Source organism: Protomyctophum bolini, assembly GCF_963924005.1.
Source record: "Protomyctophum bolini genome assembly, chromosome: 15".
Taxonomy (NCBI): Eukaryota; Metazoa; Chordata; class Actinopteri; order Myctophiformes; family Myctophidae; genus Protomyctophum; species Protomyctophum bolini.
In genome coordinates, this window is record NC_137876.1 from 18909614 (window position 1) to 19053280 (window position 143667).

General features: G+C 44.0%; 4 protein-coding genes across 8 annotated transcripts in view; 2 read left to right on the forward strand and 2 right to left on the reverse strand.

The window, feature by feature from the left end:
- Nucleotides 1-11310: 11310 nt before the first annotated feature.
- On the reverse strand, nucleotides 11311-29958 carry dapp1 (dual adaptor of phosphotyrosine and 3-phosphoinositides). Its single transcript, XM_080784679.1, has 9 exons — nucleotides 29882-29958; nucleotides 28633-28755; nucleotides 23634-23767; nucleotides 17904-18034; nucleotides 17103-17150; nucleotides 16862-16924; nucleotides 16392-16477; nucleotides 13644-13731; nucleotides 11311-12679 (listed from the first exon to the last, which is right to left on the reverse strand). Exons 1-9 carry the CDS (start codon nucleotides 29935-29937, stop codon nucleotides 12656-12658), a joined length of 753 nt encoding a protein of 250 aa, XP_080640805.1. The 5' UTR covers nucleotides 29938-29958; the 3' UTR covers nucleotides 11311-12655.
- Nucleotides 29959-36091: 6133 nt separating this feature from the next.
- atp10d (ATPase phospholipid transporting 10D) lies at nucleotides 36092-84340 on the reverse strand. Of its 3 annotated transcripts, none has more exons than XM_080784665.1 (27): nucleotides 84205-84340; nucleotides 78400-78513; nucleotides 77718-78066; nucleotides 76325-76446; nucleotides 75026-75098; nucleotides 66793-66994; nucleotides 64555-64640; nucleotides 63593-63699; nucleotides 60500-60631; nucleotides 60047-60159; nucleotides 58491-58743; nucleotides 57356-57570; nucleotides 56067-56303; nucleotides 54909-55243; nucleotides 53976-54222; nucleotides 51512-51650; nucleotides 50558-50664; nucleotides 49650-49776; nucleotides 48226-48410; nucleotides 45981-46293; nucleotides 44289-44365; nucleotides 43683-43808; nucleotides 43058-43258; nucleotides 41032-41112; nucleotides 39904-40008; nucleotides 37820-37965; nucleotides 36092-37047 (listed from the first exon to the last, which is right to left on the reverse strand). In XM_080784665.1, exons 3-27 carry the CDS (start codon nucleotides 78062-78064, stop codon nucleotides 36849-36851), a joined length of 4275 nt encoding a protein of 1424 aa, XP_080640791.1. In that variant the 5' UTR covers nucleotides 78065-78066; nucleotides 78400-78513; nucleotides 84205-84340; the 3' UTR covers nucleotides 36092-36848. The 3 variants fall into 3 exon arrangements, with proteins under 3 accessions (XP_080640791.1, XP_080640792.1, XP_080640793.1); XM_080784666.1 differs by having other exon boundaries at nucleotides 84193-84340; XM_080784667.1 differs by lacking the exons at nucleotides 43058-43258; nucleotides 43683-43808; nucleotides 44289-44365.
- Nucleotides 84341-85996: 1656 nt separating this feature from the next.
- commd8 (COMM domain containing 8) lies at nucleotides 85997-107590 on the forward strand. 2 transcript variants are annotated; one of them, XR_013965379.1, is made up of 6 exons: nucleotides 85997-86069; nucleotides 91496-91651; nucleotides 94106-94258; nucleotides 99534-99689; nucleotides 104252-105550; nucleotides 105649-107590. XR_013965379.1 is itself a non-coding variant. In XM_080783622.1 (5 exons), the coding sequence occupies exons 1-5, from the start codon at nucleotides 86022-86024 to the stop codon at nucleotides 104270-104272; spliced, it is 534 nt and encodes a 177-aa protein (XP_080639748.1). In that variant the 5' UTR covers nucleotides 85997-86021; the 3' UTR covers nucleotides 104273-107590. The 2 variants fall into 2 exon arrangements, 1 of the variants encoding a protein (XP_080639748.1); XM_080783622.1 differs by having other exon boundaries at nucleotides 104252-107590.
- Nucleotides 107591-109828: 2238 nt separating this feature from the next.
- Nucleotides 109829-143667, forward strand: part of gabrb1 (gamma-aminobutyric acid type A receptor subunit beta1) — a gene marked incomplete at both ends in the record, with an annotated part of 103844 nt that continues 70005 nt past the window's right edge. The window contains 3 exons of one of the 2 annotated variants that reach the window (XM_080783861.1): nucleotides 109829-109911; nucleotides 110543-110634; nucleotides 111506-111573. In XM_080783861.1, coding sequence (XP_080639987.1) covers nucleotides 109829-109911; nucleotides 110543-110634; nucleotides 111506-111573 — 243 coding nt within the window. Of the gene's footprint in view, nucleotides 109912-110542; nucleotides 110635-111505; nucleotides 111574-143667 lie in introns of those variants that run through there. The other variant, XM_080783862.1, reaches the window with a different exon arrangement.

Here is a 143667-nt window from a genome sequence, read left to right on the forward strand (position 1 = left end):
AGATGAAACTATGCATGCAAGGCACCAACCTGCACACCGGAAGCTATTAGGGGTTCAGAGTCTTGCTCAAGGACTTACTTAATACTTACGCCTACAGCCCAACTTTGGGCATAGGCCACGAACAAGAGCTCTCCAGACATCACGGTCCTGGGCCTTCTTCTCCAGCTGTCCCCATGTGTGGCCATGCAGATCTCTTCACATCTGCATCCAGGTCACGGCGCCAGGTGTTTCGTGGTCTGCCTCTCTTCCTTAATCCCTTGTGGGTTCCAGAACAGGGCATATCTTGTGACACTAGATGCAGGCTTTGGGAGTGTGCGGTCACTGCATGGTCACTGGTCTCAGGTCACTTAAGTTGTCAGTAAAGGATAATGATCCACACCACCCTCCCCCCATGCTCTGTAACCTATTGCTGTAATTTATGCAATACAATGTTGTACAGTAACGTACTGTTCGGTCAATTTACTGTACAATGTTTAACTGCATTTTGCGGTGAACTATACCTGTAGAACGTATTTTTACAGTAAGATGGCTAGATTGTGGATTGTGGATCGTCCGTCCAGTGGTGAAAAAAGAGAAAGTATGGCCTCATGCAAAACACCTTTGGCCCTTATCAATATTATATATTTTAACGTTTCCATGCTAATGAAAATGTATTGCTTATTTCTCTGTCCAGTGACATGAGCCAAGGTATTGTGGAACATCTTGCTCCACTAGCAGAAGACTTTTCCGGTGTGAAATTGCTCGAGGGACCTGTGCGCCAGTTCTGTGTTCTCAATCTGGGGTCCGGTGAGGCGGGGACCCCCTGCCCTGCGGGTCCTTGACACTTCCAAGGCGGTCCCCAGTCAGATAGATTTGCTATAAATATCGCACCAGGAAGCAATTGAAACCACTTTTTAACCCTTCAATAGGCCAGTCAATCTATAAGTTAAAAAGAGGCAGAGCCCATATTATGAGGTATATGAGGCTGCGCTGTCCATGGTGCTGAACTCTGTCTATAGTGTGTGTGTGTGTGTGTGTGTGTGTGTGTGTGTGTGTGTGTGTGTGTGTGTGTGTGTGTGTGTGTGTGTGTGTGTGTGTGTGTGTGTGTGTGTGTGTGTGTGTGTGTGTGTGTGTGTGTGTGTGTGTGACTTGTGTCACCCATTGTTGTTTTTTAATTCAATGATATTTATTTATTATGCATAAATCATGTATTTTATTTTGCAAGGCCAGATTAAAGCCATGACTGTTTAGAGATAAAACGATACATGTCTGCATGAGAGAACATTCATGGTTACTTTGAAGCAATGCATGTTTGTGTTCTGTTCTTTCGTTGTTGAGTGAGTCACAGTGGAGTGGAGTCACATGATGCAAATGCAAGTTTTGAGGAGACACATGCACGCACGCACGCACGCACGCACACGCACGGAGAGAGAGAGAGAGAGAGAGAGAGAGAGAGTTCACAGCACAGGTTGATCAGCCCGTGTGTAGAATCATTTGGGTCTGATCTTGCGCCTCGCTGGAGGAAACCAGACTGCAGAGAGAGCTTTGAGAGCAAGCGGAAATGTGAGTTTTAATCTGAAATATATTATAAGTAACGACATTGATATTTTATAGGCTATAAGTTAACACGGCTGGTTTATTTTACTGTGTTGTTGTGGGACTGTGTTGGCTAAACGCATTCAACGACTCATTCAATGCAGTGTGTCTTGTGTATATAGTTATATATGCTACCAGTACACACATTGTAAAATGAATCCCTAAACTTCTTTGCCTTTTGTACTATTTTGCTAAACATTTTTGAATAGTTGAAATGGCCAGTAGGCCTACAAGCTCACAACGTGTCAATGTAGATTGGCTAGTTGAACTATTAAAAAAAAAATCAAACTAGTAAAAATCTTAAAAAGGCAAAGAAGTTTAGAGATATGGGGTTTAGCTTTAGACGAAAAAAGTGTTGGGCCTGAGAGGCTAAATGTCATCAAATGGTGGTCCGTGGCTCAAATGCAGATATGATATGAAAAGGGTTGAAAACCACTGCTTTACCCCAAACGCACTGTTTCCCTCCCTTCATCACCGATTGCTGCATGTCATTTCTGCAATACAATGTTGTACAGTAACGTACAGTTCGGTCAATTTACTGTATACAATGTTTAACTGCATTTTGCGGTGAACTGCCTGTAGAACGTATAGTTTACAGTAAGATGGCTAGATTGTGGATTGTGGATCGTCCGTCCAGTGGTGCCGCACATTCGGGGCGGATGGGAACCGTAAGTTCCCAGTTCGATCCCGGGCTATACCCAGACTCCCAGAATTAGTGTCGAAGTGCGTGTATAACTAATAACAGCTGGTTTTTGTGTTGGCCAAACGGATCGCATATCCTATAGGCATTGATATATGTGAGTGCGTGCACCTCACGGAGAAGTATTCTACGGAGGAAAAAACATATACCGTCTGGCGTCTGCTAATCATTTCACCCATTTTCCACGCGCGGGCATAATGTTAGCCTGCAGTGCGCAATATAGTTATGCAGGACTGTAAATTAACCTACAGCGCCTAATTTATATATTTTATAGACAGAACGTTGGTGCATGCTTTACAACTATATCTATAGAATACCGATTTAAGATTTTCAACCAATTTAATTTCAATTGGTCCACTTGGTTCCTATATAATCTTCTGGAACTCCCGCTAGGACCCATGGGGGTCCCTGGCGGCTGGACCCCACTTTGAGAACCACTGTCACTGACTGCTATTGATTGATTGCTATTGATGTGTTGAGCAAGGAGTATAGAATAGATGTCAGTCCGTCCAGGTATTTCACACATAAACACAGATGAATGTCACTATATATATATAAGCTGGTTTTATTTGGCAGCCAACTACGAAGAGCATTGATCCAGTATTGACCATATTACGCCAGCTCTCACGGCAGATATCAATTAAACAGTAGCCTACGGCAGGGGTGGGCAACTTTAGGCACCAATGCCAACATTGGCACAAAGGAGGGTGATCAGTGGCACACTGCGGCAAGTGTGTGTGAGAGAGTATTTTTGGTTTTAAATAAACTATTTAAAAAAAATGCAGTCAAATAAATTAAGTCCCTCTCATTTGTGTGTAAATTACACCCTGCATTCTACATTCATTAAAACTGAACTCTGTTATTGCCCTGAGTCTATAATGATCACTATATAACAACGTGAAACTTTTTATTTGTGGACAAGCAAAATATGTTTTTCATGTGGTGACTGTCATTCAAATTCATTAATGTTGATATGGCACACTGATGATCTAGAAAATAAAAACATGGCACTTCATTTAAAAAAGGTCGCAGACCCCTGCAGTACGGTATAGTAGGCCTACACGCAGATCTTCTACACACACACAACAAAACAAAAGGGAGCAGTGGCACCACCCTGTGGCACCAACTGGAACTGCATACTGACTGTTGCACTGTAAGGGAGCGGCACGTCAACTTTCACAGTTTGTCACTGTCTTGACTTGTCCAGTGCTCTAAGTCTATAACACCACCTGACATCCATGCAGTGTCTCTGTGCGTGCACCGCGTGCACGTACCTCTGATGTGGCCTATTATACTATAGGAATGTGTTCTTGTTGTGATTTATGAAGGTCATAATGAGTACCACAGACGAAAAACAGTCTAAGTCCAAATTTCATTCTGACCCCTCCACGAAAAGGCAAGCTTGTTGTCCTGAACCCGTATCTATCATTTATACATTATGGATCAATAGTGTGGACTTAGACTGTTTTTCGTCTGTGGCATTATAATATAATATTTATATAATGTATTATATAGGTTTCGTCCTGCAGGCACTGCTGTGATTAAAGCCTTGTGTGTGTGTGTGTGTGTGTGTGTGTGTGTGTGTGTGTGTGTGTGTGTGTTTCAGATCTGGGGTTCTGTGTACCATGGCTGATAAATGGAGGCGCCTCCGTCCTAAGCATCCTTACGTCACTGCTGGCCTGGCTGTGGGCACCATCGTGTGCCTGGTGGTGGTGTTGGCGGTTGTGCTCGGTGGACGCGGCGGTATGAGACAACTTCCACAACGATGATGTGTTTTGCAATGCATCGTTATCACTATTCCAGTTCCACTGGAGGCTATATATCAATGATATATATAGGGATAGAATATAGAGATATTTAACACTTATCCCTCGGGATAAACATTTGGATTTGAGTCTTTTCTTTTAGATACTTTAAAAAGAAAAAAATAATCATACAATGAAGTATAGCCTATATTGGCCGTATATAAAGTCTTTAGTGGTTAATTATCTGTGGTCCCATGTGTCTCTTCCACAGGTGCAGAGCAGGCCGCAGCCGACTCTCTTCCAGTGTCTGCTGCGACCGTCACGGAGGGAGGGGGGCAGCCGAGAAGCCCAAGGATCGTCGGAGGCAAGCCGGCCGAACTGTCGTTCATTGCCAGCTTTGGCGGTAGAACTCATGCATGCCACGGACTTCTGGTGGATCCCCAGCATTTGGTAACGACTGCAGGATGCATCGAGTAAGTATAACAAAACGTTATTCACCCTTTTACATTCTCAGTGAGAGAGAGAGAGAGAGAGAGAGAGAGAGAGAGAGAGAGAGAGAGAGAGAGAGAGAGAGAGAGAGAGAGAGAGAGAGAGAGAGAGAGAGAGAGAGACACACACAGAGGAGCGAGGGAGAGGGAGAGAGAGGTGTATATACAGTATATAGAGAGAGAGAGGGAAAGAGAGAAAGGGATAGAGAGAGAGAGAGAGAGAGAGAGAGAGAGAGAGAGAGTGAGAGCATGGCGCTGGGCAGAGCTCACATGTTGTGCACACATGAAGACAACTGTTGAATATTGTAATCACTAAATGGGACATTTATAGGCTACGTTTCTCTTCCATGCAGGAGGGCAAAAGCATACCCAGTAACCGTGGGGGGGCCCGACCTCGATGGCGAAGGGGGCGTGGCGAGGAAAATCAGTGACTTCAGGATCCACTCCCTGTGGAATCCAGATGATGAAAAGTATATAGGGATCTTCATGTTCAACGACTTGACCAAAAATCCACAGTTGTAGATTATTGTTCTATAGTGCCGTTTAATAACTAATATTGGATCGTTCTGACTCGTTCGTCCCTGACAGGAGTTGGGAGCACGACGAGGCGGTGGTCAAACTGGACCGACCCGTGGAGAACGTCAAGCCTGTGTGTTTAGCAGCCAAGGGCAGCGTCTTCCCGGGTGCCACCCGAGCAACCCTGTACGGCTGGGGTAGAGTGGGACCGACAGGTAGGCACGGCACGGGACCCCAAGATGGCACCCCGCCCGGGGGACCAACGATAATCACATTTGGACTAATTTTGACTTGTATAGATTAGGGTCCAATGGGGTTCCATTTGTTTGTTAACCAACTGAGAGCTGTTTTATCCGCATGAGGTTAAATAACCAAATGGACCCTGGAGTTTAGAGGATCAATCAGGTGCGGCCTCAAGTACCCCTGTAGGTCCCCGGACCACACTTCGAGTGCAGTATAGAATTCCACTGAATAAAGTTTTGAAAGAATGCTAATTAATAATAACAGCAGTATTAATAACAGTATATTTAAGGACATCCACCATCGCCCTCCCTATTCTGGCCTTTAGTCATAATAGGCCAAAATTTGGCGAAAACAGCAGATCTACAATAACCGCATACATAACGACATTTAGGTTTCCATTTCCCCGTTCACTGTATATGTAACACTTGCCACTATGCCATATTGACCCTGCACAATGTGAGCTTGTAGATCTGCTATTTTCCATGCCTTATACACCCCACAATAGAGACACAGGGTTGAAAAGTTGTTAATCTTGCAGTCAGAACACGCACGCATGCACACGCACACACACACACACACACACACACACACACACACACACACACACACACACACACACACACAGAGAGAGAGATAATGGTTCTGTTCTGCATTGTGTGTGCATTTATAGAAGTCCTACCAGCACCCAGAACGCTCCAGGCGGTCAACATGACGACAATGGACCACGGCCAATGTAAGCAGATATACAGAAGCCAGTTGACGGACGACATGATCTGTGCTGTGGACGACGCCGGCGGCCCTGCCATCTGCCAGGTGAGAACTCCCACATTCACACACCTTCATGGAGCACCTCAGCCACATACGTATAGTCACATCCTAGTACTGAACAATGCCTGTATACCGCTTGTGTCTCTTTCAGGGTGACTCGGGAGCTCCCCTGTTGGTGAAAGACGGCGATGACTTCATCCTGCTGGTATCCAACATCAGAGGGCCGTATGATTGCGTTTCTCAGAACAGGCCAAGTGTTTTCTTGACCCACGACGACGCGTTCATCGAAGGCGCCATTAAAGGTATACGCGCGTGTCCGTGTTTTAGCGTCCTGCATGCTGGCACGTGTGTGTGTGTGTGTGTGTGTGCGTGTGCGTGTGTGTGTGACGTGTGTGTGCGTGTGCATCTTAGACACTTAAAGTCCTTTATACTGAGTTGAGCGGAATCTAAATTTGCATGTATTTAGAGATGGTGTGTTACTTTCATCCCGTGTAGATATGGGGGACCCGCCACAGGTGACACAGTGTGGGATCAGGAACACTGTTCCAGATGTGCGTGTCGAAAACGGACAGGTTTCTGCGCCCCATTCTTCACCGTGGGTGGGATACCTTGAGGTAATTATACTTTATACAACAGGACAGCCAGAGGAAACCATGCAACCTTTTACTTCCTTCAAATAGAGAAGATCCCAAGAATCCCTATACATTCATGCTAAATTAAATTCATATTTACATTTGCTTCAGATAATACAGTGATTCTCAGCGCATGTCGTGTCAAGGACACCCAAATTAATGTATTTGGCGACGGACCCCCGAATATATAATATAATATAATATATTTCTTTCAAGATGCTTGTAGATATTTTCAAATTGTATAGAAATTGTGTTTGAAGTGATAGTCATACAACTTTAGTGACACACCCCCTGGAACCCCCTCAGGGACCCCCTGGAACCCCCTCAGGGACCCCCTGGAACCCCCTCAGGGACCCCTGTGGGTCCCCAGACCCTCTTTGAGAACCACTGAGCTAATAGAACATGGTGATTATGTTGGAGAAGTGCTTAATTTATGCTCCATTTATACGACGACGTCACACGGCAAAAAGAGACGATCTACAATCTCACCCGACCCTTTATTCTGTCTGTCTTTGATTCACACTTTACCTTTTTATCTTTCAGTGGGAAGATGGATCCTTTAGGGAAGGTGCTACCCTGATTCATCCGTCATTTGTTGTGTCTGACTATGCCAGGTACTATAATCCAAACATACATAACCATGAGATATAAATAAACACAGTTTATTATCACTCTGTCAATCTGGACTCACTATTCTGGTCATCAGTCATTATAGGTCATGGTAATTATTTTTTATTTTTTTATTAATGAACAGTAAATTTATAGAATCAGCCTCAGGTCTTAATGTGTTAAACCCTGTTTTCATTTAACCACTTCTTAAAGCCTGCTCCTATTTTGGTATTCATTTGCTGAAAAAATAGCTGATCTACAAGTTCACAATGTGCCACAGCAAGGTGTTGTCATCTTGTAGATCGTCTTTTCTATTCATAATACACAAACAAAGTATTTAGGGCTAAAGTGATTAAATATGCGTTTTACAACCAACCCATGGCTATGCTACATACAGTATATAGACAAATGTTAAATAGTTTATTAGGCTACTAATTGATAATGGAATTAAAATGTAATAATTATGTTTCTGTCCCCAGGCCTGGTTTGTTTGTGGTCCTGGGGGCCCACAACCGTTCCTCCACCTCTGAACCGACTCAGAGGATCATGATAGAGAAGGTATGATCAATATGTCAGAACATATTACATAACTAACAGGTCTAAATGTAATCAGATGGTTTTATCTAGTCTGAGCCTGCAGTCTGAACTAAGTCTTTAAATACACAATATAGATCCATTAAAGATCATTATAGAGCTTTTTACTGATACATTATAATGTTTATTAGAATTATTAATGTATTATTCATCAATTATTATGTGTGTTTTAGCTGCTAAGATTCAGTCCTCACCCCCTCTTTGATGTCATTTCCTGTCTCTCTACACTTGAGAGGTCGAAGTTATACATATCACCTTACAGTGTTATTGAAATTAAAGTTGTTTTTTAGAACTGAGTGTCCTTCTGTTCAGTCAAACATTCCACAATTTGTTAAAATCCTTTGAAGATATAGATCTACAATCTGAGCTTTCTTGAAAATGTTTGGAAACAGGGTTTATGTGGTTCATCTAAATGTGTGTCTGTAATTTCTCTGGTAGGTCTACAGGCACCCCAACTCCACCTGGCCCAACTATCCTTACCTTGGCATGAAGCTGGTCAAACTGGCCCACCCTGCCAAATTCACAGAGCATATTCGACCCATCTGTCTCCCCAAGCCTGGCTACGTACTTCCTGCTGGTTCTGAATGTTTGTTCTCTGGGTGGGGAGATAACAAGAAACCAGGTGAGGAACATAAACACACATTCAGACAGGCTGACAAGGAATTTGATTGGTCACTCACATCATTGGTCACATTTAGAAAATGTGTGAACATTATAATATTTACATTATTATATTATACATACAACATTATAATAAATAAATACAAAAATACAAAAATACATAAATACATAAATACATACATACAACATACAACATACAGTACATACATGCATACACCCCATTATACAGTCATTATGGTAAACAAGTGGTTAAAAATGTATATATTTTTCATGGAATATATTTTTCCTCTGTATACAATGTCCTGACTATGAATACTGTGTGTTCACAGCGCCATGGGTCACTGACGTTCTCCGTGAAGGCTTACTCACTACGATCACAACGGATCAGTGCAGACGGGACTTTGCTGATCCTGCGATAAACAAATACATCACCAACGCTACGATCTGTACTGCAGGCGATAATCATAAGCCCCATCCCTCCATGGTGAGTGACATAGAGATGGAAACATGATAATGACATGATAATTATATAAAACACACTCTAAAAAACACAACTTGTTTGTTGTTGTTACAGATGGACATAGGTGGATCGCTTAGCTGTGAGGAGAAGGACAGCCTGATCAATAACCTGCATGGTGTCCTCTACTGGGAAACTTACGATGGACATCCTTCTCTGTTCCACGACGCCTCTCCGATGCTCCCCTGGATCAACGAGATGCTCTCTGCAGACGCCTCCAGCAAAGTCTGCTTCAAGAAATTTGAAGGTTAATAATTCAGTTTGTAGGACAGATGTTAACCTCTGAGACACATCTCACACACGCAGATGAATGAACCTCTGCTATGTTTTGAAAAAATGTGTTTTCGAAACATCATTTAAGATATTTTAGGCACAAAACATATTCAGGTGAGGGGTCAAATCATCATTTTGGGGGTCCTTGACCTTGGGCACGAAACAGTTTGAGAACTACTGATTTAGGCAATTAACCAGCTGTTTTCATTTGATTAAAAACTCTACACTTCTACATGTCTCTCCAGGGTTAAAGTGGTTCATTGATTTGAACAGCAGTGTGTGTGTGTGTGTGTGTGTGTGTGTGTGTGTGCGCGCGTGTGCGTGTGTGTGTAAACTAAACTAACAAGTGTGTTTAACAATATAGCTGTAGTAATTACACAGGTATAAAGATGATTTACACAGAATGTGTACAGTAATGTACATCATGTGGAGAGCAGTGGTTGGAACGACAGTACAGGCATGGACTGTAGTCTGTAGTGAGAGAGATGTGTTGATTGTATACTATGTGTAATTGTGTGCAAATACTGAACTTAACTAAACTAAACTATGGGACAGGAAAGGAAACTGGAACAATTGGGCCCATGAGAACACTTGGCGCAATTTTATTTGTACTATTTGATTACTGATGTGCAGCAAAATAATAATATATTTTTGTAATAACATTTAAGACCCAATATTTTTTACAAATGTGCAGCAAAATATAATATATTTTTAATTTGTAATAACATTTAAGGCCTAATATATTTTTTTAAATGCTACAAAACCTAGATAGCTTGATGTCAATCATGTATCATTGACATTATTTATGTCCATTTTCCAAAGCATATTTTTTATTTGAAACATTTATGGAAAACAAACTGCCAATTTAACATTAACCATGTACCAGTATCTGTCCAGAATTTTAACTGAATGTCAATAAATGTCCCTCTCTTTATGTCCTTTGGTGTCTTTCACTGTTCACATTTGGGGGTGAATTTATAGCAGAGAGGCTGTTTACAAATGAGCTGTGATCTGACTGGACTGAACAGAGATACCATGAAGAGCTACAGGCCTCCATGGCCATGGCCACACACACACACACACACACACACACACACACACACACACACGTCAGACGTATCACTAAATTATTATTGTTGTGTGGCTTTTAATGCTGCTGTGCGTAGTGCGTGTACAACAGTAGGCTGTTTATTATTAGAATAGGCATCATAAACCCATCATAAATCCTGTGATTTTAATTTGAAACTTTTAAATGTTTTTTGCATAATTGGCCTTTTAACAGCCCTGGTGGTCCGTGGTGGACCTCACGTTGAGAACCACTGTTAAAAAGCCAGAATTATGTTGAACAGGATGGTGCCCTGACCTAACGTGACTCCACCAGTCGGGGGCGGTATTGAACCACAAGTTCACCACAGGCTGGAAGCTTCCTCACAAACTTCTACATGTCATCATGTGAAAATAAGAAAAGGAGAATTCAGATGATGGAAAACTGAATGTGATGTACAAGTGAATTGTTGATTCACGATACATATAGCCTACACATTTTGCAAAAAAAAGTTTGCTCAATTTTAAATACTTTGAGACCACATACGATGATATTATTAACCGCATGGTAAACCGATATGGTCAATGTCTTGCAGTCTTGCAGATATGCTGTTGTGGGAGAGTGGACACTAGTCACAAAGTCAAAGGGACATTTGAATATGTTGTTAATGGTTTGATCACATATTATGCTAATTACTCAAATTGCTCAAAATGCAACCTTTAGCAACCAAGCTTAATCTAATCTGCTAAGCATGTAGATGACATTTGAATCAAAGGTTTGGTCTGCAGGTCTAACATGGGACCTATGGGGGCTTCCAGTAAATTAAATAAAAGTAAATACATTTAAAAAAAAAGTTTCTTATAGCTGAACATGGTGGCCATTGTTCTCTGTAGATCCACTTATGAGGTCTTGTGAAAGTGTCGACAGCACAGATGTTTGTGGAATTACCACATCGTGGTCAGTATCATGGTCGTCTCTCCTATTCAGATTCAAACAACTTTATTGATCTCCGCAAAGAGCAATTCATTTGCAATCCATATACACATTAAGGTAGTCATTATGTCAGACACAGGTATCGTATCAATACAAGGAAAAGAGCAGCAGCAGTAAATTAAACATCTAGTTATATTTCATATAAATATCAGTATAAAATGACCGTGTTATCAGAGAGTCATCATTCATTGACAGAAAACAGGTAGTAGGACGCACATCCTGAATAGTTCCAGATCGGGGGCAGTGGAGCCATCATGTTGGTACCAGCCAGTGTTGCTGTGTCTGTGGCTGTCCATCATGTTGGTACCAGCCAGTGTTGCTGTGTCTGTGGCTGTCCATCATGTTGGTACCAGCCAGTGTTGCTGTGTCTGTGGCTGTCCAGTGGAGCCATCATGTTGGTACCAGCCAGTGTTGCTGTGTCTGTGGCTGTCCAGTGCAAAGAAAATCTATCTCCGTTTGACAAAATGTCTTTATTTATAAATCAAGTGCTATTGAAGGGTTTTACAAATACTGAACCAATGAAAAGCATTAAAACGTGCTTCTGACTACTAAACTCAGGGCTTAAAGCCAAAAACAATAGACTGAAAGACTGAAAATATTTTTTTGCAAATCTGCACTGATCTCATTAAATGACTCCTATGAGATCCTCAGGACTGAAATCAGTCCCCAGGATTGAGAACTTTAAGCCCTGTAAACTCCATTGGATTCTCAAACCTCTTGGATTTGAGTAAAGTGATGATTTACAGTAATATACATGCAAGTATCTGACGATGTATAAAGTCACCATACAACTTTGATGATGCCGTGTTGAGTGGACAATACATTGCATAGGGTTTCTGTCAGACAGCACAGATACGTATTAAGCCACTTTGGGCTTGATTTCCTGTAAAATATTGCTAGTTGTGGCTTATTGCTTCTAAAGTGTAGTTCAGCTACTTGAAAATATCTACGATCTACAAGCTAGACACTCTTTGCGATCAGAGGCCATGATACAGTAGTTGTTGTGTTAAGAAGAGTGTAGATCAGCTATTTTCAAATAGCAAATCAGGGAATGCGTTTGAAACATTTTACAACATAGATGTTGACAACATGAACATGTTTGAGACCCAGACATGGGTCCAGTGCTCTAAAACAACATTAGACAATAGCGTTTGACTGACCGGCCCTGGTCGCTTATTTGGGGCTTGGTCGCATGTTTCTCTAGCAAAACCTGGCAACACATGGTACCAGTGTGTGAAGTGTACTGGTCATATTCTTAATGTCTTAACGTGTTCAGAGACGTCCATCCCTCTTCTGTCCTGGTGGTGGCGCTGTCCTGTGTCGCCCCGGCTGGCTGTCACCGACCTTTTCTGAACTGAGCCTGGAAACAAAGCCATCATGATGAGTTTACACACACTTCAATTAGGGTCATCCCCATCCAATCACGTGATCGGAAATTGATGCCGATCACGTCACTTTCAAAATGATGGGAATCGGATCGGGAGCAAGGAAACGTGATCGGGACATCCCTAGTATCAATATTATATTCATATCATGATATTAGAATATTGTCTGTGATTTCGTATATATTGTACTATTGTGATATGGCATAATATTATGTATTCTACAAAAAAATATAAATATCGGATCGGGAAAAGTGGCGGTATCGGCAGATACTCAAAATCAAATGATCGGAATCGGATCGGGAGACAAACAACGTGATGGGACATCCCTAGTTACAATACTAACACATTGATGGGGACATCCCTAGTTACAATACTAACAAATTGTATGATGAGAAAGTGTTCTTTAGCTCCTTCAGACTGGAATATACTGTAATATGCTCTCCATAAATGTTAGACATGCTATGGTGCTTCCCTGTCTTCTGTGGCAGTGGTTTTCAACCCTTTTCATTTCAAGGCCCATTATTTACTCTGCATTTGAGCCACGGACAGACCATTCGATGAGATGTAGTCTCTCAGACGCAAAACGTAGAATATTTTGTTGTCGTTGAATACGATTTTGTCCACAATTCCCTGCTGTGTTGATGTGGTACTATAAGGAGAGATATAACAGGCAAACTTGTAAGTTAAAGTAATGCCGATGTTTAACAATACCGGTAATTTAACTCTTGAGAGCATAAAATGTAACTTTTACACTCCAGAGTCCAAGGTCCAATTGGTTCACAACTCGCACCACACTGTGAGCTTGCAGATCGGCTATTTCCACTACTAACAAAATGTGTCCCGGCCGACAAACAGTGTACTATGGCGCTTCATTAAAGGCACAGACACATTGTAAACAACAACGGGGACAGTTGATGTAAAGAGATCAATGCAACCGACCAGTTTCCACTGCAGTATCCTAATCCACTCGTCTGCCTCCACACCCGTCTTAGTACACAGATAGAACGTCCTGTCAGGGAACACCAGACTGGCGCGCGCACGCACGCGCGCGCACGCACGCACGCACGCACGCACGCACGCACGCACGCACGCACGCACGCACGCACGCACGCACGCACGCACGCACGCACGCACGCACGCACGCACGCACACACACACACACACACACACACACACACACACACACACACACACACACACACACACACACACACACACACACACACACACACACACACACACACACACACACACACACACACACACACACACACACACACACACACACACACACACACACACACACACACACACACACACACACACACACACACACACACACACACACACACACACACACACACACACACACACACACACACACACACACACACACACACACACACACACACACACACACACACACACACACACACACACACACACACACACACACACACACACACACACACACACACACACACACACACACACACACACACACACACACACACACACACACACACACACACACACACACACACACACACACACACACACACACACACAAATTACATCATATGACAGAACCTGGTGGTGGAAGCTAGAAGTAGGAAAGCCCAACTAACTTCATCTAATGTCATCATCATGGACCCTGACAAATGTCTAGCATTGCACCACCATAGAAAGTAGGCTACCCTCGCCTACTGCATCACAGCTGTGGCTTAAACTGTCTGTAGGCCTACTGTTTTGGAGCGGAAGTCACTGCAGAAGGTGGTGAAAAACAAAGGCAATGGTTTCCAAACTGGAACAACAACAACAACAACAGGGTCAAAACAAATGATTCTGGGGGTCGACAGATGATTAGCTTAATGTGCAACACTGTTTCCTCACTCAACAGTAAACAAACCAACCGAGGGGTATCTGCACATTACTGAAGTGAAAATGTCAAGGACTTTTAATACCTTTTTAATATCTCAAAAAAAAAAAGAATTAATCATGAGCCCATTACAACGCCAAAACTAACTAACTAACTATACTATAAAAATCACACCCGTGTGAAGTGAGGGGTAATATATTAAAGCATAACTCATGTTGATTAGGTTATGTAAAACAAACGGTGCAAACACAAACATTAAACGCCATTAACAATACAGAGACAATATGACGAAATGAGGCACATTATGACGTACATTTTCCCTTCATTGTCAATGGCGTTTACAAGACAATAAAGCTGTGTATAGGAGGGGCTGGCACCCCTCAAAAATGGCCAAATATTGTCAAATATTACCTACCTACTGTAAGAAAGAGGCTTTTTAAAAAAAATCACACCCGTGTTGCAACTCCCCCCTTCTCTCTCTCTCTCTCTCTCTCTCTCTCTCATTAGCAGGCAACAGTGCAGCACTCTCTCTCTCTGTGTTTCTGGCACAACAGCGCCCCTACTGGTACTAATAGTCATACTCGTGCTCATTAACGTCACACGGACACATGGACACAAAAATGTACAACCTAAATGTAATGCCCAAACTCCTACAATTCTTGTCAGGGTCCCCAGTTCTAATTATATTGGGTTGTCATGGTCAGAAAAGTGTGGGAAGCCTAGGCCTACTGTATCACAGCTTGGTGTGGATAGTGTAGAAGGACAATATCAGTCAGCAGAATCAGAAAGCAGGTGTTTTCAAAGAATCTATTGTGGTTAAAATGGAGTTTGAAAGTTACAATGAATGGGTTTGTATAGGAAGGACATTTCTAAATACTGAACCGAGTCTGAGGTGAAACACAGAAGCCTGTTTGAAAGTGAAATATCCTAAATACATAAACGCACTTCCCACCATTTCTGTTTTCTTCTTTGTTTCATCTGCCATGTACTTCCTCTTTTTCTAAACCAGTTTTCACTTTGTCGAATGTCCCCTGCATGCCAGGAGGAAGTGAAGCATAACCGCTTGCTAACATAAAAAAACGTGCCGGCTGTGTCAAAACCCAAAAGGCCAGCGGAAGTTTGTATATGACACAGATTATTAGCCCATTAAAACTGGAAAAGCATCCGTGTCATTTGAGATTCTTAGCTACAGTATAGTAAATATAGCAACATAAGGTTTTCAGAAAGCTCTTTTTAGAACAGGTTTGGAACAGTCCATAATGCAGAAGGCCCTGATCATAAATGTAAATCATTTATTTTGGATGGATAGACCTGTGGGAGAGTTTCCTTCTTCTGGGCATTCATTCATTTGAGCAAAGATGTATTGCCAACTTTTTTTTTTCCATTTTCCCTCAACAGCTCAAACCCGTTCTACAGTTGACTGAATGTGATGCAATGCAGCTGCTATCAGCAACGAGAAAAAAAGAAAAGAAAAAAAGAGAACAGACCAGTGATTCCCAACCTGTGGCCCACTGATGATAAGAGTGTCTGCCACAGCAGTCAGCAGTGGTTCCCAAACATTTTATCTCAAGGCCAAAAATAAATAAAAATAAAATAAAATTCATAGATAGCTTCATATAGATTTGTTTGACACCACTGCCATTACGTTTTGTTTACACACGCATGCTCTTTTCTATTAATGTTGGATTTGTGTTGCATTTTCAAACCTTAAACCCCCAAAACTAAGTAAACTCGAATTTGGCTCTGTAATGTTGAAGCAATAATATTGTAACATTTAACACATTGGGAGTAATGTCCCATGCACTCACCAGAAACAGTTGACTCTGTCCTGGGAGTAGTCAAACTGCACAGCAGAGCAGGCCCTCAGGTCCAGGGTACGGATGGGCTCATTGAACTGAGAGAGAGAGAGAGAGAGAGAGAGAGAGAGAGAGAGAGAGAGAGAGAGAGAGAGAGAGAGAGAGAGAGAGAGAGAGAGAGAGAGAGAGAGAGAGAGAGAGAGAGAGAGAGAGCATGTTTGAGACTCCAACACATATCACACTGTCAGTGTGTGATAGGCCTATTAAAAAAAAGCAGAACTGTCTTTTTAACACCAGCAGTAAACAAACTGAAACTATCAGACTGGCACCAGACAGACAGGCAGACAGACAGACAGTGTACATACTTTGGAAAATACTCAAAATGCTATTCCTTTTCCTATGAAGTAAAGTTCATTCAAAAACAACAACCTATGAAACTCACTCATTTGTGGGTGACATTTCCAAAACGTTTCCAAACCTACCATTTTATCTTTGAAGTACTTGAGGTCGTATCGGTTTAGCGTGAACCATCTCTGTTTCCAGCTCTGCAACACAAAATACAAAGTTACAACTGCTATTATAATCGATGCAAACAATATGAAAATGCTTTGGCCATGTCTCGCGACCCCCAGCACCAATTAACCATGTATATGAAGATCAGATTGAAAATGTGTGAAGTAATTCCTTCACCACGACTGACGCAGTGATCTTACGGTAACCTACCTTCACTACAGCTCCTTGTTTGACCAGATAGCCCTCCTTTGTGCCCAGCTGTGGAAAAAGGAAAAATACACTCACATGTTACTGTAGCTACAGTATTGGTAGTGAACAGACATGTTTCTTTCATAAATTAATGTCCTCTGTTTCATAAGACAGTGTCACACAAAAGTAGCTTGTAGATCTGCTATTTGTTTCGCTATTTATTCAAAACGGGGGGTACAGGTGGCTAATTATATGGATAATATTATTATGTTATATTGCACGTGCAAAATGTTGAGTAAGTGTGCGTTCCTCTGTCCTCACTCCTCCCTTACAAACACACAAACCCACGCCACGTACAATCAAAGAGTCCTAGTCAAACAAACTCTACATCCAGAAAAGCGGCACTTTGTTGGCACTGCCCACCAGTTGCTCAAAGCCCTGGCAGATAACAAAGGAACGTCTGGAAATGGACGCGATCAGATGCGGCATCCTGCCGCGACTGTGTGACCGGCGCATAACATTAGTGTCCTTGAGCAAGACACCGATGTGCTGCATGGGGCCTTTCATGTTTCCCTCCAAATGGGTGAATGTTATGCTGCAAAGCGCTGTGGATAAAGGCCACTTCTAAATGCACCATTTAAGAATAGTAATATAACAGTTATTTGTTTCTTCTTCCATTTCCTGAAAAGTATAGCTGTGTTGGACATAGAAGATTTCCACCTGTCAGTAAAGGATATGGATATGGATATGGCTAAAACAGAAAGTGTGTGTTTGTGCGTGTGCGTGTGTGTGTGTGTGTGTGTGTGTGTGCGTGCGTCTTACAGAGGGGGCGTTGGGCACCAGGTCACTGTTGGTCCGTCCAGTCTGTATGGCGGTGTGAACTCTGACCGACTCATAGATGGACGGTTCCTCCACGTCTCTGGGATACGGACAGCTGAGGACTAGGAGAGTTCCTGCAGGACAGCCGGACAGTTCACACAATGAACGGTTTTAGTGGTGTCATCATTAAAATCTTAGCATTTTGCCAATTATTTAGGGGCCGACCTATAAAGCTATGAATGTACAACTGTACATCATCCATAAACTTTTGTACAGTTGTAAATATATTGCACTAATAATGTATGGCCGTGCTTAAACGAGCTTAAATGAACATGATGGATCGCCTAGATCAGCTGTGCCGAGTCTCGCTGCTCTCCCAGGGCTGGGTTGCTATAGGCTCCCGATTTTCTAACGAATATCTTAGCTATAAGGAAATTGATACCTGCCCTGATGGAGACTCCTTTGTGAGTCGAAACATGTTGGCTTTTTAAACTTTTCTAAGAAAGCACCTTGATTTTATATCCACCCTCTCCTCATTTGTATACCTTTTTGAGTGCTCGGATCGCCACCTTTTCTTCAGTATTCCAGTCCCACCGATCTTTGAAGCACGAGTCTACTTTTAAACTTTCTTTTGCATCTCCATCGAGCACCTGGTTGATTCTCTCTTTATAATGAAATGGAGTTTTTTTCAAGGGTAGCCGTTGTATAATGACTATAATCACAATATTACACTTGGGGTTTGTGCTTTACCGTCATTAATGGCACGCCTGCGTTGCTGCAGGGACGCAGCAGAAGTGGTGTAATAATTGCTTAAAGGCGCAGTGAAACGGAAATGGTGAACAACATGAAAATGGTGTTTCCACATGAAACACCGGTCTGAAGTTTCTGAACCAATCAGAGTGTCGCATCCCTTCAGGCGATGGGACGGTAGCTAGGGACGGTGGCTAATGCTATTGATTGATTGAAATCTTTATTAACAGTTTGCAGAATTACAGTACATTTCAAGCACAAACTCAATACAAAGACTGTTAACTGTGAGTGGACGACCCAATTAAGCCTTACACTTGTTTACAACAGGGTCCACATTGTTCAATTCATCAAAACATTTAGAGACAAACAAATAGACACTTCTATGTAGTTAAAGAACAGAACAGGAATTCATCATATAGGAAGCGAAAAGGGGAAAAAAAAGTATATATACAGTGAGGGGAACAGGGGGATAAAAGAAAAGAAAACGAAAGACAGAGTGTAGGGCGCCTGCACACAACACCATGCGTTGATGCCATGTGTGCATATGTGCAGGCACCCAACACCACGTCCATACAAAAACATAGTACAATCCATAGTACAAGGACAGAGTGTAGGGCGCCTGCACACAACACCATGCGTTGATGCCATGTGTGCATATGTGCAGGCACCCAACACCACGTCCATACAAAAACATAGTACAATCCAGATACAAATTCAGCTTTTACAGAGGCCAGTTTCGAATTGCAGCCATCCGTAGGTGCCCTTTGAGAGCAGTTTTGAAGGAGCCAAGGGATTCACATGTCTTAATGACTGTTGGTAGGGCGTTCCACATTTTGGTCGCATAGGAGCGAAAAGAATTTAGTCCCTTGTTTGTGCCGAATCTGGGTTGTACATGGTTTGTTGCACTCCCTCTGGTGTTGTGGGTGTGGACTTCGTTTACATTAAGGAAGTATTTAGACAGGTACATGGGTATCTTGGTGGTGTATCTAATCTTGTGGACCAGACCCATTGCAAGATGCTGTACTCTGTCGTCGACCCTAAGCCATCCCAGCCTGTCAAAGTGGGCAGGGGTGAGGTGGGTTCGGGGGGTGAGGCCAAGTAGGAGCCTGACCAGTTTGTTTTGGGAGGTCTGGAGCCTTGTTTTAAGGGCCTTTGAGGTGCTGTGGTACCAGGAGGTGGATGCATAGTCAAAGAAACCTTGTACAAGGGCTCCTGTTAAGGTCTTCAAGGTGTTTTTGTCGACCAGTGAGGAGATCCTGTAGAGGAATCTTGTTCTTTGATTGACTTTTTTGATTACGTTGGTGGCCATCTTATCACCGGAAAGATTGGCCTCCAGGATGGAACCTAGGTAGGTAATTTGATCCTTCCGTGTGATAATATCATCACCAACTCTAACCAAGAAGCCATCTGCCTTTTTGAGATTACTATTTGATCCGAAGAGAATGGATTCAGTTTTTCCCAGGTGTAAGGATAGTTTGTTATCAGCGAGCCAGGTGCAGATTCTACCGAGTTCAGAGCTGAGGGTCTTTTCAACCTGCAGTTTGTTCCTGTCCGAGACCAGCAGTGCTGAGTCGTCTGCGAACAGGAACAAGTTGCAGTCACAAGCTGAAGTCATGTCGTTTACATATATTAGGAACAGTAAAGGCCCTAGTATGCTTCCTTGTGGGACGCCACAGCTCACTGGGAGGGGGGGGGACAGTGTTCCGTTCACTTCCACCATCTGTTCTCTCCCCTCCAGGTAGGATTGCATCCAGCTCACTGATGTGCTATCAAAACCAATAGCTTTAAGCTTGTTAACCAGTATGGAGTGGTTCACGGTGTCAAAAGCCTTTTGGAGGTCCAGCATGACCATGCCGCAGTATTTTCCAGCATCCACCTCGTGTTTGATGTGGTCGCTCAAATAGAGAAGGCATGTGTCAGTGGAGTGGGATGTTCTGAAACCAGATTGGAACTCGTACAACAATTTATTAGTGGCAAGATACTTTTCAACCTGTTCATAGACTATTTTTTCCATCACTTTCGAGATGGAGCTTAGAATAGAAATAGGGCGGTAGTTGCCGGGTTCTAATTTGCTCCCTTTTTTGTACAGGGGGGTTACTTTGGCCAGTTTAAAATCTCTGGGGACCTGTCCTTGTTTGATGGAGAGGTTAACTATGTGGGTGATGACTGGAGCTATGGAAATGGCTGAGTCTCTGAGAAATTTGGAGGGAATATTGTCATGGCCAGTGGCCTTGTGGGGTTGGAGGGCACTCAGTTTCTTAAGTACCTCCTCAGTTGTTACCATTGTCATTTTAAAATCGTCTTTACAAACACCTAGGTTTTTGTAGAAGCCTTTGATGTGCTCTACACCAAAACGCCCAGAGTGGGAGGGCAGTTTGTTAACCAGCATTGTTGCAATGTTTGTAAAGAAGATGTTCAAGTGATTGGCTACATCAACCTTGTCAGTGATGAGGGTGTTATTTGATTTGATGTTTATGTTAGTAAACCTGGTTTTAAGTTTCTGACCACAGCCTAGTTGGTTGTTTAGTAGCTTCCAGAGCTCCCGAGGATTGTTTTTGATTTCCTCGGCTTTAGCATTGATAAAGTTACTTTTGGCTGATTTGGTCATGGCAATTACACCGTTTCTTAGCTTGTTACATTGGGTTTTAAGGATGCACAGTTTGGTTTGGAGATCACTGTCGAAGCGCTTAGCTAGCTTGGACTTGCATTTAAGAAGTTCAGAGCATTTGTTGTCTCTGGCTTTCATTGCAGTCAGTATGTCCGAATTCATCCATGGCTCCGAGCGGGTTTTGACCCTGATGGTTCTCAGAGGAGCCATGTTGTTTAGTACTGTTGTAAATTTGGTTTTAAAGCCAAGCCATGCTTCTTCGACTAGTGAGCTCCTGAGCACATCGGACCAATCCAGTCTCTCCAGTTCTAGGTTAAAGGCCTCACTAGAGTAGGTTTTGAGGTCCCTAGATATGACTGTTTTGTGACAGTCAAATTTTAGTTTCTGTATTTTGCGGGTACAGAAAATCATAAAATGATCACTGAGCCCACATACAATAACCCCTTTCTTGGAGATTCTGGATTTGTCCGAGGTCAGAATGAGATCAATGACAGTTTGAGTAGAATCACACACTCTTGTGGGTTGGGTAATTAGCTGGCTGTCGCCAATCAGGATTTTCTCTACAGATTCCTCCCCAGCTAAGCACCCCTCAAGAATATCATAGAACCCGTGCTGATCAGGCGGTCTATAGACGGTGCCAACTAGTACTGATTTAGCATTTTTGAAAATTAATTCAACCCACACAGTTTCAATTTCATCATGCTGTAATTCAGTACGAGTAACATATTCAGTGTCTTTGTGAATATACATGCACACGCCACCACCATGCCTGTTTCTGTCGTTCCTAATGACAGTATAGTTTTCTATTTCTATCTCTGGGTCCTTAGTGGACTCGTCAAGCTTAGTTTCAGAAAAACACAGGATGTTTGCCTTACCGTTTTGAAATAGATGTCTGATCTCTGCCAGTTTGCGACTGAGGCTATTCACATTCAAATGAAACAGATGAAGGCCGTTGGTTTCGACGATTGTGTTAATTTCGTCTGTGTTGAAATAGTCTGAGGTGTGAATGTGGATGGGCGGTGGAATTTCCGTGGCTGAGGTGTGAGTGGGGAGGGGCGGTGGAATGTCAATGCCATTGTCCTCAGTAGTCCTGGATTGACTGTGCATGTCAGGACATGTCCTGCACATGTCAATGCCATTGTCCTCAGTAGTCCTGGATTGACTGTGCATGTCAGGACATGTCCTGCACATGTCAATGCCATTGTCCTCAGTAGTCCTGGATTGACTGGGGGTGTGGGGGAGGGGGGGTGTTCCTCGGTTTCGATCACAGCCGGGTTGGTTTCAGCAAACATAACGCCCGCGGTGAAATAAGGGGGTCCGCTGGCGTTGGTTGTATGCTGTGGGGGAGAGGCTGGAGAGCGTTCCCAGGCTGATCTTGGAGTTGCGTCCATGGTCAAGTCCATGGAGGCGGCGCTCTGGAAGCCGTGGCGCGTTGCGATGGAAACGGCTGTGGCTTGCGGAAGTACCTCTTGCTGTAGGAGCAGCCTCGCTTGTGAGACCGCTTGTGATCGTGTAACCGGTCCAGGATTGAAATGAATGTCTCCCGATAGCAACAGGCATAAAATAATCACAGTTCTGCGATCCATTTTGCCAGTCGGGGGCTTGTACTTGCGATTCGGGTTCGCTGTTAACAGGCCATGAATCGCCGCCGACCCAAAAGAAATGTGTTTGCATTCCAAACCATTTAGGAGGAAATAGTCGCTGTGAAACTCAAACTCCTCTGCTTCGTTTCCGTATCGTTCCATCTCTTCTTGGTGTAAACTCCATGTTGAATTAAAGCATGCGTCCGTAATCCATAGGATGAAGAATAGGTAAAAGGCGGAACAAGTTGAAAACATAGCTACCGGTTCTTGGTTGGAGAGAGCTCCTGGGAATGCGACTGCTCAGGTCGAGAGCCAGAGTCGAGCGTGGTGTTGCTTGTTTATAAATCAGACGGTCGCCCAGCACAACCAGTTTACTGTTATGTGGCTTATTTCTACCCTATAATGTTTTCAGAAACATATTTTAGCGTGATGATTAAGTTGAAACCGAGTAATACACTGTCTGAATGTTATCTTGAATGGAAATAAAAACGGAGTAATCTGTAATCAGAAGCAGCTGTGTTGCATGGATGCGCAGACATGGGGAATTAAACATGTGAGCTTCATTTTTATTGGCTTTTATCGATGTGTATCTCTACACGTCATCACGCAGCACGTTTTCGTTTTAATAAATAAATAATACAATGGTTTTTATGGACCTTTGATATAAAAACACACAGAAATGAGAATTTTCCCATTGTTTTGGCATCCATTGTTAGGTATGCCCATATGATGACCACGGATATGGTCTAAAAGTGTGAAAAACATATTTTTCATTTCACTGCGCCTTAGTACCTGTGTCACTGCCCACTAGAGGCTGGTTGGCGAAGTGGTTGACAAACTCCCGTAGGGACGTAAACTCGTTGAAACCAAACACATAGACGTTGTCCCTTCTGGTCACATGGAAATGCTTCACCGAGTCCTTGGCCCTGCACAGGATGACATTAGCATGGCATTAGCCAGACTGATAATGTGGATTCACCCACACATTCCACCACAGTATAGGCCTACTCTACGGTACCAGTTATCCATGTAAGTAGCCATGCCGAGCCATGAGGCCCATAGTGCAGGAGCCTAAGGGCTGTATTATGCGTGTCTTAAGTACCAGGTCTTATTCCCTAACTTGAGTAAACTAAAGACCTGGAGGCGTGATCAATGCTCTTTGGCCACTCAGAATAGCCAAATGGCATTGATCACGCCTCCAGGTCTTTAGTTTACTCAAGTTAGGGAATAAGACCTGGTACTTAAGACACACAAAATACAGCCCTATATCTCCTGTTTCTGTAGCGTGAGGCAGCTTGATGTACAAGTACACCCCCTGGACATGACGCTAGTATTTCGCAGGGACTGCGACATACTGGCTAATGAAAGGCTAGTAGAAATGCTTCACCGATTCGGTGACGGATTTGGTGTCCAACGACAAACGTCACGGGGGTGCATGCCATGGTTCTCAGACTCAGAGTGGGGTTCCAGGTGGTTGTCAAAGGTCATGTCCAACCCAGACACGTGTCGCGAGCTTGTCGATCTGCTATTTTCAACGAAAGCTGCTCGCTTTCCCCACAATAACACAAAACAGAACATACATTAGTATAGAGCCCTGGGGGACTCCTCTCAAACATGTGTTAAATCTTCCCCTCAGCAGCTGCATAATGTCATCAGCTGACAGAGGCAGCTTTAAAAAGACTGCCCGTTACTAGCCTCTATGCACAGCAGCCATACAGTATATATACCTTTATTGAAAGGATAAGCCCCTTTTGAGATGTCACAAATCAAAAAAACTAAACAAAACAGAACAAAAGCTCTCCCAAAGATAGCTCCCACCCCACTGTTTCAACCCTAAATAGCAGAGTTCATATGGGGAAAACAAATGGGTACTGTATATCATATAGGTTTTACAAAATTATACTAATTAAGGTTCTGTTCCATTCAGTGAAGCACAGAAACCCGAGTGTACAAATGGAACCTTGTGGTGGTGTGGAACGCACGGTCGCACGTACGCACGCACGCACGCACAATTTATTTTACATTGACTTGAATGGGTACTGTATTTTCTCATCCCCCAAGTGTTTTTTCCGGCCACTGCTGGGCGACCCTGGTTGACATCACAGTGTTTGTGATGTCACAGAGTGACGATGTCACATCACTGACATCATCAGGTTGATATATGAGCGGCCACTCTCTGACATACAGGCAGATTTTATAACTCTCATTTCAGTCCTGTGTGATCGTCTCCCGCCTCTAAGTCCATTATGTAATATAATCATTATTATTGCTAGTCCTGTTTCAAGTTCCTGTAGACTAGTCTGTCCTGGGATTGTCCAGTAAGGACTTTCCACTACCCGTGTCAGTGAAGTTTGCTTCGGAGTTCCTCCACCTACAGTACGAGCACACAGTAAGACTCCATCGTTTTACAGAGAAAGACTTGACCCGATAAGATACAGCTTGATCCACAGTGGGCTGCTAGAATGTTGTTCTGGACACTTCATCGGAAAGGACCAAAGAGAAGACCTCTTCATGGAGTGGATCATGCTGCCGTTGCAGTGGGACTTAAAGTGTACTGCTTTGGCTTCGGAAGGATGTTGTACACCCTTGGCTCTGGAGGGTCCTTGTTCAGGTTTCAGATTGACGTCCAGATCTTCAACACAGTATCTTTACGCTGGGTCAAGTTTCCTCCAGTGACCCACGAGGCCCCCCCCTACCGCCAAGGCCACAAAGCTGTGCTGGTAGAAGATGTCATCTACCTCTGGGGAGGAGATACTTACGGCAAAGTGCTTTATGCATTCAATGTCGACACCCACCAATGGTTCAAACCCAAAATATCTGGGACTGTTCCAGAGGCGAGAGAGGGCCACTCGGCATGTGCCTTGGGGAAGTCCATGTATATATATGGGGGATACAGATATGGACTTTTTATGTCAGTCATTTTCGTTGATAACATGTACAAGTTGGACACCACCACAATGGTCTGGTCTTTAATTAACACAACAAACACTCCACCAGTAGCAGGTTACCCTGCCACCATCATCGGGACAAAGATGTTTGTATTTCTTTCGAGCAGTATCTTTCAGATAAAGTACGTCAGAGGGTTTGAAACAGAGTCCAACTTCTGGCTCAAGACTACTATACGTCTTCCAGTAAGACGTATAGGTTATTCAACCTTTGCCTACAATGAAGAGCTTTATGTATTTGGTGGGAAGAACTGTAACGGGACCCCTTGCAATGATCTGTGGAAATTCAGTCCGGAAACCTTCTCCTGGAAGAAGGTTGAGCCCAAGGGAAATGTTCCGTGTTCAGGATATGAGCTGAGCTGCTGCCTGGTGGGAGATCGTATGTTCCTCTTTGGTGGAATACATGATGGCCTGTACATCTTAGACTTCAGTCCCAGTCTGAAGACGTTAGGCAGCCTAGCGGTTATTGATTACGGGTTGGAGCAGTCGGGACTCCCACACAACATCAGGTGGGAACTGCCAGCCATGACTACTACTACGAATTACAGCAGGCTGTTTTCACAGCTTCTGAAATATTTCCACTTTAAAGCACTGAATTAAGTCCGACATCACTGCCGCTGGAGGGCGCTAGTGTTATTTTCACTATACTTCTTTTATTTATTTATTCATTGGAATTATTTTATTTTTAAAGATTTTTATTTATGAAATGCTCTTTAACCGCCACTGCCGTTGATTAATGGCAATTGCGCTTTTATAGTGCATTCGATCGATCGAGCCATAATGCTACTTACGTTAGCCGGTTAGCTATAACTGTGTTGTTAGCACAGCACTGGATCGCCCATCTTAGATCGTCGTCGCCATACTAATCCATTCTATCCGTTTCTTTCAATCGCCTGTATCTCCTATTCCTTGTCCCAGATGGCATTTTTGTCAAAACAGCGTTTTCTTTGACGGCACAGAGCCGACGATGTGGAGCGTTCCAGTGTCCCGGTTTGGATTCATATTGTAAACAAGGCCTGTCCCTGCTCCGTTGAGCGTCCTAGGATAATCTACTTCCGGTAGACTGCGGAACTGTGGCTTTTCGAAATAAGAGCTCGACTGGAAAAAATGCTGCCTTGAATTAGATCCTAATTTTTCAATAAATGCTAGCGCTGAAAGGCCTGAGAGCCGCTTAGGAGCGAGCAGACATAATAGGCGCAAACTGTTCCAGAGGTTGGGGTCACTGCAAGGGCTCCCCTTGCAGTGAGGTGCAGAGGTGACTCACCTCACCTCTGCACCTCTAGTCTTCTCCCTACCTTCAAAACTGCCCTGAAAACACACTCACAGTGAAATTGCCTTTCCCACTTGACTTTGTATCAACTCTTGTTTTTAGTGTAGAACCACTGGTTTAGTGCTTTTATCTCTTTCGCCATCTTAATTAATCTTTCCCCCGGCCCTCCCAAACACTTGTAATGCGAATTTGAGTACTCAGAAAAGCGTTATATAAATCCCAGGTATTATTATTGTTTATTATTATTGACACTCTTTATTCACGTTTTATAGTCTGCCCCAGGCTGTGGGCACATCATGTGCTTCAAACAATAGGAAGACAGAAGGAGGGGGGTTACATCTCATCCACATGATTCCAGAATGCACTTGGCGAGCTCGAGACCACACATATTTTCTAGTTATTATCTGAAGTAACAGAAATAAAAACATAAGGGTACATAAATGGAAACTATCAAACATTATTGTTGCATACCTTTTGTACATTGTTTGTGCAACAAACAATGACACATAAATGCCCACTTATTTAAAAAAAATCACACTCGTCATGTGAAGTCAGGGGTTCCAACTGTCCATCTTCATCGTCCTCCATGAGACTTGAATGCAGTGTGTTATTGTATGTAAAAGACGTCTTATGTTGTCATTTAATGCCCTAAACCAACATTAAAGTCTATAGACTTCGCTGGCAAACGAAGTGGCGTGCTCTAAACAAAGTCTCTTTACAGGTAGATGGAAAGGAGGGTCCATGCGGGGGTCCTGTGCTGTCACTGCTGTTGTTTTGTACCGGCTCACCTGCCAGTGAGGAGCCCCAGCGTCCTCCGTGGCGGCGTCATTAGGTGAGTACTAGTTAATTCATTGTTACTTTCTTATAAACTGTGGCTGGGTTGATTGCAGCTGCAGTGCCTGCTGCAGCATGCACTGCAGCATGCACTGCAGCAGCAGCAGCAGCCGGCGCTGGAGGAACTGTGGCTGGGTTGATTGCAGCTGCAGTGCCTGCTGGAGCATGCACTGCAGCAGCAGCCGGCGCTGGAGGAACTGTGGCTGGGTTGATTGCAGCTGCAGTGCCTGCTGCAGCATGCACTGCAGCAGCAGCCGGCGCTGGAGGAACTGTGGCTGGGTTGATTGCAGCAATCGTTATCTGAGAGGCAACAAGGTGAACCTGGCCATGAAGCAACGGTCTCTCCACAAAGGAAAGGAACATTTTCACAGTATTGTTCCAGGCTAAATACTGCAGATCACGTCAGATTTGTTGATATAAAGTTCATTGGCTGGAGATGATTCACGTCCGCAATGTCAGAGGACAAGACCAGGGTTGGCGGTCTCTCATTAGTCCAAACGCAGTGATGATGAGAATGGCGTAGCGACGTAGAGTTCATCTTCCTTGGTTCAGTCATTGATGGCCACAGACCGGGAAAGCACAGAGGCTGGCGAACCTGTAGATAACTTTCCCTGCACTGTGCTAAGTTACTAGGCCAAGGTCAGGTGGACAGGATGGACGGTCCACATACAACCATCTGCCTCAATGGTATAAAAATATTCTACCATGTATTCACAGAGACAGAGAGAGAGAGCATCCATACCTCACAGACAGAGCGAAGCAGCCTGGTCCTTCATTACTGTTCCTCAGCAGATAGCTGCCATCACGACCGTTAGACATGAGGAGAGCCTCAGCCGCATGACGAGACAGCTCACAATGATACCACCTGTTAATGGTTCAAATTATACCATTATAATGATTACAATTACACCACCTGTTAATGAGAGGTTAGAATGATACCGTCTGGCCGTGAAAATCGTATTAATGAAATGACAGCCTGACAGGTCAAAAATGATACTACCCTGAAGACTCAAATCACATCATTCTAAACAAATAGCTCAAAATACCATACATCTATATGAAATGACAGGTTACAAAATGACACCATATATCTATGAAATGGTAGGTTATACAAATATGACATCCGTTAATGAAATGACAGGTTAAAATGCCACAAATCACCGTCCACTGAGGAGTACAGGTTTCATTTTTCACAGGTGCTGTAAAGAGGATCTGAAAATGTGGTGAAGCTCATGCACCTGTTAAGCCTACGTATACATGAGTGGTTCTCTCTCCTCTTTCACGTCACGGACCGCAAAATTGATATTTAATATTATATTTAATATTATTATTAATAATCCCCACCGGACCCCACTTGGCCAACATTGTTCCTGAACAAACAATTAATATTTATAAAGCTTTAACTTAAACAATTTTGTTTTTTTCTTACCCTACCTTAATAGACAAAATAAAACAGAGGAAATAAAGCCTCGCCAGGATTTTGCAAACTGCTGTAAATGTCGTCATTTGAAAGCATAATGTGTCACAATAAACAGTAGGGCGAGCTGCCATCAGCCACAGTTAAACACTCTACGCACACAATTATGAGCCTTTTTTAACACCCTCCACACAAAGTGCAATGAAACTATCCATATTAAAAATCAGTAGTATTCAACCAGGGGTCCGGGGACCACCAGTGGTCCTTGAGGGGGTCCCAGGTGCTCCCCAGTTGAGTTGGTAACCAAATGGACCATTATAGATATTTAACTCTAAAAATAAACCAAATAGAGTATAGACCATTCGGTTTCATTTTTTACCGCCAAGAGTTAAATTAATGTAGGCTAAAACATTTGCATTACTAGAAGTCTATACAATTAGAGAATGTAGAAGAATGGCATTATGTTTTATCCACGTTTGCCTGCTCTCTCTCTCCTGTACCACCGGCATCAATATAGCATGGATTTGTGACTCAAATGCTGCATAAACAATGGGCCTTGAAAGGGTTGTCTTACCTCAGAGTCTCCAGTTCATCGCTGGTCTCCTCAGAAGAGTCGCTGTAGTAACTCATGGTCCGTCACTACACTGCAGTGAACAACAGTAGAATGAGGTTGAGCAGACTGTCAGCCGTATAGCTTATAGGAGGAGGAGACAGACACACAGCCAGCCCAGGGAAATAGAAACACAGCTGTATGCTGTGTAGTTTATAGGAGGAGACAGACACAGCCAGGGAAATACAAACCAAAGTGTCTCCTGGTGTCGCACGCACGCACTCACACTCTCGCTCTCTCTCTCACAGAATCACACACATATATTATTTTGAGTATTGTTTTTTTTCACATTTTCACTTCCACGGTAAGTTCCACTCGACTATATAGCTACATCTCTGAGGCCAATATTCTACTTTTTATTCCACTATTGTTCAAACTTTAGGTTCACGCACCTCTCTCTCTCTCTCATATATTCATAGGGTATATAAATATAGCAGATCTACAAGCAAACACTTCCCAGTGTTGTGACATTAACATTGTACAAATTAAATTATGTAATGTTAACTCTCTTTGACTTTGCCTATAGCCTCATGTAGCGATACTATCATACTATCATACTAATATCACTGCTGTAATATGCATTGCAAAGGCAGGTGAAGGCTATACTGTAGCTGTGCGCACACACACACACACACACACACACACACACACACACACACGTGAGTGAGCCCAATTGTGTCATTCAGTGTCAACACAAGATGTCAACATTACATTTATTACAAAGTCAGATAGTCAAATTAAGGCGGGCATTATAAATCATGTTCAATCATTCATGTTGAATCCATTATAAATAAGAATAAGAATAAGAATAACACAGTACCTTCCATGGAATGTGTATAGAATAGTTGGCGTGGTCCACATATATTAATTTGTTATACGTACAGTATGAGTGAAAGAATCATACTTTATCATTTTAGATGCTGGTCCGACCTTGTGTATGAAAAATCCAGGAGTGTGAATGCGGTAACTATGGTGCATGGTTCCTCATGGCAGGTGGTTAGACAGGTTCATTAATATAACTTCTATGGATTGGGTCCAACTTTAAAGGAGAATTCCATGCTAGAAGGCTTTCTTACCTTTATTTGTAGTCGTTACGTCCCCACCAAAGAGGTCCAGGTGTTATTTGTAGTCGTTACGTACGTCCCCACCAAAGAGGTCCAGGTGTTATTTGTAGTTGTTACGTCCCCACCAAAAAGGTCCAGGTGTTATTTGTAGTAGTTACGTCCCCACCAAAGAGGTCCAGGTGTTATTTGTAGTCGTTACGTCCCCACCAAAGAGTTCCAGGTTTTCTTTTGTGCAAAAGTGCATTATTGGCCATTTCCTCTACCATAAGCCCTCAATGGGGGTTGGGTTTTTGTGCTAATTCGCTTATTGCCATCAAAAATAAGTAGTAAAGTGTGCCGCTTGGGATACTATTTACATTATGAAGAGAGGATATATTTTTTGAGCGATGGAAATAAGCGAATTAGCACAACACCCCAATGCCCCATTCAGGGCTTATGGTAGGGGAAATAGCCAATAATGCACTTTTGCACAAAATAACACCTGGACCTCTTTGGTGGGGACGTAACAACTACAAATAAAGGTAAGAAAGCCTTCTAGCATGGAATTCTCCTTTAAGGGCAGATTCACACTATGGTCCCATGCATGTGCGCACTCGGGACCACATGGCAGATGTGGTGGTGGTTGTGTGAATGCTGCGTATACCGTCCACCCAACCGCTCCCAGCGATCGCTGCAATGTGAAAGCATTGGATACAGTTGAATGAAGTGTACTCGGATACGGATCGCTGCAATGTGAAAGCATTGGATACAGTTGAATGAAGTGTACTCGGATACGGATCGCTGCGATGTGAAAGCATTGGATACAGTTGAATGCAGTGTACTCGGGGTGCAGAAGAATCAAGGCCAATGTGAATCATGGCCAGCGGGGACCAAGCAACCGTATTCGAGAACAGTTTGGACCAAAAGGACTCGGTGTGAATCTGCCCTATAACAGGCTTTGGTGCGTGTCCTCATTTAAAGGGATATATTACACTTAAAAAAAATATATATATATCGTCTATTCAGGCTTTTGTGAACACCCCGGACAGTTTTTAAGTTGCTCGATTCAGTATTTAGATATAAATCTTTATCAGACACATCACCAAGGACGGGTGTTTTCTTTTTTAAGATAATATACATTTTGCCTTTATTGACAGATTTACAGTAGTTTGACAGGAAAGAGATGGGGGGGGAGGAGACATGCAGAAAAGGTTGTCGGGTTCGGGACTTGAACCCGCGACACGCCGGATTACCAGCCTAGGTGCCTGGACTGCTCGGCCGGCCCAAGCTATGACGGCTGTTTTCGATGAATCTCAATCCATCATGGGCAAAATGGAGTTTGATAGAAGTTACAATGGGTTTGTACAATGGGGTCATGTCTGACGATAAAATGAATATCAAATATCCAAATACTGAATCAAGCAACTTAAAAAACTGTCCGGGGTGTTCACAAAAGCCTGAGAATAAAATGACCCATTTCTTTTTAAAAGTCAAATATTCCTTTAAAGAGAAAGCTTCAATGAGTCCTATAAAAAGAAAAGCAGCTTTTAAAAGATGCAGACACATGTCAACAAAACAACGACTAACGTTCTCCAAACAGAATTGAAAATCTCCCATCATCACTGAATGAATATACTGCTATTGTGAGAGGAATGCCCTCACAATAGGGGGGGGGGGGGAGGTTTGGATGCAGTTCAAAGTGAACTTTACTCGGGTATCTATTTGCCGTCTGACCCATGTTATTATAGAAAAATCACACCTGTGTGAACCGAGTGGTGCAACTCCCCCCCCCCCATCTCCTCTCTCTCTCTCTCTCATTAGCAGGCAACAGTCTGTCAGCACTGTCTCTCTCTCTCTGTTTCTGCATGGCACAACAGCGCCCCTACTGGTACTCATACTGGTGCTCATTACCACATGCATACATGGACACATACATACATATATAGGTGAACACATAGGTGTACACGGACATTGCTGGTTGTAGGAACAAAAACAGGGCGATAATGGTCAAAAATCAATCGGCTGTTTTAAAGATGTTTTGGCCATTATCCCTGGAACGGACAGTCCACATGACATGTTCGGGGGGGCAACTCCCAGGACCCTAGGCGGTCACGTAGTTTGTGTATGCGGCGGGCCGGCACTGTGGTTGCTCGCAACTACATGAAACTATACTCGCAACCATTTGGTTGCAAATGGTGAATCATTTGGTGCGGTTTGGGATTAAGGCCACGGACCACCATAACCCTTGAGTGTGTGACCCGTAAGGGCATTTGCACTCTCTCAGAGTTACAGACATGGAATGGTCCAGATTTGGTTTCTAACATAAGTACTGGTATCAATCAATTAGCTCCCCGGACCGCGCGTTGAGAACCGCTGATTTACAGAACCCGTCCAAATGCAAGTCAATATGACTCAGCAAATGTACTGTACACCCTTACTACCAAACACCGCTGTAATCATTTCTCTTAAAACAACTACAGCTTAAAGCAGGTAACAAAACAAATAAACAGAAAGGTATACCTACTGTAACAGCCCTTTAAAAAAAATAAAAATAAACCAAACAAATAATACATATCGACATTCGTTAATTCGTCCATAAAACTCTCTGGTATGATCAACCCATTGCATGCATACCTGTGTTGTTCATGAGGGCGCAGTTCAAATTCAGGACGGAAGCAATAGACTGCTGTGCACTGCACAGTGGCATGCCCAACACTAAAGGGCCCTAGAGAGTATGTTATCTCCACACTAAAGGGCCCTAGAGAGTATGTTAACTTATCTCCACACTAAAGGGCCCTAGAGAGTATGTTATCGCCACACTAAAGGGCCCTAGAGAGTATGTTATCTCCACACTAAAGGGCCCTAGAGAGTATGTTATCTCCACACTAAAGGGCCCTACAGAGTATGTTATCTCCACACTAAAGGGCCCTACAGAGTATGTTATCTCCACACTAAAGGGCCCTAGAGAGTATGTTATCTCCACACTAAAGGGCCCTAGAGAGTATGTTATCTCCACACTAAAGGGCCCTACAGAGTATGTTATCTCCACACTAAAGGGCCCTACAGAGTATGTTATCTCCACACTAAAGGGCCCTACAGAGTATGTTATCTCCACACTAAAGGGCCCTACAGAGTATGTTATCTCCACACTAAAGGGCCCTAGAGAGTATGTTATCTCCACACTAAAGTGCCCTAGAGAGTATGTTATCTCCACACTAAAGGGCCCTAGAGAGTATGTTATCTCCACACTAAAGGGCCCTACAGAGTATGTTATCTCCACACTAAAGGGCCCTACAGAGTATGTTATCTCCACACTAAAGGGCCCTAGAGAGTATGTTATCTCCACACTAAAGGGCCCTAGAGAGTATGTTATCTCCACACTAAAGGGCCCTACAGAGTATGTTATCTCCACACTAAAGGGCCCTAGAGAGTGTGTTAATCTAAACACTAGAGTATGCACAATGTGCATGCATCACTTTTCCACCGGGACACGCCCCCACATCATTTTTATGAAACAAAAACTTTGCAGCTGTACGTAAAGCTTGAATTATCTTTCTATCTGCAGTTTAACGTTGTTTGATGCCAATCAGATAGGACGTTTCTGTTTGGATGTTTGGGCCGTCAAGGCCAGGAAGTTGTTTTTTGCCACTCGGTAGGCGTTCACTTCCTGCACAACATAACTATTCACATAAAGCATTTTTTTGTATTTAGCTGGCAGTGCCAGTCTGCCATGCATTTCTATGGTAAAGATGCACTGTTGAGCTCCTCTCCTCTCCTCTCCAGCGACAGAGCATCAAACTTCAGCACTTCTCTGCATCGGTAACCGGAACGCTCGCCCCAAAACACACTCGCGAGGATAGGAATAAGTTTAGGTTTAGGCATTGTTTTCCTGAGGTTATACGTTTAGGAATAAGGTTAGGCATAGTTTTACTGCGGTTAAATAAGAATGAAAGAAGGCCTCATAGGAACATAGTTAACAGCTTTCCACAATAAGGCATTAATCATTTTGGTTTCCATTTCGAAAAATGAATGAGTGAGTTTCAGCATCCCTTCAGTTTCAACAACAGTTTAGTCACCTAGACGCTCCTATGTGTCTGATAATAGTAAGGATTCTGTATTGCCCCTTACCCCCTGGCACACAATCTCAAATCTCGACCTAGTATCGTTCACACAAATCTTCATCTGCAGCTCACATGGGAACGAAAGCGTCAGATTTGCGTAATGTATGACGGTGCTCACATACTGTAGGAGGAAGTGACGAGAGCGGTGAGAAAGATGGTCATATTTTGGCTCCAGAGATTTGTGGGAAAGAGCCAGCAAAACAGCGAATACAGCATTTAACAAACATTTCTTGGAAATTGATCAACTCTGAAGGAATGGAACGTCCATGGCTATTGGCTATACATTACAATCTTCCGGCTCGTATTTCATACGACAATATCTTGTATAGTATGCTGCTTGAGAAAAATTTATTGCATAGTCTCTTTAGACCCCCCTCGTGTGAGCGTTACTTATCTATACGTATCTATCATGTAATGTGTGAAGTTCTGGGAACTTCTCCATAAAGGAGTTTGATGAGTGTTGTATATGTCTATCCACTGCCTCTGCTGGATGTTGTATTATATATCCAGCTATAAAGAGGATTGTGTCTGTTTTGTTAACTGTCTGCACATTAATATTGTCCACAACGGGGGTTGCTGAAACACCACACATGGCTGAACTGTGTGCACACACGTTATCGTGTTAATCAGTGTCTATGGGTGCCTGGGCAACGATGTCAGTGGATTCCTTCTAAGCCAAGTTTTACAATGTCGTCGCTATCGGGCAGAAACCTTGCATCTCCATAGAGGAGTGGGAGTCTACTGACAGCCCAACGAGGCAAGCACGCTGTGCGTCACAGGAAGAGGCCGTAGCACAGAAACATCAGACATTACTTGTTGTATTTAGCACCTCAATAAAGAGAGGCTTTGATTTGTCCGAGCTGCTCCAGTGTCTTCTCTACAATTCATCAAATCTCCACATTCAACCTTTTTTTGAAAGGCCTCAAACGTTTTGGCCAAAATAATGTCGCAAAAATGAACCAATCCACGAGCTTCGGCTTGAAAGTGAGTCTGGGATTCTTAAAAAAAAAAAAAAATACTGAATTAATGAAAAGTGTCAACAAGAGCTTGTGACTAAATAGTATAACTTCTCCTCCATTTCCTGAGAAGTAAAAGTTTTGGACATACAGGGTTTCCACCCGAAAGCAACGATATACTGTACATCAGCACTTCCCCGTACTGTGAATGGCTGGAATTGATCTGTGATAGTGCTTCAGATGGGGGGGGATGTCGGACCTCGCTATTGCACAGACGTCTGACTGTCAGACTGTCAGACAGACAGACAGACAGACGCGTCTGCACACGTCTCCATCAGTGGCATCATTCATTCATTCATTGATTGATTGATTCATCCAATCAATTCATCATTTCAGCCACTTCCTGGACCTTGCTTGCTTTGACCTCCTGACCTGCAGGCGTCAACGAAAGGGATCGAGGCCTTATGTGTTGAATCCTCCTTCGTTACACTCTTGGTTCTATTAGTATACACTCTCAGAGTTATACGGACCATCACGGGTCCATTTGGTTCCACTTGTACACCGACATAGTTACGGTCCATTTGGTACACTAACTCTCCATCCCTGACACGGGTACATAATAATGACCCATGGGGGTCCCCCTGGGACCCTACGTAGAGAAACAGTGGTCCGGACGCTCGTCGTAAAAAAACGACACGGCCGTGCAAACAAAAGCACAAATTAGCCTGGAATCTCCGCGCACGCGGCGAGTCGGGACCCCCCTCTGGATGGGACTACAGGGGGGGGAAGGGAGGAGGGTGTGGTCGGGTGTTCAGGAGAGCACGGAGCAAGCTCCGGCGGCCTGTCGTTCGGGGGGGTCCTCCTCGCGCGTGCGGCGGGCTCTGGAGTGGGCCTGGTTCCAGCGCTGCATCCTCCGGGCGTACGCGGCGGCGGGCTCCGCGCGCTCCCGCAGGAAGGCTCGCGTCACAGAGCTGGGACACAGGCTGTTGTGGACGGCGCGGAACACCACCCTGCAATGGGACCGCACACACAGAGAGGGAGGGGTGTGGGACTGTGTGTGTGTGTGTACACTACACACACACAGTCACACACTGTGTGACTCCACACTGTGTGACTCCAGGTATAGAGTATGCACATGCAGATTCGAATGCCCTCAATGCATTGAAAGGGACAACATCCGACACTGTAGTACAGGTGAATACAGTCACTGTAGTACACACAGGTGAGTCAGAATTTCAGGTGCAGTAAAATGACGTACAGTTGAACAGTTGAACAGTGAGCTACAACCATAGAGAGACATAACAACCCGAGGCGGGGTTGGCGAAAGGGCCTTTCTGTGTGGCGTTTGCACGTTCTCCCCGTGTCCCCTATAGGGTAGGTACCATCACATGTTCTCCCCGTGTCCCCTAGGGTAGGTACCCTCACAGGTTCTCCCCGTGTCCCCTAGGGTAGGTACCCTCACAAAAAACATGCAGTAATCCTGGTCTCTAAACTGCCTCCCCCTGGCCAGCCGGGGCGCCTGATGGAGGGGAAAGGAACTGGTTGGAATAACGTGTTGCACTACGTCCAACCAGGGAAACTCCCCCATGTCAGGTGTTAAAGGAGCAACTTGGACACTCCTGGTGCTGGTGTACCTTGGGGTGTGTGTGCGGGCGACGGGCGTGCTTTTACAGTATGTATGTGTGTGTGTGTGTGTGTGTGTGTGTGTGAGGGCGACGGGCGTGCTTTTACAGTATGTATATGTGTGTGTGTGTGTGTGTGTGTGTGTGTGTGTGTGCGTACCTGGGCAGCAGTGCCATGACAGTAGTGAGCAAACACACCAGGTAGAAGAGGGGCTGTGTCAGCTGTAGGGTCTCCACACTGAAGACCACCACGAACGCAAAGTACAGACCCGCACTCCCCAGCAACACTGACGCGTGTATCCACGTCTGGAAGACGCACACACACGCACACACACGCACACACACACACACACACACACACACACACACACACACACACACACGTGGTAGGGATGTCCGATGTCTGCTTTTTGACATTACATTTTCCGATATTGTACAACTCTTAATTTCCGATATGAACCAATACCGATAACATATGCAGGCTTTTCTTTCACTAATGTCACTAATGTCAGTTAACATCACATTATCACCTGGCTGTCATGAAATTAACACATTATGGCTAATTCTATTCCTTTCTAAATGTAAACATTCTCTGTGCACAATAAGAGAAGGACTTCAACTTAAGTTGTGGAAAACATGAACAAAATTACACATAAATAAATCATGCTATAAATAAATTACAGCAGCTTGCAAGCTAAACTAACCACAATCCCATTGTGGGGCATTTAAGGCAAAAAGTAAAAAAAAAAAAAAAAAAAAGGTTTAATGTGCATTCTATCATGAATTTGTTTTATCTGGCTTGACTGACAGTAGACTCAATCTATAGCTATTTCACTTGTTAGACTCAAATACACATTTCCAAAGTTGTATTTGCTCCTCTAACAGTTAGTGGAGCAAACTAGATGAAGTGCCCCTCGGGGCACAGGTCTCCACCAGGCCAGGTCAGGGTGTAGCCTCCTGGTGGCGCTATAACAGGCCAATGTGAAAAGGGTGCCATTTGTTATTACACCATTGTTGGCAATTGGATGATTTGAGGCATTTTGCTAAAATCCACCTGTTAGTGGCACTATAACAGGCCAATGTGAAAAGGGTGGGATATATTCCTCAGCCTAGTAGGAAAGTCTGTGAAAGATTTCACGTAAATTGCACGCTGCGTTCATGATTTGAGGCTTTTTGTTTCAAAAGGGCCAATCCTCCAAACTTTGAAAGCCAATGTTAGCCAATTAGGATGGAATATGAAATATTGGACAGTTCCATATTGAACACATGCCTACAGAGATACTGTGTAACGATTTGTGGGATTTCTGGACAGACTCTGGAGGAGTAATATAAAAAAAAATATGTTTTTCAAAAGTGTGCCTCCTGGTGGCGCTATAACAGGCCGTTCTGGAAATTTGGGGGCAGAGGTTCATCGTTGGCATCCAGGGAGTGTGTGTGCAAAATTTGGCATCGACCAGGTTAACGGTGCCGGAGATTAGCTGTTCACAGACGGTGCAAAACATACTCTCTCCCCATGCCGTCGGCCTGGTGGAGACAATAAAAGCCTACTTCTAGTATAGGGAAAAAACGGGAGTCAGTTTCGGTGTTGTTCTTTTCTCTCATCCTCCAGAAACTAGACTTCACCAACCTTGGTCACCTTAAACTCACAGGCGGATTTGCCACCTTGTGGCGAAATGTGGGATAGGACTCTACTTTAAAAACAGAGGTGGAGCAGGGCATGGCTCTCACAGAGTGAATATCTTTCTTTTCTGATATTCTTTGGCCTTTTTCTGGCTTTATTTGGAAGTGTACAGTAATCTGACGGGAAATGGAGGGAGAGAGAGATGAATGAATGGTTTATTTCGATCTTATGCCGTTGGAACATTACAAGAAGAATCATGTATTAATAACCCATTCAGGCCTGACGTCGAAATTAAAAAAAGATCTTCTAAATCCTCCAGTTTTCTGAAATAAATATTTTCACGATTTTTCAAAAATAGCAGACCTACAAGCTCGTAGCGCACTATGAGCTTGTAGATCTGCTATTTTTCAATAGCTAAATTATAACATTATGTTTAAAACACCAAAAGGGGTTAAGATGGGGAGTGACACGCAGCAAAGGTCGTCGGCGATCGGGAGTCGAACACGCAGCGCGCTGTCAGGCTGGATCAGCAGCCTATAGCTGCAAACAGGACCACTAGGCCGGCCCGGGCCAAGAGTCAATATAATCTATCAGTTAGGTGCAGCAGGGGTCAGGGGTCTCACCAGAGTGTGGCTCTCTATGACCTGATGCAGTAAGATGATGAACAGGGCAGACGTGTTGATGGGAGAACCAAACGCCAGCACGCCAACGTCGGACCCTGCATATGCCTGGAGAGAAATAATACACAATATAACATTATAGTTAACGTCGGACCCTGCATATGCCTGGAGAGAAATAATACACAATATAACATTATAGTTAATGTCGGACCCTGCATATGCCTGAAGAGAAATAACACACAATATAATATTATAGTTAACGTCGGACCCTGCATATGCCTGAAGATAAATAATACACAATATAATTATAGTTAACGTCGGACCCTGCATATGCCTGAAGAGAAATAACACACAATATAATATTATAGTTAACGTCGGACCCTGCATATGCCTGGAGAGAAATAACACACAATATAACATTATAGTTAACGTCGGACCCTGCATATGCCTGGAGAGAAATAACACACAATATAATATTATAGTTAACGTCGGACCCTGCATATGCCTGAAGAGAAATAACGCACAATATAACATTATAGTTAACGTCGGACCCTGCATATGCCTGGAGAGAAATAACACACATATTCATATTGTTAATGTCTGACTATGCATGTGCCTGAAGAACAAAAGGTGAAAATGCCACCGCTACTTAATTCCCATCTCCTCTGCCTGTTAGATGTGAAGTGCTGTCAGAGCATTCTGTGACGTCAAAACCAGAGCACTCGGTTTTCGGAGCAGATTCTCGGATTACTGAAGCACCCAGCGTTGATCACTGTTAGAACCTTGGGTTGCTGTTCGATACCCGTTACATACAGTATAGAAATATTTGTGTATGTCGTTACTGTGAATGCAGGATATGTAGGAATTCTCAGAAAAACATCATATACAAATTGAGGCATTAAGACTTCAGTAGTATACGTGATTTTACTCGAGCAAGGAACCAGTCCAGACTTACATGAGATCTCAATGCAAAGGAAACCCAGTCATGACTCTCAGACATGACTTCGTCTTTATTACAAACCTCCTCGACATTACGCTTGCAAACAGAATGTGTATGTACTATTGCAGTATGTACTGTCTGTGTGTATACTATACTTACAGTCCAGTGTGTAATATTAGTGTACTACTTACACAATAAGGCACAAAGAAGCAGACAAGGCTCTGGTAGAAAGCGTCCAGGATTGTCAGCCAGAACGTGGAAGGCACATAGACCTATGAAAACACCACCAAACATATCACGGTTTTATTATGAGAATGCTTCATACATACATCTGCTCTCCATTTGAACCGTAATTTAAAAAGGTTCAAAACAAGATCGTCACCCTGGAACATTAACCAGAACATTCATCTACACTCTACAGTACCTACAGTACATGTGCAATAATTATGTCTTTATTGTCCCTTCAGAGATACGTATACACTTTCTTTAATTGAAAACGTGGTTCAATAGGTAACAAGAGGAGGAGTAAGGACTGGACCTGTTGTCAAAGGACGAGCTATTGCTATTTTTTTCAATGGTGAGGTAACTTGTAGGTTGCAGAGAGGATTCCTTCATAGAGTACAGAAGTCGTCCTGACGTTACTCACTCGTCCCCTGGTTCCCGGAAGTATTTTCTCTATGGAAAATAACATTGGGATTCTTAAAATCGTCTCTTTTTTTGTGGTCCAAAAAACCCCCCCACACTGTCTCTGCGATATTGTCGGGGAGGTGGCTCTGTATCATTACGATAGTCAGTCAATAAATAATAAACATTAGTGATTTCTCACAGTCAGTCGATTCTTCATAACCATATGAGTGAAACCACCAGGATAATAGGTTTATTTTTGGAACACAGTACTTATTTGACGCGAAAGACAAGTCTCTGGGAATTCAGAATGGGGAAAAAACGTGACCCAGGTAGGATGTGTAAATTACATCAGACTTCGGTGCTCTATGAAAGGGTTAGTTTGGATTTTTGGACATAAAGCTGTGTGAAATACTACCCGTGCTGGGAGTTCTGCTCTGGTTTTGGGGAATATCAACTTGTTCCGAGGGGCCCTGCAGGGGGGCCACGAAATAAAAACAAATCAATCGGCCTGGGCCATGGCTCAGTGGGCGGCACCTTGGCTGGTAATCCAGTCTGGCAGTGTGCCGCGGGTTCGACTCCCGATCCCGACGGCCTTTACTGCATGTCTTCCCCCCCCCATCTCTATCCCCATTTCCTGTCAGCCTACTCTCTGTCCATCCATAAAATAAATGAAAAATGAAGGCGAAAAAAAACAAAAAAAACATTTAAAAATAAATAAATCTACAAAACTAGCGTAATTTGTATTGTTGACCTATTTCTACCATATAGACCTACTTTCGTTCAAATTTGACCCCTATGTCACGTGGTACTATTTCTTTGGTGTTCAGTATCACTACAGCCCATAGAGCAGTATAGAGAGCTGCGCGGCAGGATACTCTACTCAGCCACAGAGTGCTGCAGTCTACGGGGTGCAGTGATATCTCTTCAGACAGGGGAGTGTGTTCCGATGGGAACATGTACAAAGCACGCAGGCCAATCATCAATCAACTAAACTAAAAATAAAGCTCTTTACATTTATTGTCCGTTCCATTGGTTGGCACGGGATCATAAACGCGACGCAACGGGTAAAGTAAGTAAGTAGCCTTGCCAAGCCATGGGGCCCATAGGGGCAGGAGCCTATCTCCTGTTTCTGTAGCGTGAGGCAGCTTGATGTACAAGTACACCCCCTGGACATGACGCTAGTATGTCGCAGGGACTTACCCCCCAATCCAACCCTTGATGCTGAGTGTCAAGCAGTCTTTGGTATGACCCGGCCGGGGATCGAACCCCGACCTCCCAGTCTCAGGGCGGACACTCTAACCACAAGGCCACTGAGCTGGACGCAACGGGAAGCTCCACTAAACCTCCCCGCCCGGGCTTTACTCACCCGAACACGGGCCAGTTGTGTTCGTTTAGAAAAATCTTGAAAATATGGCTCAAATCTTGTTAAACTCAAATCTTCACTTCCGAGGGGTTCCTGGAACAACATATTTTCAGACGGGGGGGGGGGGGGGGTCGGCAGCCAATTACACATCATGTTTGGGGTCCTTGGCATGAAATATTGAGCACCACTGATACAGAAACATGGGTTAAGGTCTGGTACTGTACTACCTTGTGTGTGTTCCCGGCTCCGTAGAGCTGGGGGAGGGTCATTAGGGTCTGGGCGGACACGTCTCGGTCCAGAACGCCGTAGATGAGCGGCGGCACGGAGGTGAACAGCAGGTTGAACAGGATCAGAACCCAGGCGTTGATCATCACGCTGCCCGAGAACCCACAGAAGAACTGGTACCAGAACAGCATGTTCACGTACATCTGCAAACCAAAACCACACAATAAGAACAAGGTTATTACGGCTTTACAATGCGTCCTTTAAAGCAGGTTTGCTTGTTTAGTTTGGTTTTTTTGTGTGTGTAAAGGCTTAGTTCTAGTTTAGTTTTTAATTAGTTTAATGTTTGTGTTTCTTACTGTAATTATAGTCAGTGGGGACTCGATTAAAAACTCTCCAAAAGAATAGTGAAAACATAAATGCACCATTTATGTATGTTTTTTGTTCTTGCTTAATGTAAGTCGCTCTGGATTAAGAGCGTCTGCTAAATGCCTAAATTGTAAATTGAGAGCAGCAAATACAGGAGTTATGTGGTCTTGGAGTTATGTGTGGAGAGAGAGAGAGAGAGAGAGAGAGAGAGAGAGAGAGAGAGAGAGAGAGAGAGAGAGAGAGAGAGGCAGATGTTCTCACCACGTTCTTGTAGAAGAAGTAAAGGATCATGTTGGCCAGGCGAGCGTAGCACCAGTGTCCATGAACCAGCAGCAGCTTGCGGAGGTGTTTGAACCTGGAGATGGCAAAGTCACTGGACATCACAGCCTGAGGACGGACACGCAGACACGGTGTGTTATCTCATAGACCTTTTTATATGCTTACAAATACTCACCAGGCTTTTATCTTCTGTTCATTAAATACCTACAGCACACGCACGCACACACAAAACTTTATTCGTTTTTTTGCCATTTTATATTGCAAGCCTAAAGCCAAAAAATTGCAGATCTACAAGCTCACTCACTACGTGCCACACTTAACAGATAAACATGCATAATTGAAGATGACATTAAAGTTCTTATAAGAGAAATGTTTATCCAATATTTCAACAAAATCTCGGTCAAAACATCGATAATCTGTGGTCTGGACTCTCCAAAATGGGGATTGGCATCGGTCATAAAAACTGTGCCATGGGTCTGGAACTCTGGATCTAGTCTAACCTGACTCAATACCGCCATCAACTGGTGGAGTCAGGTCAGATCTAGTGTGTGGTGTTAGGCTAACAGCGTGTGGAAGACTCATTGTTACCTGCATGCCCTCCTGGCCAGATATGCCAATGCCCACATCAGCCACCTGGATCATGCTGACGTCGTTGGCACCGTCCCCTACGTGACAGAGACACATTAGACACACGCAGCTTCGCCCCACAAACACTGTCCCTGAACATGATAGACCGTACAGTTGCTGTCGGGTCTCATATCCATAACTTTTTGTTTTTTCATAAATGAACGCCCTACTTCATCATGCTACAGCACAGTCACACAGAAGTACCAAAGGGCGCGACAGTGGCTCAGGGGTAGAGTGGCCGGTAGAGCGGCCGGATGGTGAGGTTCCCAGTTCGAACCCGGGCTCCCCCAGGGTTAGTGTCAAAGTGTCCTTGAGCAAGACTCTGAACACCCTGATTGCTCCCGATGTGCAGGTCGGTGCCTTGCATGGTTTCCTCTGGCATCGGTGTATGGATGTGTGTGTGAATTGTTTTTTAAAGCGCTATATAAATGCAGTAACAGTTTTGGACATATGAGGTTTCCACCCGACAGAGATAATAACTAGCTTCCGCCTGTGAGTTTATTTGACACATCAGGTCTGTGTCAAATAGGATTAGTAAATTATTCTTAGCTCTGGTTGGTTTATGACGCTTGGAGTGATACATGAACCGTTCAATCACATCCTCAGAGATGTAGAAACTCATCTGCTCTGGCTTTGAAACTAAACACATGAAACTAAACAGAAGGAAAATATATATGAACACACAAAACTTTTCCTATGGGTCTCTATAGAAATCTTTTGTTCAGTTCTTATCTGGTCAGCGTTGAGTAGAAATCAATTGTTTTGTAATCACCGTTTGTTTCAGCGCTCTGCTTTCAACATGGTGACACATGCTGAACAATGGTGAAACAAGACGGCTTGTTTTCCTTTAGAAAGACATTGAATCACTGGTTTTAGAGAATGACAAGCCAGAGAGAGAACAATGCAATTTTCCAATTATTTGCACGCCATTGTATGACAAAGTGGCCAATCAGACTAATCAATTTACTGTAGTAGATTATAAGAAATCAATTTCATAGATTCATGTAGATTCATTGATATAAAAATAAAAAATATATAAAAATACATGCTTACCGATTATTGAATTACCGTATCCCATTCCCGGGGCGGGAACCCCTTTTGGGCTTTTGTACAGTATGTACAGTATTAAAAAATGACAAAAAAGCTACAGTATATAAATATTTTAAGTTTTTCCAGAAAACGTACGTAGGTCAGGATTTAGAAGGCGTTTTTAAGAATCGGCCTCAGTCCAGCGGGAACCCCTTTTGGTGTTAAAAATAATAATAATTCAGCCCTAGATCTTTCACATCACAACACCTCATCTACACTTTGCTTGCTAGCGAACGATGAAATCCTAATAGAATGCATGTTTTTCATTTAGACTGTCCTGACGCAACGTCGTCCACCCCTCCTATGTTCCCTCGCAGAGAGTCTCTATTTGAGCAAGGTTTCGCGGCGCCAAACATTTTTTTTATCGGTTGAGAACTACGCGCTACAATTTATTGGTTATCCGATTGGTTCAGGCTACGTCGCCAACGCGGTGACCGACGCTCCATTATCAGAACACGTTTTTTCTGCGTGATGTCGCCATCAGAACGCTCGCTCCTTGCCCGTCGTGTATACAGTATATATATATATATATATATATGAGGCGTTGGGTGTGGTCCTCCTCACCTATGGCCAGGGTCATGACCTTGAGGTGGTCCCTGACCAGGCGGACCACCTGGCTCTTCTGCAGCGGGGTGGAGCGGCAGCAGATGACCGCCTTGCAGCGCCCGCTCAGCTCCAGGAAGGCCTCCTTCAGGTCCTCCTGCAGCGCCCAGCCCAGCGTCCGGCCGTCCATCACCAGGGTGAAGCCGCCTGCTGCTGCTCCGCCGCCCCTCCCGCCTCCAGGCTCCGCCCCCTCCTCCCGCGCCGTGGTCAGACGCTTCACCCGGCCGCGCTCCACCTCCACTATGAGGTCCTGGAGCAGCGCCGCACACGCATCCTATATGAATGAATGAATGAATGAATGAATGAATGAATGAAATATTTATTTTCGTGTCGTGCCACTTTGGCCCATCCCATATGGGATTATGTGACACGTTTCACAGAGTACACTGAATACAACAGACACTACAGTCCTTCCTGTTCATACATATTTGTACATTATTTGAACAAAAAAAACAAAAACAAAACGAAAATAAACATAACAAGGCCATGTAAATGGCCCTCCTCCTCATTGACCAGGCCTTTTCAAGACATGAGGCAAATGAAAAGGTGTACTTTTGACACAGGCGCTTCAGTCTCTCGAAATCCTCCAACCATACAAATTCTAATTCATGGTTTGGGTCTATCTTATTAAAAAGTGAAAAAAAAAAATGCATTTCATTTTCGATTTGTGTTTAGAACACACAGACTAAAATGGTAAATGGTAAATGGTGCATTTATATAGCGCCTTTATCCAAGGCGCTTTACATAGATTGTGCATTACATTCACCCATTCATACACCGATGGCAGCGGAAACCATGCAAGGCACCAACTAGCACATCGGGAGCAATTAGGGGTTCAGTGTCTTGCTCAAGGACACTTCGACAGTAACTCTGGGGGAGCCCGGGTTTGAACTGGCAACCTTGCGGTTCCCATCCAGGCACTCTACCCCTGAGCCACTGCCGCCACAAAAACTAACACAAACATGTACATGAACCCATTAAGACCTGGAACACATCTGTGTGTCACCCTTAGCTAAAGAAAACCACTTTAAAGTATTATTTTAAACTTTAGCTATTAAAAGAATTGTGAGAATGTGTGCAAATATTTGAAATGTTGGGGGGGTTCTTGACATGAAAAAGTTTGAGAACCACCGATATAGAAACAGTTTTTTCATAAACATGATTTAGAAGACATTTGTAGAATCTGCTCTCAGGTCTCAATGGGTTAAACCACATGAAACCTATAGCATCCTGATAACAACACGTTTACATTCAACCACACAGAACCTAGCATCCATTATTTTGGCCAGTTTACAAGCTCACAACGCGTCACATTTTGATGCACTGTTGAGTTTGTGGATCTGCTGTTTTGGGCATGCAGAGTATCATAATAATGGAAGCCATTGGATTCCACTCATTTCAGTATGTTGTAGTAGAAATCAACTTAAGAGAACTACAGACTTGAAAGTAGCTTTAGATTGAAACAAATAATTGCTTTTTTGACCGTGGTCGAGATCATGGATTTCACAATGCCTTCATTTCCATCCCCAGTTCCTGCTTACTGATGCATGTGTCCCTACGACTCCCTAGTGATAACATCAGGGAACGACAGTTTTCTACCTCTGGTCTGCTTTGAGGCAGGATTCCAGAGAAGAAGGGAAGATATAACCTCATGATCAGCTCTGTAGCAGTGGCCGGCAAACTGTGTTCTTCTGGATCGGACTACTGAAGAAACACAGGGAAGGTTGCCGTATATTAGATTAGTCGATGGGTGGCTCTTCCAAGAGAGATTTTGCGCTCTCATTAGAAGGCGGGTGTAAGTGAGAGTAGAATCGGCTCAACGTAAATATTTTTTATTTCTGACCTCTTACTAAGCTGGGATGACCAGATCTTATGCATGTCATTACAGGCTGACCAGGCCATACCCTTCCCAGTTTGAAAGTCCTTTTGGGAAGAAGACATATATGAACCCAAAAGACTTGTAGTCATCAATCTGTTTCAAAAGGAGTGTTGTTAAGTGTTTTGATAACGTGGTTATTGCTGGATTTGCATACTGTATATTTACGTCTTCAGTTTGTGTCTCGTTGAGATAAAGACCAACACAGTCGGAGGCCTGCTCAAGAGACTGAAGGAGAGACTGACCGTACTCCAATGACTGACTAATAAGTGCAATGTCATCAGCAACTTCCAACGGTCAACTATCCAATGGATCCATCCCATAGCTAACCTTGCTGCCACAGTTTGCGGTCAGGAGTTGATCGTTGGCTTGGAGCAGTTTGCAGGCGCAGGCGATGTTGACGGCGGTCTCTTGTTTGTCCCCGGTGAGGACCCATACTTTGACCCCGGCCTTCTGGAGAGCCTCGATGGTCTCTGGGACCTCCTCCTGAAGCCTGTCCACGATGCCTGTAGCACCTGCACACACGCACGCACGCACACACACACACACACACACACACACAAACACACACACACACACTTGTGTTTTCTTCCAAAAAAAGGTTGATCCACGGCCCATAACATACATAACATAGCATAGCATCGATGAACGCGGTTACAAAATGTTATGTTTTGGGTGCATAAAAAAAACAATCATCAAGGGGTACTTTACCCAGCCGTTGTTCATGGCCTGGAAATGTATGTACAGTATGGCCTTCAAAACGAGAGTATATGCACTGAAAGGACTGCGACATTGGCGGAAGAATGACTGAATATGTAGTCATTCTTCAATGTGTTAGTCCAGAGCGATTTACAGTAAGCAAGCGAGAATTACATGCATAGACAATTTAGGAAAATATCATGTAAACCAAGAACCACCGTCGTCATCAGGCTACTTTTTTTTATTTGAATCTCGAAAAGTAACGGTTTTGGACATAACGAGGTTTCAACATGACAGTCAGAGACGATATTCACCTTATATAATCAATTCAATCTTGGTATTTTGCCAATTATTTGGGGGCCCACGTGCATATACATGTACATATATATACCCACGTCCCGCATGGGTCGGGTTGTGAACCGTTCATAAAAACCCCACCTGACAGTAGACTGGCTCCAGCCCTGAATATCTTTTTAATATATGTTTATTGGTAGAAAGTTAAAACAGTTTGAACATACCATTTTCTTCCTCACCCCATCCCTCCCAATCTAACAGTATATTATTGCTACATATATTATGTCCACCAGATGGCACTCATTCACCATTTAGCCCTAACAACCTACCAAGCAGTGTGAGGTTGCTCTCCAGGTTCTGTGAGAACTGACAAAGGAGAGAGGAGATCCGCACACGGTTTTAAAAGCTCCTAAAAATAATGTGTTGACCACAGAGCGGACAGACAAATTACAACATTTCAGCCTCACTGATGCTATACTTGTATCTTTTTTTGTCCGCTTAGTTGTCAATTAATTATTTTGGGAGCTTGTAAAACAGTGTGCGGATCTCCTCTCTCCTTTCTCAGTATTTTTGGATCCTGCACTCATTCGCAATTTCTCCAGGGCTCTGTGAGAAGAACTTACCCAGCAGAGTGAGGTTGGTCTCCAGGGCTCTGTGAGAAGAACTTACCCAGCAGAGTGAGGTTGGTCTCCAGGGCTCTGTGAGAAGAACTTACCCAGCAGAGTGAGGTTGGTCTCCAGGGCTCTGTGAGAAGAACTTACCCAGCAGAGTGAGGTTGGTCTCCAGGTTCTGCGCCGACTCCAGCAGCAGCTCCTCTCTGTTCTCTATGCTGGTCTCAGCGAACACGTGTCTCTTCAGCCACAGCTCGTAGTCCTCCTCCTCCATCACCTGGTGGACACACATTACAGCATGAGACGGGGGCCGCGGAGAACGCCACGTGAGTGGAGTAAAGCAAAAATAAACCTCCCAACGTGCGATTTGTGACAGTGTGAAAGGAGCGCCTCCCCGTCCCACACTAGCGCTGTTTCCACAACAATTATCACAAACATTATTTGACATTTTTTTTTAGGTTTTAGTAATACTATTCCTTGTGTTTATACTGCCAACCTACCAGGTGAAGAAATCACGGACTGAGACCATTGCTTCTATAAGGCATTTCCAGACAATTCGTTTCATGGAAGATAGAAGACATGCTGGCTTTTATCGAATCCAAATGACTAAAATCAGTCGTGGCGACTGAGAACTTTAATCTATGCGCGTTACTTATTTGCAGCGCCAGTCTCACATTTCAATGGTAAAGACGTGCTGATGCGGTTCTTTTGGAAAGGCCATTTGATTCTCCCGATTTTGTATGCGAGAACCCGATACAACTTGAAACATTAGTAATTAATATGAGAACTCCCATGTTTACATTGTTTCAGCTAATATATTTATGCTAATAACGCAGATGACTCGATGTTTGAGCAGTGAGCACCTAATGGTTGATAGGTTGGGACAGTGCCGGCGGTATCACACTGTATGAACAGTAACACTGTGGATAAGATTATGCAAAGCACTCCTCACTCTTCTCTGAACACGGCCCGGCTGTCTGGCCTAGCAGAGACAAAGAGAGAGAGAGAGAGAGCGAGAGAGCTCTCCATTGACTTCATTAATAGCATACGGTATTTACCTTCTTAGCGATGCAGAGCGTACGGAGGCCCTCTCTGGCGTAGCTGTCCAGATGTCTCTGTGTTTGCTCCCTGATGTGAGCGTAGGTCTCGGCTGCCTGCTCTCTGCCTGCACACAAACGTCATGGAAATACTACGTTAGGTCTCGGCTGCCTGCTCTCTGCCTGCACACAAACGTCATGGAAATACTACGTTAGGTCTCGGCTGGCTGCTCTCTGCCTGCACACAACGTCATGGAAATACTATGTTAGGTCTTGGCTGCCTGCTCACGTCATGAAAATACTACGTTAGGTCTCTGCTGCCTGCACACAACGTCATGGAAATACTACGTTAGGTCTCGGCTGCCTGCTCTCTGCCTGCACACAAACGTCATGGAAATACTACGTTAGGTCTCGGCTGGCTGCTCTCTGCCTGCACACAACGTCATGAAAATACTACGTTAGGTCTCTGCTGCCTGCACACAACGTCATGCAAATACTATGTTAGGTCTCTGCTGCCTGCACACAACGTCATACAAATTCTACATTTCTGTCACCACCAACAAGACTAGATCAAGTCTAGCTTGATTCTAGGCTTAAAATAATTGATATGAATAATTTTGTAGTAGTGGAAGCAGAAAACCACACCACTGCTGTGCCCTGTAGGCTTAGGTTTTGATTGTTAATTCAAAACGAGCCCACCCCACAGAGGTCTGCTATTTTTGAAAAATCGTGAAAATGTGGCACAAATCTTTGAATATATATTCTTTCAGAGTGAACGTTTTTAACTCAAATCTTTGCTTGAGGGGGGTTCCTGGAACAACATATTTTCAGATGGGGGTCGGTGGATTACATATCATTTTTTGGGGTCCTTGACATGAAATATTGAGCACCACTGATACAGAAACACGAGGTATGAAGACATCTTTTCAATTTCGACGTCAGGCCAAAATGGGTTAAGAGATGACGGTCACCCACCTTGCGTCGGCGCCTCGGCCAGCTCCATGATGACAGAGTCAGCCCCCTTGGTGTAGACCACCACCTGGCCCGTCAGAGGGTGGCGCACCACCACCGACATCCTCTTCCTGCACGAGTCGAACGGCAGGATGTGCAGCAGCTGCACAATTAGGGAATGCATCGTCACTAGAACGTTATGTTGCCCGCCACTAGGGGTGCAACGGTTCAGTTATCCCACGGTTCGGTTCGAACCTCGGTATGGGGGCCACGGTTTCGGTTCGGTTTCGGTACAGTAAAAAAAAGAAAAATCACACCTGTGTAAAGTGAGTGCAACTCTGTGTGGGGGTTTCCGGGGGGGGGGGGGCAGGAACGCGCCCAGGGTGCCGGGCCGGTTCCGAACTGCCGCCCTGTGTCCGAAACGGTTGAGAAATGACAGAGTTACTGTGTGCCGGTCCCTCTACTGTACCCTCTACTGTACTGTACTGGCACACACGAAATCATCATATACAGTTAATATGGGCATGTGTTTGTGTTTGTGTGTGTGTGTGTTAGGTTGCACACAGGTGGTGAAAAACAACCATGCTGTTTTCATGCTCATACCCAGCCAGCCAGCCAGCCAGGCAGGCACCCACACACATAAGTCCAAGGGACTGGCTTGCACCACTCAAAAAGTTTATTTATAGCATTATCTTTTATTCTTTTTTTAGCATATATTATTTTATTAGGCATTTTTCATTATTTAAAGGGGGAAAAAAAACTTATATTGCTATTTTAATGTGCCTCATCATTATGTTCAAGGGAAAAAATAATGCACCTATGCGCTCACACGTAGTGCAGACTCGCAGCACATGCAGGGAGGAGAGGAGAGCTCCCTGGGGAGGAATTCACAGCAGAGTGCCGTGTCGCACAGAAACATTTACAAAAGTTTACAATAAAGATCTCTGCATGAGATATTATGCTTATATTATTAGAAGAAGGGTTTCTATCTACAGTCATGGATTGGACATAGAGTATTTTGTTGGGACTTTTCAGATGGAATATTCTTCTCCTGCTCCGGGTGGACAGAGCAACAACAACGAGTTGTTTTTGTTCTCTCTCTCCCTTTTTAGCACTCAAACAGCGAGTGCAGATGCAGAAGCAGATCTGAACAAGACGGTGCTTAGAAGCCTGTTGATTCGAGGTTACTCCGCTGTGTGTGTCTCTGTGTATGACGATCAATAATTATTCCACCGAGTGGTCTTTGCGAGGGCTGGATTCTCCTCATCATGCCGTCTCTCTCTCTGTGTGTGTGTGTGTGTGTGTGTGTGTGTGTGTGTGTGTGTGTGTGTGTGTGTGTGTGTGTGTGACGTGTGTGTGTGTGTGTGTGTGTGTGTGTGTGTGTGTGTGTAGGGGGTGGGCCGACAGAGTGCTACACTTCTGTGACCGAAAGAGTGCTAGACTTCTTAGTAGGACGGAGTGTGACCGATAGAGTGCTAGACTTCTAAGTAGGACGGTGTGTGACCGAGAAATACATTCTTCGCAGCTGTAAGAAATGAATTAATGCAAACCGAAAAAGCGCGGTTCATTAGAGCGCATTGAACCGTGTATGCAGAACCGAACGGTTCGGTTTTCGGTTGAAAACCGCTGCACCCCTACCCGCCACAGCGTTCAAATGCTCCATCGTCATTTATCGTTTTGGGTGAGAGGAGAGGGGATAAAGTCAGAGTAGAGCAGGACAGGTAAGGTAAGAAGAAAAGAAAACAACATTGGATACAAACATTGGATACGAATCTTGACCATCACGTCAAAATCCGTGTCAGATCCTGTGTCTAGGTGAGACATGACCTTTGACACGATCTAAATGTCTCAATAGAAGAGCAGGGAGACATTATTCATTATATAAACATACTGTACACGTTGGTTGCGTAGTTCCACTTTTCCTATTTCGTCATACAATAGAGTGTCAGGCAACGGCAGTGAAATGAGCCGATCCACGAGCTCACAGCGTGTAGCGATGCGTTGTGAGCTTGTAGATCATCTATTCTCAAACATTTCTGGAAAAAAAATGTTGCCTCTCGCAATTTCCAAATGCTTCCGTCATACAGTCTGGACTAGCAACGGAAGAGCTGTCATGAGTAAAATATAAAGCGGAAGTGGAGCCTCCTCCCCACTTCCGTTTCGTCTTTACAGTCGCGCAAATGTATCCGAATAATAAATAGAAAACATCTAAGCACATATAGCTTGTTGCTTAGCAGAAAAGGAAATACAAAAATGTATAGAGATATAGATCAAATATATTTTCGTGAACGGAAAAAAGAAGCTTCCTTACTCGCATTTCGGGAGCTGTAGTTCCAGACTCGATAGCAGTCGGAGATTGTGGAGAATAGTTGTCTGACGCGAGAGTACTTTAAAAGTAACACTTCTGAACATACAAGGTCTTTCCACTGTACAGCTACGACATGCAAGGTGTATATATATATATATACACACAGTACATAATACATACCTGCACGGCCAGGCAGCCCATCCCCGGCAGGTCCACCAGGAGGCGCTCTGCGGAGCGTGCGCGCAGCGTGCATCGGTAGGCTCTGGCGGCGTGGACCAGCGCCGCCTCGTCGGGGCTCTCCGCCTCGTACAGCAGCTGGTCGTCGGCGCCGCTGGCCGAGCTGCCGTCGCCCGACACGACGTCCACGCGCTCGCCGGGCGCATCGTCCTCCGTTGGCCAGCCTTCCTCCTCCTCCTCCACGCTGTCACTAGCGATGTGAAATGCTAGTTGACTAGTAGGCTCTATGCACAGCAGCCATATTGGCAAGAAATTGGGCCTTGACTGTTCATAACAGCTTGTTAACACACGCCTACTTTGTATTCCTCATTCCGGACGAAGACCTGTAGGGGTCGAAACGTTTGGTAGCCCAATACCGGTGGTGTGCGGACTTCCTATATCTTCTCATCTGTACATATTTTTGTTCAGCAGCCGTGGAATTTGTGCGTGCTTTCCTGCTGGATTCTATCTCCATTTGAACACTCTCAGAGATACGGCTGTTCTTGAAATTAAGAAGTAGAGAAAAAAAGAATCCTGCACACCGTCTTCACTCGAGTTGAGTTAAATGTATTGAGCGTTGAACGTTTCGGTCGACGGACCTTCATCGTGCCTGACGACCGAAACGTTCAATACATTTAACTCAAGTGAAGACAGTGTGCGGGATTATTTTTTCTCTACTTCTCAGTTCCAGTTATCCGACGCACCTGTCCATTGTATGTGTGCAGAAGGACTTTTTTCTTATATGTTCTTGAAATTAAAAGATCTTTGAGAACTACCGTGCTACACTAAATAGAACAGAGGCCCAATTTCCTTCGCTCTCAAGAGTTCCACAATTAAGAATGACTCAAACAAATGCAACCAGTCGATCGCGCAATAATAAAATGCTGTCAGGCCTACCCGTCATTCCTTTCCTCTTGCAGTGCGGAGGACTTGGACCCCAGGATGGAGGCCTCCAGTTCGCCCGGCTCCTTGCCCGTCGCGTCGGGCCCTTCCCCGCGCCCGGCGGCGATGGGTGGCGGCGTGGCGGGGCTGAAGGAAGCGGCCTTGCCCCAGGTGAACAGCCTGCGCGTGAAGCTGTGAGGGCTCTCGTTGTCCTGGGGCGGCGCCGCCACCGCCGCCGCCGACGACATCGTGGTGGACAGAGACGAGAAGTGGCTCAGGCTGAAGCGCTGGAACATCAGCTTGATGTCCTCCAGGGACCTGAGAGGAGTCTTGGCCTCGGGGACCTGGACCTGCACAACACAACCCACAGAGAGGACGGACGTCAAGAGTTCTGATGGAGAGACTCCATTCAACGGTGAGAGAGAGAGAGACGCACCTGCTCTATACCGATTTTGCTCTTAAAAAAATAAACAAATAAGAACCGATATGCAAAACCGAAATTAAATCATTTGTATATGGGTACCTTTTTTTGGTTTTTTTAACACAGCTTTGAATTATTTAATCCAACGTTCCCCCCCTGCTTAATATGCTAAACCCGCTATTTGTTTAATTCGTTTTTTCCGCGGCTTTGTCGCGGACCTGGTCACGAGGCCGTCGCGTTATGAGGACGAAACCGGAAATCAAGCCATGCTCTGGGCTGCTAGGGCTTCTGGGAAAATGAGCCCAATGCAAGTGAACGAGGGGTTTGTTTGGACTACAACATGCTGTGGAGGCTGCTGCATTGTAATGGCGGCATGGTTTTCTCTTCAACAACAAACCATCGGACTATTTTCCACCAGACTTTCGTGGATCAAAGTGGCAAATATTTCGGTGTATGCTCCAAAGGTAATAAGACAATCTAGGCAGCGTAGAATATTGGATTAAATAGCGGGGAACGCGGGTTACGTAGTAGAACTGTTAAGATATTTTTGGGGGCTTTTTTTGCCTTTATTGATAGATTCACAGTAAGTCGACAGGAGACGGGGAGAGAGATGGGGGTGGGGAAGACACGCAGCAAAGGTGGTCGGGATCGGGACTCGAACCCGCGAGAGGCTGTCAGGCTGGATTACCAGCCTAGGTGCCTGGACCGCTAGGCCGGTCCAGGCCACCACCACACTGTTGTGAGTCACTCACCACATGTCGAGGCTGGCTGGGGGAGGACACCACCACACTGTTGCAGATGGCCAGCGCCATGAAGAAGTCCACTATGTAGGTGAGCTCCAGACTGGGTGGGGCCACAGAGGTGGGCGGAGCCACAGAGGTGGGCGGGGCCACCCACGGCGAGCTGCCGCCACTCAGACCCAGCAGAGGAGGAGAGGACAAGCAGTTCAACTTCCTGACCAGCAGGGGGTCCGGTACCACCTCCTTAGCCTGGAGGGGGGAGGGGTCGGGGGTTGGGCAATATGAAGACAGATAATAGTAAAAGGTAATGATTGTTTATGGTTGGCTGACCAGTGTTTTTCAAAGGTCTGAAATCAGCAAATGACGTCAAGTGAAATTGTAAATAAACATTGTTTATTTGAATAATTAACGTTTGAGTTTAGAGAAACTAGACGTTGAATATTGGTTTTTATATTTTTTATCCCCGAGTTCCTTTCATTTGGAATTGTATGAAATACATAGTACAGTACTGTGTGTGTGTGTGTGTGTGTGTGTGAGTGAGAGAGAGCGCACACACACGTTTACTCATGTATTCATTTAATGGCCAACGACAGCACAACATGTAATCTAATTACAGTATGTAGCCTTGTGTGTGGCTGTGACTGCAAAGCGTTAATTGAAAGCCTGGTGTGTGTGTGTGTGTGTTGTATTGTAAGCATATAAAAGCTTCACGAGATAACATACATCATTTATCAGTGACACTGGTGTTTACACTGTTGCCACACACACACACACACACACACACACACACACACACACACAAACACGCACACACACTTTTATCTTTTTTTAACCTGACATTTTCTTGTTGTTTGGACTCAGAGTTGTGGGGACTGGGGGGGGGGGTCATTGAAATAAAATAAAAATTAAACAAAGTTTGCGAACCGTGAATTGGAGTGTGTGTGTGTCCGTGTGTATGAGACAGAGACTGACCATGCAGCTGCAGAGAGAGAGACAGAGACTGACCATGCGGCTGCAGAGAGAGAGAGAGAGAGAGAGAGAGAGAGAGAGAGAGAGACAGAGACTGACCATGCGGCTGCAGAGAGAGAGACAGAGACTGACCATGCGGCTGCAGAGAGAGAGAGAGAGACAGAGACTGACCATGCGGCTGCAGAGAAAGAGAGAGAGAGAGAGAGAGAGAGAGAGAGAGAGAGAGAGAGAGAGAGAGAGAGAGAGAGACAGAGACTGACCATGCGGCTGCAGAGAGAGAGACAGAGACTGACCATGCGGCTGCAGAGAGAGAGAGAGAGAGAGAGACTGACCATGCGGCTGCAGAAGGCACTGGTGCGCGGTGGTGGTTGGTGGCCCTGCTCGTCGTCAGCCTCCTCCTCATTGGTCAGCGTGTGCAGCGACACGGAGCTGCGGTTGCAGCTCAACGAGCGACAGCTGAGCGACTTGACGCTGCAGCCCGACCGCAGCGTGGGCGAGCGACCCTGGGCCTCGCTCTCCTCCGCCTCGTACACCTCCAGCCGCCGCGCTATACGCACATGCACACGCACACACACACACACACACACACACCTTAAATCCCATAGCAGAGTCCCGCAGGGCTGTATAGTTAGGGCTTCTCAACCAGTGGCCCAGAGACCACCAGTGGTCCTTGAGGGGGTTCCAGGTGGTCCCCAGAAAAATGAGGGAGAGTTGGTAACCAAATGGACCCTTATATTCATCTTTAACTATTGACAGTGTCAAATTATTGATGCAGCGATGTATCGGTCAATACCGGTATCTGCAAATGAAACAGACATTAACAGATGGCAGTAGCCGATGTTTATCTGTTGTTGATAAAGCATACATTTTGCATCGGCTATGTTGGTGTCAGAGCCTTAGATATAGACAGAGTTACACAAACTGCGTTCACTTCATGGGGCTTCAGTCCAATGGTGGCTCTCCTACGTAGACCTCTATTGAGAATAGGGGACAACCAACTGGGACAAGTCCTGGACCGGAAGTATAGGCAGAAATGCATTGGACTCAGGGCAACAGCCCAGCTTTAATGATCCCTTTGTTTTAGATTGTTTTGTAGTAATAGTGAAACATAAACATTAAAAGAGACTTTTTAGTTGTTACTGTACAATACTTTAAAACAGTTGTCATGTTGCACACATGCTTAAAATCGCTCTTATTTGCGCCGCCCTCGTTGAAAACAATGTATTTCCAACTCCAGCTTGTCTCAGTTGTCTACCGAGCTGTAGATTCTATGTTGGTGTGTTGGTTATCTGTCGTCTACCAAGCTGTAGATTCTATGTTGGTGTGTTGGTTATCTGCAGCCTAGATACCAAGCTGTAGATTCAGAACATTTATTTCTTGTATTGAATAATGTATTTGTTTCATGGTTTCATCCCGTGCTTCTCGAGAGTGAAACTATTGCAACCTGCAAACGGCAGCTGAGCTCACCGTTGTCCAGGTGGGGGTACTCCACCCCGTAGATGGTGCAGCGGCGGAAGACCATCTTGTTCTCGGTCAGCGTGCCCGTCTTGTCGGAGAACAGGTACTGCACCTGGCCCAGGTCCTCCGTGATGTTCAGCGCCCGGCACTGGATGCGCGTGTCCAGGGGCTCGTTGTACAGGTCCACGTCGTTCTGCATGAAGTAGACCTGACCCAGCTTCACTATCTCTATGGAGACGTACAGCGAGATGGGGATCAGCACCTGCATGTGTACGACAGAGAGGGAGAGAGGGAGAGAGAGAGAGGGAGAGGGAGACAGAAATCATTGTTTCCTTGCACTGTAGTGCCTTGGTGCATAGAAATGCTAAAATTAACGGTAGCCTGTAGCTTTGTATCTCCATGTAGCCGGCTTCCATTGGACATGAATGGCAGCCTGTAGCAAGCAGCATTGTGGTGCGTTCACACGGGCAGATGCAAAGACACCATTCATCTACCATCAATGGAATGGAAGCCAGCGACGTGAAGCTGTGACGCACATCCGACGTTTCTATAGCTGCTGCGAAAGAGCTACACATTGAAGCCGAGCTGGGTTCAACTTCCAGATGCGAAGCTACAAAGCTACAACCGTAGCCTCCGACACACGGCACTACGGACGCGCTCTTGATGACGCCAACGACCGCGTGAGCTGCGATCTTTCTATCTTTGCATCTGCCTCGGGTCATGATGTGAACGCAGCATTAGTAATAATAATGGATTGCATTTTTATAGCGCTTTTGTGCATACTCAAAGCGCTTCACAACGGCCCATGCATTCATACAGTACACATTGGGGAGGTGAAGCGGCGAACAGTCACCGCCAGCGTCCTCAGTGTCTTGCCCAAGGACACTTCGACATGCTTTTATCACCTCTCGACTCGATTATTGTAATTCCCTGTATCATGGCCTGACTAAATCCACTCTGTCTCGCCTACAGATGGTCCAAAACTCAGCTGCAAGACTTTTGACAGGAACCAAAATGCGCGAACACATAACCCCGGTTCTGGCCCAACTGTTACCAGTGAAACATTTGTGACCTGGTTTCTGCACCTCCAGCCTCCAGGGTACTCAGGTCAACCTCCCAATTGCCCCTTGCTGTCCCCTCAACGAGCCAAAAAAACAAAGGCGACCGGGCCTTCTCAGTAATTGCCCCCAAACTCTGGAATAGTCTCCCCACTGCAGATCAAATCCAGCCCAACCATCGACAGTTTCAAATCCTCCCTAAAAACTCACCTTTTCTCCATTGCCTTCAGCTCCTAGTCTTGTGAATGTTTTAAACCTTTTTGTAATTAGTAGGCTTTTTTTGTTGTTTCATGTTCTTTAAATGTTGTTATATTGTATTTTTATTATATGAAGTATTGCTAAACGTTTATTTTAATTTTGTATTTTATGATGTCATTGTTACATGAAAAGCACTTTGGGTCAACTTCTGTTGTTTTTAAATGTGCTATATAAATAAAGGTGACTTGACTTGACACGTCGACCAATGGATCATCGGACGACCTGCTCTACCTCCTGTGTTAGACCCACCTGCAGCACAATGATCATGGTCCAGAAGACGTAGAAGCCCGCCAGCGCGGGAGGAGGCTCATCACCCACCAGGAAGATGGGATCTTTCCACTGCCTCAGCCAAAGGCCATGACCTAGCACGCACGCACACACACACACACACACACACACACACAAAATTCAAATTAAACTCTGGCACCAGCTCAGTGGCCTTGTGGTTAGAGTGTCCGCCCTGAGACTGGGAGGTCGGGGTTCGATCCCCGGCCGGGTCATACCAAAGACTGGGACCCAGGGACCCCCTGCTTGACACTCAGCATCAAGAGTTGGATTGGGGGTAAGTCCCTGCGACATACTAGCGTCATGTCCAGGGGGTGTACTTGTACATCAAGGGAGATGCAAGGCTTCGTGGTGACTGAGGGTAGTATGGAGGGATTGAGGTTTCGAGCTATGAGGTTTCGTGATGAGGTTACGAACCTACGGCGGCGACGAAGCACATGAGGAAGAGCAGGACGACGCACCACAACACGTCCACGTTCAGACGTCTCTCCAGCTGGCTGCGCTTGTAGCGAGGACCGCTGTTGTTCTTCATGGCTTTGGTCTCATGGCCTAGAGGAGGAGGAGGACACACACATCACAGATCTATATATATATATATATATTATATGTTGTTCTTCATGGCTTTGGTCTCATGGCCTAGAGGAGGAGGAGGACGACACACACATCATATATATATATTATATGTTGTTCTTCGTGGCTTTGGTCTCATGGTCTGGGAGGAGGAGGCACACACATCTTAGATCTATATATCCGTTAAGATAGGACGGTAATTAGGATCATATTCATTAAGACTAGGCTGCCTGACGAAGACGTGTCATTTTGTACTTCCTTCCTCTTTAGGCTACACAGTGGAGTCAGTCTATATAAGTCTATATATAGATGTTTAAAAAACTGCTAATCAACGTCTAGGCTAAGCTCAGACCGCTAAGAAAACGTCTAATAGACGACGACTATTGCTCAGTGGGTAAGCTCTTTGTAATGTAAACTCTAATACCACACACAGTAGAAGTTGAACCTCGCCACTCTCCTTATTAACTCGTTTCAAACACATCGTAGCATCTGACACCAGGAAGGTACAGGTTGGAGGCTCAGCCAGTGTGTGTGTGTGTGTGTGTGTGTGTGTGTGTGTGTGTTATTTACACTTAGACACAGATACTTTTACTCATGTAAAAGTAGTTTTACATAAGTAAAAGTGATGTTGTTTTGGTTCCTCAAACATTTTAGCAGCAATAATAAACAGTAACAAGGCAAGAACGATTACAAAGTGCGAGCGTGCACTGACTCACATCCTGGATGTGGCTAAAGCTCGAGCCTCCATGTCACATATCAGTGATCACACAATTTTGTCAAGACCTTGCATCGCATTGTGATTTTCTTTCTTTTTCTTTAAAACTTTTCCTGGGGACCCTCTGGAACCCCCTCAAAGACACCCCGGGGGGTCCGCCGACCCCACCTTGAGAACCACCCCGATCCTAATGTAATGAAACCCAATAGTGACTTGCAAAGAATGGAACCAGGTCAGGCGTGCACTGTGGAGCTGTGGTGTAATGTGTGACTCGTCCTTCTACTATTTCTTTTTTTTTCATGGCCCGCAGCTATGAAGAGGAGCGTTGTCCCAGAACACTGTCGTGTGGAAACCCCATAAGTCCAAAACTGCCCAAAATAATATTTTTTCTTTATCTTTTAGCTTGTAATGAAGTGCATTTTTATAGAGCTTTTCCAAGTGCTCAAAGCGCGGCTTTACAATGGTTCATTCATTCATACATTGGGAGGTGAAGCGGGCGAACAGTCGACACCAGCGTCCTCACTTCCCACGTTCACACACCAATGGTGGCAACATAGCACCGACTGACTCATTGGAGGCAATGTGGGGTTCAGTGTCTTGCCCAAGGACACTTCGACATGTGGACAGGACAGGATCGAGGAGCCGGGATTCGAACCGCCGACCCACGGATGATTGGACGACCGGCTCCCCCTCCTGAGCCACAGCTGCCCATAACGTAGCTAAACGAGCTTGTAGAACTTGAATATCTACTGTGTGTGTGTGTGTGTACATAAGCTTGTAGAGCCTGTAGATCTAGTAGATCGAGTCTACTGTACTTGCAGACTCCATTTCGAATTTAGGGGGAAAACAACCTAAACATAAACAAACAGTTTGAGATTATGGAGATAGGAGGTTTGGGAGGCCGACAACATGGATGCAACTAACAACACCTGCATGGTGTCGATGAGGGCGAATGGAACGCCCCGACACTCACCTGACTGGTGCATGTGCGTGCCGTGCGTGCACGCATGCATGCATGCACGCACGCACACACACACGCGAGGAGGAGTCGGGTGCTGGATTACATGCCTTGTCAGATTTGAAGAGTCTCCTGAAGCCTTCTGCAGCTTTGCACCATCATTATGATATGCCAGTGCTTCTCAAACGTTTTCGTGCCAAGAAGAACCTCCAAATTGATAAGACTGCATATATTTGCCCGCGGACCCCCATCTACATGTTTTATACAAGCTTGTACATCTATTTTTGAATAGCAGATTTTCACTATATTATTGACATTGTGGACATTTCCTAAAAATCTTTGCATTTTATTTTGTATGCCTACATTTTAAATGTTTACTGGCTCCCTGTGTGTCCTAAGAATTTCAAAATGCAACTGTGGCTTGCTTTAATATATTTCTGATCTTGTGTGATATTTTGGATAATGTCTGCTTTCTGAACCAGATGTGGAGAAGTGAGTCTTGTGAGGCCTGTTACAGCGCCACCATGGGTTCAAATTGGCCCGCTACAGCGTCACCATGAGTAGCAGCAAAACACTACTGCTCGAAAAAGATCTTTGCACAAACCTCACGCAAATCGTAACATGATTATCTCTGGGGTCATGTGATCAATTCAAGGCGGTCAGATCATTCATATTCCATTCCGATTTGGCTACGACCGGCTTAAAAAACACGTTTGTGTGAGTGGCCCGTTTTGCACAAAATGCCACAAATCATGAACGCAGTGTCCGATTGTCTATTGACTCGAGTCTATTCCATGTTTGGGGATTGCACTAATTAGTAATTACTAATTAGTAATCAGTACAGCCAGTGCTTGCTGGCTTCTCAAGAAGACCGTGTCCTACTTGAGGACAGGACGTTCTACCAGATAAACTAGTTTTCTGTTTAGCGGCAGTGTTCTCTATTCAGATGAGCAGGTGTTTTATTTGGTGAGAAAGTCTTTAGACTACTGTAGGTGTGCCAATGGAAACATAAACCTGAGAGTCAGAACAGACACAGTAGGATATTGTACATTATCAGTGATTAAGATAAGGAATGGACTAATGCAGTGGTTCCCAACCAGACTGGTCCTTGAGGGGGTTCTAAGGTGGTACGGCAACCTTCCCCCGTGTTTCCTCACTAGTCCGATCCAGGAGAACACAGTTTGCCGGCCACTGCTACGGAGCTGACAATGAGGTGATATCTTCCTCCCAGCATAGACCATCATGTTAAAGAAGAGGAGGGTCTTACCAGCATAGACCACCATGCCCACAACGGTCTCCGTGTTCCGCACGGTGCAGCTTCTCAGTAGCAGGTTGTTCATGTGAAGACCCACCCGCACCTTGTTGGGATGCTCCCTGCGCACGCACACGCACACACACAACACACACAACACACGCACACCAATATCATCGCTGTTGGGTGGAAACCGTGCATGACTGAAAGTGATACATTTCAGGAAATGAGAAAATGGGGACAGAATGTGTTCCAATGGATCCAATAGAGTTCATATTTAGTCACAAGCTCTGCGAATAGGCTACATATCATTGGCTCAATATTTAGAAAACACATTTTGTTTTTAAAGACAAAGTAGGGCTTTCCGTCAGTATAGGGCAGTGGTTCCCAAACTTTTTCATGTCAAGGACCCCCGAATTGACCCTAATGATCCCACGGACCCCCATTTGAAAAGACATGCCAGTGACCCCCATAAGAGAAGATATTTATGGCTCTAGCAGTGATTCTTAACACGTTTAATTTCAAGGACCCTCAGTCTGATATGCAACAGGCTACCCCCATTTAATGGCATTTAATTCCATCTCTGGGACCCCCAATTTAGATTGTAAAATTAATGTTAATTTAACTCAGAGTTACAGACCCATAAGGGTCCATTTGGTTCCAAACTATCATTTAGATGGGGACCCCCTGGAACTCCCTCAAGGACCCCTGGGGGTCCCCGGACCCCACTTTGGGAACCACTGGTATAGGGCACTGAGATACATGGTCGGTTTATCTGCACCGAAAGCAATGACGCGTGCACGACACGCCCTGCTTTTGAATTCAGAATTTAATTTGTGGCCTTTGTACACAAATAAACGTCACAAAGGCTATCGTTACGGTTCTACCGCTGCACCTGTTGTTGTGGGCGTACTGTATACTTTGCCTAACGACAGTGTGGAACGATAAGGTGAATAATATAGACAAAGGATCCTCACATGTAACCTTTGAACCTGCTGAGGTCATCGTTGGGGTTCTCACACTCAATGTGACTGTGGAAGCTCTCAGGGGTCACCTCTGTTCCCTGGGATGGACGGACGGACGGACAGACAGACAGACAGACAGACAGACAGACAGACAGACAGAACATTCTCATTGGGTGGAATGCACACATATAACAGTACAGTCTATCCAGCATTCCATTTTTCAGGGGATGCCGAGAAATGATCAAAACTATAACATTGACAGGACACATTTTAGTCGACTAAATGAACTGCAGATTTAGTCGAATAAAACTAGACTAACACTAATATATTCCAGGTGACTAAAACTAAAGGAAGTTTCATTCCAAAGACTATGACTAAAATAAGAATTTGCTGCCAAAAACAACACTGGCTCCCAACAAAGCCACTCTACAAACTCACAACATAGTGAGCTCGGTTTCGAGGCTACGGCTAAAGGCTAATTGAAATAGATATTTCTTGTCAAAAGTCAACAGCTGACTGTCATTGTCGTGCGTTGGCATGGCTCTCTGTGTCACAGCTGCTGGCTCATGACCCAAACGAGTGATTGTGAGACATTGCCATGTGAGAAATAGCAGCTACCTGCTATTTTTGAAAAATCATGAAAAAAATATTTTTCTTTCAGAGCGAACGTTTTTAACTGAAATATTTGCTTCTGGGGCGTCCCTGGAACTACATATTTTCAGATGGGGGTCGACGGCAAATTTCATATATTTTTGGGGGTCCTTGTTTGAGAACCACTCACATAAAACATGGGTTTTTCAGAAAATATATCATAAATTAATACTGAAACCAGATATAATCATTAAAGAAAGTTTATGCATGTACTATGTGTACTATGTAAAGTACTCTTCATTTCCATTGTCCAGCCATTCAATTGCAAAAATAATAAAATAATAATAAATATATATATAATTTGGGGACCCCCCCAAAATAATGTGGCGACCCCTTGACGGGTTGAGAACCCCTGCTCTATATACAGATTGGACAAAATTACATTGTATTCATTCAAAACGTTGTCACTGATCTGGAATCCTATAGTGTTTATAGTTTCAATGTGCGGATATTCTATATGCTATGTTCTTGGTTTACTTCTCCTAGCGATGACTATTTATATGCATGTGATGTATTGCCATGTGTTGTCCTTGCTTACTGTAAATCGCTCTGGATTCAGAACGTCTGCTAAATGTCAAATTGTAAATTGTAATGCCGCTTCAATAATCAATTTAGTGGATTATAAAAAAATGAAACAAATTATCGAAGAAGAAAAAAAAAACATATACTTGAGAAAATAATTGAGTGAATAATCATTAAAGAGGGAGTGCCACAATTTTTGTATTTTTCCTTTTTCCAGTTTTTCATGTGTCTATGAGGTGACAGTACTTCATTAGACACCCTGGAGTTGTTTTTATGTGCAATGGTGTATTAAAGGAGAATTCCATGCTAGAAGGCTTTCTTACCTTTCTTTGTAGTTGTTACATCCCCACCAAAGAGGTCCAGGTGTTCTTTGTGCAAAAACTCCTTATTGGCTATTTACCCTACCATAAGCCCCCAATGAATTGCATTGAATGGGAATTGAATGGGGCTATGGGGTGTTGTGCTAATTTGCTTATTTCCATCTAAATAAGTAGTAAAGTGTGCCGCTTGGGATATTATTTACAGTACATTATGAAGAGAGATTATATACAAAAAATATATAATTTTGAGTGATGGAAATAAGCAAATTAGCACAACACCCCATAGCTCCATTCAATTCAATGAAATTCATTTAGGGCTTATGGTAGGGGAAATAGCCAATAAGGAGCTTTTGCACAAAATAACACCTGGACCTCTTTGGTGGGGATGTAACAACTACAAATAAAAAGGTATGAAAGCCTTCTAGCATGGAATTCTCCTTTAACTTTGTATTAAGGGTTTCTTCCTGGAGGCAAAGTCAAACGGGCCAATGAAATAAACAGTAATATATTGACATCACACTATCAGGCCCCTCCCCTAACCCCTCCCCATTTATCATTATACAACTACAGCTGTGGGTGCGGCTTCAGTTCAGGTGGACCACCACCCATCAGGCAAACCAGGCATACTTAATGAACTGGTGGGCGTGCCCACATAAACACAATATTTTAACAAATACCGTACACTTAGAATTATAGAAGATAACAGACAGCTGCGGTTTCAGCGTGGCTGCGGTGTCGGTGTGCGTAGTGCGTATACCTGTGGCAGGTCGGCGACCACCTGCCTCTGCTTGAGGTTGGTCTCTCCGTCCAGGTTGGCCGTCTCGATGTAGCAGACCCCGTGGGGGTCCGACGAGTACAGCAGCAGCATGTCCGCCGGGATGATCTCGTTGCACGACAGGCGCACAAAGTCCCCCACCCTCACGTCCTGCCAGCGCTGGGCCACGTAGCACCTCTGCTCACTGTGGAGAACACCGCAGAGACACAGATAGTGTTGACGTTTGTCGATTAAATACTATGACAAAAGAAATATTACCTTATTTTTTTTCTCGAAAACTAAATGGGAACTAAGCTATGACGACTAAAACTAAATGAAGTTTCATTCCAAAGACTATATGACTAAAATTTTAATATAAACTTGCTGCCAAAAACAACACTGGCTCCCAAAATAGCCACTCTACAAACTCACAACATAGTGAGCTCGGCTTCGAGGCTGCGGCTAAAGGCTAATTGAAAATAAATACATATTTCTTGTTATGTCAAAGTCAACAGCTGACTGTCATTGTCGTGCGTTGGCATGGCTCTCTGTGTCACAGCTGCTGGCTCATGACCCAAACGAGTGATTGTGAGACATTGTCACTGGGTCATCAGCACACTATCAATTCCATCCCAGAATAACAGCTCACTTTTTAACCTTTTTTTGGAATCTAAAATGAAATAAAAACTAACAATGACTAAAAGTAAATATATTGACAATTTTGTCAACAAATAAAAACTAGACTAAAATGTTTGGAAGGGATCTTGTGGACAAGAGATCCAGTATAAGTAAAAGAGATCTAGTGGACAAGAGATCCAGTATAAGTAAAAGACATTTTCCACTTGGTTGCATGTTAACTATGCAACCGATCATGCAAAATAGCTGATCTACAAGCTCACAACGTGTCATGCTGCGACGAGTTGTGAGCTTGTAGATCGGCTATTTTCCGATCGACCGTCTAAAAGAAGTGTAAAATCAGCCATTACGACAGCATCAAGGCCTGCCAAAAAAAATACATACACCGCAAATGGGAACCGCAAGGTTCCCAGTTCGAACCCGGGCTCCCCCAGACTCCAGAGTTAGTGTCGAAGTGTCCTTGAGCAAAAATCTGAACCCCCAATTGCTCCCTAATGTGCAGGTTGGTGCCTTGCATGGTTTGAACGTGTGTGTGAATGGGTAAATGTATATGTCTTAGATAAAGGCGCTATATACATTATACAGTAAATGCACCATTTACCATTTATGCATGTAAAGAAGTGGGTGAAATATAGGTTTACCTGTAACCCTACAGTTTACTGAGACACTATCTAGACACTGTCTCTCTGCATTTGATGCATTGATTGATTGATTAAATACTTCTTGTTTGAGGAAAAAAAAAAGCGCAGGAAAACACAGTTCAATACAATACAGGAGGATTCAACATCCAAGATAGCCTATATGGCTTGTTTCCATTTAAATTCTTGTTGGCTTGTTTCCATTCAAATTCAAAAATAGCAAAAGAAAAAGTTACTCTTGATGATTTGGTGTGACACTGTAGTATGATCAAGTAGCCAGGGCGTTAAATTACGGAAAAGAAAATGAAAAAGTTAGAATACGGAGATAAGAGGTTTTTGCCCGATGTGTGGTGATGGTCATGATAACGAAGCTGCTCGTGCTTTCCTGCAGAGTTTGGGTGCATCAGTGAACGCTGTGTTGACGTGAAGCAGTCAAGCTTGAAGTGATACGATCGCCTCCGCCAGCATCACTGTTTACATCGGAAATGATTTTACACGGCTCGAGATATTTCGTTTTCTTTTGTTTTTACAATCTACAAGGTCCCAATCAGGCCTGTCACAAATATTACACAATCAAATCACAATTAATTCCCGCAGTGTTTTTAAGCAACAGCATGCCGTTTTCAAACTGGGGTCCAAATGGAACATTTATTTTTTCCTGTAAACACGCGTCCGTGTCGGTGATCGACCGGAGGAGCGATAAAAAAAAAAAGAAAAAAAAAAAAACTCCTGGCAAAGGGAGAACAGCTGGCGAAATAAATGTGGCAGTCAATACGTTAATGTAGCATCACAACCATTTTAACCAATTTATCCATGTATACCAGGGTTCCCCAATTAATTTTCCTCAAGGGCCATATTTTGACTAGGGTACCAGGCTGGGGGCCGAGTCGGCACACGCGAGGTCGAGGTCTTGCCCTGAAAATGAATTTTCAGGGAGGATGTTATTGTATGTGATTTTGCTCACCCTAGTAATGGCAGTTAATAATATTTTATTATAACCAAAAAAAACAAAACACAGGTCATTCTATGAATGAATGAACCATCGTTTAAATATCCCAAGCAAGCTACAGAAGCCATGTACTGTACAAGTAGCATGTCTACTAGTAGTGTCTCACGTTACAGTTAGCCAGTCGTCCAGGGAGATAGTTAAGAGAAGCTAAGCTCATCCCATGGGTCTTTACATGGACCCCTCAGGTGACTAGCACACATGTACCTGGGGGTCCTGCACTATTATACTCCACAACAACAGTGTAATAATAATATAGCGCTTTTTTTGCTCAAAGCGCTATACAATGGTTCATTCATTCACATTGGGAGGTGAAGCGGCGAACAGTCGACACCAGCGTCCTCACTTCCCACATTCACACACCGACGGTGGCGAGTCACACCGACCGACTCATTGGAAGCAATGTAGGGTTCAGTGTCTTGCCCAAGGACACTTCGACATGTGGACAGGAGGAGCCGGGATTCGAACCGCTGACCCAGGGATCATTGGACAACCTGCTCTACCTCCTGAGCCACAGCCGCCCTGTACAGTTCATAGCTGGTTATTGAGCTATAGAAAGGCTCTTACATCAGACTATAGTGACTATAGCCTGAGCTCGTCATAATTATTTGACTATTCTGGAACTCAGCTAGACACAGAGAGTGTGTCTCTCTCTCTCTCATTAGCAGGCAACAGTGCATCACTCTCTATGTTTCTGGCACAACAGCGCCCCTACTGGTACTAATAGTCATACTGGTGCTCATTAACCAACACATAGGCACATAGGTGAACACATAGGTGAACACGTACATTGCTGTACCTTGGAGTGGTTGCACCACTCAAAAAAAGGTCTGCAAGCTGGATCATGCTACAAAATCTAAAAACGTTTTATTTAGGTTCCTTTTAAAAGTCAGAAATAAGATGATGTTAAAAGCAGGTAACACGTTATATACATACCGTACTCAAATAAGAAAGTTGTCTAAATGGTATATTATGCATTATATAATTTAATATAGTGCCTTATGTAGCACACAACCTCAGCCTGATGGTAAAAGTCTAATATCTCCCCCAAGTCATAGAAAATTCCCTTTGGATTAGCGGTTAAGATGTTGGCTTTTCACGCGGGAGGCCCGGGTTTGAATCCTGGGCGTTACACTTATCACCCATTGATGGCGGAGGAAACCATGCAAGGCACCAACCTGGTCATCAGCAACAGTTAGGGGTTCCAGTGTCTTGCTCAAGGACACTTCAACACTAACACCGGGGGAGCCGGGGATCGAACCGGGAACCTTTCCGTTCTACCTCCTGAGCCACTGCCAGTCTGCCACCCCGGTCTGGAGTGGTTAACAAACATGTTGTACATTTGGGAATGGCTCGCAGACCAACACCCTGCAACGCTTGTGCGTCATCGTCATAATCCACTGTGATATTTGATCTGTTGATCTGCAAACAATGAGCCAGCGCCACGATCCGAAGAGAACACTGTACGCCTCCATGTTGACACAACAGAGCTTAAATCATCTCTGAGGGGTGGAAACCTTGTAAGTACAAAACTGTTACTTTTCAGGATTCAAATTCAAAAATATGATAAAAGCAGCCGATCGACAAAGCTCAAAATGCGACACGAAGCTTGTAGATCTGCTGCTTTTGATGCTTTTGTGTGACGTGCTCAAGAACGGCGTTAATTACAACAACAACAAAAACACAAAAAAGAACAGAGATAAGAGGTTTTTGCCCGACGTCATAAATATGAACAAACAGCACCCAGATGTCTCACAATGAAGCTGATGTCATTACTATGGAAGTGACATGCATTGCAAACGTAGAGCTTTGAGAAGGCCACGTAACCATGATGGAACAAGTGAACACTGTGAATCAATTCACAACCAAACAAGTATGTTGGTACAGAATTCATTTTATATTAAAGAAAGACGTTTTTTGTAGCGATACTAAAGATAAGGGAAGTAAATTAAGATGTTTTCATTATGCATCATTAGCAAGCAAGTTTATTAGTCGCAAAGCGAAATAGAATATATCGGAGTCGAGATGGATTCTGATGGATCGATGATAATCGAATCGTATAGCCCTCCGAATCGGAATCACAATGGAATCATCAAGGTCCCACACCCAGCTGGGGAGACTCACGGCCCGGCCCCCCCTTGTAGTTCTGACGTTCTGACCTGCTGTAGACGTCGCACGGGAGTACGTTGACGACGCGGTCCGAGGCGCGGCGCCGCCAGTCCTCCCACAGGTCCTTGGTGGCGGTCGCCGCCATCACCGCCGCGATGGGGATGACGGCGATCTCCGGCTGGAAGGCCTCCACCACGGGCACGAAGTTGAGCGCCGCCAGGAAGATGAAGTAGACGTTGGCGGCGCGGTGCAGCTGCTCGAACAGGTTCTTGGGCAGGAAGGAGAGCGCCGAGTACTTGGTGGTGCGGATCTCGTTCCCGGCGTAGGACCGGAGGAGCGCCCCACCGCCGCCGCCGCCGTCGTCCCCCCCCGTCGACCACCGCGAGACCACGGTCCTCCTCCGCCTCCTGCTGCCACCGAGGTGCCGGTGGCGGTCCCCGGTGGTGGGTCGTGCCACCGGCGCGCGCTCCTGCATGCTGTGGTAGCGGTCCCCGGTGGTGCGTCGTCCCACCGGCATGCGCTCCAGGCTGTGCATTAGAGCCCGCGGTGCGCGTCCCGCCCCCGAAAGTGGGCTTTCAGAAGAAATTAAATAATCGATTCAATTGTCCCTTTTTAATGTTCGAACACACAAATATTCTCTTCTGGGGGTCCCTCCCTGGCATTTTAAGATGGGGGTCCATGGGCAAATACAAGCTCACAAGGTGTCACGATGCCACACTTTGTGAGCTTGTAGATCGGCCATCTCACCACCTTTGTGCGACAAAGTATAAAAGTTTAACTTTATTCCACTTGTTGGAATAAGTTGTTTATCTACTTTGACTGCGAGTGTTTCCGTCTAAAAAGTAGAAGAAAAAAAACATCAGAACAACTTCTTACTTCGATTCTTTAATATATAAATAATTCCATAAAAACTATTTTGATTAATGGAAAAAGTGAGTGCTAGAATGACGGCAGTGAATCTAACGTTGTAGCCCTGGTCTACAGCTAGTCAGGTTTCTAAGTTGCGAGCTCGTAGATCGGCTATTCATCCCCATTTCTGCACAAAACTCATTGCGTGATAAAGTAAAAAAAAAAGAGATACCCCTTGAGTCGATTCAAAGAACGTGCAATCTCAATGATTCGATTTATCGAAAAAAGTAATCCATAGAATAATCCATATTGAGGAAAACGCTCCACAGTTGTGCCGTCCAGGGTCTAGGAGTGTTCGAGAGGAGAATGAAGTGGAAGTGGCCGTACAGGTTCGTTTACCTGGCTGTAGGTCTACTCTACAGTACACCACGGCCACACCTCCACAGGGCAAACTTCAAAGTTCAACATTACGATTACGACTTCCTTGAAAAAACGGGGACGGTTGAGAACAAACACAAGGAAAAGAAAAAAGGAATTACGAGTCAATGACCGGCACCATGCATGCACTCAACTGACCCCTGGGCCAGAGGCAGTTGAATGATTCTCAGAGCATTCGTCTTTTTCAGTGGTATTGAAACTTTATAATTCATTTTTTATTTCAAGGACGCTCACAACTCTGAGAATTACAGACCATTTGGAAACCCCTAAGGGTCCCTGGACCACACATTGAGAACCACTGGTCTATACAATAAAATATAACTAGATAAAGTGCCCATCGGGGCACACTAGTGATGATAATTTGACAAAAAACAAAACAAAAACAAAACAAAAGTCGGCCTCCTGGTGGCGCTATAACAGGCTGTTCTGGAAAATTGGAAAATTTGGCATCCAGGGAGTGTGTGTGCAAAATTTGGCACCGACCGGTTTAACGGTGCCGGAGATTAGCTGTACACAGATGGAAGGACACACACACACGGACTCACACACACACACACACACACACACACACACACACACACACACACACACACACACACACACACACACACACACACACACACACACACACACACACACACACACACACACACACACACACACACACACACACACACACACACACACACACACACACACACACACACACACACACACACACACACACACACACGGACGGACTCACACACGGACGGAGGGCAAAACATACCCTCTCCCCATGCCTTCGGCCTGGTGGAGACAATAACAGTCTTACAGTGTCGATGCACACTGCTGTGCTGTGACAGGAGTGATGAGTCCATGTGTGATTTGGGATTTTGTGACAACCACACGTTATTATACAGACCCGACAAAGACAGACCTATAACCTATATCTTGTTCTCATGCCAGTTGAGACGGTTGGTTTATTGGAGCAGATATGGTCAATTATTGGTCAATCATTTACATGATTATGATTATGGTCAATCATTTACATGATTCTCCAACAGACAGACAGGGTGCAGAACCTTCTCATTGGGTGGAACGTACACATATTACAGTATATCCAGCCGCAGCATTCCATTTTTCAGGGGATGCCGATAAATGATCAAAACTATAAGTAAGTAAGTAAGTAGCCTTGCCGAGCCATGAGGCCCATAGGGCAGGAGCCTATCTCCTGTTTCTGTAGCGTGAGGCAGCATGATGTACAAGTACACCCCCTGGACATGACGCTAGTATGTCACAGGGACTTACCCCCAATCCAACCCTTGATGCTGAGTGTCAAGCAGGGAGGCTCTGGGTCCCATTTTTAGAGTCTTTGGTATGACCCGGCCGGGGATCGAACCCCGACCTCCCAGTTGACAAATTATGAATGCAGCTGAAAGAACCCCTCTTCTAGAAAATGAAATAAAAACGAAGTTATGATGATAAAAACCTATATATATATATATATATATATGACTAATTAAATCGACAATTTCTCCAACAAATACAAATCGGACGAAAATCTTAGGGAGGGACTAGTGGAGAAGTAGCCTGGGGTCCACCTATGCTTTCTATATGGAATAGGCAGCTCACGGCAGGATCCGCCGGGAGAATCGAGACGCAGCTGCGTGACATGAGACTAATTAATTAGTCTCCGCGTGCCGCGGGTTCGACTCCCGATCCCGACGGCCTTTGCCGCGTGTCTCCCCCCCCCCCCCCCCCCATCTCTCTCCCCACTTCCTGTCAGTCTACTTTCAACCTATCAATAAAGGCAGAAAAAGCCCCCAAAAAATAGACAGACACAAACACACGCGCGCACATTATTTAATGCATCTTAAAGCCTTCTGCTTTTGCAGATATTTCTCTCAATCTCCACTACAGCCAACATGTCCAACATCAGTCACACGTACTTAAGCAAACTGAACTACTTCATCTACATAAATAGTAATATCCTTAATGTTAATGTTTAACTCTGAGAGGGCAAAGACGAACCCTTTCCGGTCCATTTGCCAACTATTACCTGTGTACCTTGTTACTCTCTGAATCAATGCCAAAATCAACATGAATGTGTTGAACACAGTGCGGTTGTACAAACCCGCTGCACACACGCTCTACACAATATACCAGTAAGACGCCTGAGGGCGCTGAAACAAGAGCTTCTCATTACCGCACAGTTGAGAAGCAGGAGTTAAAACTATTCATCTGGTGTCAGTGAGCTCAGATGTAGAGTTGCTGGCCGTCTCATATATATATTCAGATCTGGTACGTCAAACCAATACATCTTTAGTTCATATATGGAGACGTGATGTCACGATGCGTGACCGGAGACGTGGGTGACTAGACGTGATGTCACAATGCGTGACCATATATGGAGGCATGGGGTGACAGACTGACTGACGGGAAATGCACGGTTTCATAGTAAGCGGCGACCTGCGGTCGCATTAATGTACTCACCCGCTGTACACACACACACACTACATAGATTAATGTACTGTACTCACCTGCTGTACACACACACTACATAGATTAATGTACTCACCCGCTGTACACACACACTACGTTGTTGTTGACCTTCTTGTCGAACAGGTAACGCCGGTAGTCCTCCAGGGCATCTGAGAATGGCAGGAGGGGAGACACGTCATCTTAACGGCCGGACGTTCAAATGATGTGATAAAACTAAATATGTTTTATAAAAAATAAAATAAAAGTTCTGTGATGTCACAACTTAAGTAGAGGAAGTTCACTTCAGTGAACTCACCTAAACTCAATTATGAAACATCAATATGCCGTACATGTAATTTAATCTCATCCAGTGTAGCGATAGTTGATATGGCACGGAAGGCATGTAACGGTACATTACTACCCGCCTCCCCTCCCCCGCTCATTCGCTGATGACAAGTTAATTATACATACTCCCACGAAGCAGTCCGTCTCTCGACATTCGACCACATTCTCACTTTATTCTCATTCGCTGCAAGCCATCTCTCACTCTGCCTCAATCCCTCCGTGCAAGTGTTCAAATTCCCTCCACCTCCACGAATAATAGAAGTGATGGGCGCTAATATATTAAAGTCTAACTCATGCTGATTAGGTGATGTAAATCAAACGGCGCAAACAAACATTAAACGCCATTAACAATAAAGAGAAAATATGACGTAAATTACACATTTTCCCTTCATTGTCAATGCGTTTACAAAACAAACATTGAACTAAAGACAAACATTAAACCTGCCCCTCAAAAATGTAATTTAGTTGACTAAACTCTGAGTAAAATATGCCAGCCGTGTCATGGTAAACGGTGCATTTATATAGCGCCTTTATCCGAGGCGCTGCACAAAGACACTAAAGGCCTATTAATAGTCTGGATTTTCGGTGGTGAGGTGACCACCGCTCCGGTGGTGAGCTGACCACCGGAGCTGAAATAACGTTGAGCGGTGGTGAGTAAAAACAGAGAGAAGGGCTGGAGCAGGTGGCGGTTGTTTGCTCTTCACCGCGGCTTGTGACGTCATGTTGTAGTTCGGTGGTCACCCCACCACCGAGGATCCAGACTATGTATGAGCCTTTACTCCTAACTCCTGGACACTAAAGGCTCATATGTACATAGTCTGGATTTTCGGTGGTGGGGTGACCACCGAGCTACAACATGACGTCACGAGCCGCGGTGAAGAGCAAACCACCGCCACCCGCTCCAGCCCTTCTCTCTGTTTTTACTCACCACCGCTTAACGTTATTTCAGCTCCGGTGGTCAGCTCACCACCGGAGGGGTGGTCACCCCACCACCGAAAATCCAGACTATGAATAGTCCTTAACTCCTGGTAAAATGAACAGTGAGAGGAACCTTTGATTGCGATGACACCGAGCACCACTGCCAGCGGTATCATGGTGATCTCCTTCTGGAAGGCCTCCACCACTGGAACCCAGTTCAGCAGCACCAGGAACAGGAAGTACAGGTTGGCCGCTCTGCGCAGGAAACGTATGTGTTAGTGCCTGGGAAACACCAACGCTTCACAATCTGACCTAAAGTCGTAGAACATTGGACCAACTGAAGCTGAAATGCAGAGACATTGGTTTAAAAAGTACAGTTTTCTTCCTATACTGTAGACTCAGTATATGAATGTTTTTCAATTCCAAGGTCCATTATTTATTCTGCACAAAAGGTATATAAACTGAAATGTTATCACGTATACAGTATAATTATTTAATTATTTATTTGAAATGATCAAATGACATATGAATACTATACAGACTATTGTTTAAGAGGAAAGGAAACAGAACTGAAAACTAAAGACTACAAATGTTTTATTTTTATTTAGATACTTATTTTTTGTTTTGAATATACAAGTGCAAGTGTGTGTGTGAGTGAGTGAATGTACTGTATGTAATGTATGTTATAAAAAAAGCCAATAAAAATATTATTGAAAACAAATTGTCAATTGCTTTAAATTTACTTAATCTTGGACTATAGTGATATTAATTCTAAATGCCTCTGTGTATATGTACGGTATATGTAATTTGTAAGTTGATTAGCGGTATAATGTGGTTACTTTGCGCCACTTTTGATGCGTATGCACCGTCCCAGCATATGACGTCAGGGTATAACTGGTATAACTAGCTCTCAATGATGACGTAATAAAGATGTGGATTAAAGGACCCAATGCCTTCGATGGTGACGATGGTGACGTCGATCAGTGTCGGGTGGATTAAAGGAAATGCTTCTATGTATATGTACCGGTATATGTAATTTGTAAGTTGATTAGCAGTATGCTTTGGTTACTTTGCACCACTTTTGATGCGTATGCACCGTCCCAGCACTTTTGATGCGTATGCAACGTCCCAGGATATGACGTCAGGGTAACTGGTATAACTAGCTCTCAATGATGACTTAATAAAGATGTGGATTAAAGGACCCAATGCCAGAGTGTAATTGGTTTTCGATGGTGACGTAATGACGATATGTTTTGTGTCGGGAGGATTAAAGGTAATGCTCCTATGCATACATGTATGTAATCTGGCACCACTGCCGTATCAGGCACAAGTAGTCATTACGTCATTTGCTGGGACGGTGCATACGCATCAAAAGTGCTGGGACGGTGCATACGCACCGAATATCGTCCTGGGCGAAACTAGTACTTGCGCGCTCTGCTTGCGCAAGTAATAATAATACTAATGGATTAACTTGACTAGTTTGAGTCGCCCCAACGGACCTACAAAATAATAAATAAACATCCAACCTGTGGAACTGCTGGAAGAGGTTCATGGGGATGAAGCTGAGCAGGTTGTACTTGGTGGTACGGATGCCGTTGCCCTGGCAACCCTTGGAGACGGAGCGGTACTCCGCCTGGTAGGGTCCGTGCCTGGCCACCACCGTCCTCCGCTTGGCCCCGAACCTCTGAGGAGAGCCGCTTCCCCCGGGCCCCGAATGCTCCAGGGGCCTCTGAGCAGAGCCGCCGGCCCCCGGGCGGGGCTCCAGGGAGCCCTTGGCAGGCAGGGAGACTCCAGGGCTGGAGTACCAGCCCCTGCTCACGTCCGCCGCCAGCAGCTGCCCGCAGCGATGGCGGGCCCAGTGGAGCTGCTCCATGGCTGGGGGCAGCAAGGACGTTATTATATAGTTGGTTTAATTTTTCCATTAGGTTTTTTTTTTTTTTTTTTTTGGTTTTTCAATTTCAATTAAGTTTTAATAAGAACTATTTTAAACTAGCAGGTTCTCTAGTTTCGTCGGCTTTAGATTTATTCACTTCAGTCATTAGTGAGGGGCAAAATTCAACAATGTGGGAAAATAGCAAATATAGCAGATCTACAAGCTCACAAGGTGACACGTTCAGAGCATGTGTTGACAGACAATTGTTATAGATTTATTTGACTTACATTTTTATTTAAATTCTAGTTTTAGTGGTTCATTTCACCTATACCGACCTTGGAGGAGGAGGAGGAGGAGGAGGATGCTGGGGAGGTGAGAGCAGAGCTGTGAGGCAGGCCTTCCCTTCCCCTCCGCTGTGGCCTTGGGTTGACGTTCACAATGCCATCATCCTGCATGCACAATGGGCAGACCAGACAGCCGGGAAATATGCATTATTGTCATGTCTTTAGACCTGCAGGTTTGCTGCATATATTTAACCACATAAGCCCTATAAGTAAGCCTTGCCGGGCCATGAGGCCCATAGGGGCAGGAGCCTATCTCCTGAATCTGTAGCGTGACTAAAGGGCAGTCCATAGTGTCTCTGACCATCGAACTTTTCGTCAGAAAGCTCCGGTACAACTACATGACGTCACTCGCAACTTCTGAAACGCATTCCTCCGAATATTTGTTCTGAAAGCTGCACTCCCAGATGTTGTGACTCTCCGAACTCTACTTCGGAGAAAAAATAAAAATCTGATCTTTCTGACGAAAAGTTCGGTGGTCGGAGACAGTATGGACTTGCCCTGGATGTACAAGTACACCCCCTGGATATGACGCTACTACGCTAGTATGTCGCAGGGACTTCACACTCCAATCGAACCCTTGATGCCGAGTGCCAAGCAGGGAGGCATTGGGTCTCATTTTTTAGAGTCTTTGGTATGAATGACCTGGCCGGGGATCGAACCCTGACCTTCCAGTCTCAGAGTTTGCAATCTAACACCAGGCCACGGAACAGGTTTTCAAAAAGGTCGAGGTTGGCAGCATTCTTTAATCTTTTCCACAAAACAGGGATAGATTCAGGGCACTCTGGTTGATACCGACAATAAGCCTCGTCGACATACCACTGCTGCTCCTAATACGTACATGTCCGAGCTGAGCATGCTCAGTCTCATGGTCACAGACACTAACATCTTTTGTGTTTACAAAATACACTGCAACACGACACACATCTCAACATGTCCCTGCTCACGAAGCATCCCACATGTATTCTGAACAACATACATTTTACACACACACACACACACACACACACACACACACACACACACACACACACACACACACACACACACACACACACACACACACACACACACACACACACACACACACACACACACACACACACACACACACACACACACACACACACACACACACACACACACACACACACACACACACACAGAAACCTCATATCTTAACATTTCAACGTTTTATGTTATTAGCTTGGATTCCCCATACTGTAGTGTAGATGATGTCACTGGTAGGCAGAATCTCCAGAATTACTTTCCAGCAGATCACTGCCTTCGTTGAGTCAAAATGGGAAATGGTTTCCAACACTTTTGGTCAAGATTGTAACGTTTTTAAGTACCGTACTTTTCGGTTTATCCGTTTTAGTTCTTTGAATATTTGTTTTTGTTTTCCGAGTATTTCTCTGTCTTCTGATTCACATATTTAATATCGCTGTGTGTACGGATATAAATGTATAATTCATTTAGTGTTTTGTACCCCTTGGCTACATTGAAAATGAGGGGCTGGCCCTCAACTACCACAGCATGCACTGTCTCCTTCCCCTTCATCAGCCCTTGGTTTCCTGTGTCAGTTTCTCTGTACTGTTTTACAACTATACAATACAATTATGAATGACTTTTTAATTTACTATATCTGCACTTTGTGTGCACTCATCTGCCAACACAGAGACAAATCATATACCCTAATAAATGCACATATAACCAACCACCAACCTGGTGTCACTATTTTAAAATACAAAACCAGGGCTGACCAGGTCCAGGATGTTTAACTAATTCTCCAAAAATAGCAGCTTACAGTCAATACAATGCATCACATTGTAGATCGGCTATTTCATCTCTGACACAGGTTATGAGTCATGGGTTTGACATACCTGACAAAAAGATTGAAAACCACTGCTCTGCATTGACCTATCTGACCTAATCGAAAATGGAAGCCATCGTTCTCACGATAATGAAAATCTAAACATTTTTGTAAAATAAAACTCCTATGAGACACAGACTGAGTAGAAAGAAATCGTGCCATTTTATCATGATTATTAGTGAGGACCTATTAAGATAGGTTGAAAAGTGGTACTTTAACACAAACAGTGAATGCCATTGACAACGAATGGCCAGCTTTGAGTGTTTGTGTAAACACAAACAGTGAATGACATTGACAATGCATGGCCAGCTTTGAGTGTTTTGTGATTGGCCCGATTGAGATGATGTATGATGATAAGAGCGCCCCTCACTTCACACGGTTGTGATTTTTTTAATGCACTTTGTCCTACGCACCTGGCTGTCACCAACCTTTTGAGGCGTGCATCGGCCTATTTCTAAAAAAGTAAAAACTCATCTGGCCTAATGAAAGCCTCAAATATAAACCAAGACTATATCTACAGTAGCTACCCCTGTAGCTAAATCAATAAACCAATAGTCAAGACAGCTGACTGAGAGAGAGAGAGAGCACATGATTCCATGGTTGCTGTTCTGCTTTCATTAGCACTGCTCACAACAATAACAGCGCACTGGGAACCAGGCGTTCCATTAGCCTGCGACACACACTAGGTCCATTCTAGACACAGCTAGGCCTATACTGGCCTAGGGGACAGAGGAATGGGGAAGTGTCTTCATGATGAAACATGCTAGAAAGAACTGCAGGCACTATACTTCTTCAAGTGACACATGATCCATTACTTACAGCAGTGGTTCCCCCAAAGTGGGTTCCGGGGACTTCTAGGGGTCCTCGAGGGAGTTCCAGGGGGTCCCCAGCTAAATGATAGTTAGAAACCAAATGGACCCTTATGGGTCTGTAACTCAGAGAGTGTACACTCGCAGAGTTAAATTGGGCGTAGCCCAATTCAGGTCAAACCGGGGGCCCCAGAGTCTTCTCTTATGGGGGTCCTTGGCAAGTATTTTCAAATGGAGGTCCACAGGCTATTGAGTATCATTTTGGGGGTCCTTGACATGAAAAGGTTTGGGAACCACACTGACTTACAGCACTGACGAAGGCTGCATAGAAAGAAATTGTCATTGTCAATGCTGTGGTTCTGTAGCTGTGATTCTGATCCAACATTTATAATTTTCAAGGACTCCAAATTTGATATGCATTAGGCCACAGAGTAGACCCCCCCCCATTTGATATCGGTTTTTAAACATACAGTGGGATTTCAATAAAGGCTTTAAATTAACTGGAGCCTATGTTTTCTAAATAAAATGACTGACATTTTAAAGTTGAATCAGCATATAAGCTGTGAAAGGAAGTATGCATTGCGCGCACACACACACACACACACACACACACACACACACACACACACACACACACACACACACACACACACACACACACACACACACACACACACACACACACACACACACACACACACACACACACACACACACAAACCGCTTGAGCCTTATATACTTTAACGCAGGCTGAATAGGGGAAATAACCAATCTACGCAACACGCTGTGCGCCTGTGGATTGTCACATTTTTTCTTCTTTTGAAAACTTTTACACAAACTGGGCCCAAAACTGGGATGCCAGGGTTAATGGTCTGGGGTGGACGACCGAAGCGACTGGGGTCAACTCCACATGAAAAAAGGTCCGAGAGAGAAGCGACTGGCCTGGTCTGGGGGTTCACTGTTGTTGAGGTTGCCTGGGAGAACTATCTGCTGTTTGACTGTTGCACTCCAGCTAAGATGTCACAAGTGTGAGTGACTCTCACAGGCCTGTCACATACTGTAGCAGTGCAGCCCAAGGCATCATTACTTAGCCCCTTACAGAGCTATACACTATATATCAGTAATCAGTTATGGCATACCGTACACCGTAGACTCAGAGACATATTAATAAGCATCTTGTTCTGTAGGTGTAGGAGGCAGAAGGTCTCGTCTGCCGGGTTGAGCAGGTATGAAACGTCAAAGTAGGCCAATGGCAATATGTTGATATCAATGTACTGTATGCCCTGCAGACATGTGGATTTTTACCAGTGGTTATTTTATCTATTTTGTTTTTTTTTCATAATCTCTCATGTACTGTACATAGCTGCTGCTATGTGGACCTGTTGATTGTTCTACAAACCAATTCTTAAATCACTATTATGGTCGCATTATTATGATTTAGGATATCATGATATATAATTGATATTTATGATACAAGTACAACCCATAAGCGTAGTCTCTTTTGCTGATTTTAAAAAGGCTCAATTTAGTAAAGTCAACATAAGCTGACTGTTATAACTGCTCTGGTATTTGCCTTTACCCATTGCTGTAAAGGTTTTATGAGCGTTTTATGAGTGGAGGAGAGCACTCGCACACACCTCAAAAGGCACTAAAATCAAAACTACCGACCTCTCAAAACAAACTAATAAGAGTCAGACTACTTAACTACATCATACAGAACTCACTTAAGCCCTGCTCATTATGCGAGGGTGGGATGGCTCAGGGTAGAGGACAGAGGTTTTTACTTTTAGCTTTTCTTTATTAGCACAAACGGCACCGTCCACAATGGGCCTGGTTTTCAAGATACTCATCAGGCTATCAGTTCCACTGGCTGTCAGACATGAATTCATGAATTCACCAGCCATCATAAAGTGTGACTACCCTCCTTCAAAACCACCTGTCTGCAAGGTTTGACACTCGTGTCGTGTGACAATGAACCCTATTGTCACGAAGTGTGTTCCATCTCCCTCATGAGCAAGCAGGCAGCCAGGCAGGCTCCCCTGCTCAGAAGACCCAGTTTCAAATCTGGTTCCACCCCAGTTCACATCCGGGGTAGAACAGGTTTAATTGAATACTGTGAAACACTGAAAAGGCTCCACAAAGCAGTTACACTTACATTTTAACATGTGGGTGCCCTACAGCCTACACTACAGGTAGGCCGGCACCCAAATGTCCAGCAGCAACCTGGTGTGACACATAGGGCTGACCTCAAAAATTCAAATATTCGAAGCTTCGTTTGAAAAGGTTTTTTGAGGGGCACTATATCCAGCTAGTATAACGTGTTATTGTGTTCACAAACTTTGTCCTACAAATAAACATAAAATTCCCATTGACAATGAATGGAGAATTTTACGTCATAGTGCCTGTCTGCCTGAGCAAATAGGCACAGTGTCTAGTTTACGTCATGATGATGTACGATGATATAGGCGGACCCCCCTCTCTTCACACAGGTGTGATTTTTATAGGTAGCATTTGACGTGTGGAATGGATCCTAGAAGCATCCAAACAACTTATGACATCACATGAACAACATTAAACAGACAAATAGGCACACACATGGAAAGCCAACATCTTATCCACTAAGCCACTCTGGCTCTGGCACGCACACACACACACACACACACGCACACACGCACGCACGCACACACACACACACACACACACACACACACACGATGACGAAATGATGAACTAACAAAGCAGGAACCAAACACAAGTCAGTCAGAGTATTTAAAAGCATAAAGAATGCATCCTTAAAGAGCAAATATCTCAAGAATAAATGTCGTTGATAGAATGCATAGCCTACATAATGACAACACAACTTCTACATGTGCTCAACTTCACTGGCACTGCAATTAATGATCGGTTTATTTGAGCCACAATTTCCTTGAATTCGTCGCCTACTACAACGTTAAAATAGCCGATCTACAAGCTTCGCAGATCACAACGAAGAAAATAGATGCAAAAAAACAACACTGGCAGCACAAAAACGGTAGTAACGTCGGTTCAATGTATAATTGTATATGGTTTATTCACCGACATGTCAGGATACATGACGGTTATTGCCTTGATACTCACCCCACCTGTCCCCATATGCGTCTGTGACTGTCTGTCCTTTATTATGGGGATAAATATCACACCACCCGGCCCGCCGTCATGATACCATCACTTATTCTTCATCATCACAATGAAATGAACCGAATGCCTCCTTTCTTTCTGCTTCTTCCACTACTGCGCACTGTGGAGCTGGCTTATAGTTACACACAACACGCACCCAACAGCATAGCACCCACAACACCGTAGACAGACACGCATGCACCCACTCATGCACGCACGCACACACACGTACTATTCACCACAGGCGCGCGCGTGCACGCACGCCAGGATGAAAAGAAAGCTGTTTGTTTGATCTGTTGTTGGTTGATGCTAAATGTATCGTATCGTCCTTAATAAAGTAAATGAAGAATGCATTAATAGTATGACAAAAAATAAAATGTGAATAAAATATATTAAAAAAATAGGCCTATAGCATAATAAAATATATAGCATATTAAAATACAAAATTTATAAAATACCCACAAACTGTTTTCTATTGTGGGTCAGCTTAGTCGTGTAGGCTATAACATTACAAGGGGATTGTATGTTTTTATATAGCCTAATTCATGCAAGCTGCACTTTGAATGAAGTCTCTAAAGGCATTTATATTTAATTTAAAAAATAAGTCACTTTCACTGCCACTGGTAGTCACGTCACGTGACTGCGTCAGTCATGTGACTATGAGTCATGTGACTACCAAATCAGCTGAGCATGACACAGAGCAAGGCTGTGTTCACTAAAGAAGGAGAGGTCATACACGTCACAACATTTTTATTTTATTTTACTGTATTTAACCTTTATTTATAACCAGTTAAAAAAGTCTCTTTTGTGTGAACTGGCCAAGAGAACGAGTCATACACGTCGCAAGTTCGCAAAGAATGTCTACAAAGCTGTTTATCCAATCATTAATTTGTGGCCATGAACAAGAAGTTGAAGGGTGCATTTATAGAATTCAGACCCTTTTTCCAATATATATCTTTTTACATTTTGAACAAAATAACCAATTTTCAATCGATCAAGGTGCCCACCTTTCCTTAGTGCCCACTCTGATTGTATCCCTCAAAAGTAATGGGTCTCATTCTTTTAATTTTTTGAGGGACGCAATTAGTGTAGATTTCCGTCGTACACAAAGATGATATTCCCATTGACAATGAATGGATGTGAATGAATGAATGTGCGAAAGTTTTTTCCTTATCCCAGAGATAGAAATGATTAAATGGGGGTCTGTAGTGTAGACTTATGCATGTCAAACTATATGGGTCATTGAAATGTAACAGGTTGAGAATCACTGCTAGAGCCGTGACAATCTTCTCTTATTGGGGTCCCTGGCATATCTTTTCAAATGGGGGGTTCGCAGGCTAATTAGCATAAATTTGGAGGTCATTGACATGAAAAAGTTTGGGAACCACTGCTCTATTTAATGGCATTTCTATGTCTGGGGGGGACACCAATGTATTGTAAAATCAAAGGTAATTTAACTCCAAATGGATTTAGTTCCAAATGGAACTAAATTAACCCTAACTGGTCCTCCGAGAGTCCGAGTTACAGACCAAGGGTCCATTATATTTGGTTCCTAACTATCATTTAGCCGGGGACCCCCTGGTGGAACTCCCTCAAGGACCCCTAGGGGGTCCCAGACTCCCCGGACCCCAACTTTGGGAACCACTGCTCTATTCCTCTCCTCCTCCTCCTCTTCCCAGTGCCTCAGATCGTGACGTGGATGACCTCTCCTTGTTCAACAGTACTCCGCGGAGTACTGTTGAACGGGAGCAGGAAGCTGTCTGAATGAAAACAGCACCATGGTGCTTCTACTGCTCACAAAGTTACCTGAGGCTCAATGTCCTGCTGTAAGTACTATACTGCACTACTGTTCATGTTGTTTACCTGTGTGTTTGCATTATAACACAATAATATACATGCACTCACTCTCTACCCATCATTTCCAGCAGTTTATCAGCCACTGTAGTATAGTGGGGTGGTGAAACAGTCCTACTCCCTACTGTATTTAGGTTAATTGTTTCGTACTAATAGGCAGGGATGTTTTGGGGGTACCAAAAATAAAACAGTGGAAATACCAAAGTACAGTGAGACTGTGAGAGAGACCATATGTTTCTAACACTGCAGCTGCTCGTAAAATACAGACATGTAGCTCACTCTGGTCCATATAGCCCTATAAATGCCCTTTGCTGCCGTATTGAAGGCATTAGAGGCTAGAGCATTAGACCAGAGCTACATGATGAATGGATATCACGAGAATGGCTTGTGATATTACATTTCATATTTATACACACAGGATGACACATCCATGATCGTGGCCTCATGGTTTATACGAACCTGTTAATTAATTGCTGCAATTAACATGGAGTCATTTATTGTCCAAACAAAATACGGCTTCTGCGCCAAATGAAAATTATCTGACGTTTCCGTTGTCTCCTATAACCGATATATGCTTCTTTTGAAACATCTCACCACCACCAAAAGGCCGCAGCACGGCCTTTTCCGAGGGATATGTACGTCTCTATACCATTTCGCGTGGAATAGATGCAAAGGCCCTATGTAAAGTAAACAAACTTTACGGAGGGTTCCGAGAGGGGCTAGATCTGTTCCTATAGTTTAAGATTCGTGTAGGCCTGCTGTAGTGTAATTAATCACACCTGTCAATTCCGTGCCTCCCACTGCTCACCAAAGGACGTTTTCTTATATGTTCCGTAACCCAGATTGAAATGTATTTAATATCACGGTCATTCTCTAGCAAAATGTGTGTGCACAAAGACAAGTTACAACTCGAAACATAATGGTGATGTTGCATGGCATCTCAGTTCTTCACACAGCCCGCCAGAGGGAGCTGTTTACCAGCAGTAGAAGCTACAGTAGTGCTGCAGACAGAGCTATTTGAAGTGTATTATTATGACTTCTTTCATAATATATAGTATAAAAAGCAGTGTTAAAATCAGTCACTGTTTGAAACACTTGTACATTGGCTATTTTCCAACTATCTTTGATAATAAAATCACACCTGTGTGAAATGAGGGGGCGCGCTTATCATCATACATCATCTCATACTGGCCATTGGCCAATCAGAATGCCTGTTGCCTGTGATTGGTTAGGTGATTTGCTCGTTTACATATACATTTTCCCTTCAATGGCGTTTTGATGTTTAATTTACGACATATTTAGCAGAATTTCTCTGTTCATTGTCAATGGCAAATCTTGAGACGGGCGGGGACAAAAGCTGTTTATAGAAGGGGCAAGCGCCCCTTAAAAATCACACCTGTGTGAAGTGAGGGGCGCTCTTATCATCTTCTATTGCTTCATTGTTAATGGCAAATTAATTTGTGTAGGATCGACATAGCCAATTTGCTCGTCTACATATTACATACATTCTCCATTCATTGTCAATAGGAATTGAATCTTTGTGTAGGACAAAAACACAGATTTGCTCAGACACGTATGACGTAAATTATCCTTTGATTGTCAATGGGAAATTAATGTTTGTGTTAGGACAAAAATCTACACGATAGCTGCATATAGGAGGAGCTAGCGCCCCTCAAAAATGTGAACACATTTGAATATTCTTTTAACAGCAAATCTTGTATGGGGTCATTGGGGTAGGAGGGGAGGGTCCCTGGCACACAGTTGTTTTCAGATGGTGATCTGCGACCACATTTTGGGTCCTTTCCACAGAGACTGCCACAGAGACTGCTCTACCCTGAAGCAGCGTCGTGCTTTGTGCATAACAGATAGCACACAGCTTTGCCTTGTGTCAACACAGCTGCTGCTGTTCTTATCAAATAAGATAATGTGCTGGCAGCACATTTACAATTCAGGCATTTAGCAGATGAGTCTTAATCCAGAGCGATTTAGTGTAAGCAAGCAAAACACAAGGTAATAATATACATCACGTGCATAGAAATAGTTATCTAGGACAATAGGTGAACCAAGAACCAAGCATCAGTCTAACTAACGGTATTCTATCAAACATAAATAGTCTGTACATTGAAACTCAACATAGCATGCTTTCTAAGTTACATTATAGCCTTTGCATAAGACTGCACCATGGCTGTCAAGGCCTTGGCCCTAGCATAGATATTAAATCACACCCGTGTTAAGTGAGGGGCGCTCTTATCATCGTACATCATCCATTCATTGTCGATGGGAATTTAACCTTTGTGTAGGACAAAAATAGCCGATTTGCTCGTCTACATATGCCACGTAAAGTTTGTTCACAATTCTATGCTGTATTGATGTTGGTGCCATTACGAGAGATAGTCAAATTAACAATTCTTCTACATTCTCTAATTGTGTAGACTTTTGTAAATGAAGTAGTGCAGATGTTTAACAATAAGGTAACTCTTGAGAGCGTAAAATAAAACCAAATTCCCCGTACGGGTCCATTTAGTTTAATTTTACGTTCTCAATAGTTCAAATAGTACAAATCAAGGGTCCCATTTGGTTACCAGCTATCATTTAGCTGGCGACCACCTGTAAGTTGGAACCCCCTCAAGGAGGGACTGGTTGAAAATATATAGGGGGTGGGGATTCACACTATGGTCCCAGATGTGCACTTGGGACCACTTTTGGTAGTGTGAATGCTGCATATCGCTCCCGGGAGTGGATCAGCCAACCGTTCCCGGGTCCACATCGGAACCGATTGAAGTGTACTCGGATACGGATCGCTGCAATGTGAAAGCATTGAATACAGTTGAATGAAGTGTAGGCTTGGGCAATATACCGATATTACAATATACCGATATTACCGTTTACCCTTACCGCAATATTTGAAATCAAAATCGGTAATATCGCGGAGTATATAAATAATACTGAATACCGTCATAATACTAATATCGTAATTTTGTAAATTATAAATGTCTACATTACTGTATGTGTGTGTCTGTGTGATGAATTTACGAGTATTTCATTTTAAACAACTATAATTTGCCTAATAACTTAGTGTCCATGCATTGACTGGCACTGACGCTGAATTACGGCGACGAGGCGACAGCAGCATTGTCGGACCGCCTCCGCCCAGGAAAGCAAACAAAACATGGTGCCGGTGAGAGTAACAAGTCCTAGCAAGTTGGTTCGTAAAAAAAACCATCTGGAAATACTGCTGTTTGGCAGCATTTCGGGTTCCAGCCAAATGAAAAAGGTCGGTAATACCGATTATCGCGGTATTATTCACGGCATCAATACCGATATCAAAAAATCTATATCGCCCAAGCCTAATGAAGTGTACTCGGATATGGATCGCTGCAATGTGAAAGCATTGAATACAGTTGAATGGAGTGTACTCGGATACGGATCGCTGCAATGTGACAGCATTGAATACAGTTGAATGAAGTGTACTACTCGGGTTGTGGACAGAATCAAGGCTAATGTGAATCACTAGAATTTCGCCGGCCTTTGGCCGGCGAATCCTAGTTACATTGCAGCGCAATATGGGAAGAAGGAAATTGCCGGAGTTGACAGACTCCACTTCATGTTTCAGCTGTGTTTTTAAACTCAGTAGTGTGCCCTGCACATGTAGTAACGGATGGGTTATAAATTATTATAATAACAGAAAGTGTTTTTTATTTCTCATAAATACGCAAACATGGTGAAACAACTACAGTCACAGAGAGCAGTGCCAAGGTAGCTGCTGCCTGCTAACGATGCAAACAACAGCCTTGCCTGTCGTGTGTGTGTGTGTGTGGGGGGGGGGGGATAGCACTAATTTTCGACATTTTACTGTGTCATAAATATTTACATCTGTAGCCTATATTGTGATTACATTTGACCGTACATTTGACTCTTGTGTTATATTCTTGTGAAATATTCAGTAAAGTATTGTGGTGAAATAAGTTGATAAGATATGCAGAGAATATAATACCAAGTTTGAAATGCATTAGGCCACAGACCCCCATTTGATATCATTTGCTCTCTGGGAAAATCAGGGTCCATTTGGTTCCATTTGTATGCTCTTGGAGTATGATGACTGTGCTAACAGTATTATCATAAAATATGTCTCAGTTTGATTCAAAAAAACATATTTCATATGTGTGAGCTTGTAAAGTAGAACGTTCAACCTAGAGACAGTGTTGCCAAGTCTGATCATTATAAGCTACTTTGGACTTGTTTATCTATTGGTAGTCCTTGACATGGAAATGTTTGAGTTCCACTGCTCTGAAACAACATTAGACAACAAAGTTTGACAGTCAACACTATAATTGATTATTTTAAGACTAATTTCCGGACCATTTCTGATTTACCTACTTTGAACTGGCCTATTAACATTTTTATAGACCTGGTTGCTTGTTTCACTCTCACATCCACGATATGTGGCAACCCTGGTCCCTGGTTTGTTTTGGTTTGCGTGTGGATGTTGTTTTGTGTTGCTTTAGCATCTTTAGCACAGTAGCTATCAGAGGCTGCAGCAGCTGCTGCTGTCATGAAAACGCAAGTTTCTGTCCCAGAAGCTCACGTTAGGTCTGCGCACACTGTACGTTGCTATGGAAACCTGTCATCAAATGCTGCTAACGTTGTGGTCAGCACTGTTAGCATGTGTGCTATCAGGCAAAAGCTGAGATAGATATAAAACTACTGGCCAAAATGTCATACAAAACACAACACCTAAAATCGGAATGTTATTGTGACCTACAGACCATCATGATTTGCTTGCTGGACCTATAATTAATGTATTTGCATTAAATTGCCACTCGCCCATATAAATAAAAAGCAAGATGGCTGCCGATTGCGAGCGGAGAGACGGAGAGAGTAGTGACGTGTGAGCCGGGGGCGGGCCTCTGACAACAGCATGAACACAGGGCAGTGTTGCCAGGTTTGCGAATTGTAAGCGAGTTGTAGTGTGTGTAAATAGCGTGGTTGTGGCCTTGTTTCTGCCCCTGTTGTGGCAACAGCACATGTCCACCAGTTTCTGTCGACCAGTTTCTGTCCACCGCTTTTGGCACGTGATCAACTTAAGCATTGTTATATTAGATAGATGACCAGGCAACCGTATTCGGGAACAGTTGAAATTATTTACATTTATATTTTTCTATAACACTTATGCGATATCACAATGGTACAATATCCATATGGATATAATGATGATACTGGGGATGTCCCGATATTATAATTTTTTGTTCCCGATCCGATTTCGATGATGTGATCGCCCCAGATTTTCCGATCACGTGATCGGATCGGGACAACCCTTAGTTCAAATCAATCGGACTCGATATTAACCCCCATATTAACTGTGTTGCATGTGTCGATCGCTGTCTCCCTCCCCCTGCAGCTGTGTCACGGCGTGGTGGACGGGCTGTGCGGGCGGGAGGGCCCTCACCTGGCAGACTACGGCGCCACCTGGAGCCTGGAGGAGTGGCTGCAGCTGCAGGAGTCTCTGACGTCGTTCTTCCGCCTGGCCGTGGGGAACAGCAGCTCTGAGGAGGAGGTCAGGTTAAAATTATGGATTTCGAAAAAAATAAATGGCTTAAATGGCCGACCTAGAACAGGGTTGGGAAACTTTGACGATGGAGAGAGCCACTATATTTCCACACTCACTCCAGAGAGGCCACATTGCATATTACTGTCGTAGCAAAAAAATAGCTGATCTACAAGCTCAAAACGCGTCGCGGTGCGACACGGTTTGAGCTTGTAGATCGGCTATTTTTGCCATTTTTATACAAATACAAACTAATATTTGTATTGAATTTCAAATGCATTTAATTATAGTTATGTTAACTTTATGAACTAAATACAAATTCATTGGACATAAAAAATAGACAATAACATTAAAACTAGTAATTAGCTGAAATCAATAACATCAATGTTCTGATATTAACCTGAGGGCCGCATTAAGTGATGGTGCATGGGGGCCGCATGTGGCCCCGCGGGCGGCCAATTGGCCACGTATGACCTACAAGCTCACGAGGCATCGCCAGGCCATGTGTTGTGAGCTTGTAGATCGGCTGTTTTAGCAATTCATTTTTGAAAATCAATGGTTTAGAGAGACTGCAGAGCTGGAGGTAGCAGAGACTTAAAATGTTGATGTTCTCTGGGAGTAACGAGGATGGATGGGATCAGGAACGAGTACATCAGAGCAGGGACAGCGCATGTCGGATGTTTTGGAGATAAGGCCAGACTGAGATGGTTTGGACACGTACAGAGGAGGGATATTGAGCATATCGGTAGAAGGATGTTGAGGTTGGAACTGCCAGGCAGGAGGCCTAGAGTACCCAATTTGGTGAAAAATCATGTTTCTGCAACAAACCATTTCTGCAACAAACACACTGACATTTGTAAGATTTGTGGCACCCTCTATGGGTCTAAGAGAAACAGCTTTTGGCTCTGTATGTGGTGTTTACAGTTTCCCATCAGAGGTGTAGAGGTGTTTGGCAACAGTACTGTATAGTGCAGGCATTTTGAGAAATTACCTCAAACAAATTGCAACAGAAACACTTTCAACTGTTTTTGTTTCATAAATATGTTAGTAACAACATATCAAAAGTCCCAACTAAGAAATCCCAGTGGAGGAACCATAGCCGTCAAACTCATCACAAATGTGATGAGGTCATCACATTTTGGCTATGGCCGTTTTTAGTAGGGATAGACAGATCACCAATCCGTGCAAAAAAAAGATTTTCGACGATATTGGCCAATGTTTTTTCCTCTCTATGCAACACTTGTGCTGTTGAATGGGAGTAGTCCACTGACATGATATAATATACTGTTATTGATGCCATGGTGGGACATTTGTGCTTTACAACCTGGTGCTGCTGAATTGAAGAGACCAGCTTGATTAGCTTATTTAGCTTATTTTCATTATTATTTTTACAGGGAACATTTTAAAGCTTTTTGGGAACTGTTTTGTCACGTTTTATTTATAATAGAGGGTATGTGCGTGACATCATCATCAAACCAGGAAGTTATGCAGGAACGCCTATACTGAGTGGCCTAAAACAACTTTGTGGCCTTGACAGCCCATACATCCACACAGAAAAGTCATATCTGATTGCATTAAACGACGTTAAACAATGTTAAACTCACTTTGCATGTTGCTTTGACACTCGATTTGCCACTCGATGTGCCATTCACTTTAAGCATGCGCATACCCTCTATTCAGTTCATAAGAAATGCCGTTAACTGCGAGCTAATTATAATGTTGCATTTGATAGAACGAAACATTTGAGGGTATAGTATTTTGTTAATTATTTTTTTAATTTCAATTTCAATTTATAAGAAATGCTGTTAAATAGGTGCTCCCTGCACTAGTAGGACTGCTTTCAGAAATGTGAAAGTTTAGTTTTTTCTGAGTTAAGTGTACTCACAGTATTGTGCCGTATGGGACCACAGTTGGTCGTATGGAACCGGATCCAACGTTGAGGAAACAAAATCGGGTCCATCACATTTGGAACCGTTTTTGGAACTTGGTTTTATCACACTGTCAGAGCTGGCATATGGAGGTTTTCCTCCATAACTCTCCACCAAGGACCACCATAACTCTCCATCTTCCCTTATGCCATAATCTTATTAGGCATGTTTTGAAAAAAACATCTTAAAATAGTGATGATGATAATAATTGATCCACATTGATTGACGTTTTGTGAACTGTTAGATCGTTTATGTTTTTCAAAATAATAAAAAAAGCCTAATAAGAGTAGGCATAAGGCATAGAGTTCCAGACATGTAAGGGTCCATTTTGATCTCTCTCAAGGCCAAATTTATATATACGGAAAGATATATAGGATTCGTTAAGGAATCGCAATCGTTCAATCCAAACCCTAATCTTGGCGTAGAGTCAGGAGCGTGTGTGCGTGTGCGTGTGCGTGTGCGTGTGCGCATCGCACTTGCGATGGCTTATTATTGTTGTGTGTTGTTGTGCTGCACACGCTGTGTACTACTGTAGGTGCTGGCAGTGCTGGCAGATGTGTCCAGCGGCCACCGGGAGGCGCTGCTGGCCGTGCTGAGGGCCAGACAGGAGGAGATGTGTCAGGCTCTGCTGGACAGAACCAACAACATCTCCAGCACCACGCTGCAGGACTTTGACTGGCAGCTCAAGGTACCGTACACTGTTTCTGTGACTGGCAGCTCATGGTAGGTAGTACCTCACATGTTCCCCCACGAGTCCCTGTGTCCCCTAGGGTACCTGGTACCTCACATGTTGTCCCCGTGTCCCCTAGGGTAGGTATACCTCACATGTTCTCCCCGTGTCCCCTAGGGTAGGTAGTACCTCACATGTTCTCCCGTGTCCCCTAGGGTAGGCAGTAGTACCCTCACATGTTCTCCCGTGTCCCCTAGGGTAGGTAGTGCCTCACATGTTCTCCCGTGTCCCCTAGGGTAGGTAGTGCCTCACATGTTCTCCCGTGTCCCCTAGGGTAGGTAGTAGTACCCTCACATCTTCTCCCTGTGTCCCCTAGGGTAGGTAGTACCTCACATGTTCTCCCGTGTCCCCTAGGGTAGGTAGTAGTACCCTCACATGTTCTCCCCGTGTCCCCGGAGTTCTCAACGTTTTTGGCTTGGGGGACCCACGGAAATACTTTGGCTATGTCTGGCATAACATGCAGTAATCCTGGTCTCTAAAACTGCCTCCCCCTGGCCAGCCGGGGCGCCTGATGGAGGGGCAAGGAACTGGTTGGAATTTATTTTTTATTCATGAATTCTTGCTTTTTTGGGGGATGTTTTTTGAAAATGTAATAATAATAATAACTAATGTAATATATAAAAATAATAAGCTAATGTAGGAAACAAAAAATAAATAAAGGGACCCATAACAATGTGTCCGCGACCCCCACATGTGTCCCGACCCCAGTGTTTGTGAACGGGCGCGTTAGACTGTCCTCTAAGCACCCTAACAAAGGCTACGGCGCTAGTTCATTAAAATGCAACCGTAAAATTAATCACCTGTAAGCCTATTTCATTTGACGGTTAAATTGTCTTCTTGATTTTATTGTCTGTTTTTAATTCCCATTAGCCCCACGGACAGCCTGCGTCTCGTTCTCCTCCTCCTACAGACATATTATGTTACCTACTGCGCTCACTTTAAAAGCACAGAATTATATTGGATATTATTAGATTCATGGCGCCCAGGCTGGCCTGTACATCAGTGTGTTAGTCTGCACCAGAAGGTCCATTATTCTTTTCGACATTTGAGCCACGGACCACCATTATTTGATGAGACGAGACTGAGGCGTCTGAGGCTCAGGAGTTAGAGCAATGATCCGTGGGTCGGCGGAAGTGTCCTTGGGCAAGACACTGCACCGACCGACCCCACATTGCCTCCAGTGGTTGCCACCGTTGGTGTGTGAATGTGGGAAGTGAGTGAGTGGTGCCACTGGCGTTGACTGTTCGCCGCTTCACCCCCAATGTATGAATGAGTGGACCGTTGTAAAGCACTTTGAGTAGGCACTCACAGTGCATAGAAAAGCGCTATAAAAATGCAATCCATTATTATTATCTAGCCTCTCAGACCCAAAACTAAAAAAAGATTTTGTCCACAATTCCCTGCTGTATTGATGTGGTACCATATGAAAGATGACAGGCAAGACAGGCAATTCTTCTACATTCTCTAATTGTGTATAGACTTCTTGTAAATTAGGTAATGCAGATGTTTAACAATAATGTAACTCTTGAGAGTGTAAAGTGATGAATGATGGTTTCATTTTACACTTTCTTAGATTTAAATAAGGGTCCATTTGGTTACCAACTCTCCATCATTTAGCTGTGGACCGGATGGAACCCCCTCAAAGACCACTGGCAGTCCCCGGACCACTGGTTGAGAGCTCTGTAACGATGCATTTTACGATACATGGTTGACATGTACATACATGGACGATATTGGTTCATTATGGCGATACGACACGCTACGATTGAATGATTTAAAATCGATGCAAAGACATTAAAACTGTGTGAAACATGTGGAAAGTGCAGGTTTTTTAAGGGAAAATATATGAATATGGATATGAATATTACTCTGACACCACCCTGTCTGTCTGACACCGGCTGCAAAACGTTACCGATACACTCTGCTTGCAATCAAAAACCGACTGAATTTACAGGGTGTCAATTTCATCATTATCTCTCATGTTTACACATTGCGGAGGACATCGCTGAGAGACTCATCATTATTGAGGTTAAAACATATATATACTAATAAGAATGATAAATTATTAAGCGTCTTTCTGCACCGCGGATGTGAGGAGAGTGGTGAGATATTTATACATACACATAGCATAAGACTATTAAAACACTTCCCTCCCCATTCACGAGTTGGACGAGTTAATTCACCCCTTTTTCGGCCTTCTGATTGGTCCCTGACTGACTAACCAGTTCCGCCCTCGTTCCGCCTTGTTTATGTTAAATTTGCTAAAACATACTTTTTGGAAAAAACTAAAAACAAACATGATATGCCCAGTCCAGTCATATGCGGCACCTGTGATGTTCCTTTTTACTGGCACCAAGTTTAAAATAACAATTGAGTGCCACCATTATTTGATGAGACGAGACTGAGGCGTCTGAGGCTCAGGAGTTAGAGCAGGCCGTCCAATGATCCGTGGGTTGGTGGAAGTGTCCTTGGTGGTCCTTGGTGGTCCTTGGTGTCCTTGGTGTTGTGGAATAATGAAGTTCCGGACGACTTCTCTCTTTGTTGACAGTTTAATCTGGTAAAATACACAGATGTATCTGGTCAGTTTCTGTCTGTGTAACACACCCAATCCTCAGCACGTCATGGGCATGGCTCATGTTAGACTGACACCACTCAATAAACATACAATACAGATTTCAAACAATGTACCTGGTAAATACACAGACGTATCTGGTCAGTTTCTGTCTGTGTAACACACCCAATCCTCAGCACGTCTCTATAATAGAATTAACAGTGTGACCAAGAGCATGTTTTTAGTTTAGTTTACAGTTTAGTATGTCAAAATAATTAATTGAAAACATGTACAAAACATCGCCACTTCATGTTGGTACATTTAGCATGTTTAGGACAACTAATATTACAGTATCACAGTAAACATACAGACTCTTGTTGAAAATATAGTGTGCTGACTGCTGAGGAACACATGTCACCATGGGCATGTCTCATGTTAGACTGACACCACTCTAAACATGGACACCAGTGTTATTCAATGGGTGCCGCCCACTAACCAATAAGAAATGTCATTGCTGATGGAGCAAGTGGAACCCACTAAACTCTGTTACAAGTGCACAGAATATCAATATGAAGCAACTGAAAAACATGCTATTTCAATGGTAGTGGATGGAGAGAGAGGATTTTTGTCCAACCACGAAACGGGAAGCAATGGGTGCGAAGAGGCCGGGGCACAACCACGGGCGGGTCTTGACAAAGGGTGAATTGATGTAGGACAGCTTCCCCCCCAATAACGAGTTACACGAGTTACGTTTTCATTGTTTAATTCGCGTTTTTAAATCCAGGCACTGAACGTGGCATTGCGATGTAATTAATTCTGCAGTCAAACTGTTAATATATTTTAATTAATAATAATAATTATTATTAATAATTATATTTACATACACAGCATAAGACCAGCAGATCCAGTAATGTTCGTGAGGTTAAGCATAAGGCGCTAAAGTGGTAACACATTGGCAGTGGAGTAACTAAGTACATTTATAGAACAAAGCGGAGATCCGGGCACACTTAAAGGTTAAAAAGGAGGAAAACTTTATTCAACCGACATGTTTTGACCTATGAAGACCGTATAGGTCCTAAGTAACATAAGTAACATCCGGTTGTGGTTTTTGGCTCTTCAAAATACGTTTTTTTTATTGTTCATAATTTTTATCCCACGATTTTTGCAACCCATTTTTTCACCCAGTGTCAATTATGTAATGTAATCGTGGGCGCTACACTTCCTCTGCCAACCTGGGGGGTCATTCTATGCATGAGGAGTCTAAGCTGCTTCTTTTTACCTGACAGGGGAGAGTTTCCCCAGCCGGACGTATGGCGTGGAAGGAACATGTCATTCTGACCAGTTCAAGGTAGTTTAGAGACCAGGATTACTGCATGTTTTTGTGAAGGCACCTACCCTAGGGGACACGGTTAGAACATGCAAACTCCACACAGAAAGGCCCTTTCGCCAACCCCGCCTCGGGTATGGGCACTGATGATGCGGAGGAGAGTACACGCCCCCCCAGTGCCCACAGCGTCCCCAGCGGGAATCGAACCCACGATAAGGATTGAACGGGGTGAAAATCCTGGCCGGTTCGATTGAATGAATGAATTTATCCTGGAGGGTATTGTGTTAAACGTTTCCCTGCCAAAATACGTAGTCTGCGGTATTTGTCGGGAAGCGACGCTGCCTAAATGCGTAGCCTATGTTTATTCAGTATAAATGTGTTTGATCCTATCTAGTGGAAAGCCTACTCACATTAGCTTCGGATGGCTATCTGTTGTTAGCTTAGACCCTGGGTTGCGCCATCTTTGATTGTGCATGCGCGTGTGTGCACGCGTACTCACGCTTTCTTTAGTCTCCAAATGCCCCTCCCAGGTGGAATTTTTGGTCAAAACAGCGCTTATTGCACGGAGCCTGGTGGTCGTAGTAATGGTGCCGGCCAGTACTAATCATGCTCCAGGCAAGCAATAACATCCGGTCGAGAGTCAACACACACCATTAAGCTGACACAACATCCGGTCACTGTGTTTGATCTTCAAAATAAGGGTTGAACGGTGCGATATCCTGGCATGTTATTAATTAATCCAATAATACTTAATGACCGCATGAAAACTCCTGTCGGGCGGTCGTTGAAGTTCATGTTGTATACCCCTCTGTCCCCTCTGTCATTTCCTCGTATTTCTTTTATTTAAATAATGTCATGCACATTTGTCCAGTGCATAGCCTACTGTAGGCCTGGTTGACTAGATTTAGAGGACATTTTGATACTCTTGCTACTGAAATGATCGATTATTTATACGGAGAAATCCCGTTATTTAACATGCATCTCAATGGGTGAGAAGGACAGCTTGCCCTGTCTCCTCACTGCTAACGTGTCTATTGGACAAGGACGGGTTGGGGAGGGACTTAGCGAAGGGCTAATTACAGCATAAGACGTGGAAATAAGACGTGCTCAATCGGGCCATCTGTCTCCCCTCCTCCCCCCCCTCCCATCTCTGTCTCTCTGTGTGTGTGTCTCTCTCTCTCTCTTCAATTCAAAGGGCTTTATTGGCATCAGAAAACACGTTTTACATTGCCAAAGCAAAAGTGGAACAAAACAAGACATGTGTAAACAGAGCTGTGTTACACTGAAGAAAAAAAAAGCTTACAAAATCTCTGTCTCTCTCTCTGTCTCTGTGTCTCTGTCTCTCTCTCTCTCAGTTAGCGCTGTCCAGTGATAAGATCCAGTCCTTGCAGACACCTCTGTTGAGTCTCAGTTTGGACGTGAGGGAGAACGGAGTCCTCCGGCCCGTTGTCATGGAGATGAGCAGAGACGAGCTCAACAGCCTCGTCAGCTCACTGGAGGCTGCCAACAAGGTACCTGTCTGTCTGTCTGTCTGTCTGTCTGTCTGTCTGTCTCATTGTCCATCACTCTCGTTCTCTCTCTATCTTTCTATCTGTCTATTTTTCTCTGTCTCTCTCACTTTCTCTCTCTCTCTCTCACTCTCTTTCTCTTTCTGTCTATGTCTCTCTCTCCCTTTGTCAATTCAAAGTAGCTTCATTGGCATGAGAAAACATAGATTTACATTGCCAAAGCAATCTCTGTCTGTCTCCTCCCTGTGTGTGTGTTGTGTACAACACAGGGAGCGTGTCATTGGCAGTCTCTACCCAGCGTAGCAGAAGGAAAATGCTGAGTCGTGTGCTCTGCCCTCTGGTGACTCATTGTGTTAAGAGCATCCGCTGTGTTTATCCTTGTATGTCACCCAAATAACACATTCACACTTGCACGCCGCGCACACACACACCTCAAAACACCTCCGTTGGTGGTGCAAGGGTCCAAGGAACCCTCAGGGTACATTGAGGGGTAAAAATGGTGCATTTATATAGCGCCTTTATCCGAGGTGCTTTACAGTGTGCCGTTGCATGCATGCATACACACACACACACACACACACACACACGCACACACACACACACACACACACACACACACTTGGTGGCAGAGGAAACCATGCAAGGCACCAACCTGCACATGGGGAGCAATTAGGGGTTCAGATTCTTGCTCAAGGACACTTCGTCACAGACTAGGGGCACCATTCCATTTCGGGTTCATGAACCGGTCGGGAGCGGATGATATCGCTACGTCATGTTGTAGTATTGTTCTGTAGTCAGCAATCTTCCGGAACTTCCTTTTTCCCCTCAATAAAAGCTACAGGCTACGAGAGGTTTTATTGTTATTCTTCCGGTTTGAGGGAAAAGGAAGTTCCGTTTGATTGTTCCTGCCGGACGACTACAAAACAACACTACAACATGACGTAACGGTCATCCGCTCCCGAACCGGATCATACGGCACTTTTGGAACTTCTGGAGACCAGGCTTTCCTCCGAGGTGGAAAGCCTGGTGAGGCGAGGTCGGGGGCTTTATTGGAAAGGGTAAAAGGGGGAGGACGGCACGAAAGGAAAAGCCTGCTTCTCGACGGTTCAGTTAACCTGACATGAGCAGATTGCATGTTGTTCAGAGGTTGTGTAATGATTGTCTAATCCTAACCGAAACGGCACAGCCATTTCATGGTGTGGATGCTTGGCAGACGGGGATCCAGAATTCAAGCCAAGCTTGATGTGAAGATCCATTCAGGAGCCAAGCATCTGAACGGACCTCCGTGGAAACGCAGATCCATTCAGGAGCCAAGCATCTGAACGGACCTCCGTGGAAACACAGATCCATTCAGGAGCCAAGCATCTGAACGGACCTCCGTGGAAACACAGATCCATTCAGGAGCCAAGCATCTGAACGGACCTCCGAGGAAACCCAGATTGTCGCATAATTAACGATGCCACGGCGTTGTGCTATTGTCGCTATTGTATACTGTACATTATAACAAATGATAACCCGGTTAGACCCGAGACCAGATTGACAGTTGTCTGAAAACCCCATGTTTCTATATCGGTGGTTTTCAAACTATTTCATGTCAAGGACGACATGCCGCCGACCCCCATCTGAAAATATGTTGTTTCAGGGATCCCCAGAAGCAAATATTTGAGTTAAAACGTTAGCTGTGAAATAGTATATATTCAAAGATTTGCACACATTTTCACGATTTTAAAATGTTTAATGGTTAAAACACCAAGGGTGCCACAGTCGGTAGTGCTGTTGCCTCACAGCTAGAAGGTCCTGGGTTCGATTCCCGCTGGGGACTCTGTGGCCGCCGGGGCGGGCGTGTTCTCTCCTCCGTGTCATCAGTGCAGATGCAGGGTTCGTGAAAGGGCCTTTCTGTGTGGAGTTTGCATGTTCTCCCCGTGTCCCCTAGGGTAGGCACCCTCACAAAAACATGCAATCATCCTGGTCTCTAAACTACCTCCCTATACCTCCCTCTAGGATTACATTAGATAATTGACACTGGGTGAAAAAACGGGTTACAAAACCGTGGGATAAAAATAAACAAAAATAAACACCAAAAGGGGTTCCCGTCCTAAGTGGTTAATTGGTTGTATTTATATTATATATATATAATTTCCAGGGAGAGCGGAGCATAACGGAACATACTGGAACACCGGTTTCAGGTTTCACATTGTCTTGGTCTGCCTTCAGTTTCACACTGGTGCACAAGACAGTAACTTACATGTACTTACAGAATAATAAGGCTATCACACGGCTAGCACTTTCGATATCAAAGGACACTGATCACCCCCTGTATCGCTTCTTTAACCTCATGCCATCTGGACAAAGGCACAGAACCTTGCCATGGAAAAAGGTCCGTTTAGTAGGAGTTTTGTTCCATCAGCCATTGCTGCATTAAAAGGATCCCTGGCTGCCTCCCCCTGGCCAGCCAGGGCGCCTGATGGAGGGGAAAGGAACTGGTTGGAATAACGTGTTCCTTCCACGCGCTACGTCCAACCAGGGAAACCCCCCCCCCCCCCCCCCCTGTCAGGTGTAAAGGAGCAACTTGGACACTCGGGCATGAAGGAAGCATGAGTTCAAGTCCGTTGCTCTCCCCTTGTCCCCCATATATGGGGACTAGGTTGGTGGAGGGTGTGTAGAGACCAGGATCACATTAGATGATTGACACAGGGGTGAAAAATGGGTTACAAAATCGTGGGATAAAAAATATATTAAAAAAAAATAAAAGGATCCCTGGCTAATAAGACAAAATATGTCTTAAAACACTATACTTGCCCTCTATAACTAATAATGTATGGAATGCATAATGCTAATACAAAAAAACGTAATACTTCCTAAAGTTAATATGAGCATAACCTTGGACCGTGTGTGTGTGTGTGTGTGTGTGTGTGTCTGTGTGTGTGACGGAGAATTATTTCATGAAAATCAAGATTTAACGTCCTGTGGCTTTCCAGAGAGAGAGAGAGAGAGGGTCATGTGTCGGTCTCACACTTGAATCGCGCCATCCTGCATGTGCGTGATATGTCAAAATAAATTGTAATAAAAAACAAATGATGTGTATAGCCTATATATCGGGTCTAAATCACATCTTGGTGAACTCTTGCAGTGTGTGATGCCTAGTCGGCGACCAATCGTTTAGTGTGAAAGCCACCAAGATATGACAGACGATTAAAAAAAAAAAAGACTCCTGCCGTGTGAAATACATAAACGATCTGATGACTCGCCGACAACTTTAAAACTCCTACAGTGTGTAGGGGCCATAAATCATTGAAGGCCAAGTACTTATTTGACTTTTTTTTTCACAAGGCCTCCAGGCCAATTAAAGAGGTTTTTAGAGCTTAAATTGATAACATTATAATCATGATTCAAGACAAATCTTACAACTCTCGTTCTAAGAAAATGGAACAAATCTATGGTGGCCTGTGCGGAACTATTGCTACTTCCATTTAGCAGTGGATGAGTTATAATTGATAGCGGTGCCGGCGTACAGGCGTGGAAAGTGCACGCACACAGAATAGCAGATATATATATAGCAGATCTACAAGCTCACAACGTGTTGCAGGCAACGCGCTGTGAGCTTGTAGAGCGGCTATTTTGGGTGTGTGGTACCGCCGCCGTGCAACGAAGTCTAAAGGCTCATACATGGTCTGGATTTTCGGTGGTTAGGTGACCACCGAACTACAACATGACGTCACGAGCCGCGGTGAAGAGCAAACCACCGCCACCGCTCCAGCCCTTCTCTCTGTTTTTACTCACCACCGCTCAACGTTATTTCAGCTCCGGTGGTCAGCTCACCAACGGAGCGGTGGTCACCTCACCACCGAAAATCCACACTATGAATAGGCCTTAAGTATACACGTATGCTGCAGTGCGCACACACCAAACGAGTGGTTTGGTGTGAACCGGTCCGAGACAGATAGTATAATGGCATGTCACGTGTATAAGTTTTATATATTCATTCAAATAATTTGTTACGACTCACGCAGGAACAAGGGACCATCACACCTCTCTCTCTCTCTCTCTCTCTCTCTCTCTCTCTCTCTGTCTGTCAGTCCAGTGTCATTTCACAATTTTCGATCACACACACTTTCCGACTGATGGGCACTTCTAGGCAATTAGCAAATGCGATGATGCGATACTTAATATTTAATGACAGCAAAGCAAGCAACTGCTCATTTTACTTGATAACCAGTCATTTGGGCTGCAGGGCAGACTGGTCCTATAGTGTTTAAAATCAGATATTCCTCTAAGTCTGGGTAGAAATGTAAAAGAAAAATAAAGGTGCCTTTTCGAATTACAGCCCCTGCCCTTCACATTCCCTTTGCACGTCCTTGCCCCCCTCCCCTCTCTCTCTCTCTCTCTCTCTCTCAAGCAAATTAAATGGAATGGACTGGACTTGCTGGGTGTTTTTGCGGGCTGCGGGGCGGGGCAGGTCGTTGATTAATATATTGTTTTGCGGGGCGGGCGGGTTATGAAACAAAAAGCCTCAGAATGATCATCTCAGAATGATCATCATCACATGTGTTTTCATGTCTTCTCAGGTGGTGTTGCAGTTAAAATGAGGCGACGACCACCATGGACTATACGGCAGTGGTTCTCAACCTGTGGGTCGAGACCCCCGGGGGGGTCCCCCAGATAGACAGTAAATACTTTTTAACCCATTCTGACCTGAGATCAGATTCTAAAAAAATGTCTTCTACATCCTGACAGTTTTCCATTCTGACCTGAGATCAGATTCTAAAAATGTCTTCTACGTCAGTCGTTCTTCGCTTTAAAAAGAATAGCAGATCTACAAGCTCGTAGCGCGCCACTCGGTGGCGCGCTATGAGCTTGTAGATCTGCTATTTTTCAATAGCTAAAGCATAACATAGTGCTAATACCAAAATGGGTTCCCGCCCAGAATGGGTTAAGACATTTTTTATTAAAAAAAAAACGAGAGAAAAAAAACGAAAGAAAGAAAAGAGACCATTAGTGGATCAAACGTAATGAACAAACTATTATAAAACTGGTGAAACATTGGCCAAATTGTCAAATAATATGAGCAAGGGGCACACATTGTGAAAATCGCAGATCTACAAGCTCACAATGCCACGCAAACGAGGCGTTGTGCAGCTTGTAGATCTAATTTCACAATATTTATCTGTGGAACAGAGTCAAACTAAATGTAATGCCTCGACTTGACAATTCCAAGTGCATGCCAGGTTGGGGGTGTCCCCAGTTCAAATATGATTGTTTTGCGGGGTCCCTAGTTCAAATGTGATTGTTTTGGGGGTCCCCAGATCAAATATGATTGTTTTGGGAGGTCGCGGCTTGAAAAGGTTGAGAACCACTAGACTACGGGGCCAGAAGACATCGGAAGAGGGACTGGCTGTTAAAACACCACTGTAAAACACATCGTAGCTTTGAGGGCAGAAACCTTGTAATAGAAGGTATGCGCATGCATAAAGTGAATGGCAAATTGAGCGGCAAAGTGAGTTTAACATTGTTTAACATCGTTTAATGCAATCAGATAGGACTGATACAGCTGTCAAGGCCAGAAAGTATTTTCTCGGTAGGCGTTCATGCATAACTTCCAGGTATGATGATGATGTCACGCGCATACCCTCTATGTCCATATTTCAAAGGTTTTGTGTTTTGTTTTGTATCGTTTCGTTTTTTTCCCATGAATTAATGTCCACCTGTCAGACACGGTATCTATCCAAGATACAAAGTCACATGCAGTTTGATGACACAACCGCAACGATGCCTTCTGTAAGAAAACGGTGTTGAATTCACGTGCGTCTGTATTCAGTGACTCTTAATTGCATTCCAAGTTACGTTCTTAAGTTCAAATTTGAGTTGTGAATGCATTGTATTGTATAATAAACTGTTGAAATGAGTATTATCTCAGCCCGTTTATGTGCAGTAGCTGGGATGTCCTGAAAAGCCTAACGTATAGAAACTTCCCCATAAACGGATGGTTCTTCACTTTCTGGGTGAGAATGGTCGAGGTCTGGCTGTTTGGTGAATAACTGGAGAAATTATGGACAGATTTGGACGGGGTCTAGGGCTCTGAACTAGGGGCTTTCAGAAAGGACGTCATGTGGTAGCCAAGTCTGTTGACTTTTAATGTTTGAAAATGCATGCCCCACCCAGTTGCTGTATGCTTTGTCAGAGGAATACCAGAACGGTCGCCTATCTGGTATTCCTAAACATAATGTCGGTAAACTATGTTAAAGTAAACCTATTTAACCTCAGTAACCCTGACCCTAAAGCCTAACCCTATAACTATGCCTGGCTAACCTAACCCTAAACTTATTTATAACCAATATCTATTATAGAATGAGAATACAAGTGTGCATATAATATTTTATCTTGGCGTTCGGCTCTGCTACATTTTTCTCCCTGCTCGGCACAATCAAACACCATCATTAAACATAAAGAGCAGGGAGATATACAATAAAAAACCCCATGGGGAACATGGATAACAGAGCCCACTGGTGGTGGTGGGAGCAAACATCACATAACGGCAACCAAGGAAGCTTTGAGAAGGAAAGAAAATGGTCAAGTGACTGGGCTGCACCATGACGCTTTCATGGAGGCTTTCATAGGAGCCAAACTACACCCAGAAGTTCGGCAGAATGCACTGGAGTCAATGAGAGCCCAGTGACCAGCTCATGAACAAACACTATTTCTGAATGACTGAGATCTTTTGTAAAGTAATCGCTTCTGGAAAATAACAGAAGACATGTATGTAACACATTATTGTCTGCTGTGTTGCTTTTCGATGTGTACACTGTGTAATTTAATAGAGTTATGGTATCTAAAGAGCACAAAACACCTTTCTGAACGTACCAAGTATCGCGAGACTTCCCACCGCTTCCTGTCTGTCAGTCAAATATCGCGATACTTCCGAGCCCCCCTTTTCTTTCCTTCAAAAGGGCACATTTCTGTCCAGAGGGCAAGGGCACCCCTAGTGTCTATCTGTGCACACCAGTGCTGATAGTAATGCATTAACCCCTTGAGTATATGAATGTGCCCTTGAGCATGGCATGAAACCCAGAGTATATCTGACTGAACTAACTCCGCAAGCTACGTATCAAATACAAGAACCGCTCCACCGAGCGAGTGATTGGCATGAGGACAAGCGTGTTTAAAGGCGAGCCTTCCGATTACCAAACGTATAGTCAACTGGATCCAAGTTGTGTTGTGGCTGTACCGAATATCTTTGTCAACAATAGCCGATGGGTCGCGAGTAAATATCATGGTTTCCTTTGGTTTCAATATAATATATGGATGTGTATGCCTATTATTTCAAAATATTTAAAAAACAGCAAAAATCAGTCAACATTTTTTTCAAAAGTATTTCAATAAATAAAACAAATGCAGCCTATAATAATGTTCATACCTTGATGATGATAAAAACATTTAAGAAGTAATGAAAATAGTAGATCCACAAGCAGAGTGCAAAGCAATGCAGTGCGAATTGAGCTTGTAGATCTGCTATTTTCACTAGTTTAATCGGGTCCTGGGCCGGGCACATGTCTATAGTCTCTCTGTTGGGTCTTGACTCTTGAGCTAAAAGGTTTGGGAACCGAACCCGTCAACCAGTCCTGTGATTTCCAAATGTTGATCACCTCACCTGTGTCTTGTTTAGTCCCAGCCAATCATGTGCTAAATGTCCTAATTGGTGCTCACCTGTGTGTGTGTATCTAAACTTCCCTGTGTGTCTTTTCTGACAGTTAGTCACAAGTCATTCTTTGTTCTAGTTTCCTTGATTCTCTCCCTGTCATCTTTAGTGTTTCGCTGCAGCAGTTATAGTTTTCTAGTCCCTGGCTGTAGTTTGTTTTCTCACTCCTTGTTTTTGGTCTTAATTAAATAAAAATAAATTCAGGAATTTGCCTTTGCCTCATCCCAGCATTATTGACTCACACATGACTGACAGTACTACTAGGGTACGTTTCAGGGGGGCAGTCAGACGGATATTTTGTGAAGCCACTAAGGAAATGAAAGTTCATATAATGGCCTGTTGTGGCGCTGTCATTGGGCTCAAAAAAACCCATAGCCCCATAGAAGTCCATGTATTTTGGCCCAACTTCACCTAGACTGTATTACCTTAATAAACATGGTCATTAATACTTTTTTCTTCCAGTCACTAGTTTAAAGTCTCATTTCTAATGTCATAATATTCTTTTTGGAAAATTATGGTCCCATTCATTAAAAAAATTACCATAAAGTCGCGCATGTTCTGAGGGGCGTGGCTACCGTTACAGTCTATGAACGGGATCCCCCACCCACTCGAGTCAAAATAAAAACCAACGAAGAAGAAGGGGGAAGTCCCGCCTCGTTGTCTGGGCCAGCCAATGGGCCAGCTGGGCCTGGGCCCGGATATAGAAAGATGGCTGCCTCCATGGCAAGGACTGACACATAGAAACAGGCTTCATTTTACGTCCACGTTAGACCCGCGGAACGCTTTGTCCATATTTTTTACAGTCTATGGTACGTTTGCATACTTTAAGTATGCTATTTGTTAATTTTAATAGAATGCACTTAATAATGCTGGCTATACAGACAGTAGCCTACTTTAACCTTAAGTAGTAGGCCTAGCCTAGCCTATAGCTACAAATTCGAGAGCAACCTTCACTTCACTAGTTTAGGCCTACATTTAGACCAGGAGTAGCTTAGCCTATATCCTAATTAGTAATTTTATAAACCTGGCTGCCCTACTAGGGGCCTACATGGGGGTTCAGTCGACTTTATATGATCCATCCGGCCACCGTGCCACGTATAAAGTAGGCTACCACTGATTTTAGGACTATATAGGACCCCTTTTTGAGGTCCCGCGAACCTTCCATTGAGAACCAATGTCCTATGATAGGCCTGCGCGCACGTGTCCTGCACACAGCCAGACGAGACGAGACGAGAGAGAGAGAGAGAGGGCCATGGATGGTGGAACGGATAGGATTCAGTGAATTCTGCGGACATTGATGAGACACACGCGCCACAGACAGACAGTCAGCCAGCGGGACAGGACAGGACAGGACAGGACAGGACAGGACAGGACAGGAGCAACGCATTCTCACACTCACTCTCATCTCACACACACACACACACACACACGACACACACACACACACACACACACACACACACACACACACACACTACACTACACACCTCGGCGGCGCGCACACACCGCAACGAACCACGCAACGTTACGTGACTCTCTCTCTCTCTCTGGGTTTTTCGTGCATTGCGGCTCCCCCCTAAAATACATTCTCTCTCGGCTTTTCTTTCTTTCCTTCTTTCATCAAATGATGAACTTGAACTTGGTCGGCGGCTTGTGACGTTGTCGTCATCATCATCATCATCACTCACCACCATCATCACGGGATTCATTCATTCATTGAGATTGAAAGGATTCGGGGTTGAGAGGACTCGGAGAGAGAGAGAGAGAGAGAGGGAGGGAGGGAGAGAGAGAGAGAGAGAGAGAGAGAGAGAGAGAGGGAGGGAGGAAAAATGCGCAGCATCTCCTCAGATGTGCGTGTTGTTGTATAGGCTATAGAGCACGATGCTCCACTTGGAGAATGACTGGAAGCTAAAGGTGATCCGTGCTCCTGCTTTTAACATCCCACCGACAGACTGACTGACTGACAGACGCAGCGAAGGTGCGGATCTATCCTGTATAGCTGTATAGCCTCTTGGATGTATTGACCACCTGCACCAGCCGAGCCAGCCCTGCAGGGAGGAGGCTGCACCGCTCCGGCCGGGTTTGGATGCTCTGTCCCCGGCGTCCACACTGCAGGTGAACCGCCAGAGAGACAGCTATATAGACAACCCCCGTTTTTCTTCCACACTGCAGTTTTTTCCCTTCCTCTCGCTCTATCTATCTTTTCGCCGACACGTTTTTGACTTCTGCTCTGTTGGAATATTAATAGACCCGACCTGGCTACATATATATAGCAAGTCCTTTTTTGGGGGGTCTTCATTGTGACTACTGCATGGGGCTATAATTATAACCCAAGTTTTGCATCTCTGAGCATCTGCGTGGCAAAGAACAAGAGCCTTTTGCATAGTTCAGATAGAGCTGCAAACTCCTCTCTCTCTCTCCTCCCGTCCTGGGATCAAAGTTGGTGAGGATGTGGAGTCATGTGGACCGGGGGCGCTGGGGGGTGTGCTGGTGTGTGTGTCTGCTGGTTACCATGGTGTGCGGGGCGCAAAGGTGAGCTCTGCACACGCACGCACGCACGCACGCACGCCTTGTTTGATCAATGCATTATTGTCTCACCACACTAATTTCTTCAATACAATACAAGACAACAATATAATGATATAATCATTGTGCATGCGGCTTTGTGTATGCCGCGTGTACGTATATGTAAAAGCCATATGTGTATAAGCATATTGGTATATGATGATACATTAATGCACGTTTGTGTGTCCTTAATGCTATAGCACCAACAGTAACGTGTGTGTGTGTGTGACTGTGTGTGTGTGTGTGTGTGTGTGTGTGTGTGTGTGTGTGTGTGTGTGTGTGAGTGATACCTATGTACAGTATGTGTGGTGTCCTATATAGCACCAACAGCCAACATGTCATATATATATATGATAAATTAACATGTATATATGTGTGTCCTCCTATAGCGTCAACAAGCCCAGTAACATGTCATGTATATATATATGATACATTAACATGTGTGTCCTCCTATAGCGTCAACGAGCCCAGTAACATGTCATATATGTATATATATATGATACATTAACATGTGTGTCCTCCTATAGCGTCAACGAGCCCAGTAACATGTCATATATGTATATATATATGATACATTAACATGTGTGTCCTCCTATAGCGTCAACGAGCCCAGTAACATGTCGTATGTGAAGGCCACCGTGGACAAGCTGCTGAAGGGCTATGACATTCGTCTGAGGCCTGACTTTGGAGGTAAAAAAAACAAACAACACACGAGATAACCCCCCCCCCCCCCCTTTAGGCTGACCCCCATGTGAAAATGTCACATACCATGACCATTTCCACAATGATTTTTGTGCATGTTTGTGCATGGGGGGGGCCCTGGAACAAAATATCTTTTGAGATAAATGCATATCATTTTTAGAAAATGGCATGCTGTGATTTAGAAGACATTTTGTAGAATCGGCCTCGGGTCTTAATGGGTCACATCAGGCCAACCCCCCCCATGTATTGGGCATTTAAGCCCCAGACCACCATTTGATGAGATTTTGCCTCACAGACTCAAAACAAAAAGGATATTGTTGTTGTTATCGTTGGATAATATTTCGTCTGCTGTATTGATGTGGCAAACATATAGGAAAGAGAGGACAGGCCAGCGTTGATTAAAAAATAACAATTACTTTATATACATTCTCTAATGAATCATTACTTCATGCAGATGTTTAACAAAAAATATTAACTCTTGAGAAAGTAAAAAGTAATACTTTTGGTGTTTTAGGCATTATGTAATGCTGAAAAATCGTGAAATGTGGCGCAAATCTTTGAATATACATTCTTTCAGAGCACGTTTTTTAACTCAAATCTTTGCTTCTGGGGGGGGGTTCCTTAACTACATATTTTCAGATGGAGGTCCGCAGCCGAATAAATACATATCATTTTTGGGGTCCTTGACATGAAATATTGAGAACCACTATATAGAAACATGAGGTTTTTCAGAAAATTGATTCACATGATTCACGGGTCCATTTGGTTACCCCCATCCCCCCCCCCCCCCCTCCTAGTACAGGACCACTGGTTGACAACCCCAGGGTAAAAATATTTTTTTGCATTCTTCATTTCCAAGGTGCCCCTGTGGACGTGGGCATGAGCATCGACATCGCCAGCATCGACATGGTGTCAGAAGTCAACATGGTGAGTGACATGGAGTCCCCCCGGGCTCTGTACTAGTAGTGTGTGTGTTTTTATGTTTTCCGCTCTACGTTGAATATCTTGAAATATCTGAAAATATAGCCAGATATTGCTGTTTTTAGTCGTACCCTTAATGAGGCAATGATTTGGTCAACACAGGAGTCTCCGCCGGTCATCAAATTATTGGCTTATAGGAAATTATACGAATACGACAAAAATGAAAGAAATCTCCATGGATTCAAGGTTACATGGGGGTGTGCAATGGAAAGAAAATAAGTAAGTCACTACTTGGGTGAACTATCCCTCAAGGCACGTTGTAAGCTTGTAGATCGGCTTTTTTTCACAGCGAGCGCTTTCCAATACGGATGCTGTTTAAGTGGGGAAAAAGCTATACTAGTTGGGTATAACTGGAACAGTGCACAGGCCGGATAACACTAAATTAAACCCTTGATTTAAAAAATGCTTAAAAATGCTTCAAATGGCTACATCCAACCTGCATAACCATGCAGTCTTGGGGGCTAAACAAGAAGCTGAAGGAGTAAGACTTAGGTCTGATAATGATGTAACCATTCATGTTCAAGTAAATCATGGATACGTTACCATTTTCCAAAGCATACATTTACACCTTACTTGTTGTAAGAGCGGCTTTCGGAAATAACAACGCACATGCATCCGTATTCTGTAGGTTCTCAGGTTATTTATTAACAGCCCCGACTTTCGATTAAACGAAACAAAATGTACATGAAGGCTATATATATTCCGTTCATCCGTTTGTGTGCTATGTGCTATGTGTGGTTGAAATGTTTGTCCCTGCCGCTCTGGTTTGGTTTCTGATCACCTGGCGTCACCTGCCTCATCACAGAGTGACACCCATGAGTCAACGTAACGTCCTCACATTACCATAGCAATCAGAAGATCATCGTGTAAATAATAACAGCAATAGCAAGCAAAATAACTCACCATTTCATAATGTCCTTTCATATATAGGCATAATTCATAGAAAATAAATAATAATCATAAATTATAAAGCAAGTCTACAAATGGCTTCAACACTGTATTTAAATTATATTTTGTACATTTTCTAAGGGGGGGTGGGGGGGTGGGGCACACTATTTGGGGTGCCTACTGGACCTGTACATCCACTATAGTTTCAGTTATTTTATCCCTGAAAATCCTCATTAATTTTTATTTAACTCTGTGAGGGTTGATTGAAACTCGGTGAGTTGTGCAAATGGAACCTTTCTTTGGTTCCATTTGCACACTGTGTTGGAACAGATGATCCAAATCTAGTTTTCTTTAGCCTCCCTCCCTCCCTCCCTCCCCGTCCTTCCGTCCGTCCGTCTGTCCCCCTGTGCTTGGCTTGGTGCAGCGTTGCTGCTGCTGCTGCTGCCACTGCTAAGGGAAAGAAAGAGAGAGAGAGAGAGAGAGAGAGAGAGCGCTTGCTGAGATTTCAGCACCTCCTTCCTTGGTATTTTATTTTCAGCACCGTGGACAAATCTGCAACGTGTCAAAATCCGATCCTGTTATGCATCGACTACATGGCACGCACGCACGCACGCACGCACAGCATACGCACACACAGTAGCCCTGTGGTTGTCTCTGCTAAAGAGAGAGTGTGATTTAACGAGAGAGAGAGAGAGAGAGAGATAGAGAGAGAGCTGCACACTGTTTTTTGGGGTTTTTTTTTTGGTTCTTATGCCACTGTTTAGTGATTCTGTTCACGGCCGTGCATGGAGCTTCTGGGTGTCAGTGGTTGGGAGCTATATAGCCCCATATATGAACAGCAGTGCCGACACTGCCTGCTCGCCTGTGGGCTGATTCTGTGCTTTGATATACTAGTCCTCTTTTTTTTCTCCTTCCTTCCTTTCTTTCTTTCTTTCTTTCTTTCTCTCTTTTCTTTCTCTGCTTTTTTTTTGGTCCTCAATGCAGTAATTACATAACGCCGCTGTGTCTGTGTGTGTGTGTGTGTGTGTGTGTGTGTGTGTGTGTGTGTGTGTGTGACTCAACAAAGGACGCATCCCTGAATAAACCCACCAACCAGGCCGATGATCACTTTTAGTGAGGGTGAGGATAATGCCGCGTCGGCAGAAGGTTGCTTTAAAGGGGCTAATATACACGGTGAATCATCGATATTCTTTTGTCTGTTATTTTGTGTTGGGTTCTATCTTGCCATATATGGAACCCGATTATAGGCCTACAGTACAAACACGCGCGCGCGCGCGCGCGGTGTGTGTGTGTGTGTGTGTGTGTGTGTGTGTGTGTGTGTGGCCAAGCTGGGGCTTGGATAGTGTATACAGTAGTTTTGCTTTCATGCAGTCGCAGGAGGCATGTTGCTAGAGATCCCGACCGAGGACTTTCTTTTTTTCTTTTTTCAATGCCGATCTCGATGTTGGAGAGAACCGATGAATTCTCTTTTTTTCCCCTTTTTTCTTTTCTTACATTTCTCTGCATGGAAATGAATATACCAATAACATTTGGACCTATAATAAGGGCATGCCCACAATAGCATATATTATTGCCAATATACCGTGTCATGAAAAGATGTCAAATAATGGATGATGACATATCAGTATAGGCCTATAGGCTACGTGCCAAACTGATACAGGTGGCTGCATGAATATCGTTGCTCCCGGGCAGAAACGTACAAATGCCTTCTAAATCCTGACAGTTTTCTGGAAAAACCCGCTCTCAAACGTTTTCCCCCAAAAATATATATGGCCGCCGACCCCCATCTGAAAATATGTTGTTCCAGGGACCCCCCCCCCCCAGAAGCAAAGATTCTATAGTTAAATGCGTTCGCAATGAAAGAATATTATATTCAAAGATTTGCGTCACATTTTCCCCGATTTTCTAAAATAGCACACAGCTATTTTTCACAACAGCTAAAGAATAACATAATGCTTAAAACACAAAAAGGGGTTCCCGTCCTGCAGAACACCGAAGCAGCGGATTTGCAAGCGCGCCGCGAAGTCCCACACGTTTCAAGCTTTGCCGATATGCAACTTTTGCCGTATATTTAATCTTGTCATTTAATTTTGGACACGGTGTTGTATGAGGTTTCCAACATCCCGACAGACCTCACTTTGGGCCTTGAGCTGACGCTGTTATGACGTGTCGTTGTCTGTCCTATACAGTATGTCCAAAACGCACACTTTTCAGGAAATGGAAATGGTTCCAATTTGAATGAATGCATCCCTTGTGGTTATTGTTTGGTCACAAGCTCGTGTCGATGCTTGTCATCGGTTCAATGTTTGGCGGAAGTATAGCGGGGCTAGAGCTCGTATAGATCGGCAAATTTAGCTTCTTTTGCGCGACACTCCTGTATATGACGAAGTGGGGCATTAACCCATTCTGACCTGAGATCAGATTCATACGAGGTTTCCACTGGACACACACTGGTCTGATTAATCCATTCTGACCTGAGATCAGATTCTAGAAAAATTTCAGTCGTTCTTCGATTTTTCAAAAATAGCAGACCTACAAGCTCGTATCGCGCCACTCGGTGGCGCGATATGAGCTTGTAGATCTGCTATTTTTCAATAGCTAAAGCATAACATGATGCCAACACCAAAATGGGTGCCCGGTCAGAATGGGTTAATATTTACGAAGAGAAAAGTTGGAAAAATGGAGATGAGACGTTTCTTGCCCGACAGGCAGCGACGATCTGTATCATATTTCAGTGGCATGCTCCTCCTATATGCCAGAATGCAGGGACATCTGCAGTCAATCATAAACACCAGCAGCATATAAGTTTTGTGCCATAAAACGTAGTGCTTATAGAATGTGTTTGAATTCCATTATTCCAGGCACGCACGCACGCACAAACGCACGCACGCACGCACGCATGCACGCACGCACGCACGCACACACACACACACACACACACGCACGTGCACACACTGACAACTTGTTTCACCTAGTATGCAGAACGGTCATGATGGATTGGAGTCATTGCACATTAGTCTGCAACAGAATTCCTCATATTTCTCTGGAAGATGGAGTAATTTATTCTCTCTCTCTCTCTCTCTCTCTCTCTCTCTCTCTCTCTCGCTCGGCGGTAGTGTTTGGGGGAGAGCATGGCGAGCAGCTGTGTGAGTAGCGAGGCCAGTCCAATAGTCATATCATTGTACAATTTGGCTGGCTAACAAACCAGCCTTTGGCAAGAATTAGACTCTGAGAAGCACAGAAGAGAGAGAGAGAGAGAGGGAGAGAGGGAGAGAGAGAGAGAGAGAGAGGGAGAGAGGGAGAGAGAGAGAGAGAGGTGCGTGGATTACTGCTTGGGACTGCCCGGGTCAACGATGCCTCCAGGGCCCTACTGGGACCCAGGGGCCATGGCTGTCCCTGCATGCAGGGGCCCCCAGGGGCCTCCAGGGGCTTCCAGGGGATCAGGGGAGGGAGATGGAGGACAGATGTGTGAGCAGAGGTCACCTAATCGATGATCAGTCATGTGGCAATTATATCAATCTGTCGTCATCGTCCCGTCTCCCCCCCTCCCTCCCTCCTCCAGAGAGTGCACCTGCCCCATGCATGCAGCTACAGCAGTCGTTCCCAAACTTCTCTCATGTCAAGGACCCCCAAATTGTCACTAATGAGCCCGCGGACCCCCCCCATTTGAAGAGATATGCCAGGGACCCCCCCCCCCCCCCATAAGAGAAGATGTTTACGGCTCTGTGATTCTCAACCCGTTTAATTTCAAGAACCCTCAGTTTGACATGCAGCATTAGTCTAATGCCTAACCCTAACCTTTTAATGGCATTTATATATATCTCTGGGACCCCCGATTTATTTTGTAAAATCAATGTTGATTTACAGACCCATAGGGGTCCCCCTATGACCCCCTGGAACTCCCTCAAGGACCCCTGGCGGTTCCCGGACGACCACATTGGGAAGCACTGAGCTACAGCATGAGAATGATGTAATTCCACTGGGACGCAGATGGCTGTTTGCTGTTGGGGCAGAAACCTCTCCAATACGTGAACTTTGTATGCGTGTTTTCTTTTGTCGTTATAATTAACCATTTCCCCATCTTTCCAGGGTTTTCATGTACAATTAAATTCCCCAATCATACTGTAGATACGGAAATTGTATAGGCGCCAGAGACAGCACAGCAGCGAAACGTTACAGATACAGGGGATAGAAGGTACACATAATGTTAAAGGACCACTTCACCACTTTTCAACCTATCTTCATATAATAGGTCCTCACTAATAATCATGATAAAATGGCACAATCTTTTTCTACTCAGTCTGTGTCTTATAGGAGGGCTGTGGGCAGTTTAGAAACCGTCTTCCAGTGACATCATCATTAGGCAGATTATTTTTTAAACAAGATTTCTTTACAGAAATGTTTAGATTTTTAGTATCGTGAGAACGATGGCTTCCATTTTCGCATTGCTACTTCAGCCCTCCTATGAGACACAGACTGAGTAGAAAAAACATTGTGCCATTTTATCATGATTATTAGTGAGGACCTATTATATGAAGATGGGTTGAAGTGAAGTGGTGAAGTGACACGCAAAATAGGGCCCTAAAAGTGTATTTGTACTGGTCCACTTCTCTTCTGCTTTTTTTTTTGTGCTTTTTTTTACACTTTCAGGGTTAAGAAGGGCTATTCTCATGTCTCGTTGGGTTTCAGTGAATCATAAAAGTTTGAAGTCCGCAGTCAGTCCTGTTATTAGAACAAAGGTCTTCCATTATTGACACTCGTATAGCATTCATACATAAGTCATTTTCACACGACTTGCTGCATTAGCCTGAGAATAAATCTAGACGCTGTTGGTTTGCAGAGTGTGTGTGTGTGTGGAGTGCGGTGTGCTGTGTGAGCACAGGTTATGAATTGTTTATTGATTCTAAAACTATATTTCGTTTCAAGGACTTCAGGTGGTTTCAGGTGTTCGTTGTGTATACAGTATGGGGCCGTTGACCCTCATAACTCAGAGCGCTTCCACTCTCAGAGTTTATACATGAGGCTTGGGAAAAGTTCTGCTTTGAATGCTAAGTGGATCCTAATTATAGCCATCTGCATGTGGGACTCCCTCGAGGACCCCTGGGGGTCCCTGCCGGACCCCCGCTGAGCACCACTGGTTGGCTTCCTGCCTCAGTAATCTGTGTTTAAAACGTTGATTTAAAGGTTTTATTTGATTTTCCCCATTCTGGGGGACGGGAACCTCTTTTGGTGTGTTAAGCATTATGTTTATAATTTAGCTATTTAAAAACATTAGATCTACAAGCTCGTATAGCGCGCCACCGAGTGACGCGCTACGAGCTTGTGGGTCTGCTATATTGTTTTTTTTTAATCTTGAAAATGAAGCGCAAATCTTTGAATATATATTCTTGCAGAGTGAACGTTTTTTAACTAAAATCTTTGCTTCTGGGGGAGTCCCTGCATGGAACAACATATTTTACGATGGGGGTCTGGCGGCCAAATAGTAAATACATATCTTTTTTGGGGTCCTTGACATGAAACTGTTTGAGAACCACTGACATAGAAACATAGGGTTTTTTCAGAGAACTGTCAGGATTTACTGTAGAAGACATTTGTAGAATTGTCCTATCAGGAAAAAATAAATAAAAACAACGGTGTTAAAGGAAATGTCCAGACAACCAGTTTTCCTACCGTAATATGGTGACCATAATCCATTGATCAAGAAGTATAGCAAAATTAACAAACTGGGCGTTCCTCAGCGTTTTACCCGCACGGCCGCCGATCAAACGCTAAATCTCTTCTTAAATCTCTCCTTGAAATAGAATAGTGTTTGTCTCCCCGTCTCTTCAGCTATTTAGTAAACAGAAAATACATTTCCAATGTCCTTCAGACAGGAGAGCATATAACTAAGTGAAATTAGAAGTGATGATGAAGCAAAAGAAAGGATCGGACAAAATTCCCACGTGAAAATGTATTTTCTGTTGAGCTGGAGAGTTGGGGGGGGGGGGGGGGGAGACCATATTAACAAACATTTGATTATGTGAAAAGTAAATAGATAATGTGATCATTTAATTATATCATGTACAATATTTAGTAAATACCCTTTTTGCCATTTTCAAATATTATTTTTCACATAATCAAATGTTTCATGAATCACAAGAATCCCACTGCTATGTCCTATAATATTACATAGTTCTGTTGATTCAGCCATGCACTGCTGCACTAGATATGTTGGCTTGTGTATATCCATGGGGAGTTGGGGACATCTTGCTGATGTTTTTTGCTATATCACGTGTTTTCTGTGGGACAGGCTGTGAAGCTGAATATATCCCCTGTGGGACAATAAAGATGTTATTAGTATTTATATTTACAGTATATGGTTAATAACAAAAGCTGCTAGCATGGAAACTAGGACTATTGGTATACCAACGTGTGAATGTAAATTAATGGTAGTAAAGATTCTACAGAAATATAGTCACATAGGACACTTCAGTGTTGCGTTCACAAGGTTGAATTACCTGCTTTTTTTTTTTCTTCTTTTTTTTTGCTATTTTTTAGTTTTTTTGGCAAAAATATTAAATATTTGAATTTCCTTTTTTTATTTGACATAATATGGCACAAAACACCCATCATCAGCTGGGAGTCCCTGCCCCTGGCACAAAACACCCATCATCAGATAGGGGGCCGACACCGTGCTGCCAAATACAGTTTGGGCATCCTTGGTTTTCTTTTAGTTTTTATTTAATTAAACACATCTTTTTTTTTTGGAGGAGAGTGTGGAACAACATTACTATAACCTCTCTTAATTATAATCATCAAACGATGCACTATATAAACAAATACACAGATTTTATTCAACTCCAAGAAAGCGCTGTCAACTTCAATTAGTACCTAACCCGTTATGCATGTTGTGCCCATTAACACTAGCGTGTCTGAAGTAAAATCAGTAGCATATGTGCTTAAATTCATATTTAGAAAATGTTTCGGAATGCCTGAGATGATGGAATGGTGATGGATGATGATGGTCATGGAAAAGGGAACCTTCTGAAAGCTTCATGGGCAAAGATAATCCTCCTGTCTACATGTCGAAGTGTCCTTGGGCAAGACACTGAACCCCAAATTGCTCCCGATGTGCTGGTTGGTACCTTGCATGGCTTCCACCGCAATCGGTGTATGAATGTGTGTGTGAATGGGTGAATCTAATGCACAATCTATGTAAAGTGCCTTGGATAAAGGCGCTATATAAATGCACCATTTACCATTTACCATTTATAATCAACTTAAAAAACGGCGAACTGTGGGCACATATATGCATATACGTTCTGGGAATGTCCCAGAGTTAGGGTATTCTGGACTCTGTTAGCCAAGACATTATCAGAATTGTTCGAAATCGAGGTGTGCATGTCTTCCTCAGATATTGGTGCTAAATGATGATTCCACACTTTCCTGGAGTTACTTATGCAAAGAAACCTCATTGTGTCTACCTCCACACACTCTGTAAAAAAAGGAAAATATTATTTCTGAATGTATTAGGGTTGGTTGGAAATATCAATTGCGAGAGCTAATGGAGCAAAAAGGCAATCTATTGAGGCACTTACATATTATGCTATAGAAAAGGTCAAAGCACAATTATAATTTGTTATATTTTTGTATTTATTTTCAATTACATTGTTAAGTTTACCAGCCATGCAGCCTATTATGTTGTGAGATGTCGAGCTAACTGACGAAATGTCTTCCCTGTTGCAACGATAATTTGGAACCTTGTGGGGGGATGGGGGATTTGTAAAATGAAAATTTAATAAAAACTTGGTCACAAAAAAAACTTTTTTTGGGGGTCTCCCCTGACACGCATACTTTCCAGATGGGTGGTCCGCTATCTGTCAAATACATTTTGTCAACTACCTGGGAACCAGAAAAAATCAACTTTGAGGGCCCTTGAATTTCCATACAGAAATGTCCACAATACAAATCAATGGATCCCAGACGGTAACCGGCGGATACGAACAGGATTTTCCGGCTTAGACACACAACAGTCACACTGTGTTTGTGGAAAAGGAGCTACAGACACCTTTTACACAGTTTCTATCTGAAAGGCAGCAGACCATGCTGACTGTTGTGTTTTTCTGTCGAAATGACAAAAGTAGTCTCCGCATAGAGAACTGCGTGCGTGTGTGCGTGCATCTGTGCATGAGTGCATGCATACGTGTGTGCATGTGTGCGTGCATGAGGCTATCCCCATGAGATGGAGAGAGATGAGAGAGAGAGAGAGAGAGAGAGAGAGATGGGAGACGGGAGACACAGAGGCCTCAACCTGCACTTTGCTTTGGCAAAAAATACAACACAATATTCAACTGAAAAGCATCGATAGCATATCTCTCTCAACTTTTTCTTTTGTTGAAACTTCAGCTTTTCTTTGGTGTACTGTATGTGTGGGCGTGGGGAGGCTGCCGCATTTTGGTCTTATCACTTTTAAATGAATGTCCTGATCAAATCAGCCAAAACAAGAGAGAGAGATGATATGATTTGTTGCGAGTTCTGCTGATACATCCAATACAGCGTATTGAACGTATACTGTATTCAGTGTGTGTGTGTGCGCAAAATAGAAAATGCATTCTTCTGAGACTCTGGGAATAATGCTCTGTCTGTGTACACAGAGAAATGATGCGTCTTTACCACTTACGCCCAGTGGTGGAAACAAGTACTTCAGTAAATGTATCAATACTGCAATGTAGAAATACTCTGTTACACAAGCAAAAGTCTGGAATTAAAAATGTTCTTGAGTAAAAGTAAGCCTACAAAATAGTGGCATCATAATGTATACTTAAAGTCCAAATGTACAGACAGTCAGACAGTACTCATAATGCAGAATGTCCCATTTCAAATTAATAACCTTTTGACAATAGTATAGTCTCGCGTTACCAGACCGTTGCCTCTCGCAATTTCCAAATGCTTCCGCCATACAGTCTGGAGCAACGGAAGCTCTGATCATGAGTAAAATATATATTTAAAGCGGAAGTGAAACCTCCTTCCGACTTCCGTTTTGTCTTTACAGTCGCGCACATTTATCCTAATATAAATGGAAATCATCTAAGCATATATAGCTTGCTGGTTAGCACAAATGGAAATAAGAAAATAAGGTCTAAAGATATTTTAAAATATATTTGCGTGAACGGAAATGGCAGCTTACTTACTCGGATTTCGGGAGGTGTAGATCCAGACTATATACATGTATTATAGCAGTGGTTCCCAAAGTGGGGTCCGGGGACCCCCAGGGGTACCTGAGGGAGTTCCAGGGGGGACCCATCTATTTTGTTCATGTTCATAAAGTGCTAAAGTGTTTAAAGCAGTGGTTCCCAAACTTTTTCATGTCAAGGACCCCCAAATTGACACTACTTAGCCCGTGGACCCCCATTTGAAAAGATATGCCAGGGACCCCCATAAGAGAAGACGTACACATTTAGACGTCTACATTTAGACGTCCACATTTAGACGTCTGTATACATTTAGACGTCTACATTTAGACGTATACATCTAGACGTATACATTTAGACAGTGTCCCCCCGAGTGCCTCCCCAGTGTCCCCCCGAGTGCCTCCCCAATGCCTCCCCAGTGTGCCCCCGAGTGCCTTCCCAGTGCCTCCCCAGTGTGCCCCTGAGTGCCTCCCCAGTGCCTCCCCAGTGTCTCCCCAGTGCCTCCTCAGTGCCTGCCCAGTGTCCCCCAGTGTCCCCCAAGTGTCTCCAATAGCAATACAAGAGCAATAATACAAATTAATCTTAATGTATTAATCTTATTAATTAATTAATCAAATTAATTAATTAATCAAAATTGCGGCCTGTGCCCAGCACCATGCCAAAGCTTTTTCCTGCAGGAAACACTGCTTGTGGTTGTAAATATATTGTTATCCGTGTTGCGAGGATGAGGGGGTACCTGGAAAAATATCTACCCCCAAAGGGGTACCTGGTCCAAAAAAGTTTGGGAACACCTGTTATAGCATTCGGAGATTGTGGAATAGTTGTCTGGATACGTGAGACTAGACAATAGCAGATCTACAAGCTCACAATGTGTCACATTGTGACGCATTGTGAGCTTGTAGATCGGCTATACTGAAATGTATATAGGGCTGAAGTGGTTAAAGACTTAATGTATGTTTTGTAATGATAATCAAAATCTACAAAGTAACAATATTTGGATCTGAGATGTTGTGGAGTAGAAGTAAAAGTATTGAACAATGGAAATATTCTCAAGTAAAGTACAAATGCCTCAAAATCATCGAGAAAAAAACGGCGGAAGATTGGTTGGGCCACCTTTTTTTTTTAATCTATTTTTGTGTGTGTGCGAAGCTATGTTGAAAAGCCTTCATAGACTGCATCCTCACACCGTACTGGTGTGACTGACCAGGAGCCATAGAGTAGAAGAGTTACGACAACTCCGTTCACTTCATGGGGCCAGTCCAATGGCGGCTCTTCTACATAGACTTCTATTGGTGAAGTGCTATATAGGCGAAGAGTGACAATGTCCTCTGTCCTGGACCGGACGTTGGCAGAATGCACTGGACTCGGGCAACACTGACAGCCCAGCTTTAAAGGGACACTTCACCCTTTTTGCAAAAAAATATATGTTAATGACGTTTAGAAGCTTTATTAGATCACTTTACTGGGGGTATTTATGTGTGTAATATGTGGTTTTAGATATTTTAGATTGTAGCAGTGAGCCTGTTGTCTCTGATGTCATGGACACTGGTCTCACTACCTTCCTGGACTACAATTCCCATAATTATTTGTTGCACTGCTCCTTCTTGTGGATAGGGGGGGAGAGCTGTCTTACTGAGACAACATGTAGTCCAGGAAGGAAGTGAGCCCAGTGTCCATGACATCAGAGACAACAGGCTCACTGCTACAATCTAAAATATCTAAAACCACATATTACACACATAAAGACCCCCCAGGAAAGTGTTCTAAAGCTTCTAAACGTCATTGACATATGTTTTTTTGCAAAAAGGGTGAAGTGTCCCTTTAATGATTTTAAATCCTTTTATTTTAGATCGTTTTTAGTGATAGCACAACATAAACATCACAGAGACTTTATAGTTGTCACTGTACAATACTTTATTACAGTTGTCGTGTTTCACACATGCCTGGAATTGCTGATGTTAGCGCCGCCCTCGTTGAAAACAATGTATTTTAAACTCCAGCTTGTCACTGTCCTGCAGGCTGCGTGAACAGCGCTCGAGCGAGCGCTCAGTTTTCTGCCCCCCGAACTCGCGTAACTCTGTCTTACTCTATATGGCTCTGGTGTGACTGACGGCACCGGCATTTCTCTGGTGACAAATGACAACACTTGGCGTGTGACTGTGGGACGTTTGTGTCGTTTCGTATCGAGGAGCCGCGTCAATACCTGTTTACCCTGTCACCGCTCGCGCCGTCACTCACTTGTCATGTCACAAGCCGCCACAATACCACGAGAAAGCGCTCCCATTGCGTTTGACTTAAAAAGCATGTGTTGAGCTTTGACAACAAATTTTGATTATTCTTTTTGTTTCAGTCATGGTCTCTTGAATAGTTTTCTTTTCATTTTAGTTTTAGTCTTTATCCCATTCTGACCTGAGATCAGATTCATGCGAGGTTTCCACTGGACACACACTGGTCTGATTAACCCATTCTGACCTGAGATCAGATTTTAAAAATGTCACAGTCGTTCTTCGATTTTTCAAAAATAGCAGACCTACAAGCTCGTAGCGCGCCACTCGGTGGCGCGCTATGAGCTTGTAGATCTGCTATTTTTCAATAGCTAAAGCATGACATGATGCTAACACCAAAAAGGGTTCCCGTTCAGAATGGGTTATACAGCATCATTATGCTGGTGTGTTAGGGAGGGACTAGTGGAGAAGAGATCCAGTAGAACTCGTGTCATGAATGTTCAGGTTGCGCTCATGGTGTGGCCGTCTGAAAACCGAAGATCTACAAGCTCACAACATATTGTGAATGTTATGTACAGTAGATCTGCATGGGGTAGATCAACTGGAGATTTAGTCGACTAGAATCTTATGATATTTAGTCGACTATACAAAAACTCTAACTTTTAAGACGACTAGGCCTAAAATATGACAAAAAAACGTATTCAAGGGACTATATCTGAAACTAAATACCATACATTGGTTGTCTGCTTGTTTCTCTCACACAATCTGGCAACGCTGAGTGTGAGAGGTTGTAAGGGTGGATGTTGTCTTCGGTCCCCAGGCTATAAGAAAAACAAACAAAAAACCAATAAAAAGCAGAAAGACAACAAAGATGTAGGACTGTTGCATTAAGGCCATTCCACGCAGCCATGCAGCGTTCCACTTTTACTGTAAATAGTAGGTCAAGCTGCAGGGACCGTGTTCTTTTTCCCCCTCCAGTGGGCCTTAGAGTACCGAAGTCCTCACGGCACTGATCCTGCCTAGTGCCTACCCCCCTTGGGTCACGGTATCTGTATTGGAAAATACCATAACCAGTGGTCCCCGTGCTAAATGATAGAGTGTTGGTTAACCCATTTAGGCCTGACGTCGAAATAAATAAAAAGTTTTCTAAATCATGACAATTTTCTGAAAAACCTCATGTTTCTATATGAGTGGTTCTCAATATTTCATGTCAAGGACCCCAACAATTATATAATAGGCCACCGACCCCCATCTGAAAATATGTTGTTCCACGGACCTCCCTCCCAGAAGCGAAGATTTGAGTTAAAAACGTTCGCTCTGAAAGAATATATATTCAAAAATGTGCGCCACATTATCACGATAAAAAAAAGCAGGTCTACAAGCTTGTAGCGCTTGTAGATCTGCTATTTTTCAATAGCTAAAGTATAACATAATGCTTAAAACACCTAAAGGGGTTCCCGTTCCATGGGTTAACCAAATGAACCCTGATAGATCTTTGAATTATTAAAGTTTAATTATTGTTAAACACCTGCATTAGGCCTACTTGGTTTACAAGAGAAGTCTAGGCAACTAGAGCATCTACTGTCGAAGAATTGTTATTTGGATCGTTTTCCTGTTAACTCTCCTCTGGTGCCAAGTCTGCCAACATCAATACGGCATGGAATTGGGGAAAAAATCATATCCAACGATAATACAATAAAGTCTTGGGTCTGAGAGGCAAATGGCGGTCCATGAATCAAATGCCGAATAAATGATGGACCTTGATATGAAAAAGGGACCCCCTAGCACTCCCTCAAGGACCCCTGGGGGTCCCGGACCCCACTTTGGGAACCACTGCATTACAGGTCTGTAACTCCCGAGAGCGCATACGCCGTACGTTAATGTTGTACACTCTGTACAACGTTATAATGGCATTACAAGGACGCAAGTCTTGCCACAGACACGTAAATGCCTGTTTGGGAACGTGCTTGGATTTGGTAGACACAAAATGCATGCTGTATTATGTACAGTATATGTGTCACTCTGGCGGTGCACTGTACTCTGAGCTGAGGCCACAATGTGAAGATTACTTATACACACAAACAGGCACTCCACCTCAATGCATTATCAACGTTTTAAGTAGCCAACAAAATGTATATCTTGGCAGTCGTCTTATCGGCGCCCACTTCATATAGGTCACTGTTGGGACGCCATTATGTAAAACATGGACTCGAGGCAGACCGTTTCACATTTTATAAACATTGTTATTGACCATTTTATAGTGGAATGCAGGCATGGATTCAAATGGTAAATATTATACATCTCAGGGATGTCCCGATCACGCTTTTCCTTGTGCTCCCGATCCGATTACGATCATTTCACTTTGAGTATCTGCTATTACCGAGTATCTGCTTTTTCCCCTTCTATTTTTTTCATAGAACACTTAAATGCAATATGACAATAGTACAATATCCAAAATCACAGACAATATCCAGACTAATATCACGATATTAAGCTCAACTATAACAAATGATATCGATACTAGGGATGTCCCGTTCACGTTTATTTGCTCCCGATCTGATTCCGATAATTTGAACACTAATTCATTTTGTAATGAATCTGTCTAGGGGGAGGGGGGGGGTAGGGAGTCTTAGCAGATCTACAAGCTCACCGCAATGCGATGTGACCTCGTATATATGTCTTGCTATCCTCAAGACACGAGCCTATAGGTATAAATTGGGGTTGATTCTGATGTGATACGTTCCCGGGGCACCACTTTGAGAAGCCCTTGCTCCTACACAACAGAAGTGGGTTCTCCGGAGTGGGTTCTCTGGCCAGCATGGCCTCTGTTCCCCCGTCTGGCCTGCGAATAGTCTGGCGTTATACCAGACTGTTGCCTCCGCGATTTCCAAACACTTTATCATACAGTCTGGGCCAACGGAAGAGGTCTCATGAGTATTGAGATACAGCGGAAGTGGAGCCTCCTCGCCACTTCCGTTTCGTCTTTACAGTCGCGCACATTTATCCCAATATAAATAGAAAACATCTAAGCATATATAGCTTGTATAGCTTAACAGAAAAGGAAATAAATAAAATATATTTTCGTGAATGGGAATGGCAGCTTCCGTTGCTCAGCTCATGGGGGCTCACAGGTCCAGACTCTATATAGCATTCGGAGATATAGTTGTCTGGCTATACGCGAGACTAGCCTGCGAAGGGAGGAGGGCGTGCCTCCCTGTCTGCCTGGGAAGGGAAGGAGGGCGTGCCAGATTTGAAAGGGGCCGCGATTACTTTCACATTACTTCATGGAAGTGCATGGTACTTGCCAGTAATGTAAGGGGAGGGGGGCCTGCCAATGTATAATCTATCATACAGTAATGTAAGGGGAGGGGGCCTGCCAATGTATAATCTATCATACAGCTTTTCTGTAGTGCTGGACAAAGTACTCAACCCCAGTACTTAGTACTGTAGCATAGATACACCTGAGGGGCTAAGAAGTATACCCCTAAACACCTATATAGCAGTTTTTTGCATTTTGTTGTTGCGGAAAAAAAACGGAGATATTTTTTTTGCTTGCTTACCTTGCTCTCGTTTCCATAATATCGCTAAATAATCCATCGCGTTCATATTTTTAACGAGAGGCAGTTGAGAAGTCAGAAAGGAAGAGCTTAGTATATCCATCAGATCAAAACCACAGAGAGCGCCATAGATTAGCCCATTTTGGTGTTAGTATCATGTCGTGCTTTACCTATTGAAAAATAGCAGATCTACAAGCTCATAGCGCCCCACCGAGTGGCGCGCTACGAGCTTGTATAGGTCTTCTATTTTTGAAAAATCGAAGAGTAGATGTGTGTGTGTGACAGTTGGGTGTTTTGTAGTAGATGTGTGTGTGTGACAGTTGGGTTTGTTGTATAGTAGATGTGTGTGTGACAGTTGGGTGTGTTGTAGTAGATGTGTGTGTGACAGTTGGATGTGTTGCTGTAGACGTGCGTGAGAGTTGGATGTGTTGCTGTAGACGTGCGTGAGAGTTGGATGTGTTGCTGTAGACGTGCGTGAGAGTTGGATGTGTTGCTGTAGACGTGCGTGAGAGTTGGATGTGTTGCTGTAGACGTGCGTGAGAGTTGGATGTGTTGCTGTAGACGTGCGTGAGAGTTGGATGTGTTGCTGTAGACGTGCGTGAGAGTTGGATGTGTTGCTGTAGATGTGCGTGAGAGTTGGATGTGTTGCTGTAGACGTGCGTGAGAGTTGGATGTGTTGCTGTAGACGTGCGTGAGAGTTGAATGTGTTGCTGTAGACGTGTGTGAGAGTTGGATGTGTTGCTGTAGACGTGTGTGAGAGTTGGCACGGGCCACGTGCACATGTCAGACGAGGCTTTTAAAGGACTGCTGAGCAGGACCGCATGCTGCTCTGTTTGTTGACGCGAAGCAGCAGCAAAGAGCTGTTAACACCGAGCCCACCAGGAAATTGCTTTGACTGGTCATGTCACTCTCCATTTCCTCCGAGGTTTCCATGCCCATTTGAAAGCAACAGCCGTGCTTGTTTTATTATTTTTTTGTTTTTTGTTTTTTTTCCTCCCCCGGGGTTAGACTCTCGCAGCGTTCACACTCCACGCGCGGTGCGTGTGGAGCCAGGCACGTGTGGTGCGTGTGTGGCGTGTGTGGTGCGTGTGTGGTGCATGTGTGGTGCATGTGTGGTGCGTGTGTGGTGCGCGTGTGGCGTGTGTGGTGCGTGTGTGGTGCGTGTGTGGTGCGCCACAGTATCTTTACAGTAATACAGTAGACCACAGTATCTTTACAGTAATACTGTAGGCCAGTGTCTTCACAGTAATACTGTAGGCCACAGTATCTTTACAGTAATACAGTAGACCACAGTGTCTTTACAGTAATACTGTAGGCCACAGTGTCTTTACAGTAATACTGTAGACCACAGTGTCTTTACAGTAACACTGTAGACCACAGTGTCTTTACAGTAATACTGTAGGCCACAGTGTCTTTACAGTAATACTGTAGACCACAGTGTCTTTACAGTAACACTGTAGACCACAGTGTCTTTACAGTAATACTGTAGGCCACAGTGTCTTTACAGTAACACTGTAGACCACAGTGTCTTTACAGTAATACTGTAGGCCACAGTGTCTTTACAGTAATACTGTAGACCACAGTGTCTTTACAGTAACACTGTAGACCACAGTGTCTTTACAGTAATACAGTAGACCACAGTGTCTTTACAGTAACACTGTAGACCACAGTGTCTTTACAGTAATACAGTAGACCACAGTGTCTTTACATTAATACTGTAGGCCACAGTATCTCTACAGTAATACAGTAGACCACAGTGTCTTTGCAGTAACACTGTAGACCACAGTATCTTTACAGTAATACTGTAGACCACAGTATCTTTACAGTAATACTGTAGGCCACAGTATCTTTACAGTAATATTGTAGGCCACAGTGTCAGTACACTGTAGCCCACAGCAGTGTTTTCCACAAAGTGATTTGGCATATAGACTTGAGGCGAAAACAAAACAGATGGGACCAATTATAGAGCCCTGGGGCACTCATGTCAACAACGTATATAGGGTTGCGCAGTAAGTGGTTAAGTGTATGTATATTTAATGTGCTATAGGTCTCACAGAGGAATCATAATCAGGCTGCTTCCAGGCAAGGCTGCTGGAAGTCTAATCCATAAAAGCAACATGGAAGCACACATTTAACAACATATAGTGCCTTGTAAGAAATGCATGTAATGCAAGTAATCTCCCCACCGTGCAGTACCTGTGCTGCTATTGCCACCCTGTTTAATCCATGTAGACCAGATTCTACAAAATGTCTTCTAAATCATGACAGTTTTCTGGAAAACCTATATGTTTCTATGTCAGTGGTTCTCAAAGTCTTTCACGTCAAGGACCCCAAAAACTATATGTATTTGGCTGCCGACCCGCATCTGAAAATATGTATAGTTCCAGTAGTTAAAAAAAAAGTATTTTTGAACTCAAAAGTAGCAGATCTACAAGCTACGAGCTTGCTATTTTTCAATAGCTATAAAGTATAACATTACATAATGCTTAAAACAGCAAAAGGCGTTCTCGTCCTGAATGGTTGAAACAGCGCTGGCTATTGTGAGGCAGAACACGTTTGTTCTTTTCATTTAGACTTAGTGATAATTGTTGCCGCATAAACAACATTGCATGCATCGCCATACCATTCAACAATGTGCGTATATTATATGCCAACCTCTAATATGAGGGAATTATGTCAAATTGAATACAGTTGCAATTTGGTTTCATCTCTCTCAAGCAACAAAAACAAAAGGGGGGAAATACATTTCTTCCCTTTTTTTATTCAACTCAACTGAATTAATTTCACTAAATTCAATTAATTTCAGTTCAGTTGAGTTCAGATTTCCGCCTCTCCCTGCAGAGCAGACCTAACATCACACGCTGGCCCTCATTTATCAAACTAAAAAAAAAGAAAAAAAAAAATAGCATCCGCTGATCTCAACGCAACTGTCGACATTCATCAATCCTTCATCGCTGTGACGTGAGCGTCTACACCTCGGGCTGAAAGCCCATGCACGTCAGCCTATAATGTTTTACATGCACATGTGGTGCAGCAGACGCAGTCTGACAATCTGACACACACGCGTGTGTCCACTCCAAAACGATGTACGTATCATACTGTATCATATCATCATATCATGCTATCATATCATTATTATTATCATTACTATATTATATATATATATATATATATATATATATATACACTATAATAATTAACCAAATGTCTGAATGTCTGAATGTGTGTCACTGTAACTGCCCTATCTCCTCACTGCCTGCACCGATCGCTCCCACTTTTCACGCAGGCATTGACCATAATAATATGGAGGTCTTAACGAAGCCCGTTTTCCAATTGAACACATTATGAATTAATAATGCACTTATTAGTGAATAAAAAATACGAAAACGCACCCAGGGCGCAAATGTGAAAATGTGATATTTTGTAAAGGCGTACAATCCGTACATTGTGGCAAATGCCTAAAAATGTGTAGGATATTTAAAAAAAAATCACACACGTGTGAACTGAGTGGTGCAATTCCCCCCCCCCCCCCCCCCCTCTCTCTCTCTCTCTCTCTCTCTCTCTCGTTAGAGACACAGCACTACCCCTCTCTCTGTTTCTGGTGCCCCCTACTGCTATTAATAAGTCACATACTCGTGCTCATTCGGGTACACAAACGGGTACACAAACAGGTACACAAACAGGTACATACACGGACATTGCTGGTTGTAGGACCATTGAATTGAATTCCATTGAATTCCTTTCAATTACAAGCAACTGAAAGGAAAAACAATCTAACTGTAATTGCAATGTTATAAGTCAAAGTCACTCACCCATTAAATTAATAAGTGCTTTAACACTAACAGTCATTCCGCATTCAGAAGTAGACAATTGCAGATGTGCAGACTCCGTCATAGCACACACACTATATACGAGGCAAAGTATATATGTGAGTAAATGTACTTGTAGTTCCACTCCAGCACTGGTTGTGTTGATGGAAGTGCTTGTAGTACAATCTGTTACACGCTACTGGGCATGTTTGATGCTGCTGCTGCCGCTGTGTGTGTGACGTGTGTGTGTGCACGACGTGTGTGTGCGTGTGTGTGTGTGAGACGTGTGTGTGTATGCACAACGTGTGTGTGTGTGTGCGTGTGTGAGACGTGTGTGTGTGTGTGTGTGTGTGTGTGTGTGTATGCACAACGTGTGTGTGTGTGCGTGTGCGTGTGCGTGTGCGTGTGCATGTGTGTGTGAGATGTGCTGCCATGTGCTGAATTAGCCTTTTGCAGCCCCCCCCCCCCCCCCCACACACACACACAAAAAAAAAAAGTGGTCCGGTCAGGATCTATTTTGGGCCACACGTTAATATTATTTCCCCCCCATGTGATCTTCGACTCGATGATGTCACAGTGGTATATAGGCATGTTTTTGACCTCCTCTGAGACACTTACCAAAATGAGCATTCCACTATCAAGGACCACGGATGGTGCATTTTAGATGATGATTATTTCACTACATCACAAATGGACAGACGTTTCGGCTATCCATGCAGCCTTCATCACTAATTCATCTAAAATGCATTCTTGGTGTGTGGAACCCTTTACCTGTATGTTATAATGTTGATTTAAGCGGGTTGATTTAAGCGGAAATCAAGCCATCCAGCATCCTGGTGAATCATGCTCGCATAAAACCTTTGATTCTGTGAAAAAAAAATATAATTCAAAGGTATATTCAGTGATTTCACTTAAAGGGCCACTTCACCTCTGGAAGAAAATCCTCAATGTTAATGGTATTTGTAATAGATAACAGTAGCACAATTATGTGCAGCGGTGGGGGTGGCCTGGGGTTGTAGGTGGAACGGAGTAGAGCCTATAGGGACACCCCTCGGGGCTGTCTTCAGGTGTAGGTGTAGGTGACGTGAGGTTAGACTGTTGTAGTGCGGAAGGCGAGGGGCCATGAGCATCATTACGTAGAGAACATGAATTCCTGACCAGGATATCTGAAAACAGGGATTGCACACACAAAAACCCAGGAAAGGTGTTTCTAGTGTCCTAAACATCATTAAAATATGATCAGGTTGTGGCCCTTTAATTCAAATATCACTTATTTTTTTGTTTTGTTGTGATAGTCCTCCCTACTATAGAGTGTGCTGACCAGGTAACCCCTGGGGTAAAAAAAAACCCCTGTAGGTTTCGTTTTTGGCTAGGTGGCCCAGCCTTCATCCAATCAGGATAGAGAGGGGCCTTCTGCCAATCATGATTAAGCGGGGGCGGGCCTTGGTGTGCGTGCTGTTGGCCTGTCACTGTAGTGCGCGCATGTGCACATCTTGTTACCGGGACGGAGAGGGGGGGGGTTTCCAAATCACCCATCCTTTAAAAAGGGGTATTTATTAAATTATTATATCATAATTAAATATCCAGTTATATTTTTTCATAGAATCAAAGGTATTATGGTCATGAATCACCACAATCCTGGATGGCTTAAAATAATTGACGTAAATATTTTAACTATATTATTTTATAGTAAAGCTCTATGGGGGGAAATGAATGGCAGATTTTTCAGTGGAACCCGAAACTACGCCCACTGCTATGCCCTATTAAATGCTCCATTAGTGAGGGCCAATTATATGGAGATGGGTTGAAAATGGCTGAAGTGCTCCTTTAAGTACAGTATACGTGCGTACAGTACCGTCTGCTCATATAGTCTAGACTTCATAATGTACTGCAGGTAGAGGTGTACAGTATAGCCTATCTTAAGTGTCCTCTTGATGTAATTCATTTTGTTTCCTGAGTGGAACATGATCGCCCCGTTTCCAGAATTGCGATTGAACCTCGGAATTAAGGTGCCGCGTCACATTGCCGGGTGCACTGAAATTGGTTCACTTATCAAATGATGTTTGACTGCAACAGGGGTTTGAGCGTCTCAGCTAACATCGGATATCGCATCATATACAGTACAGTACAGTTCAAACTTTTGGGTGCATGTGTTTGGTCCGACGTACTAAAGCTGCGTTCAGACCTGAATATATATATATATATATATATTCGCCTCGGTTCGTCAAAGTTTGTGCTGTGCCGGGTCGCGTCGTGCCCATTCACGCAATTCTCGTCTTTGCATTGACTTTGTATGTAATCGCGCCGCTCTAACTATCCAAGTCTGAACGCACCTTAACAGTCCGATATATCGACCGCAAACCCTAAACCTCACAGGGAAGACACATGTCAGTCTTAACCTGCAGCCACACATGTGTCGGACTAATGCCTGTCGGAATGTTAGTACGTCAGACCAATGTGTGCGCCCCCAAACCTTTACCTCAATTACAATTAATGAAAGATTTTCTTTCTTTTTTTTTAAATAGTGAAAATAGCAGTTCCACAACTTTAAGGTTAATCAGACTAATCTAAATCTATTCACATTTCTTTGTATTCGTATTTCTTCAATTATTCGGTTATAAGCCTTGTATATTTTTATGTAAGTATTGGTTCTATTAGCAGCAACAAATGTCGGATTTGCTTTGTAGCTTCACGTCACTGGCTTCCATAGCCGCAATTTGCAACTCTAGATTTTTTTACAATGGGCTGAATCCAGAGTTGCAATAACCTCCATCAACTTCCTATGCATGTTTTTTGGTTTGTAATCTCCTGGTCTTAAATGACGTTAAACTCACCAACTTTGCAGCTGCAGTCCAAGCTTGAATTATCCTCTTTCAATCTGGTGTCGCTTGTTTATCATAAAAGTCGCCCGTAGAGATGTTATGAGCTACTTTCTGTCCAAAATATTCCAAGAGTGACAATATCGAGCCGCCATTTTGATTTTTGCAACGTGCCGTAAAACAAGATGTGAGGGGGAGTGCTTGTTTAATAGCGTCCCTCCCTCCCTAGGGCGTCGGCCTCTTCTTTGGGTGTCTTACCTGCGCAGGTAAGATTCTATTAAACAAGCGCTCCCCCTCACATCTTGTTTTACGGCACGTTGCAAAAATCAAAATGGCGGCTCGATATTGTCACTCTTGGAATATTTTTGACAGAAAGTAGCTCATAACATCTCTACGGGGGACTTTTATGATAAACAAGCGACACCAGATTGAAAGAGGATAATTCAAGCTTGGACTGCAGCTGCAAAGTTGGTGAGTTTAACGTCATTTAAGACCAGGAGATCACAAACCAAAAAACATGCATAGGAAGTTGATGGAGGTTATTGCAACTCTGGATTCAGCCCATTGTAAAAAAATCTAGAGTTGCAAATTGCGGCTATGGCTTCCATTGAACATGAATGGTAGACTGTATCTTTGCATCTTCCCGTGTGAAGAACGCAGCATAAATATTGGTTTTAATTTATTTGGGGTTAATTTATTTCCCATGCAGCCCTATTAGTTTAGCCGGTTCAAAAACAATAATTCAATGAATAATTATAAAAATACTTGTGTGTAATTATGTTCATCTGTAAATGCCGTGCTCAATTAATGTCCAAACCGTCACAACTCTGTTCCATTAATGAGTGCTTCTCTGCATGATCTATCTCCGTGTTTCATCTTTTTTATATCAGTCATGTTTTTAATTAATTTTTCAACAGTGTTCAAATGTCACAGGACGCATTAACAGGAATACACCAAAACACACGAAAGCACATAAGACTAGACAAAACAAAACATGTGGTTCAGTGGTTCTCAACCTTTTCAGGCTGCGATCCAACCACACAAAATAATCATTATTTGAACCGGGGACCCCCAAAATAATCATTATTTGAACCAGGGACCCCCCAAAATAATCATTATTTGAACCGGGGACCCCCCAAAATAATCATTACTTGAACCGGGGACCCCCCAGGGGAGCAAAAACCTAGGGGACGCAGGGGACAAATCCCCTGCCAGCGTCACATTGGTCCCCCCCCAAATGAGTTAGGGGGTGCCCCCTGGCTGGGGGGTCCCCCCCTGTATCCCGCCTGGCTCCAAAGTTATTTCAGGAGTAATTCTTTTGAAATCCTGCGTTCATAAACGCGATATATTTTGAAGCATATATTTGATCCACCCCTGTTTAAATCCCAAAATGGTTCGGCCCGTTCTGTTTTCGGAAGTTTAGGAGTTGTTACACCGCTATCAGTGACCCAATGTGCTTTGCACTCTGTAATGATTCTAATAATACAGGAACAGAATAAAATAGGTCACCACTTTTGGTGTCACGCACAACTTTTGCTAAGACGTGTATTGACTATATCAGTAGACGAATGGATTTACTTCATCCTTTTCATGTCAAGGACCCCCAAATGGACACGTATTAGCCCGCGGACCCCCCCATTTGAAGAGAAGAGAAGGACCCCCATAAGTGAAGATTTATACAGCTCGGACGGACCCTATATTTTAATGCCATTTCTAGCATGTGGGACTCCAATTGATAATCAATGTTAATTAAAAAAAAATGAGAGCGTCCACATGACATGCCACAAACTATCATGTAGTTGTACCCCCTGGAACTCGCTCAATGACCTCTGGGGGTCCCCGGACCCCACTTTGGGAATTATATTATTACACCATTTTGGGATTTTTGGGGAAAGGAGGAGATCGATGCCGCTATAATGAACACCCGGTAAGGCGCTGCAGGTTTTCTTTCCTCTCGAGTTGCATGGGTTGGTTTAACACTAACTAACTACATGTTAAAACATCCTCTCCTGAAAACATCCCAGGTGTTGTACATTTTATATAGGATAGGCTAACTTACAGATCAGATGGCCAGTGAGTTTTGACCTGTTCGAGGCGCTGCTGATAATGTGGTTAAACTTTTACGTTTTGAGACTTTGATTGATTGATTGAAATATTTATTAACAGTTTGCAGAATTACAGTACATTTCAAGCACAAACTCAATACAAAGACTCTTAACTGTGAGTGGACGACCCAATTAAGCATTACACTTGTTTACAACAGGGTCCACATTGTTCAATCCATCAAAACATTTAGAGACATACAAATAGACACTTCTATGTAGCTACAGAATAGAACAAGAATTCATCATATAGGAAGCAAAAAGGGAAAAGATACATATAGGCCTACAGTGAGGGGAAATGGGAGGAGGAGGAATCACAGCCAGGTAATTCATAATAATAATAATAACTGTGCCAAAACGCAGTTTTGTATATGTACATTGAGTCACTGGAACAACCTCTCTGTAGTCCGACCCCAAACCCTAACCATAACCCCACGTTTTTGTCGTTAGACCCCCCCGCTTCGTGGCGCCGCTCTATATCCCCCCCTAGCGTTCAGTCAGTCTTGCGCCTCCAAAATAATCATTATTTGAACTGGGTACCTCACAAAATAATCATTATTTGAACTGGGTACCTCACAAAATAATCATTATTTGAACTGGGTACCTCACAAAATAATCATTATTTGAACTGGGTACCTCACAAAATAATCATTATTTGAACTGGGGACCCCCCAAAATAATCATTATTTGAACCGTGTACCCCCCAAAATAATCATTATTTGAACCGGGGACCCCCCAAAATAATCATTATTTGAACCGGGTAACTCACAAAATAATCATTATTTGAACTGGGTACCTCACAAAATAATCATTATTTGAACTGGGTACCTCACAAAATAATCATTATTTGAACTGGGTACCTCACAAAATAATCATTATTTGAACTGGGGACCCCCCAAAATAATCATTATTTGAACCGTGTACCCCCCAAAATAATCATTATTTGAACCGGGGACCCCCCAAAATAATCATTATTTGAATCGTGGACCCCCCAAAATAATCATTATTTGAACCGGGTAACTCACAAAATAATCATTATTTGAACTGGGTAACTCACAAAATAATCATTATTTGAACCGGGGACCCCCACAAAAAAAATCATTATTTGAACTGGGGACCCCCCAAAATAATCCTTATTTGAACCGGGGACATACAGAACATATGTACATTTATTATGACATACATACATAATTTACATATAACGTCAATTCCCCATTCATTGTCAATGTGAATTTAATGTTACGTGTAAGACGAAAATCTACACTCTAGCTGAATATAGGAAGGGCTAAAAAATACTGCACAGCAAGGAGTCCTCAGCAGCGTTCTATTGGAGAGAGGATACGGGATATTGCACTTAGAGGGCATTATTGGACGCGCTTTTGACTTCACAGGTCTGATGCCTTAGAGGGGGAGGAGAAACTCATGCAAAGTCTAGCTCTTCTGCACCGGATGCTGCGGAACCTTTCTCCAGAGGGCAGCCCCAATAATAAACTACAATGTGTGTCCATTATAGAACATTAAGACCGGGAACTCAGCATGTGTCACCTTAGCTTTTAATCACTTTAACCATTATTTAAAACTTCCGCTGTTGGAAAAATAGCAGATCCTCAAGGCCGTATAGTGCTTTCTGGGGGGAACAACTATTTTCAGATGGCAATTACATAATTTCATAAAATCATGACTAGGTCGCTACTATGTGATTGACGTGTGGCGTTTCAGAGTATGGGGTCAGACTCCCATTGGCTTAGGCGGCGTTTCAGAGTATGGAGTCAGACTCCCATTGGCTTGGGGGGGGGGGCAGTCAATCATGACTAGGTCGCTATACGGGCCTTCTGTATGTCAGGTTTCACCTGACAAAAATCTTAATCTACAAGATCTGAAAACTCTTTTCTTTTGGTAGCCTATACACTGTTGTACTTTTTACTAGTAAGATTTTGAACACCTTGTATACATACAGTACTTGTAACGTTTTGTCTGAATTTCGTATATGTAGCGTAGCGTTCAGTACAGTATATACAGAAGGGGACGTTTTTGTATCAGGAAAACTGTCCGTGGCCAGTTGTGTCAGAGAACCTGTATAACTCACAGCCTGGACTATTAATATGTCAGCGTACTTTTTCTCCTCTTCTTTTTTCTTGGACGTATCTCGGTGTATGTACTGTACGTGAATTATGAGTCAGCCCCGTGTGGGCTGGCCATCTTCTGATGCAGGATATAGGACACAATAAAAATGCCAAATCAATCAAAAAAAATTGTAATGAGAGTATATATGTCTACATTGTGGCATTTCTGTATACTTTTTTTTTTTTTATACTTGCAGCAAGTTAAAATAAATCTAAAACACGTAGGTAGGCACCCAGGGCCATCCGTCCCCCCATCCCCCTACACACACACACACACACACACACACACACACACGCACACGCACACTGCAGCAGTGCTGTGCTGTCTTTGTGTTTGCTCGTCATCCATGGTGGATGTGAGAATGAAGTGAGAGAGGAGACGAACGTACCGTACCGTACTGTACCGTACCGTACCGTACCGCACCGCACCGTACCGTACCGTACCGCACCGGGGCAGATGACTGACTGGGAGCTTTGTGTGTGAGATGCATCCTAATGCTTCCTCTAGCCACTGCAACTCCTCCGTATATACGTAGTCCCTCAGGGCGCCATGCTAGGGTCTTTCTGTGTTTTCTCGCTCCACATTTAAATATCTTGGCTGGAAATAGCTCCACCGACGAGCTCACAGCGCGGTGCGTCTGCGTTTTCTCCTTTTCTTTTGGTCGGTTAACCCCTAAAGCCGTATACGGTGGCATCAACACGGCGAATTAGCCGATCTGCAATCGTGTAGTTTTGTGATTTTCAGAGTTTCAGTGTTTGTTTAATTTTTTAATAAATTGACACGATTTTGGTTTAAAGACATTAACAGAAAAATAAGTTCACTGTCGTATGCCTATATGTCAAAAACAAGAACATGAAAAAACACAAGAATATCTTGTCGATATTTTTTGGAACATTCTGCGAATGTCTTGACTTGACTTTTTCCTGCAACAGATCGTTTCCTGCATATACGGTCGGTGTTTGGGTCCCTTTTACTCGAGTAAAACATGCGAGTATAGCGGTGGTGGAGGAGACAGACTCCAGTAGAGCCATTAGACACCAGGCCAAAGGTTAATGGAAGCCGGTGCGTGGCGGTCATTTCCTGGAGGGGAAAGACGAAAAGAGAGCTGAGCCAGAAGGCAAAGCTCTCTGTCTATACCGAGCGAAAAGAGAGCTGAGCCAGAAGGCAAAGCTCTCCGTCTCTATCCCGAGCAATCTTCATTCCTACTCTCACGTGGTCATGACCTGAAGAATTAGGTCGCGGATATAATCGGCCGAAATGAGTTTTCTCAGACAGGTGGCTGCATGGCATCTCACTTAGAGATAGGATGAGAAGTTCAGTCACGCGAGAGAGAGACAGTCACGCGAGAGAGAGAGAGAGAGTAGAACCGCTGCTTTCGGCCGCATCTGCTGGTCAGGATGCCTCGAGCGTCTCCCTCGATGCACGTCCCGCTGGGAGGAGACCCCGGGGCAGACCAAGGATCACATGGAGGGATTGTATCTCCAAGATGGTCTGGGAACCATCTTGGAGATATTGTGGTAGCAGAATGATTGACGGGTAGGCCTACATCCGGGTATGGTCTGTCTCCCACTGTAGTGCAGTAGCTTGACGGGTAGGCCTACATCCGGGTATGGTCTGTCTCCCACTGTAGTGCAGTAGCTTGACGGGTAGGCCTACATCCGGGTATGGTCTGTCTCCCACTGTAGTGCAGTAGCTTGACGGGTAGGCCTACATCCGGGTATATGGTCTGTCTCCCACTGTAGTGCAGTAGCTTGACGGGTAGGCCTACATCCGGGTATTGTCTGTCTCCCACTGTAGTGCAGTAGCTTGACGGGTAGGCCTACATCCGGGTATGGTCTGTCTCCCACTGTAGTGCAGTAGCTTGACGGGTAGGCCTACATCCGGGTATATGGTCTGTCTCCCACTGTAGTGCAGTAGCTTGACGGGTAGGCCTACATCCGGGTATTGTCTGTCTCCCACTGTAGTGCAGTAGCTTGACGGGTAGGCCTACATCCGGGTATTGTCTGTCTCCCACTGTAGTGCAGTAGCTTGACGGGTAGGCCTACATCCGGGTATGGTCTGTCTCCCACTGTAGTGCAGTAGCTTGACAGGTAGGCCTACACCCGGGCATGTTGAAGAACAGGCCCACTGTACTCTGCTCAGTCTGCTGTACTCTGTCCTCTACCCTGAGCCATCCTGGCCTAGCAGAGTGAGTCCTGGAAGTGAGGTCTAATTAGATTGTTTTTGAGAGGTCTGTATAGTTTGCACTTTAGTGAAAATAACAAAAATATTGTTCTTTGGGTTGATTTGATTACTTTTTCCTTTTTCTCTTTTCATTTTCAAAATAAGACCCAGATAGGTAATCCTTCTCCTTAAACTCATTTTGGGCCCAAAAATAATCTCATTCAACGAGATTATTTTTGAACCCAAAAAAGAATGGATTCAGTTTAAAATGACAGGTTGTTATCAGAGAGCCACATGCAGATTCTGCTGAGCCTTTTTCAACCTGTGAGACAGAAAGAGACAGACTGCAGACAGACAGACAGAGAGACAGACAGACAGACAGACAGAGAGACCGACAGTCATTCAGACAGACATACAGGCAGACACAGACAGACAGACAGACAGACAGACAGACAGACAGACAGACAGACAGACAGACAGACAGACAGACAGACAGACAATGCTGCTGTGCAATCCTCCGTCTCTGCCAGCAGAAACCTTGACTTGTGTTGAACGGTCTAACTTTCTCACCTGTATTGTGTGTGTGTGTGTGTGTGTGTGTGCGTGTGTGTGTAGCATGCAGGCGTTGGCATGGCAACAAGAGCACCGAGCTCTCACACTGAGAGAGACGGTGTGGAGGCACAGGGCGGAGGGGGGAGGAGCCACACGGAGGCGCACCATTGGCTAACGGCCGGGGGGGGGGGGGGGGGGGGGGGGAGTCAGCGTCTCAGCCGATTGGCCGACAACGGGCCTCATGTGTCAGTGTCTCAGGACGAATTTAGCACAAATCAGCGTCTACAGTAGGTTCATTCTCACTCTGCAACGCTGCATGGCTATAGGACGGTGGTTCTCAAGCTGCGGGCCGCTAGGATGCTGCCAGCGGGCCTCCCAAAATAATCAGTGGTGAAATGTATCTATGCACATTCACTTACAGTAAGTACTGTACCTAAGTACTGTACTGTACTGTGAGGTATTTGTACTTTATACTTTCCAATTATTTTACTTCTGCTTATACATCTCAGATGCAAATATTGCACTTTGACTCCACTACATTCATTTGAAAACTTTTGTTACCATAGTTACTTTGATAGTTACTAGATTTAGATTATTATTACAAAACACATACATTCACCACTCCAGCCTTATGAAAATATAGCAGATTTTGTGTATTATATATGTTCGTACACCCCAGCTATGGGACGTTATCTGCTAGGTACGAACATATTCGTTTACACCATAAGCGGCTAGGCCGAAAATCTGCTTTTAACATTGGTCTTGTTCCTCCGTCACCCCCAGCTATGGGATCTTTGCACACGGCCCCACAGACTTCAGTTCAGGATTGTCAAAGCCTTATAACTCTGGAAATTCGAGCGCTGTCCATGGTGATCGGATGTCACTTGTGACTTTGTCTCGCATCGCTCCCGACATGTAAACGTTTCTGGCGAAAGGTTAACAGCGTGAGCTAATGCTAATGATAGCCAATGGTTACAGCGGTGGTCTGGGGGGAGGGGGGCTGCTGCAACAGGCTGTGAACAAAATCACTGGATCGGCTGGCAAACGTTAGCTACACTTTGCTGCCACCTAGCGTGGCACTAGTTAATGGACCCGTATTGTACCCTCTCAAGAGTTAAATAGGGGTCTATTTGGTTACCATCTCTCCGTCATTTATCTAGCGGCGGTGGTGTCACACTCTAGGTGCTTAAACTGACCGTTAACTCATTTAGCTGCATGGGGACCCCCTGGAACTACCCCAGGGAACCCCTGGAACTACCCCAGGGACCCCATGTGAACTATACCCCTGCAGGGAACCCCTGGAACTACCCCAGGGACCCCATGTGAACTACCCCAGGGACCCCCTGGAACTACCCCAGGGACCCCATGTGAACTACCCCAGGGACCCCATGTGAACTACCCCAGGGACCCCATGTGAACTACCCCAGGGACCCCCTGGAACTACCCCAGGGACCCCTGGAACTACCCCAGGGACCCCCTGGAACTATACCTCAGTGACCCCCTGGGCGTCCCCCAGACCCCACTTTGAGAACCACTGGTTTAAATTACATGCCATGCCTTTCTTTCTTTCTTTCTTTCTTTCTTTCTTTCTTTCTTTCTTTCTTTCTTTCTTTTTCTTCTTTCTTTCTTTCGAAGGAACAAGTGCATTTAACTAACTGTCCCACCCTCCCTCTTTCTCTCCAGCTCTCTCTCTCTTCTCTCCATCTCTCTCTTACTCTCCATCTCTCTCTCTTTGTCTCCCTCCCTCCCTCCCTCCCTCTCTTTCTCTCCCTCCCATCCCTCCCTCCCTCCCTCCCTCCCTCCCTCCCTCCCTATCTCTTTCTCTCTATATCTTGCTATTTCTCTCCATCTCCCTCTCTCGTTCCATCTCTCTCTCTTTCTCTCCATCTCTCTCTTTCTCTCCATCTCTCTCTCTTATTCTCTCCATCTCTCTCTCCTTCCCTCCATCTATCTCTCTCTTTCCTCTCCATCTCTCTCTCTTTCTCTCCATCTCTCTCTCTTATTCTCTCCATCTATCTCTCTTTCCATCTCTCTCTCCTTCCCTCCATCTCTCTCTCTTTCTCTCCATCTCTCTCTCTTTCTCTCCATCTCTCTCTTTCTCTCCATCTCTCTCTCTCTCTTTCTCTCCATCTCTCTCTCCCTCTCTCCACTCTCTCCCTCCCTCCCTCCCTCCCTCTTTCTCTCCATCTCCACCGCCCCCCCCCCCCCCCCCCCCCCCCCCTCCCCTCTGCATCCATCCATCCATACAAGGCTCCAGTGGATTGGGGGATAGAATTAGGTCAGGCGGTGGTACTGCAGCAGAGTGGTGCTGGCGACGTGCGTAGTGCCACGTTATACACTGTCGCTGCTCGCTCGCTCGCCCCGCTCTCTCTCGCTGCAGTAAAAAGATGGAGAGAGTGGGGGGGGGGGAGGGGGGGGAGAGAGAGATGTAGGCAGGAGTGGAAGAAGGGGGTGGCGTTGCGGGGGGGCGCGGGGGGGGGGGTCTCTGTATCATTCATCAACGAAAGGGAAATTGGCGAGAAAAGGGAAAACATGCCAAGGGCATCAGCTCGCCCCTGATCGCCCGCATGTGTGGAGTGGAGTGTGGAGTGTGCATGGTGCAGTTTGCTGCGGCAACTCTCTCTCTCTCTC

Coding starts and splice junctions, on each gene's coding strand:
- atp10d (XM_080784665.1), bottom strand. CDS start 78,064: ATGGAGCAGCTCCACTGGGCCCGCCATCGCTGCGGGCAGCTGCTGGCG. Junction 51,651..53,975: donor TGGGCTGCCTGGCCGTGCAG/GTATGTATTATG, acceptor CTAATTGTGCAG/CTGCTGCACATCCTGCCGTT. Junction 40,009..41,031: donor GCTTCTTTGTGCCTTATTGT/GTAAGTAGTACA, acceptor ATTTCTCTCCAG/GCATATGCAGGGTCCGACGT.
- dapp1 (XM_080784679.1), bottom strand. CDS start 29,937: ATGAGTTACTACAGCGACTCTTCTGAGGAGACCAGCGATGAACTGGAG. Junction 23,768..28,632: donor TGCTTCGCTCTGTCTGTGAG/GTATGGATGCTC, acceptor CATCCTGTGCAG/GGCCAAGGACTCGGTGAAGC. Junction 16,478..16,861: donor AGTACTTCAAAGATAAAATG/GTAGGTTTGGAA, acceptor TCTCTCTCTCAG/TTCAATGAGCCCATCCGTAC.
- commd8 (XM_080783622.1), top strand. CDS start 86,022: ATGGTGCTTCTACTGCTCACAAAGTTACCTGAGGCTCAATGTCCTGCT. Junction 91,652..94,105: donor ACAGCAGCTCTGAGGAGGAG/GTCAGGTTAAAA, acceptor GTACTACTGTAG/GTGCTGGCAGTGCTGGCAGA. Junction 94,259..99,533: donor ACTTTGACTGGCAGCTCAAG/GTACCGTACACT, acceptor TCTCTCTCTCAG/TTAGCGCTGTCCAGTGATAA.